The sequence below is a fragment of the Peromyscus leucopus genome, chromosome X (assembly GCF_004664715.2).
Source record: "Peromyscus leucopus breed LL Stock chromosome X, UCI_PerLeu_2.1, whole genome shotgun sequence".
Taxonomy (NCBI): Eukaryota; Metazoa; Chordata; class Mammalia; order Rodentia; family Cricetidae; genus Peromyscus; species Peromyscus leucopus.
Window position 1 is genome coordinate 98,257,682 of NC_051083.1, and position 144,179 is coordinate 98,401,860.

General features: G+C 40.3%; 1 protein-coding gene across 7 annotated transcripts; it reads right to left on the reverse strand.

The window, feature by feature from the left end:
- Positions 1-56,192: 56,192 nt before the first annotated feature.
- On the reverse strand, positions 56,193-115,081 carry Amot (angiomotin). Of its 7 annotated transcripts, none has more exons than XM_028876905.2 (15): positions 114,655-115,081; positions 112,971-113,011; positions 106,760-106,826; positions 99,721-99,869; positions 96,784-97,717; positions 89,827-90,262; positions 85,750-85,894; positions 85,289-85,381; positions 81,225-81,370; positions 72,335-72,484; positions 70,602-70,792; positions 63,265-63,387; positions 62,235-62,467; positions 60,284-61,108; positions 56,193-59,943 (listed from the first exon to the last, which is right to left on the reverse strand). In XM_028876905.2, exons 5-15 carry the CDS (start codon positions 97,653-97,655, stop codon positions 59,846-59,848), a joined length of 3,312 nt encoding a protein of 1,103 aa, XP_028732738.1. In that variant the 5' UTR covers positions 97,656-97,717; positions 99,721-99,869; positions 106,760-106,826; positions 112,971-113,011; positions 114,655-115,081; the 3' UTR covers positions 56,193-59,845. The 7 variants fall into 7 exon arrangements, with proteins under 7 accessions (XP_028732738.1, XP_028732737.1, XP_037055336.1 ...); XM_037199442.1 differs by lacking the exon at positions 112,971-113,011 and having other exon boundaries at positions 59,852-59,943; positions 60,284-60,493; positions 60,834-61,024; XM_028876908.2 differs by lacking the exon at positions 112,971-113,011 and having other exon boundaries at positions 59,852-59,943; positions 60,284-60,493; positions 60,834-61,108.
- Positions 115,082-144,179: the final 29,098 nt, after the last annotated feature.

The following is a 144,179-nucleotide window of genomic DNA, read 5'->3' on the forward strand; positions in this document are numbered from 1 at the left end:
TTCACAAGTTGGAAGCTTAGCTGGATGAGATCTTGCCCTAAGGGCATCCTTCTTATTTTTCTAGTGTAGATCTGGAGGCCTCTCTGTGACTATAAGCCTCCTACTGCTGTTTTTCTCTCCAAACTACATTTTGTCTTTGTTTCTGCCCCACTTGCTCTTTTTCATTGTGTACCTTCATAAACATTGTTAGTATGGTTAATACTAATAACCAGTTCAATGTTTTGCTGTCTTGAAATTTCCTCCATGAAGGAAATTAGTCCATTACTTTTAAGTTTAGGCTCAGATGAGTTCTTAGGTCATGGGAATAAGGCAGATTCTTTGTCAAAACATCACATGAATAGATTTTGACTAGTTGCTAGTGTTGTGACCTCCTGAAAATTCTTGAGGTTTGCCTCTACAGTCTTCATTGATCTCAGAACTACTATATTCCCATATACTACTAGAATGGCCTGTTAAGCTCCCTTCATAGGAACAGCCTATTCTCTGGTAAGAACTTCTGTATTACTTTTCTATTGCTGGAATCAAATATCATGATTAAAAGCATCTTATGGAAGCCAGTTTATTTTGGCTTACAGCTCCAGAGAGATAAGAACCCATGATAATGAGAAGGCCTGGAACCAAGTATTAGGTATGGTGGCATGAGCAGGAAGCTAGAGGAGTAGATCTTCAACCCCAATCATGAAGCAGAGTGAACTGGAAGTGGGGTGAGACTGTGAAATCCCAAAACCCACCCCCAGCAATATTCTTCCTGTACAGATGTTTTACCTACTCATAACCTCCCCAAACAGTGCCACCATCTGAGGACCAAGTATCCAAATACCTGGGCCTGTGAGGAATATTCATCACTCAAACCACCACACAGTTTTAAAGGACACTTTGAGACAAACATGCTCAAGTGGGTCTGAGATACAGGAGGATATTCCACTTCAGATCCAGCTTCTCAGTAGGCATGAATAGCACATGACAATTTATCAGTATAGTTTATATTACAGGGACTCACATTGGAGACCTAAGTCTGAATCCTTTTGGCAAGCAGTCTGCAGTGAAAAGTGTAAATCTCCTAAAGATGCTGAAAGCCAAAGGATGAGCTGCACCAATGCCAATAGCTTTGGCAATACTTTGATGCACTACTTTAATAAAGTATCAGTGCTCTAAGTGCGAGTGTCTGCAACACTGGAACAAGGAAGGATAAGCACCTACAATGTTGTCTTCCCCCCAAAAAATTTTAGATTTCTCTTAAAGAATCCATATCCTGAAGCCATTTGTAGAGAAGAGCAGCAATACATATTTTAAATTGGTTCAAAGTGGATTGTCTGGTGAGATATAAACTGGGTAAGCTAGTCAGGAAGCTCATAATGTTCTACTGGGCTAATTACGGTGGATTCCAGCTACGTTTCACCATTGTAGTCAATGCAGTCAAGAAATGGAGTAAGGAGCCAGAGGATCAATGAGTTTGTTATGAGAACCTGTCTCCTGGTACCATCAGAAACTATGCCTGTAAAGAGTCACCAGCAAGACTTTCCAAATAGTACTTGCACAAAGAGGACACCAACAAACATGCCAAACTGCATGGGGCAAAGCCCACCCTACACAAAGAATTAAGGCAACTGAGGAAAGCTGGGAATGGGAAAGATGGCCCTCTCCAGGGAAGAACACAAGAACTGGTTGTTCAGTGCCAAAGAGTCAGCCCTGAAAACATACATACAAGTAACATCATATGAAATCAACAGCTTATATTTAGGAATATATATGTATATACAAATAGGTATATGCATGCAATAACAAATGATGAAAGCAGAGGCCATGATTTTGAAGGAAAATGGGGAGGGGTGTGGGAGAGTATTTGGAGCAGGGATTCTCAACCTTCCTAATGCTGTGGTTTAGTACATTTAATTTAATAATTTAACCCTTAATACAGTTCCTCATGTTGTGGTGATTCCCAACTGTGAAACTATTTTCATTCCTACTTCATAACTGTAATTTCATTACTGTTATGAATCATAATGTAAATATCTGATATCCAGATGAATAGATTGCTCTACTGAGACTATTTTTTCTGTGCCAAGATTGTGAGTTCAAGGCCAGCCTGAGGTACATAGGGAGACCCAGTCTTAAAATGCACATGTGCACACACACACACACACACACACACACACACACACACAGAGAGAGAGAGAGAGAGAGAGAGAGAGAATTTTTTGATTTGTTAATGTATATGAACATTCTTACACATGAATAGAAATTAAGTTATATTTATTTATACATCCACATTTCCTTTCCATAAGACAAAATTGTAAAATTGGGAAATAATGGGCCAGAGACATGGATCATGGGAAAAGGCAGTTGCTGGACAAGCCTACCTACCTTAGTTTCATCACTGGAATACACATAAAGGAAAAAGGAAAGATCCAATACCACAGAGTTATGCTTTGACCTTACACACACATATATACACAATAATAAGAAATACATAAATTTTTAAAGGGAATGGAAAATACTTAAACACCTACATATGTTTAAATTATGTTATATATTGATTATATATATGTTATATATTGATAACTATTTCAACTATTTCATCTCATCTTTCATTATTGCTTTATAATCTTTTACTCATTCATATGTCAACACTCCTCCCCAGCTGTTCAAAGTTGTTTTATTTTCATAAGCTCTCAATTCTCAAAGGAAAATTAAAGGGAAGAACAAAGATATTTTTAAAGGCATAGCTCATAAAAAATTTGCTGAAATAAAATTTGAAACTGTATATTACAAGAGGAAATTAACTTTTCCACCTCAAACAATGCTGAGATATACTCTGTTCAAATTACTGAACAAGAGGAAAATCTCAATAAACTTACTAAAATAATTTATGAAAGAGATGAAACCAACCTGTTATAAACAATATTTATACCAATAGAAAGTGGTACAACATAGTCAATACCCATAAAGAAAAAATAGAAGCTAAATATTTTCCACATATCAGCCTGATTTCAAAGGAAAAGATCACAGACATTTGATGAGTATGTGAAAATACAAGATCTATTATTTTAATAGCTTTCCCCTTTTTTTTAGAGGTAGAGCATCTGATACCTATAATATCTAGAAAGGTACCATCAGCATGCAGATGGATGCTATTGATCATCAGTGGCACCTTATGTCATAGCTAAAAAGAGGCAGTCAGACTTTATATATCTCCAAATAGAACACTTCACCACCTATGAGACTAAAAGATAGAAAAAAAATCAACACAAATCTGATGTGTTGCAGAACTAAGTGCCAATTTCCAGCAAGTGCAGGACAAAATAGCACAACAAATGACAATCGGAAATGTCAAATCAGGGAAGGTCTTGGAGGACAAACAATAGCATTGCTAAAACACATACATTATAAGTGAAAATAAATAAAATTTTCTAGATAAAGAGGGCCTTAGAGGTCAATGAAGTACCACAAAACTGCTGCTTAATGTTGAGCATTTTGGTGATGAGATGATGAAAAAAATAAAAAGTGATTACTGAAATGGCTGGTACTGAAATTAGTTACTTCTGAGAAGATAAAAAATGATTGTGATTGTGATGTATACATGCCAATGTCTATTTTTTTTCATGAGAGAATCAGAACTAGAGTTTGAACCATAAGAACCTATGCAAAACTGGATGCAGTAGAGTGCATGTGTAATCTTTTTACAGTGATGTGCGAAGGGAAAACAGGAATATTCTTGGAAGATCCCATGCCAAATTGCCTCAAACAAGGTAGAAGACGATCATTGAGACTTGAGGTTGTCCTCTGATATCCACACACTTGCTGTCACACATGTATATTCATGCACACTTATATTCACACCCCCATATGCACACTGAACTCACACAACATACACATTTACATCTTTCAAAAAGAGCTCAAGGTCATCATTGGGTCCATGGGTAGTTTGAAATCAGTCCAAGCTCAAGATTTTGTCTCTAAAAATGTAAATGAATGAAATAATGCTGTTATGTTATTTCATGTTGGTTATCTTTTGGTTTGTATAGAAGTTATACATTCATATGCAACCCAAATATGCATAGCTTCATATCATGGATATAGATAGGTGTGTATAGAATAACTAGTTACTTAGGGAAGAGTAGCTGAGAATTTTTCAGAAATCTACAGGACAAGGGAGAAAGACAGTAGAAATAAAAGAAGACATCGAGAACCATCAACAGATTCCATTTCTTTTATTCAGTAAAGTATCATACTGTCATTGTTTCTATTTTAAGTGAACCTTTCCCACATTCTTTTGTCAAGGCTAAACAACAATCAAATATCTGTCTAAGAAAAATGGTATATGCTGGGTGTGTTACCATATACCTGTAATTCCAGCACTCTGGAAATAGAGACAGGAGGATAAAGGCCATCCTCAGTCATATGTCAAATTCAAGGACAGCCTGAGTAACATTAAAAAAATGATTTTAAACAACAAAAAGGAGCAGTATTCAAAACTTCAGGGCCAGCAGCAAGATAACTCTGTGGATACTTGCTGCCAATCCAATGACTTGAGTTCAGTCCTCCATTTAGTTGAGGGAGAGAACCATCTTCTGCAATTTGTCCTCTGATCTGCACATGTGCTCCCACAAACATACAAATAAGTTAATTAATTTTAAAAGAACAGTGTAGCTAGAGTTTTCCTGCCTTGCCCACAGTCAGGACAAATCTTTGTCACCCGCCAGTCCCACAGTCGCTCAGACCCAACCAAGTAAACATAGAGACTTATATTGCTTACAAACTGTATGGCCATGGCAGGCTTCTTGCTAACTGTTCTTATATCTTAAATTAATCCATTTCCACAAATCTATACCCTGCCATGCAGCTCGTGGCTTACCAGCAACTTTTCATGCTGCTTGTCAGGGTGGCGGCTAGCAGTGACTCCTTCTCCCTTCCTGTTCTTTTATTTCTCCTCTCTGTTAGTCCCACTTATACTTCCTGCCTAGCCATGGCCAATCAGGTTTTATTCATTGACCAATCAGAGCAACTTGACATACAGACCATCCCCCAGCACAGCCAAGTGCAGACCATCTCAGACACCTGCACTCAGGCCTGTGGTCCTAATCATCCATATGCGGACCTTCTGGGTAAAGCCACGAGGAACCCGAGAACGGGCTCCCACAGCATATACAGAACATCCTACAGCAGAACAGTGTATAAAACATAAGCAAATACAGCCATTTAATACCATTGCCTATAGAAGACCAAAGCAATCAAAGGCTAGATCTAGTGAACTTCTTAAATTTGGCTAAAGTTTCTTTCTAAAGTTAACAGTTGTCTTTATATGACCAGTTGTCATCATGGTCCATAGAAGATCAATTTCAGCAAATCAACACCTCTGAAATTTTGTTTTCTTGCCAACCTTTAAGTTACTGATATATCTAGACTTTAAAGTTTAACCTGTAAGAATATCAGGAAGAATAGAAATTTATTCTAAACTTATCAACACTTTTAATCAAATCACTTAAAACTTTTTTTTTTTTTTTTTTGGTTTTTCGAGACAGGGTTTCTCTATGTAGCTTTGTGCCTTTCCTAGAACTCACTTGGTAGCCTAGTCTGGCCTCGAACTCACAGAGATCCGCCTGCCTCTGCCTCCCAAGTGCTGGGATTAAAGGCGTGCGCCACCACTGCCCGGCCAAATCACTTAAAACTTTAAGCTTGACCATAGAGGATGACAGTGACATAAACATTTTCTTCAAGCTCTGCATTCCTGTATCTTTAATAAATGGTCTTTGAATATAGTTTCTTTCTATGGAATTAGAAGATAAAGCATAAATGTTCTTCTCAATGAGCTAACTGTAGTTGAAAAAGGCTCAAAGAACAATATTAATAAGCATGACAATTTTAGGAAATACATTAATGGCCAGAAGATGGCTCAGTAGGTAAAGGAGCTTGCTGCTAGACCTGATAAGAACCCGCTCTCACTCCTGAGGGTTGTTCTCTTACCTTCTGAGCCATGATATATGTGTACTCACACACCTGCACATAACATACAGAAAACAAATATATAAAATGTAACAAATTATTTTAAGAAATATATTTAAATATTGGTTTTAGCTAAATATATAATCATGGGTGTCCCAATGATATATTTTCCCTGAGTTAATTGGTTTTGTAACATAGTTACAGAGATACAATGAGATATTTTTCCTGTCTCTAAACACTGGAAAGCTTGTGACCTAGGAACTGAACTGCTCTTAGAATTACACTAAAAATAATAAAATAAAATTAAGGTGCTATACCTATGCCTTAGACATTGTTCTGTTGCTGTGAAGAGACACCATGTCCAAGGCAAATCCTATGAAAGAAAGCATTCAAATGGAGACTTGCTTATAGTTTCAGAGGTGAGTCCATTATCACCATGACAGGAAGCATAGCAGCAGGCAGGCAGGCATGGTGCTGTAGAACTCTTGGGAGTTTTGTGTCCTGATCCACAGGCAGGGAGTGGGGGGTGAGGGAGAGTGTTAGACTGGCATGGGCTTTTGAAACTTCAAAGATCCCCTCCCACACACACAATGACACACTTCCTCCAACAAGGCCACACTTCCTAACACTTCCAATCCATCTCAAAATGTTCCACTCCCCACTGACTAAGGATTCAAATATATGAACCTATGGAAACCACTTTCATTCAAACCACCACAACCTGAATTCTCTCTTTTAAAAATTTCTGACCTGCTCTTAACAAGACATTTACCCTAGTTTTCTTTCTGTTGTTGTGATACAACACTGATGAAAACCAACTTGGGTAGGAAAAAAGCTTATTTTACCTTGCGGATTATAGTCATCCTTGAAGGAAGCCACGGCAGCAGCTCAAGGCTGGGGCTTGAAGCATAAAACCAATAAAGAAATGCTGCTTCAACTGCCTTTCTTATATAGCCGAAGCTACCTGCCCAAGGATAGCATTGCCTACAGAGGACTAGGCCTTCCTCCATCAACTAGCATTTAAGAAAATGTCCCAAAGACAAGCCCACAAGCCAATCTGATCTGGGCAATTCTTCAGGTGAGGTTTGTCTTCCATGGTGTCTCTACGTTTGTGTCAACTTGGCAGGTAAAGTTAACTACGACACATATCTAGAAATAATGTTTATACTCAAAATATAATTAGCACTCTCATCTCTCAAAAAGTTTTGAATGTGAAAAGAATTCCTAGTAGTATTTAAAAAAATCTGAAGATTGAAAATTCTTACTAATATATAGTTGGAAATATTGGTGGCCCAAACACACACTTCTGCCACCATTAGAAAACCCTAAAGCACTGCATGGTTGCAAGGTCCACTCTGAATTCTCTCCTTTCATGCATTGCAACTTGTGTCTCATCAGTAAATACTTCTCCAAACAATGAAGTACAATTCTTAATTCCCCCTAGTGACTTGTTAAGATCATCGGACTAAGTGCTAGAAAGATGTCTCAGCGGATATGTGCACTGGCTGCTCTTCCAGAATACCTAGGTTTAATTCCCAGCACCATATGCCAGCTCACAATGATCTGTAACTCCAACTCTAGGGGATCTAATACCCTTTGCCAACCTCCATGAGCACTAGAAATGCATGTTTTGCACAGACATCCATGCAGGCAAAGCACTATACATAAAATAAATAAGCAAATTTAGAAATCACTGAAATAAATTCGTCTTACTTTTGGATAATTTGTTCATACAGAGAAAGCCCACAGTTGACAATTCAACTCCCAACCCTGTTACAGTTTTCAACAAAAGGCAGAGAATTGTAACGTTCTCCAGCATTTCTTTTTGGAGTCCAGAAATTCAGCCTTGAATATTTCTACCTCTGGGATGCTCACTTTTTGTAGTAATTGGCTGAATACTATATGCATCTATCCCCATCTATTCCAAGACTTGATCAGTTATTCCTGACTTTCCAGAATCTACTGCTCTCTCCTGGGCTGCCTTTCTGCTTTCCTCTTTAAGTTGCTCAACTGTAGTCTACATTGTCTGTAAGTTGCCCACTCTCCTTCCCAGTAAGAAAGAATAGTTCCAAGCCACTGAAAGGTTTATTACCAGCTCTCCACTATTGTTGCAGTTTCCTGTACACATTCGCTGGTCAGTATTTCCCCACTGTGATCCAGAGGAGTGGTTGTTGCTGCTATTTGAGAGTTTCTTACCCACCATTCCACATCTCCAACTTGCTTCACTATTTTTCTCACATTAGGTGCATTAGTCACGGTTCTCTAGAGAAACAGAACTAATATAATGAAGATATATTGTGGGGGTTTGAAAGAAAATGGCCGCTATAGGCGCATAAGAAGTGGTGTTATTAGGAGGTGTGGTGTTGTTGGAGGAAGCATGTTACTGGGGGTGGGCTTTGAGGTTTTAGATTGTTAAGCTAGGTCTAGTGTCTCATAGTCTCTTCCTGCTGCCTTTTTATCTAGACATATAACTTTCAGCTACTTCTCAAGCACTATGTCTGCCTGCATGTTACCATGCTTCCCACCATTACAATAATGGACTAAACCTCTGAACTGTAACCCAGCCCCAATTAAATGTTTTTCTTTATAAGAGTTTCAGTAGTCATGGTGTCTTTCACAGCAATAAAGCCCTAACTAGGACATATATTAGAAGAGGTTTGATTAAACTGACTTACATATAATCAGAATCATAGAAGAAAATTTGTATCATACCAGATAACCCAAGAGTTGTGAACCCAATGTTGGCTCAGTCCACAAGTTGCAATTGGGTTGTGAAGGCCTGGAGGAGCCCTGGAGATCCACTGGTTATCAGTCCATTTCAGAAGTCTGAAGAAGTGGTTGTAGCATCATTGAAGAAATGAGCAGGATCTTCAGTCTGCTTTGGAAACCTTAAAAATAATTTAAAGAATCATTATCATCATCATTATCAGCAGCAGCAGCAGAAGCAGCAACAGCAGAAGCAGAAGCAACAATAGAATAGATGAACTCCTCAACAAGAGTAAAGGACAAGCAACAACAAAAAGAACACATCATGTTTTCCTTCTTCCATGTCCTTTTTACCTGGGGATCTACAAAAGGTACTGGCCACTTTCAGGCTGGGTCTTCCTGCATCAATAATGACAATAAAGATAGTTTCCCACAGACATGCCAACAGGCCAACCTGATATAACCGATGCCTCAATAAGACTCTCGCCATGGGTGATTCTAGGTTGTGCCAAGTTGACAATTAAAGCTAAGCATCATGCTAGCAAACTCTTTTACACTCCTACCTGTTTTTTTATAACAAAAACAAATGCCAATCATATCTAAATACCCTTTTCAATAAACCTATGATATTCATATCTGCTTATCTGGCCATTTACATCTATGAATCAGACAATACATGTTACCAGAAGTAACCAGCCTGGAAACAAGTATTACTGTACTTATTTTGGCATGAGATGATTTTGTTTCCTTTTTCTTCAATCTAGCAGTTACTTATATAGATCAAGCCCACGATAAACTTGCCCAGGGTCCTATATCACTAGAATTAATTTTGATGTCGCCATTTGTTCCATACTTCCTTCACATAAACATTTACTTCCCAGGATTAGATGATATAAACAGCTAGTCTACAAACACATGTGTAATTTTAGAAGTGGCCATATCCTCCTCCTTCAAATAAAGGGTTAGTTATATGGATTAGATCCTCAGCTAATTTGTCTCAAATTCCACATCACTGCAACTAATTTGAGTGTTTTCTCCACTTCTCTCTCAAATAAACATTTATCGTTACAGAATAGACAGCTAGCAGAGAAAACAACTCGGCTGGATGTAATTTTGGCAAGGACTTTTTAATCCCATCTTCTTTGAGATAAGCATTTAATTATGTTAGCTAGACCTTATAGCTCTCTCTTCTGGGATCAAATATCACTGAATTAAATTCAGTGTTTGCCTAAAGTCATAGCCTTTCCCTGGGCTAAATACACAGATTCTTACTTTTAAGTTACTTTGGAGTCTCTTTTTTGTCTGTTCTTTTCAGAGAGAAAAGAAAAGGCCTTCTTGATCCTATAGTAATCTTGTCTAAAAGAATCCCATCACTTTGGTGGGCTTCATTTTTTTAAATGTAAGAGTAGATAGATTAGCTGATTTAGTTTTGGGTTTAAAAAAGTTTATTGAGGGCCTATTATGTAACAGATGCTGTGGTAAACTCTAGAGATGTGATGAGGAAGCCCACAAGCTCCTATTGAGCTAAAGAGTCCAGAGGAGAAAACAGACACGTAGACTATAATAACTTTACAGTTAGATCTATGCCCTAACAGTAATATGCATATAATGTCACAGAGGAGAAAATGGCTGCTGCTAATATGGATGCTTCAAAAACAGCTCATGATTAAGGTGGAGGTCTTGAAGATGGCATAAGAGTTTAATAGATGTTGAATTTGAAATGTGCCATTCCAGGAAGGAGAAATAGCATTCACAGAGGTAGAAAGGCATCAGAATTCCTGGTAGGTTTGGGCAACATCAAGAAATTTAAACGGACAAGAATTGAATGTCTACTGATGGTAGCAATTAACATTTATGGAGCATGTCATATGAGCAAGGAGCTGTACTGTGATTGACATAAAAACATTAAATCCTCCTCCCTTTTTAAATAGAATAAATATTCTATGTCTCAATTCAAACCAGCTTCATTTCAGACGCTTAAAAGACACTTTCAGAGCTGGCAAGATTGCTCAGGGGGTAAATTCGCTTGCTACCAAGTCTAGTGGTCTGGGTTAGATGCCTGGAGCCCATGTGGTGTAAGAAGAGAATCAATTTCTGCAAGTTGTACTCCAACCTCCACATGCCTACTGTGGTACAAGTTCACACACACACACACACACACACACACACACACACACACACACACACTTTTAACAACTAGTTCTTCTGTAGTGGACAACCTAGCCTGAGTGAGTCTTTTTAGTCTAGGGACAAGGGGGTTCTTATTAATGTTTCCTTTGTTTTGTTTGATTTCTGTCTTTCTCTCTTCTGTTTCAACACTGTTAGTGTTCAAATGCCCATTCATACTGACCTTCTGTGGACCCTGAAAACTCTAAGAATTTTTAATTGATGTATTTTGTAGTCTTAGTTTAGGCCTATGAACTTCCTCTGAACAGATTTCAAATTCTTATGTGAAAATGTACAAGAAAATTGGCATATTTACAACTTATGATAGACTTAATAGCAATAGATATTCATGATGAGTTATGAAACTAAAACTCAGGGATTGGATTAGATTAGTCAAGGAAACTGTTCAGAGAGATAAGAATAAGAATGGGAAGAAAGAGACCTGGGGGACTAGAGGAAATCTCCACACTGAAGGAGATAGGAAAGGAAAATAAATGATCAAAATATTAGGAGGCCATCCAAAGAATGCGATAGTTAAGAAGCCAAAAAAGCTTTGGGGGAAAAAAAGAAAGAAAGAAAGAAAGAAAGAAAGAAAAGGCCATCACGCTGTTTGGCTACCATATTAACTACTCTAAAGAGGTAGTGATTCTGGGGAAAGGCGGTCACTTCCCTCTATGATGCAATTCCATGGCAATTTAACTAATATGGCTTAGGAGACAACAAAGTTAACATTTTCAATGAAAACTTTTAAAGACAGCAAAGCCTATATTAAACTTTTCATTTTGGGGTAAATGCTCCCTCTTGTGTCCGGAATGGGAATTTTCTTGACAATTGGCACAAAGACTTCAACAACAGCCTTTGCTGACCTGTGTGTGTGTGTGTGTGTGTGGTGTGTGTGTGTGTGTGTGTGTGTGTGTGTGTGTGTGTGAGAGAGAGAGAGAGAGAGAGAGAGAGAGAGAGAGAGAGAGAGAGAGAGAGAGAGAGAGAGAGAAAGAGAGAGAGAGAATGTATGTATGTATGTATGTATGTATGTGTTGTGTGTATGTATAGCCAATAAATGTTTATTAACTCTATCATAAATCAGAAAAACCATAGCACAAAATGAAATATATTTGTTTTCTCTTAGATGCATATACGATTTCTGTAGGAAGAAAATTACCAAGTGAGACAGGTCATTCCATTGGGTATTATAGACCTTTCCCAGAAGTATAGAGAGAATTCTTTGATGTTCGGTAATGAGTAGCAATGGCTGATGTATTTAATAATCAACAATGGTGATTCAGATTTACTCTCAAGTTTGGAAACTATCTCTGGCCACAAGCTATCATGTCTTCACTGAAATAAAAAAAAATCCCCCTTTAAGGATTCTGTAGGTTCCCATTCCAGACACAGAGAGAAATAACAGTGGAAGTTGGCAGAAGAGAAAATCCTAAATAGATCATTCCACTAGTAGGGGCTGTGGAGAATTTGCAAAGGATCCATATCCTAGGAAGTTAGAGACTTAGGAGCTTGCATGTCATCTCCGGCACTAAATGCCTGTGTGTGATCTTGAACAGACCCTTCTTTTCTGACCCCAAGATTCTTTTTAATGATATAAATATATATCATGGTCTAAAAGTCATACCATGAGATAAGGGAGACTATGAAGCAGTTGACACCCTCAAATCCTTCATCTTACCTATTGTTGAGACTACCATCCCCACATCACAACAGCCCAAGGCCCTGATGTCCCCCTTCCTAAAATGTACTTTAGCACGGAGTCCATTTTTCCTCACTATAACAGCATACTTGATGTAAGATAACTTTATAAGTAAAGAAGCTTAGTTAGCTCACAGTTTAGGAAGGTCAGTATTCAAGATTGGGTGGTTCTATGGGTTCAGCCTCTGGTGTTGGAACTAGATTACATTTCTGCAGGTGTATGTGTGGGAGCAAGTTACCACATCCAATACCAGGGAGCAGAAAGAGTGGGAAAGACCAGGAATGACTATTTTATAGCCACCCCTTTAAAAAAGCTGTCAAGGAATCATAGAAGTACCACACATTGCCAATGACATAAACCCTACACACACACACACACACACACACACACACACACACACACACACACGGCTCCAGCTGTTAAAAGAATATTCAATCTCTCAATAACCCTACTCTGTGAACTAAGCTTTCAATCACATGGACCCTTGCAAAAGACTCTGACAGCAACCTGTGGTGATAGTTTGTGTATGTGCTAACAAATAAAGATCAGCAACCTCTCACCTCACCAACTCCCTTTCGGCTGAGGATTTCATAGAGGTAAGAACTAGGGCCGGTTGTGGTGGCGCGCACCGGTAGGATTTGCTGAAGGAGGCAGAGGCAGGAGGATCTTGAGTTCGAGGCCAGCCTGGACTACACATTTTTTGAGCCCGGCGTGGTGGCGCACGCCTTTAATCCCAGCACTCGGGAGGCAGAGCCAGGCGGATCTCTGTGAGTTCGAGGCCAGCCTGGGCTACCAAGTGAGCTCCAGGAAAGGCACAAAGCCACACAGAGAAACCCTGTCTCAAAAAACCAAAAAAAAAAAAAAAAAAGAACTAGGGAGCTGGGCGGTGGTGGCGCACGCCTTTAATCCCAGCACTCGGGAGGCAGAGCCAGGCGGATCTCTGTGAGTTCGAGGCCAGCCTGGGCTACCAAGTGAGTTCCAGGAAAGGCGCAAAGCTACACAGAGAAACCCTGTCTCGAAAAAAACCAAAAAAAAAAAAAAAAAAAAAAAAAAAAGGAACTGGCCGGTGTGCTTCTCTGATCTTTCAGCATTTACCCTTATATCTGACTGCAGGTTTTTATTATTAAGACCAATTAGGATTCGTAATGTGTGCCAACCTTGACTCCATGACAAAGAGTAACTGTCAAACAAAGAATGATTAGTAGGGGTTCAGGAATTACATTTAAAACAAAAAGTAAGAGTTTTGTGATGGTGTTATAGACATTTTATTGTATGTTTTTCATTAGATTTGGATTCTTCACCAAATACACATTGCAAGAATATAAATAAGTGTTAAATGATATCTTCAACCATTGGCAGCCATTTTCCTCATAGCTGTAGACATTTGAGAAGACTGACTTTTAGTGAGATATTACCGGCGTGACATGATGATAGAGTACTATATACATCTCAGAAGAATTGTTATCACCACAGCAAACTCAAATACACATTTCTTAGTAAAGGAGCCTATATTTCATTATGGGTCAGATATTTTGCTGATACTGGAATGAGAATCACTGGTGATGTAATTCCAAATCTTGTCTTGTCTTCATAACATATATTTTCCTTGACACCACAACAGGGAAATATAAAAGCTGTGACTCAAGTAAAGATCACTTATTTAATGAAAGGACAGCAAAGCCATTGAAGCATGGACCCTAAGAATATTTAGTTCAAGAGTTTTCTTTACTTCCTTTTCTTTCCTTTCCCTCTCCTCCTCTCCTTTCCCCATCTGCCTTCCTGCCTTCTCTTTTCTTTGCTTATTATGTCTCTGTATTTCCTTTGTTTCCCGTCTTCTGCTTTCCCCAAAGACTATAAAAGAACAATGCCCTCTACCTTCATCCCATAGACACAGAGATCAATAGGGTGACAGTAACATCAAGGACTTATTTGATCCTGGTGTAGCCTGATGTGTTAGGTGTGGTGGCCTAAAGCCCAGCAAGTGGCTAAGGAACGATATTACTGCAAAATGTAGCCGTCTTGTGGGGGAAGCAATGAGAAGATTTTTAGAACATGTGTTTGTTTTTAACTCTAACGATGGTGTACTGAAGTATAAAGGTATGTAGGAAGCAAATCAAAGTATTAAAGCTTATTAAAGTATTAAAGGTCTCAATTAGATGAGAATGTTACCACTAGTCACTGAGAAGGCACTAGCTTCATGAGGATGAGAACAAAGCTGGGAACTAATCATCACAAACACAGTATACCCCCAAATAAGTGTATGTCAGGGACAGTGCACTTTCAGTCCTCCCTGTCTGTGTGGCTCTTTAGTTTCTCTGCCTTTTCCCTCTCCTTCTTTGCTTTACTCTCCTCAATCACTGCAGTCTCTTCTGAGATTTATTACAATGAAATTGAGGAAAAACAGAGTGCCTTGCTCTTCCCTATAAAACCCCATGCATGGACTGCAATTCAGCACTCACCAGGGAGTTCTCTGACTTCCCTTCTCCCTTAGGAGGGAGGGGATGTAAGCAGCTAGTCAAGTCTGCCTGCTGAATGAAGGCCAAATGTGGGGGGAATGACTGAGTGCTACTCCTGTGCTGTCAAATGGAGTTTGCCTCCAGAGCCAAGCCCACTAAAACAGGGTCTGGAAGCTATCAAAGAAGAAATTTGATGCATGTATGTTTTTACCCACAGTCGTCCATCATCAGGGATTTCTGTATTTGAGGTATGTTGCAGACTCAGGCAAGCTGCTGTATATCAACTATGATCAGTTTTTAACATGCTGTAATAATCTAAAGGGAAACAGCCCCCTTGGAATCCACATGCCAGTATTTTTTTTCATTTTTGTAATTTTCCCTTTGGTACCAAATCATTAAAACAAAACCCTGAAAGGCAAGACAAATTGAGCAATTGTTATTTAAGAAAGCTCTAACATACTTGTAATATATGTCTGTAACTGCAGGCTAGGATGTGAATATTTAGATATAAACAATGAAGTCAGATGATGCCACTTGAAGTGTATTGGCCACCCACAATGGCCTGGACCTGAACACTGTGCTTGGTCACTTATATATGTTAAACTGAAAGAAAGAAAGGGAAGAAAGAAAGAAAGAAAGAAAGAAAGAAAGAAAGAAAGAAAGAAAGAAAGAAAGAAAGAAAGAAAAAGAAAGAAAGAGAAAAAGAAAAGAAAAAGAAAAAGGGGAGGAAGGAAAGAAAGATAGAGAAAAATAGAGAGTGGGGGTGGGAAGAAGGGATGGAGGAAGGAAGGAAGGAAGGAAGGAAAGAAAGAAAGAAAGAAAGAAAGAAAGAAAGAAAGAAAGAGACAGCTTTTACTAGATATAATGTACTGAATATGCACCCCACCACACCACAGCAGGAAGGTATTTGGTAAATATTCCACAACATCCAAACTCTGAAACACTTCTGGTTTACAACACTTTAGGAAGTATTTCAGAAAATATATATTCAACATTTATCCTCACTGATGTTGGACACACAGGAGTTTCAGAAACTTTCAAGATGAAAGACAGAAGCTGCTCTTTTGAGGTTTCTCATTAAACTCCACAGTTCTGCCCCTGCCATAGTGATATATGCCTTTAATCCTAGCACTCTGGAGGCAAAGGCAGAAGGATCTCTCAGTTCAAGTCCAGCCTGGTCTACAGAATAAGTTCTAGAACAGCCAGAAATACACACAGAGAAACCTTGTCTTGAAAAACAAAACAATCAAAAATCCCACATTCCCAAAGATGTAGTATAAGGCAAGTACCAATCTTTTGTAAATCCTCTTTTCTTCTACTTAAATGCTAGAAATTCTTTGAGACTTTATGTTGTGTTTCCCCAGGTCTCACTAAACGTATTTCTTCTAGGAGATCTCATGTCCTGTGATGGTTTTTCACTGTCATATATATATATATATATATATATATATATATATATATATATATATATATCCAATCATTTCATATGCATCATATACTGCCTTTATTTAGGCACTCACCATCATTAATGACTTGTTGCAATCACTTCTTAGCAGATCTTCGTACTTCCGGTCTTCTCTCTCCTAATGTCAACTTCTCCAGTTGTACCATCCACACTGCTACCAGTCTAATAATAGACTATACATCTGGAAAGTCCACAAATTATTTCAATAGCTTCCTGCTCTCCACTAGAACTAGTCCAAACTCCTTGGTATGACATATAAATGTCCTCTAAACTTATTCTCTATTTTCTCCCTAACTTCATCCATCTACCATCCTATTACTGGTACACTTTCTACTCCAACAATATGAAAATACCTGTAGCTCCTTCCACATCCTATACTTTTGCATACTTGTGAATTTCTCTGTGTGAATCTTACTATTGGGATTTCCACCTTGTTGCAATACTTTGTTTGTTTGGAAAACTCTTTTCGAGGAGTCCTTTTATAGTCTTTCATGATCTCCAACCTTAAAACAGTGTCCATTCTCTGTATTCCTCCCTTCTTTGTCACAGAATATACCGTATTATACTGTAATTGTTGATTGGTCTTTGAATTATTTATACAATGTTGAGGATTAAACAAACATCAGTACTTGTGTGTGGTACTCAAATGCGGTTTTTAAAAGACATTTTAATTATTTATACACACACACACACACACACACACATACACACACATACACACACGTATATAATATGTGTGTGTGTGTGTGTGTGTGTGTGTGTGTGTGTGTGTGTGTGTGTCTGCATATGAGGATGGAAGAAGAGTGTCAGTTTGCCTAGAGCTTGAGTTACAGGTAGTGATGAACTACCTGATATCAGTGCTGGGAATTCTCTACAAGAACAATATGTGCTTTTAATCATTGAGCCACCTCTCCAGCACAAGTTAAGTGGGTTTTACCACAGCTACATCCACAGCCCAGACTCGTCTTTGATTTGGGTCTGACTTCTGCATTATATTGTGATATATTGAAGGGAGAGTAAAGACTACAACCCCAAAACACACATAGACTAAATACTGTATTTATTTCTAGGAAGGGAATACAATACTTATTTTCCACCTCACCAGTTCAATTTATTACCGCCACTGTGTTTGTAGAGAACCTCATCATTCTCCTCAATCTATTCCCAAACACATTCTAGATACTTGGAACTCCTGATTATTCTCTGGAGGGCAAGGTTTAAACTCCTTAGCATGGCAACCACAGATTTGCCACGACCAATCTTGATGCCCAGTCCTTGCTGATACCTACACAGCCACTGCTTGTGCTTCAGCTATGTGCAATGCCAATACATACAGTAAAACACAATACCTTCGCATACTCTCTGCCATTCTGGATGGACCCTGCAGAGATTATTTGAAGTATGTTTGCCCCTGCAATTCCTTTCTCAGCTTCCCATAATATAAATTAGGCATGCCCATCTTTATACTCCTGGTGCCCTTGTCTGTTATAACATTTTTTATGCTCAACTCTAACCATCTCATTTTCATAACCTTCATTTCCTCTTTGGGAAAATAAAGCATGAGTATTTACTCTATAGAGGATTTGTAAGATGTAAAGGAGAAAACAGAAGAAAGCACATAGTTAGCACTGAGTAAACAATTGATGCACATGTGTGTTAGGCATTTTGCATGTATGAACTCTTTTCATTGTCCTTACCTACTAGGTACAACTATTGTCTCTGTATTCCTGGTAAAGGCACAATGAGTTGGAGACTAAAGTAACTTATCCAAGGTCAAAAAAGTAGTTAGTGGAGAATCTGGTTGAATCTTGGTGACTTGGTACTAGAACCATACTGTTAACACTGTATGTTTATCTGGACATAATGGGAACTTCTGTAGGTCATGGACTACTTCTGCCCACATTCACAATATCTAACTCTCTTTGGGCTGTTCCTCAATTCTTCCTAGATGGCAAGCAGGTGCTTGCTTTGTTCGGCCCCACCACCTTCATGCCATTAATCTATTCTAGAACTCTGCTAGGAAGTCTGAATGCATTTCAGACAGAAAGGTAACTAGATCCACATTGAAAAGCAATTTTAGTCACTGTTTATGTATTGGGTTTTTTTTTAATAGTTTTATGATGATTACAGTTAGAACTTCAACTGCATCACAACAGACCACTATTTTGCTTTTGATGTCCAGACCACAATGTGAGGCCAACATAAATAAGATAAATTGTACAAATATCAAAGTCTATTCTAATGATGTTAAAAGTAAGTATTTTTTTTTTGTAACTTTAGAAAGTGAATGGTAGCATATTAAAGTCATGGCAAAGAATTCCAATATTGTGGTAGTCCCTCCATATTCACAGGGTGATGACCCTCCATGGGTATCAAAAGGCATAGATACTCAAATATCTAACATAAAACACCATTGTGTTTACATATAACCTAAACTGCTAATGTAAAATGGCTTATTGTTTATGTATTACATATGTACATTTTCCTGTAGTTTTAGACCATCTCTAAATTGCTTATAGTACCTAATACATTACAAATACTATATAAATGGTTGCTAAACTATTATTTGTGGGATAATAAGAAAAAAGGGGTGCACATGATCAATATAGATCCATTCAGACCAGTGGTTCTCAACTTTCCTAATGCTGTGACCTTTTAACACAGTTCCTCATGATGTGGTGAGCACCAACCATAAAATTATTTTTGTTGGTACTTCATAACTGTAATTTTGCGACTGTTATGAATTATAATATAAATACCTGTGTTTTCCGATGGTCTTAGGTGACTCCTGTGAAAGAGTCATTTGGCACCCCCCCCCAAAGGGATTGCAATGTACAGGTAGAGAACAGCTGATTTAGACTTCCCTACATAGAATACAAAGAGAAGCAAGGGAGTCAAGGTACAAACCATGAATGCTAAAGTGCTGCTGAGGGTCTATGAAATGGCATGGGACTATAGCAAGCTATGCCTCCCAACACTTTCCTTCACATGGGTTTGGTGCAATATTTATCACACAGCAAGCTCACATTTTGCTTTTGGGGGTTTTCTGGAATAAAAAAAAATCTAATCCAATTGGTTGAATCTGTAGATTTGGAATTCGCTTAAAATAGAAAAGCCCAATGACCTTCCCTCCATGTAGGCATTACTATTTGTGTTTACATTTTCTATGCCTATGAAGCAAATCGGCAGACCTCATAACGATTAAGAAATATTTTCTGAGGTGTGTTTGTAAGGCAAGCACACTTTTTATAAACTTAATTGAGACAACGTGATGAATTTGGTTCTCCAAACCAAATGTACTGCCAGGGACAGTGGCTTTAAGGTTGCTTAGAGAGTCTTGGGTAAAACAAATGACAAGTTTTCATTCCTTGGCTTAAATTGCTGGGTGGGTTATAGAAAATTAAGTTCCCTCATCCTTTCCAGACATTTAGTAATTTGGGAGAAGATGAAACCCCTTAGCTGGTGAGAAATTCCAATTAGAGAGATAAGAGAGTCAAGCTGGGGAAGGAAGGAGTGGGGGTGGGGGATGGGACAGGAGCCAGGAAGAAGGAAATCACACCCACCCTGGAGTCAAGGCAAGGTTTGTAGTTTCCACTAAGAAACCTGAAAGCTCCAAACAGGAAGAACGAGGTGAGGTGCAGTCCAAAAAGCAATCAGCTCACTGACATTTTATTTATTTTTACCTGGGGAAAAGGCTTGTGAGGAAGGGGGTTTAGACTCCCAGGCTGACCCAGCAGCTGCAGCTGCAATAAAGGAAGTGGGTGTCTGGAGAAGTAGAAGAGGGGGCCAGGATAGGGAGGGGGTATTAGCCTGTCTCTTGTTCTCAGTAGAAATGCAGACATTCTGAAGAAAGGAACCAGAGACTGTGTGAAGCTCAAAATGGGAGAGATTTTCAAGCCTGGCCGAAAAGGAAGTTACTCTCCAAGGACACAAAAGCTACCTCAGTAATTACCTAGGAACCTAGGTGAGATCTTCCTGCCCCCAGTACCTTTCAACTGCCCACTTTCACTGCAATGGAAATGGAAGAAGAAAGGAGAGAGAGACAGAAACCCTGGAAAAATATACAAAATTAAGAGAAAGGAAAACTTTTTGAGATTTTTTTCAATTGCTCTTATAGACTTGAACTTCATTCCTCCTCCAGGAAGGATGGAAAGAAGAGAGAAATGAATGAGGATGAGAGACAGGTTGAGAGAGTATTCAGTGGTGTCTATAGTGCGCTCAGGTAGCTGGGAACTCATGCTCTGAGCTGAAGCTCTTGTCACTGAAGGAGCCAGCAGTACCCTGTTAAGGAGTTCTAGAACAAGAAGATAGATACACTGAGTGGTCTCTAGAAAGCCTTTTCCATTGCCGTGCCAGCCTCTGCTTCACAGAATGGGTAGTGCTACTTAAAACAAAACTAACAGGAGTGTGTACAGTAGAAGGTGCAACAGTCTAGCTAACAGTTCCTGGAAGCTTTACTGTGCATCACCTGCTAAACATTTCATTCCCCTAAAACTTGAGGAGATTAAGCATCATTATTGCTTCCTTCAATAAATAAGAAAACTGGATTGAAAAGAGCCTGGTATATGAAGGTCCAAGAAATCCACTAGCCAAAGGACCAAAACCAGCTCTGATCAAGTCTAGAACCTTTAACACTTGAACTCTAGAAGCTAAGGTCATCTAAGTAGTTGTTAAATTGTGTATTTCATAGTGTCTACATTTTATTTGTAGGATGTTCAATAGATTGAATAGAAATATCTTAGAGATTAGGCTAAAAGTGTTCCTTGACTGATGAAAGGGTTATGTTCTGATAAACCTATTGTAAGTTGAATATATCCTGAAGTCCAAAATGTACTTAATACATGCAGCCTACCAAATACCCCTGTGTAGTGGCACAGCACACGGCTAAGTATTGCTTATTCGTTCTTGAAACCTTATGGCTGACTTGGAGCTTTGAATGACTGTTGCTGCCATGTATCTTTGAGAGATGTCCATACCCTTGGGGCAAGCTTAGGGAATTATTAATATTTAAAATTAGAAATGTGATTTCTAAGGAATGCAAGTCACTGTATGGTATCATGAAATATATATGAAATCATCATAAGTATAAGGGACCCTCTGCACTGATTCCTTTAAGCAGGAATAAAGAAAGAGAATTTAGAGCCATTATCTGATTTCCAAATTTAGAGCTCAAACAACATCTCCCCTTTGGGTATTCTGGACTCATTCATGTCAGGTGTGAGGAAAGGGGTTTCCTCACATGCCCTTGGAAGGCCGTGAATCCCACTGTTTACTTAAAAAGAATTCTTTAAAGGAAGAAAAATTTTAAGATGCACAAAGTTCTTTATAACTGCAATATCATGTGAGAATTATAAAATAAGTGACTAAAAAGAGGAGTGAATATAAACTACGCTGTAGTGGTATTGTGTTCCTTCCCCAAAATATTGTGCACGCTAATAAACTTATCTGGGGTCAGAGAACAGAACAGCCACTAGATACAGAGGCTAGAAAATGGTGGCACTCATGCCTTTAATCCTAGCATTCCAGAGGCAGAGATCTACCTAGATCTCTGTATGTTCAAGGATACAGCCAAGCATGGTGACTCATGCCTTTAATCCCAGAAAGTGAGCTGTAGAGAGTGATGGCAGAAAGCAGAAAGGTATATAAGGCGTGAAGACCAGAAACTAGAAGCTTTTGGCCTGGTGAAGCTTTCAGGCTGTGAGTAGCAGCAGTTCAGCTGAGATCCATTTGGATGAGGACTCAGAAGCTTCCAGTCTGAGGAAACAGGATCAGCTGAGGAATTGGCGAGGTGAGGTGCCTGTGGCTTGAATTGCATCTCTGATCTACCAGCATTCACTCCAATACCTGCTCCAGGTTTGTTTTTATTAATAAGAACTTTTAAGATTCATGCTACACTATGCCGAGCTGTTCAAGGGGTACTCTGCTAAAAGACAAAGAAATGGACACGATTGCCTTTTACTCTTTCACTCAATACACCCATTCAGATGAAGCTGGCTAAGAAGAGACTTCAGAGGCTGCTGCAACCTACTCCACTAACACTGAAAAGATTTGCAAAACCGCAGGACCCAGGAAGGTCTCCTTGAAAATGAACACTTTACATATATGGCATTATCTTGAGTGCCTTAATTGTTCCTTATTCCTCTAAGTGATATCTCCTGTCACTCAAGAGTACCATCTACCATCTTTGTCCCACAGCAGCCTCCTAACATCCAGACTCTCTTCAGGAAGGAGTACAAAGGACTCCGGAGATAAGGAGGGGATGCCTGGGCTTGCTGTGTCAGCATGAACTTCTGAGTTCAGATCCCTAGCCTTGTTTCTGTAGCAGCATGATTATGAGTAAGTCACTTGCCTGTCAGAGGGAAAGGGGGAGGGGGAGGGAGAGGTGGGGGAGGGAGAGTTGGAGGGAACTGGGGTGGGGGTGGGTGGGAGAAAGAGAGAGAAAGAGACCTTGATTATATTTTGCAATATCAAAAAGTATGGGGAAAAAACCATTTTCTCAAATTGAAAGTATTTAAAGAAAATAGAATTATTCTTTTTAGTTGGTGTTTAATTTTTGACACGAAGGGGTTAGGTTTCTTTGCTTTTTAGGCATAGAACAGCAGCGAGCTCCCTTTCCTTCGTAGGTTTTACACGGATGAGTTGCTGTTGAGAAAAGACAATGATCAGAAGTAATCACCGAAGGAGAATGTGACCAGTCAGGAAATCATCCAGAAAATTAAAATACAACTCCCATTTCTGGTGACGGCTTGGCAAGTAACTTTGAAGAGGAAGTGAGAGAAGTGCGAGAGAAAAACATCAGGGACCAGAGAAGCCTGGCTCCAGAGCTGAGGCTTCTGGGAGGAAGCCAGGGTAAAGGACAAGAGTTGAGAACATGGAGGTTAGAGTCTTGGGTTTTAACACATCCAGCAGATGGGTGACCCTGGAGGAGTCATGGAAGGGATATATAGGTTTTTCATTTCCTCCACAGAAAAGACAACATAAGAATTTGGCTAACATGAAGATAGCGTATGATTTTTTAGTCATTAATATGTGCTTTAGTACAGAATTCAATGTTTTTCTGCTGTGAACTAACTGTATTCCCATTACAAATCTTTCCCATTTCCTAATCTTTTGTCTTCTCAAAAAATATTGAAAGAGCTAAGGAGGCGACTCTGTGGGCGAAGTGTCTGCTGTGTAAGCATGAGGTCCTGAGTTCAGATCCCCAGAAGCCATGTAAAGCCGGATGGAGTAGTGTGTGTCTGCAGACCCAGTGCTCATTATGACAAGATGAGAAGCAGATATGGGACTATCCCCAGAAGCTCATGGGCCAGACAGCCTGACATATGCAATGGCAAACACTAAGAAACCCTGGATCAAACAAAGCAGAAAGTGAAAATCAATACCTGGTGTTGTCTTCTGACTTCTACATGTATTATGTATCTCCCAAATGCCCATATTGAAACACATCACACACTCCTAATATTCACGAGTGCACGCAAGTGTGTTCGTGTACGTGCACACACACACACAATATTGGAAGTCAGGGAGGAGGGGATAGAAGCAAAGAGGAGGAAAAGAATTTAGAACAGAGGTGAGTCGGATGAAGCAGGGCTTCCTGGTCTGTACAGCAGTTTGCTGACCAGACAACAGAGCACAGTGGTGATATTAACCGGTACAGTATGTGGCAAGGTCTGGCCTTAAATCTGATTCAGTCACTTCACAGACATGTGACCTTGAACTACTTACTTCCTTTCTCTACAACTCATTTTCCTAGCTGGAAACACAAACATAATAGCCTCTATCTCTCCATGTCATTGTGAGGATTAAATGAGTTTAGGCAAATAAAAGGCATTCAATAAATGTTTGCCATTACAATAATAATTTGATACAAAAGAGGACTGTCCCTGGGCCATAGTTTGCAGAAATAATCTTTCTCATTCAGAGAAAATTGCTAGAATCGGACTATTGTGTGCTCTCCACACTTTTTCAAATATATTCTCAAGATACTGGAAAGAATTTTCTTTTATCCATTTTAGTGCCTTCTCCAGCAGTCTCTCAACTTCTCTCCTATTCTCTCTGTCTCCCAATCCCCCTCTTCCATCATCACTAAAGAAGCTACCCATGTAGTAACTAGATAAAGCAAATATGGCAGTACACAGGCCTCTCCCCACTAGGAGCTATGTAAGTTTGTCCAAAGGGGATAACAATGCTAATTTTGTTTTTCAGTTACTAGAACCTCCCTTCAAACCTTAAGTGCACATTCCAGTACCTCTTCAGTCTGCTCCCAGCTACTTCAACCCAGGCTCTCAAGACTCCAATAGTGCTGCTACCTTCAAGTCCTTTCTCACAAATCTGACACCTACATGCTGGGTACAATAGAAATTCTTTCCCACTATTCAATGTATATGATGTTGGGAAAATTGGAGGATCAATAAAAAAGGCCTAATAATAGTGTTAATGAATCTTTAGATATGGAAATGTATACCTTGATCATGGATGTGCTGAAAAGGGACTTGTGGGTGGCAGGAATGGACAAGTGGTATCCCAGCCCCCAGATGTACAATAGACGTAGAAATAATGAGCATAAGTACAAGAGAGTTATTTAGGAAATGTGTGGTGTTGAAAATTCAGATAAGTATGTAAAAGAAGGAACAGAATGAGACAGTGGGGGAGAAAATCTAAGAGCTTCAAAAACACACATACAAAGTTCATAAAAACTAGAGAGGAGAGAGGAGGGGAGGGGAGGAAAGGGGAGAGAAGAAGAAAGGAGAGGAGAGGAGGTTGGATAAGGAAGTGCTGGGGCCTAGGGCCCAAGAACTGTGGGTCCAGCCACCTGTGCTCAAAGAACTGTAGGAGAGAAGCTTCTAGGAGTCTTATCTGGCTAGACTTTCAAGGAGATTCAGAAAATGTTTAATCCTTGGGACCAAAGGACCCACCTAGGATCCAGGCCCCAAAACTCTTGACTCCTTTTTGATACATTCTACTAGAAATCTGCAGGTTTCTTATCTGTGTAGCTTTTGGACCATAGATGCATTCCCACAGTAATAATGTATTTCTAATAACTAGCTGGATGGCTCAGTAAAGAAGGCCAGGTAATACTGGAAGGACCCAGATTTTACATCAAGCTGACTTTGATGTCTGATAGATTTCTTTCTCTTTAAAAATGTTTTTCTGGCCGGGCGGTGGTGGCGCACGCCTTTAATCCCAGCACTCGGGAGGCAGAGCCAGGCGGATCTCTGTGAGTTCGAGGCCAGTCTGGGCTACCAAGTGAGCTCCAGGAAAGGCGCAAAGCTACGCAGAGAAACCCTGTCTCGAAAAACCAAAAAAAAAAAAAAAAAAAAAAAAAAAAAATGTTTTTCTGATTGTCTCTTAGAGAATAGTGTTCTTGTGTGTGAAACAAGAACATCAAAGTATCTATTTGATGAAAGTGGAATAAAATGAAATGGTCATTTCACCAAAACTTTCTTAAAAATCAGAAAGTGAAGGGATTGTATGTGCTCTCAAAAAATTTGCTACTATGTGACTATACTAGAATATAAAAGACAGCATCAGATTTAGCAAAGAATTACATGTGTAGATATTGTATCTTTGCATATGAATATTTTAGGAGATTTTACCCCTACTCTATTTCTGCCTCTGGTGTCATGCTGGAGACCATGTTACATGATATGTGAAAAAGATTTGTATAGATATATTTAAGATTAAGAATAAACTGACTTTATTTTTTTGTCTTTAACATTTTTTATTCACGAAATTTTTTATTTTATTCATTTTACATACCAACCACAGATCCCTCTCTCATCCCCTCTCTGCACTGCCTCTACCCCTGCCTTCCCCCCTCATCCCCTCCTCCAAAAGAATAAGTTCTCCCATGGGGGGACTGCAAAGCCTGGTACATTCAGTTGAGGTAGGACCAAGCCCCTCCCCTCTGCATCAAGGGTGAGCAAGGTGCCTGACCATAGGTAATGAGATCCAGAAAACCAGCTCATGCACCAGGGATAGATCCTGATCCCACTGCCAGGAGCCCCTCACACAGACCCAGCTACATAACTATCTCACTTATGCAGAGGGTCTAGTCCAGTCCCATACGGGTTCCACAACTGTCCATTTAAAATTTGTGAGTTCCTACTAGATTGGTTCAGTTGTCTCTGTAGATTTCCCCATCATGATCTTCAACCCCTGCCCCTTGCTCATAGAATCCCTCTTCCCTCTCTTCGACTGGACTTCTGGATCTTGGCCTGGCAGAATGATCGTAATAGCCAGAACCTGGAAACAACCTAGATGCCCCTCAACCAAAGAATGGATAAAGAAAATGTGGTACATGAAGGGATTACTCGGCTATAAAGAATGACATCATGAAATTTGCAGGCAAATGGATGAAACTAGAAAATGTCATCCTGAGTGAGGTAACCCAGACTCATAAACTGACTTTAAAATGGAAGACAGTCCTGGATTCTCCATATAGGCTCAAAGCCACTAGACAGCGGTTCTCAATCTGGTTCACGACCCTTTTGGGGGGTTAAACAATCCTTTCGCAGGGGTCTGTGGTGATATTTTATTTGTGCTTTGATAAATAAAGCTTACCTTGAGATCAGAGGGAAAAGGCCAGCCATTTTAAGTAAACAAAGTCAGGCAGCACATGCCCTTAATCCGATCACTTATCAGGCAGGGTCTCTGTGTTCAAGGCCATACTAGGGAACAGAGCCAAACGTGGTGACACACGCTTTTAATCCCATTACCAACCATAGAGACCAGGAGGTCTGTACAAACAGGCAGTGACAAGGAAGTGAAATAGCTGGGCTAAGAGCCAATGAGAGGACAGAAAAGCAAGGCATATAAAGGCATGGGTAGACAGGAAGTAGCTCACATTTTAGAAGCTGCAGAGCTGGTGAGGTAAGGTTGGCTGGTGGCTATTCCTATTTCCCTGATCTGATCTCTAAGGCTTTCACCCTTGTATTTGGCTCTGTGTTTTTTATTTAATAAGACCACTTAGAAATTCGTCTACAGGGGTCACTTGAGACCATCAGAAAATACAGATATTTACATTACAATTCATAACACTAGCAAAAGTACGGTTAGGAAGTAACAATGAAATAATTGTATGATTGGGGGTCAGCACAATATGAGGCTGTGTTAAAGGGTTGCAGCTTTCAGAAGGTTGAGAAGCACTGCAGTAGATGAAGAGACATACAGAAGAAAAAATAAGTCAGAGATATTTGAAGCATGAGATTCTCTCTAGACAACCTTGCTGTCTTGGTGATGGAAGGAGACATGTAGAGAATGTATAAAAGACATGGGCTTGGCCGGGCGTTGGTGGCGCACGCCTTTAATCCCAGCACTCGGGAGGCAGAGCCAGGCGGATCTCTGTGAGTTCGAGGCCAGCCTGGGCTACCAAGTGAGCTCCAGGAAAGGCGCAAAGCTGCACAGAGAAACCTGTCTCGAAAAACCAAAAAAAAAAAAAAAAAAAAAAAAAAAAAAAAAAAAAAAAAGACATGGGCTTGGAAGTGGATATTTCTTCAGAGACTTAAAGTAGAGACTGTAGCCATGACTATTCCTTGATGCTGACCCTAGAGGCCTTAAAGAATCTACTTCAGGTCTACTGTACCTGTGTTGTTGATTCATGGAAACCGGAATTCATTAAGTGTGAGGTAATTTGGTACAGCAACAATAGAAAGTGAGAACACCAGCCTTCACTTCTCATGATCATCGCCTTCTTCCAAATATCAGATCAAATGTCACTATGGCTGAAGGGCTTACTATTAGCATCCCACTCAAAATCAGTACCTTCTTTCACATCTGTATTGTTCTTAGCCACCACTGTTTACTTCCTTAATGGTCTATCATAATTTAATTTCCTTTTTGCTTTTTAACCACTGTCTGATCTATTCATGTTACCCAAGTACAAAAATCATGGGAGCATGATTATGTTCTCCATCTTAGCATCATTGCCAGAATTGTGGCTCAGGTACTTTATATAAGTATGTTGAATGAATACTGGCTGGGTAACATCATACAATATGGACTGACTGGCACAGAAGCCCCATGAGAGCGTAGGTTTTATATCATGACTCTGACTCTGAGATGCAGAAGAGTAAATGTCATAACTAGGCACTCAATAAATATTTGTTGATGAGATTGATTTTTATTGAGCACATATTTTGTACCATGAACAATTATCTCTACCTAATTTCACTGGATGTCACATATCACTTCAAGGTTTGGCACCATCACATTTGTAATGATCAATCACATTGTTCAAACCCACTCTGCTGCTAAATGGTAGAAGTGGAAGTCAGGATTTTATAGCAACCTATGCTTTCTACCTTTTCCTAGTAGGTTCCTAGTAGTAACACAATCTACTACAACTTCACTAGATAAGAAAAAGTCAATGTATTAAAAAATCCTTATGTTTGAATTACATAATAATATGAATATACTTTCAAGGAATTCATAGTGCCTACCCATAATCCTCAATTCAACTTGAAATCTACTACTTGCATCAAAAGATGTTTCTAAGATTTTCTGGGTGGATCCAATAAGCTTCAGATATCCTTCTAGGTTTCTTTCAGTTATTAGATAGGCATTGTTAAAGATAGAGAAAAAAATTCCTCAAGATTCAAAGATATTACGGGCCAATGCTAAGATGATAGGTGTGGACAAGTCCAGTATTTTAGGAATACAGCTCTGTCTAGTTGCCCTGATGATTGAAAAGCATGCTAGTTTCCTGTTTATAAAAACTTCTCTGTCTGCTTCAGTTCTTCAGTGGTATTTCATCTCTCAAGTATTTGTACAGTCACCAGAGACTAGACTAGAGCATGAAACAAATGACCAATGAATGATAACTTCTCACAGAACTAGAAACTTTGGGGTAGGGTCAGTTTCAAGCCCCCAGCTCCTACAGCTCCAGGTCCACGAGCATTTGAAATTTCCTTCTCACAGAAAGCCTCCACCAAGGGCTGGCTCTGGGGTGCTTGCCATTCCCTTGCTGAACAACATTTCATAGAAATCAACTATTTATGATCCCTCTCAGCTTTGTGTAACACTTTAAATTCCTACTAGATAAACAACAGGATCATGGCCAAAAAGGAGTCAAGAAAGAAGTTAGATATATGACCCTAAAGCTTGATTTATCAAGTTGGGTTTCTAAAACTGTCATACCTTCCACAACTATGGAACAGCTGGGTGATTTCTCTTTACCTTTGCTGCCACTACCTCATGACCTGCTGGAGCTGTTCTGGCACTTGAGCCTTGGAATACTGCTTTCCCTTATCTCTAGTCCACTTTCCTCAAAATGAGTCACTGTGACAGCTACCAACTCCCAGACTGAGCTTCCTGCATGCAACTGAAAGTGCTCAGGGGCAAACAGCAAGGGAAGCATAAGGCTACCAAAGACACAGGCAAGGCATTTCAACATGAACAAGAGCCACTACAAAACCTGGTTTCTTCTTTGTGTGTTTGTGTGAATATTTGTCAATGTTATGCCTGCTTTAATGTGTGTGTGTGTGTGTGTGTGTGTGTGTATGCAAGTGCATACATGTGTGTGAAAGCCAGAGATACTGTCTTGTGTCTCCCTCAATTGTTCTCCACTTTGCTTTTTTGAGACAGTCTCTCACTAGGCTGGTCCTTAGACCTGAAGCTCAGTGATTGGTTGAGCTGATCAGGCAGCAACCCCTGGAACCTGCCTGTCTCTGCTCCTTCCCCCATTGTGTCACTGCATCTGGGCTTTTTTACTTGGGTGCTAGGGATTCAAACTCAGGTCCTCAGGCTTGGGTGACAACTGAACCAATTCCTTAGCTCCTCCCTTAGTATTCTAAGTCCGGGAGCATTCCACTTATATTACTTCTACTCTTTCAATGGCCTCCTTGCTCCAAAAATGGGTGTTGTCTTCTAATTTGCAAGGGACAGCAAATAACAGTTAAGAGCTCAGACTCTAGAGCCTCATTATCTGACTCTGCTGTGATTTTTGTTGTTATTTGTTTTGATTTATGGTTCTGTGGTTTCTCTCTCTCTCTCTCTCTCTCTCTCTCTCTCTCACACACACACACACACACACACACACAAAGAGAGAGACACAGAGAGAGAGACAGAGAGAAAACATAAAGAATGTTAGGTAGGAAGGTGTGAAAGATGTGGGAGGAGTTGAGAAAATATGATCAAAATATACTATATGAAAAAAAATTAAATATAAATAAAAGTAACTAACTGAAAAGTGAATAAACATATAATAAATAAGGTGTCTGTTGTTAACTAAGGCAATATGGGGAAGGATAACTAATTCTAAAGACTTTTCAAAAAATCAATATACTACTTTAGAAGCTTCCTAAAATATAGACACATATACACACATATGCACGCACACAAATATGTTACAGAAGTATGTTACTGCTCAACATTTTCAAGATTTTGACATAATGATGTAGTGCCTACACCATTTAGTATGTCACTCTCCCAGCGAGGTTCAGGATAACAATGACACAAATTATAAATGTTCCATATTCATCAAACATGTGAAAATTTATGTAGCAAAGTGTTTGCTTGCACTGTGTGAGGTAATGAAGATTATAAATAGTCACATATCTGGCTTTTTCCCAAATGAGTTTGTGCCAGATTTTTAATGAAAAATGCTATGTTCAGAGATTTCAGGATGAAATAAATGCATGTGAGTTGTTGCTTTTATGTTCATATTCTGTTTACTCTTTCACTTTTCTCTACACATATGTACTTATATGTACACGTGGGCACAAAGGGGACATTATATACACTATTTTGGACTTGATTTTCTTTCCCCAAAAATAGCATATACTAGAGATATTCTTTTAATCAGTTGATATGGATCTAATTTATTCTTTCCAATATTACTTCTAATATCACAACGTAAATGTCTACCAGTGTGAATTTAACAGGTCCCTGGATGGTGGACATTTTCATAATTATTGAGTGTTTGTTTCTGCCTTTTGTCCTTTTTTGTTATTGTCCTTCTTTATTTTTTAATTTTCTCTTTGGCTACAAACTTGCAGTGAGCCAGTTCCTTTTTCATATCTCTTGATAGAATTTTGTAAGTTTATCTTTAGAGATTGTCTATGTGATATTTTGAACATTGTTTTTATCTTTTGAATTGTACCCACAAATGTTTAGGTGCTTGTTCATTGGAATCCTAGGGAATAGTCACACTATTTTTTCAGAAGAGAGCCAAAAAGGTTAAATTATAGAGACAGCCTAGTTTGTTTCCCTCTCTGGTGTCAGTTTTCTTTTGGCTTATTAGTTTCAGATGGGTGTCTTTTGTGAGTTCCTTATTCTCCGTACCTGTCTTAGGGTTTCTGTTGCTGTGAAGAGACGCCATGACCATGAAAACTCTCATAAAGAAAAACATTTAAGTGAGGTAGCGGCTTGCAGTTTTAGAGGCTTAGTCAATTCTCATCATGATGGAGAGCATGGTGGCATGCAGGCAAACATGGTGCTGGAGAAATAGCTGAGAATTCTGCATCTCAGAGGCTTCACGGGGCATGGCTTCAGCATGTAGAAGACCTCAAAACCCATACCCACAGTGACACACTTCCTGCCACAAGGCAACGCCTCCTAATAGTGACATTCCCTTTGGGGGCCATTTTCTTTTAAACAACCACACTAACTTTTTCTGCTTCTTTGCTAAGAGAACTACAGTTCTCTTTATAGCTACAGTTCACATTTCACATAAGTCATGCATTTAAACTACACCATTCAATGCTTTTGAGTCGTGCTATATTCAAAGTTATTCAGTCACCATGACAATCAACTTTAGGGAATTTTCATAATCTCAAAAATTAAACTGATACCCTTTAGTCCTTGCTTCCTAATCCCACTAGTGCCCCAGCACTGTCCTTTGGAAATTCCATATATAATAGAGCTATTTGTAAACAAGTTCTTCCTGGTCTCCTACTCTTATCTGTTTGAAATGGCGTCTTCAATCTAGCCTTGCTTTCTCAGAGTTCTGCACTTTTTCAGATATTACACACAATGACAAGTGCTAACTGGGGGTAGACCGCTTCTGAGCTACACATTACCTACCATGGTAAACATGCTGCTTCTCTCAGACTACGCTGACAAGTTATAGTCCATGGGCCAGATCTGCTCAACAATCTATTTAAATATAGTCTGAGTTCAGAAAACATTATGAAACCTTAAAGCTTTTTTTAAAAAAATCACATGTATATACTACATTCTGACTACTGTAACACTCTTCCTACTATCTCTAAATTTCCTCTCCATTTTATTATGCCTCCTTCTCCTTACAAATCCCTTTCCTACATTCATGTCTGCTTGATACAACAAGTATTTTTCGGGGATATTTGTATAAAACATAATGATAGTATTTCTATGGCAATTATTAAATAAGTGTTATGGATATGTAGGAATTTATTGCATAACATTACTATGCTTCACATTTTCCAAAATTAAAACAAAGATGAGCTTTCAAATAAATCCCAACAAGGTGCTGAAATGGCTCAGTGGGTAGAAGTGCTTGCCATGTAAGTCTGACAGTCCTAATTTTGACCCCAAGAATCAAGTTGAAGGAGAGAACTAATTCCCAAAAGTTGTCTTCTGACCTCCACATTCATGCAGTAACATGTGTGCACCCAGACTCTCTCTCTCTCTCTCTCTCTCTCTCTCTCTCTCTCTCTCTCTCTCTCTCTCTCTCTCTCACACACACACACACACACACACACACACACACACACACACACACACACACACACCACATATAACACACACATACAGTAATAATAACTTTTTAATTACAGGAAGAAAGTCTTTGATGACCACAGCATTACATAAAATTTAAAACAAAATTTGGAGTTTATATACAGTACTTTATTCACATATAACCACACACATTTCATTAAAAATTTGTCTATAGTGCTTCCACACTACAATGACAGAAGTGATTGTGACCAGACTTTATGGTTCACAACACTTTTACAAAAAGCATGTGGATCTTTGCTGTAGCATAGTGATTCTCAACATTCTTAATCCTGCGACCCTGCAAATACAGTTCCTCATGTTGTGGTGACCCTCAATTATAAAATTATTTTCATTGCTACTTCATAACTGTAATTTTGCTACTGTTAGGAATAACAATGTAAATATCTGATATTCAGGCTATCTGATATGTAACCTCTGTGAAAGGTGTCATGACCACAGATTGAGAACCCCTGCTGTAGCACATACCAATAAATCCAGTGGTTATTAGTATTCTCTCAAACCACTCTGTTTGGTAAATGTTAGGCTAATGACAGAATTAGAACAAGCAGCCTTGATTCCGTTCAACTGTTCCACCTCTATCTCCCTTACTAACCTCTCCTTCTGTTTCCCCCTTAAATGCTACTTTGCCCTTGTTCCCTTTATACATTGTGTACTCTTCCTGTACAATAACAACAGTACTGTGCTCCTAAAGTTAGCATACAAGTTGATGAACACAAAATCTTTATGTCCAGACTAGATTGCTTTGGGACTGACTCATGTATTTTTCTGCCTCCTTGACGGTAGCTTAGAGTTCCCAAAGGGACCTAGAGGAGAACAAATCCAAACTCAATTCAGGAATTCCACTAGTTCCTCTCTGGGTTTCTTCTGGGTAGTCTTAGTGCATTGCACCCCTCCCTACTCTCGAGTCAACTAATCCAGAAAACATGGAAGTAGCAATGGATTCCTGTTTCTACCTTTCCCTAACACAATTAACCACTTACCATGTTTTGTGAATGCTGTTTCTTAATTAGCTCCGAAATACATCCTGCATCCCTTCATTCCCACTGCTAATACTTGTCCTGATTTAGCACTCATTTTTACTCGTTTAAATAGAAAAAGAATCCCAGCTATTTTAACAAACTAGTTCAAATTTGATCTCTTTCAGCCTATCCTGTGTGCTTCTTCCAGAGTGATTTTTTCTATAATACAAAGCTAGCCATACCATTGTCTTCCTTAAAGCCTTCTATTATCACTCTGCAGAGAGTCAAGTTGAAATCATTGTGTATGACATGGAAGACTCTATCTGACATGGTTTTTAACTACATGTCTTATTTTGCTTTGCACAATTTCCTTTTCAATTCTGTTCCTATCATCCTAAATATGCTGCACTCACCATCTTCATATACTGCATACACACAGACACACACAGACACACACACACACACACACACACACACACACACACACACACACACACCTTATGACTTTCATGCCCCTGACTGCAGTGTTCTTCTTCACAACTCTCCATGTACACAATTCCTATAATACATCTTGTCATAGTTTTGCTAGGTAATATAAAATAGACATTTATAACATATGTGATGATTCCTTTTTGTCATATGAAAAAAATTATCCCAGTACTAAGCAATATTTATAGAATGTAACCATGTTGTCCGCATCCTGTTGCTTTCTTCTAGTAAGATATTTAATCTTCACAATAGCTCTGTAAGATAGAAATACTGTTATCATCTCTGCTTAATAGATGAGGATGCCAAGTCACAGTTGCCACTCTTCATCAATAGTAAAGTGAATTCACGATCAGCTAACTGACTTCAAGGTTCAGCTCCTAGTCATTGCCCCCTGGCTCTTGCTCTTCTTTCATTGTGTAAGCAGTTTGTGCAAAACAATGTGATACAGCAAGTAATAGTATGGAATCCTCAGAAAGAACTTGTTCAAACTTAAGTTTTGAGGCTCCATAGATACCTGACTCTTAGCTTTCTATTTCTAAAATTGAGGTTGCTGGATATGGATTAAATGAGATAAGCAATACATGTTAAGGATATAGCACACTACATGGTGCACATTGAATTTTTCATTAATAATACCATTGTTGGCTATTAGAATGAATAAAAACAATGACTATAATGTTGGGGATTTCAGACATCAAAAAGAAAAGAACAGAGCAAAGTGGTTAAGAAACGAACTTCAAATCTTAGCTCTATCTCTTAAATAAATTAAGTGCTGTGGTTCTCATAGAAAACACAGAACAGAGCCTGACACTAAGTGTTACATAAATTTGCCTTATGATAACAAATATATTCCCTTGAGCCCTTTGACTCTTCTGCCTGTATATCTAGTTTATCATAATACAACTTAGTTTTGAGAACATTTGTGACAGCCTGCTGCTTCTTGTTTTCATTTATTAGTCTCCTTAAAGGCAGGCTTGCCTTCTTTGTTCTACACATCCACAATCAGAAAACTCCAGAGTCCAGTATGCTGAATGGCTAGATGCATGCATAAAGTCATCAGTAATGGATCAATGATTGAGTCTGGGGTGAAACACAAATAAATAAACAAAAAGAGTAAAACATCGCAGGGCTGGGGAAGTGGCTTTGTAGGCAAAGTGTTTGCTTTACAAGCATGAGAACCTGAGTCTAGATCAACAAAACAGCTGGACCCAGTGGCTTGTCTATAACCTCAGCACTGGGAATGGAAGGAGAGAGAGGCCAGACAGGCTAGCTGAATCGGAGCTCCATGTTTACCAATGCCACATCAAACTTGTCTCAAAAATTAAGGCAAAGAGTGGCTAAAGAGGACACCCAATGACAGCCTCCCCTCTGGCACCCACATGCACACTTACAGAAACATGTATATCACATACATAAGAGAAAAATGATTAAGATTGAGGAAGTCCTATAGCTAGTATGGCATCTACCACTGGGGCCAGTTTTATTGACCAAAGAGTAAAATAGAAAACTTCTATCTACTTCTGTGAAAACATTAAATATTTAATAAATGAGACTTAAATGTCAACAGGCAAAGGACATATTTAATTTCATTTAGTTCATTGTTCTACCGTATTATTCTTCCCTTGAGTATAATACATTTTGACTTTCATATCAATTATTAGCCTGAAACTACTTTTTTTCCCCAAATATGGCAGCCTGTGGATCTGGAACTCATGTAAGGAAGACTGAGATGTATATTTGTGCAGATATGCCTACCTCCCAATTATGGAGGCTATATAGAACACACAGGAATTTCTGATCCTGACTGTGTATCAGAATAATGTAGAGAGTGTATTAAATATGCAGATACCCAGGTTACATGTCAGGTTGTCTCCATCATGTTTGGAATGGAGAAGAAAACCAAGGAATGTATATTTTTTAGATACTGTCCCATGATACCAACACAGCATCTCAAAGATATACAACGTTAATTAATAGATATTACTGAATCTTTCCAAGCCTATATCACTCACCTGTCTTCTTGTCCTAGCCTTTACATATTTACCTGAAAACACTATGGAAATACATTCTTATAGTATCTCACATAGCACAAGTCGCATGGACCCTGAGAAAGAACAAGGGTCCTGTCATACACAACATCTGGAAACCAAATGTGTTTCTAGACAGCTTGGTGAAGCAAGAGTGGCAAGCAATTTGGCCCATACAGGAAGCATCCCATAAGCCTGCGGTTTTTCATCCTGTCTTTGCACACTGGCTTGTAAGCTGATACAGTCTAAAGGAGCTCCTGCTCCTCTCAGTGCTTGGAAATAAATGTGTTCACTAAGGCACAGAATGAATCAGAAACAGAACAAAGCTTTTAAAATGAAGAAAATAAAGATATTTTAACTTTTAAATGGACGTAATTTTTAAATGTTACTTCTAGTTCTAGAGAGCAAAGAAAAAAAAAATGTACCAAGAGAAGACACAGAAATAAACCAGTCTGCTCCAGAAGGCCACCACAGAACTTGACCACTGAAAAAGGATACTGTTCTTGCCTCAGCAGTTCAGCTTCTCATGGTTCAGTGTAGCCAGCCTTACCATAGGAGTCAGCAAGGCAGCCGTTTGCACAGAGATGTGGGTTTACTTTAAAGCATAAATGGTCCTGCACTATGCAACTGGTCTTAATTTGGCTGAGCGAACATTGAATTGCAGCAGTCCTCGACTGTGGATCTGACAGGCACCACTCACTCACATGCCGTCAACCATTCCTTCTCATGTTTAAGGGCTTCAGATAGCAGGACGGATGAAACTATTTCACTGTGTACTGATTATCAATTAGTCTATCTGATGAATCAGAATACTCACATGCACAGCAAGTTACATGAAGCAGCTTTAATATTTATAGATAGGCAGCAAGAGATAAGAGAAGTCGAGAATTCACTCGACGTCTTGGCCCAGAAAGCTTCTTGGGGTAGATGAGGACTTGACTGCTTCTACTTACACCACATGAGAAGCTCCAGAAAGCAGCCTACACTAGATTTTCTGTCTCTACGGTCATATAACTGACTGTGAGAAAGTGGTGAAAAGCACCTTGTTTCTAGGAGAAGCTGGAACTGAGCCTAGAATGTTCTATGCAGCTCCCTCCTTACCTCAGAATGCTGCATTCCCAGAACATTCCGCAGGTATTATGGAGAACAACAAGCAAGAGAAATGGAGAGGACTGGATGATTTCAATGCCACCTATTGAATAGTCCTACAGGAAGGCACTGTGGGAACACTGAAAATAGAATCCTACAGCAACAAGCGGCTTCTGGAAAGGCCCATCAAGAAACAGAAGCAAATATCAATGTGAGAGTGAATCAACTACCAGAGTGCCAAACAATCTTCTCCCCAGTAACCCTCATCTTCCATCCTATACCTACCCAGCTGACATATTCAATAGTAAGATGTGTCCCTTCTGTCAACGGATGCATTCTTTAACCCACATTTTAACAGGCACCTCAGTCAATATAATTATATGCTCTAAGGCCCAATTATTTTACCTCTAGGGAAAAATACAAACTGGATAAAGCTGAGTGCCAACTACTGGCATAATAAAATAAATATTATCTATACATCAAAAGGACAGAAAAATGAACCATCTGTACAGTGATAATGACAACTCAGTTTGAAGAACCTGGTTTACATTATCTCAGCTGATCATAGAATTATAACAGAAGTTATTGTTGCTATTTGACAGATAATCAAAGAGATAGAAACCACCCATGACAGTACCTAATGTTACAAACCATACTATTATTCAAGTTAATGCTGACGCCTTAACAATGTCAGCAGTCAAATACACCAACCAAATAACAGAGTAAGATTGGCTACCTGGGAACCAGAAGTGTTCTTATGTACATGGGACCTCTTGTTTTCCTTTCAATTACTTCAAATACATTTATTTGGTCCTCATGAGTTGTTAGTTTCTCAGAACCAAGAACCTAAAAATGTGTATTATTGTTTTTCACAGAACACTAATGGTAAGTTTGAGATAAAAAGCATAAATTCCCTGAAAATGCTTAATGTTGGTAATAGTATTCTTCAGTTAACAAAGTTTTTTTAAATCATCTTTACAGCAGTCACAATATAACAGTACATTAGGAAAAGGTACTCTGTCTTCTTTTACTCATGATGACCTTTTAATTTTTATTTTAATGCAATCATTTAATGAATTATTTATTGAGAAATACCATTTTTATTTAACATTTTCCATTTATTTTATATACTAATCACAGTTTCCCCTCCATCTTATCCCCCCATTTCCTCCCCCTCCCTCTACCCACCTCCCTATCCACTCACCCCTCCTCCCTCTCCATTCAGAACAGGGCAGGCCTCCCACAGGCTTGAACAAAGCATGGCACATCAAGTTGAGGTAGGACTGAGCTCCTCCCCCTGAATCTAGGCTGGGAGAGGTCATCCAGCATGGGAAACAGGTTCCCAAAAGCCAGATAAGCGACAGAGACAGGTCCTGATCCCACGGCTGGGAGCCCCACAAACAGACCAAGCAACACAACTGTCACACACATGCAGAAGTCCTAGGTTGATCCCATGCCGGCTCCCTAACTGTTGGTCTAGAGTTCATGAACTCCCAGGAGCTCAGGTCAGCAGTCTCTGTGGGTTCCTCCATCATGACCTTGACCCCCCTGGCTCTTACAATCCTGCCTCCCTTTCTTCAGGAGGACTCCCGGAGATCCCCTCTGTGCTTGGCTGTGAATCTCTGCATCTGCTTCCACCAGTTACGGGATGAAGGCTCTGTGATAACAATTAGGATTGTCATCAATCTGATTACAGGAGAAGGCCAATTCAGGCACCCTCTCCATTATTGCTAGGAGTCTTAGCTGGAGTCATCCTTGTAGATTCCTAGGAATTTCCCTGGTACCAGGTTTCTCCCTAACTTCGAAATGGCGCCCCCATCAAGACTTCTCTTTTGTTACTCTCCCCCTCCGTTCTGCCCCCAACCTGCCCCCTCTCACACCCAGCTGGACCAACCACCTCCCTCAAGTTACCATATCCCCACATCCCACATCCCCCTCACCCCGCCCCAGTTTACCCAGAGAGATTACCATTATTTCTCATCATTAATAACTAACTGTTTGGATACCTACTACGTAGTAGGAATTAAGGCAGACACTGAAAATGTTGAGGGTACAGCTGCAACCCAGTCAGCTGTGATCTGGAGAGCTGACTAGGGCAACAAGGGAATGACAAAATGATAGACAGACATATGCACAGAGAGAAAAGAGGGGGCCAGGTAGGCTGTGCAGTCTGATGGAACCACACCTATACCACCACCATTGGGAACTTCAGCATGTTTATTATGTACACCACAGGGAAAGTGGTTAGCTAGTCCCACGAGGAGGTCTCTGTAGGCAAGCAATGCATCCAGCTATAAACATCTTGGAGGAGGAAGCTGCAGATGCTAGTTTTTGCATACACTGATCAATCAGCCTTAAACACTCATACTTGAACTAGAGGAAGAAGGCTTTGACAATTTTGAGCAGGACAGACCCATATGGAGAGAAAGGCTTTGCCAATTTCCCATAGATCTGAGGCCTTGGTCTTTGTCATGTCTTTGCCTATGTCAACAATATACATTCACTCAGAACGTCATGCCCTTAGTACTCCCTCCCTCCCTGCAGGGTACAAAATAAATCTCATGGTTCCCTTTCACTGAAGGAAGAAGTCCTATGGCTAAATAGGGAATGTGCTCTAAGAATTACATAGTAAATGATTATTTGGCTTCACAACTAAATTTCTTCAATGATAAAAATATAACCATACTCTAGCTAAATCATTCCATTTTCAGATGGTTCTGATAGAAAATTCTTTTTCACCTTACAGATATCTCTCTCTCCTTTCCTTCCACTTCTACACTATAGGCCCAACCCGAGGATTTTTACTTAACAAAACATGTCAAGTATTTAAATGCAACTGTTATCATCAGTCACCTTCAGCTTCCCTGTCTCAGCCTCTGCTTGCTCCTTCTGTGTGAGGAGCTGACTAGTATACCCCAAGGATTCTTCCCTGCCCCACTTTCCAAAGTAATTGAAGTTTGTGGTAGGATGTGGAGAAGTGGCTGAATTCAGGCTCTACCATTTAAATTCCCAATTGCCTGTGCTTTGAATTAGGACACAGCCTGTGTTTGCTTACTTTCTGAATTGTAGCATCTTTACCACCTGTGCCAACAGACTACCTCCCTGTGCCTCTCCTCTGACTTTCTGACATTACAACATAAGCCTTGGTTAAGAAACTGAAATATGACTGGGCTGTGATGGTGCACGTCTTTAATCTCAGCACTCCTGAGACAGAGGCAGGTGGAACTCTGAGTTCAAAGACAGCCTGGTCTACAGAGTTCCAGGAAAGCTAGGACTACACAGAGAAACCTTGGGTAGAAAAACCCAAACTTAAATAGATAAAAAGAAACTGAAATATGGCTATCAAAGGAACTTCAATTAAGTATTTTAACAGACTAAGAGAGATGGAAGGGGATGAGGGAAATAGAGGTTCCATATAAAAGAATGAAGAGGCTTGTGGGTAATTACTTTATGTTGTCTAAGGAGATGAAGAGATGAGATGTAGGGCAAGGATTAAAAAGGTGGAATTTGATGTTGCTTACAATGTTGCCTTATCAGCAATCCGCAGATCCGAGTAAGAACTGAGTGGAACTGTAAATGAATGCACCTCTGGAGAGGAATGAAAGTTGAATTCCCTGATGTTGATTTTCATCTAGTTAAAAATAGCACGTCAAAAGCAATGATTTACACCTAAAATGAATTCTGAGTGGCTAATAACTATGCTTACACCCACCTATTTTTACATGTTTTTAACATAACTAAGGTTTCAAACTGCAAACTGCTTTCATATTGAATCAGGAGTTGAAGACTATCTGTGAGTAATGTAGGTAGATATTTATAGATTAAGTGAATAGAATACTGTAGGTGGATTATAATCATGAATTCTTTTACAAAAGGCTACAAAATTTCTGATAACTTTGTGATATTATTTCATCATTTTGCAAATATCAGAATATGCTTACATACATAAAGATAGCTACAAAGTTAATGGTATAATCACCTAGAACTGCTATCATATATGTGCACCATATCTGACCAAACTGTCATGAGATATGTAATTATTCTTACTCAGGAAAACAGTTCATCAAGGTGGCAGTACAAAAATTTCATTGCTCTCCCTCTCTGTCCCTCCCCCTACTCTACCATCCTGTTCTCTCATCCCCTTCCCTCTTCCCCCTCACAGTTTATCCAGGAGATCTTATCTATTTACCCCTCCCAGGGCAATTCGTTCTTAGAGTACTCCTTGTTAGCTAGTTTCTCTGGGGTTGTGGATTGTAGCCTGGTTATCCTTTGCTTTACATCTAATATTCACTTATGAATGAGTACATAACCATGTTTGTCTTTCTGAGTCTGGGTTACCAGACTCAGGATGATATTTTCTAGTTCTATCCATTTGCCTACAAATTTCATGACCATTTTTTTTTTTACCACTGTGTAAATGTACCACATTTTCTTTATCCATTCTTTGGTTACGGGACATCTAGGTTGTTTCTAGGTCCTGGCTAAAAGGAATAATGCTGCTATGAACATAGTTGACCAAGTATCCTTATGGTAAGATTGAGCATCCTTTGAGTATATGGCCAAGGGTAGTATTGCTGGGTCTTGAGGTAGATTAATTCTCAATTTTTTGAGAAACTGCCATACTGAAATCCAAAGTGGCTATACAAGTTTGCACTCCCACTAGCAGTGGAGGAGAGTTGCCCCTTTCCACATCCTCTCCAACATAAGCTGTTATCAGTGTTTGTGATCTTAGCCTTTCTGACAGGCATTCGATGGTATCTCAGAGTCGTTTTGATTTGCATTTCCCTGATGGCTAAGGATGTTGAGCAATTCCTTAAATGTCTTTTGGCCATTTGAGATTCTTCTGTTGAGAATTCTCTGTTTAGATCTGCACCCTATTTTTTAATTGGATTATTTGACATTTTGATGTCTAGTTTCTTGAGTTCTTTATATATTTTGGATATCAGCCCTCTGTCAGATGAGGGGTTGGTGAAGATCTTTCCCCATTCTGTAGGCTGCAATTTTGTCCTATTGACAGTGACCTTTGCCTTACAGACGTTTCTCAGTTTCAGGAGGTCCCATTTATTAATTGTTGATTTCAGTGTCTGTGCTACTGATGTTATATTTAGGAAGGGGTCTCCTGTGCCAATGCATTCAAAGCTACTTCCCACTTTCTCTTTTATCAGGCTAAGTGTAACTGGATTAATGTTGAGGTCTTTGATCCACTTGGACTTGAGTTTCTGCAGGGTAGTGGATATGGATGTATTTGGATTCTTCTACATGTCGACATCCAGTTACTTAGCACCATTCATTGAAGATGCTTTCTTTTTTCCATTGTACAATTTGGCTTCTCTGTAAAAAATCAGGTGTTCATAGGTGTGTGGATTAATGTCAGGGTCTTCAATTCGATTCCATTGATCCACATCTGTATTTATGTCAACATCAGGCTGTTTTTATTACCATAGCTCTACAGTAGAGCTTGTAGTCAGGATTGTGGTGCCTCCAGAAGTTGCTTTTATTGTACAGGATTGTTTTAGCTATCCTAGGTTTTTTGTTTTTCCATGTGAAGTTGAGTATTGTTCTTTCAAGGTCTGTGAATAATTATGTTGTGATTTTGATGGGGATTGCACTGAGATGATCATGTGGTTTTTTTCTTTCAGTTTGTTTATATGGTGGATTATATTGATAGATTTTCATATGTTGATCCATTCCTGTATGTCTGGAATGAAGCCTACTTGATCATGGTGGATATTTTTTTTTTTTTATGTGTTCTTCGATTTGGTTTGCCCGTATTTTATTGAGTATTTTTGCATCAATGTTCATGAGGGAGATTGGTTTACAATTCTCTTTCTTTATTGCATCTTTGTGTGGTTTGGGTATCAGGCTGACTGTAGGCTCATGAAAAGAGTTTGGCAATATTCCTTCTGTTTCTATTGTGTGGAACAATTTGAGGAGTATTGACATTAGTTCTTTGAAATTCTGATGGAATTCTGCACTGAAACTATCTGCTCCTGGGCTTTTTTCTGATGGGAGACATTTAATGACTGCTTCTGTTTCCTTGGGGGTTACAGGGTTATTTAAATTGTTTATCTGGTATTGATTTAATTTTAATAAGTGATACCTATCCAGAAAATTGTCCATTTCTTTTAAATTTTCCAATTTTGTGGAGTACAGGTTTTCAAGTATGGCCTAATGATTCTCTGGATTTCCTCAGTGTCTGTTGTTATGTCCCTCTTTCACTTCTGATTTTGTGAATTTTGATATTCTCTCTCTGCTTTTTGTTAGGTTGGATAAGGGTTTGTCTATCTTTTCTATTTTCTTGAAGAACCAACTCTTGTTTTATTATTTATTTGTATTGTTCTATTTCTTTCTATTTTATTGATTTCAGCTCTCAATTTGGTTATTTCTAGTCATCTATTCCACCTGGATGAGTTTGCTTCTCTTTGTTCTAGAGCTTTCAGGTGTGCTGTTAAGTAGCTAATGTGAGATTTCTCCATCTTCTTTATGTAGGCATTTACAGCTATGAATTTTCCTCTCAGTACTGCTTTCATAGTGTCCCATAAGTTTGGGTGTGCTATGCATTCATTTTCATTAAACTCTAGGAAGTCTTTAATTTCTTTATTTCTTCCTTGACCCAATGGTGATTCAGTTGAGCATTGTTCAGTTTCCAGGAGTTTCTAGGCTTTTTGCAATTTGTATTGTTGAATTCTAACTTTAATCCATGATAACACGATAAGATACAGGGGTTCTTCCATTTTTTTTTTTTTTTGCATCTACTGATATTTGCTTTATGACCAAGTATGTGGTCAATTTTGGAGAAAGTTCCGTGAGGTGCTGAGAAGAAGGTATATTCTTTTGTGTTTGAGTAAAATGTTCTGTAGATATCTGTTAAGTCCATTTGAGTCATAACATCTGTTATTTCTCTTACTTTTCTGTTAAGTTTCTGTCTGGTAGACCTCTCCATTGGTAAGAGTGGGGTGTTTAAGTCTCCCACTCTTAATGTATGGGGTTTGATGTTTGACTTAACCTTTAGTAGTGTTTCTTTTAAAATGTGGATGTCCTTGTATTTGGAGCATAAATGTTCAGAACTGAGACCTTATCTTGATGGATTTTTCCTCTGATGAATATGAAATGTTCTCCATGTCTTTTGATTATTTTTAATTTGAAGTCTATTTTGTTAGATTTTAAGATAGCTACACCAGCTTTTTTCTTAGGTCCATTTGACTGGAAAATCTTTTCCAAACCCTTTACTTCAAGGTAGTGTCTGTCTTTGAATTTGAGATGTGTTTCTTGTATGAAGCAGAGGGATGGATCCTGTTTTGGTATCCAATCTGTCAGCCTGTGTCTTTTATAGGTGAATTGAGTCCATTGATATTAAGGGATATTAATGACCAGTGATTGTTAATTCTTGCTATTTTTTGGTGGTAGTGTTGTGTGTTTCCCTTCTTTGGGATTTATTGGTGTGGGATTATCTATTGCCTGTGTTTTCATGGGTGCATCTAACTTCCTTAGGTTGGATTTTTCCTACTAGTGCTTTCTATAGGGCTAGATTTGTGGATAAGTATTGTTTAAATCTGGTTTTGTCATGGAATATCTTGTTTTCTCTATCTATGGTAATCAAAAGTTTTGCTTGATATAATTGTCTGGGCTGGCATTTGTGGTGTCTTAGTGTCTATAAAACATCTGTTCATGACCTTCAGAGTCTCCATTGAGAAGTCAGGTGTTATTCTGATGGGTCTGCCTATATATGTTACTAGGCCTTTTTTTTTTTTAAATTACACTCATCACTCATGATATTCATTACTTACACTCATGATATTAATCACATTTGTGGTATTCATAGATTACATTCAGAGTATTCATTCAATTTATATATATATATATATATATATATATATATATATATATATATATATAAATGTCGAATGTCATTTCTTGAAGGGGGTAGGAGGTTAAATACAGGCTTACAGCACAATGGTAGGACCCTGGAGGGCAGAAGTTCCCTACTGATGTTTTACAATCTTGCATCTAAGCTGTTAATGCCCGTTATTCAGGATACACAGACAAGGAACTTCCCTTAAGCATTCAGGAGGGTGGAATCTGGCAGGGAATTAGCATGGGGAGGATATCAAGGTCAAGGTCTGCAAGCCAGGCAACAGTTACCCAAAACGGGGGCCAAGGCCCTGCAGGTCCCCCTTTTATTAAAAAATGAGCTTCTGACTTGGGTTGTGTGGGATGTCAGCAGGTCACCTTACCTGTCATGGAAATGCCTGCCCAGGCCACACAGGTGCTCTGTCTTAGGTTGGTGAGTGCCCCCCAGGCATTACCCATCTCTGAATACTCATTATCATACTGGCTCAATCATGTGTGAGCTGCATGGTTAATTGCTGCCAAAGATCTCAAAGTGGCACTGAGCTTGCAATCTGTGTGTTTGATACAGAAAAGACCAACAGAGGTCCTATCTCACCCATAGCCAGTAGGCTAAAGGCAACTGAGCCATTCCCTTCCTTATCGAGCCATACTGTACATTGGAGTCCTTGTAAGATAGTATCCCAAAAGCAACTGGAACTTTAGTTTTTAAGTTTATAATTTTCAAAGCCAATCAAGATGTATATAACTACTGAATTAAATTTCTCATGCCCAATAGAATGAAAGATTAACTAACTGTGGTAGCTACTTTTGTTGCCAAGGTCTCCACTGTGCTAGCTGTAGTAAGCAATTATGAAATGGTAATCCCAGAAACAGTAGCAGTGGTGTGCACTAGGCCTTTTTCTTTTGCAGCTCTTGATATTCTTTCTTTATGCTGTATGTTTAGTGTTTTGATTATTATGTGGTAAAGGGATTTTTTTTGGTCCAGTATATTTAGTATTCTGTGAGCTTCTTGTATCTTCCTATGTATGTCCTTCTTTAGGTTGGGAAAATTTTCTTCTATGATTTTGTTGAATATATTTTCTGTGCCTTTGAGCTGGTATTCTCCTTTTTCTATTTCTATTATTCTTAGGTTTAGTCTTTTCATGGTGTCCCAAATTTTCTGAATGATTTGTGTTAAGACTTTGTTGGAGTCAGCATTTTCATTGACCGATGAATCTATTTCCTCTATTGTATCTTCAACACCTGAACTTCTCTCTTCCATCTCTTGCTTTATGTTGGTTATACTTGTATCTGTGTTTCTTGTTCAACTTACCCAGATTTTCCATTTCCAGAATTCTCTCAGTTTGTGGTTTCTTTATTGCCTCTATTTCAATTTTCAAGTCTTGAACTGTTTCCTTCACCTATTTGTTTTTTTCTTGGCTTCTTTGCTTTCTTTGAGGGATTTATTGATTTCTTCCAATTTTTTGTTTGTCTTTTCCTTCATTTTTAAGTGAAATTTTTATTTCCTCTTTAAGGGCCTCTATCATTTTCCTAAAGTTATATGTAAGGTAATTTTCTTCTGTTTCATCTGTGTTGGAATGTTCAGGTCTTACTGTTGTAGAACCACTAGTTTCTGGTGGTGCCATATTGCTCTTTGTGTTGTTGAATGATTTCTTATACTACCTTCTACTCATGTGGGTTTGGGGTAATTATAGGTACAGGTGTTGACTCTTCCTCCATGTGCAGGTAGCACATGTGCCTCTGGGGACTGCTCTTCCTCCAGTCAGTGCAGATCCTACATTCTGTTACTCTGGGGGCCTCTGATGTAGCAGGGGATGGTTGGAGGGGAGGCTGATGGGTTCTGTGTGTTTAGGGGGCAGAGTGGAACTTGTGGGTTACAGGGTCCAATGGGTGGTTGGGGTGGTAGAGCGCATTCCTTTAATTCCAGGACTCGGGAGGCAGAGGAAGGTGGATCTCTGAGTTCAAGGCTAGCCTAATCTACAGTGTGAGTTCCAAAACAGCCATGTCTGCACAGAGAAACTCTGTTTCAAAAAACTGAAAAAAATTCTAAGTGAATTTAGAGATTATGAATATATAGTGGTCCTAGAGCCCTAATCTAGACACCTTTACCAACAAGCAGAATATCTATGTTTCAGGTGTGTGGAATGTACTTTGCTGGATTAATTATTAATTCTTTTATCTAAACAGTTCTTATGAAGCACTTATTTTACATCAGCTATTATTCAAACAATAATTGGAAGCCTTTGCCATATGAGAAATGTTGCATAAGGTGGTCTTTTCCCTTTCCATTCCTGGAAATTATATAAGAGCAACATGAAAGAAGAAAATGAAAGCTTTACAAACCATACATCTCTGCAGTGATAAGTCCATGTCTCTATGTTAGTTACTGTTCTTATTGCTGAGACAAAATACATGACCAGATGCAACTTAATAGAGGAAGAGTTCAGCTTAAAGGTTAAGGAGACACATTTCAGCAGATAGGGAAGATATTGAGGCAGAAGCATGAGACTGAGTATTAAATTGCATCCACTGGAAAAAGGCAAAAAGTATATAGGAAGTGAGGTTGGGCTATACAACATCAAGACACACACCTGAGTGATCTAGCAAGACTCCAACTTCCCAACATTCCCAAATAGTGCAACCAGCTGGGGACCAAGCATTCAAACATAGGAACCTGTGGGCAACAATTCACATTCAAACTATATAGCAATTTCCATTAGGAGTCTATAAAACTTTTTTTCTAGTTATGTTAAATAACATTTGTAGAAGACTATTGATTTGGATTGAGCTTTTACACTGGTTCTCAGTGGACCAAAGCAAGATGGGATTGCTAAAGTCTTATAGCAGGAGACAAAAGTGAGTCATTCATGTGACCTTCTGACTAATCAGAAGAGATAATGACTAAATTATCTTAAGCAGACCAGGTTTAGCCAGCATAAGTACTCGCCTCTGCTTTACCCTTTACAAAAAAGTTAACTTTGCAAATCATCAGTCCACTTTCAATTCTGTGTTTCAGCTTTCTTCTATTCTATTCTATCTCAGTACCTGCTGCTACACTGCAGAGTGGGGTTCATTAATAAATTCTGATTCTGAAGGATACCTAATCTGAGGGTTGTTCTTTGCTCAGTCTGTCAAATTTATTTTGTGTAAAGTGCTTTAAATCAAATTATTAAGCAAGGAGGACTCTTGTCACAAATTTTCACTGGTGCTGCCTTTAAGTGGATACAGATTATTATACTCCAAACTGTCCAAAGATGGATAATGGATAATGGAACTGGCACAACACTGGATAAACATGTTCTTTTTTATACATGAAACTGTGTGATAAAAACTCAAACAGTGTAAAGAATTTTGCCCCAGAATAAATATTGTCCAAATATGTTTCCATAAAATTAGAAATAAGCAGGAGTAATCAGTTCTTTAAATCAAGAACACAAAGCAGAGATTAGTTCACTGTGTAAACAAATGATGGTACAACAGAAAAGAGTGGATTTGAACATTCACAACTCAAAAGAAATACACTGAAGATGATATTAATGAGATTTGCTGATACATTGACTATGAAGTATGTGGCTGCAGTCTAACATCCTGTTTGGGTCCATAATAATGAGTTCACATGGCTATGTATTTCTATAAAAATTGAAAAAAAATAGCAAATCTTAGTCTACTGGCTTAAATGGTTGTGATGATTGACTTTATGCAATAACTGAGCTAAATCATTTCTTTTTCTCAATACAAGTCTTGGTGTGGTTACACAGATATCTCATAGTAGAAGTGGGCTCCAGTTAATCACTTAAATGTCTTAATACCAAAGACTTAAGCTTCCTAAGTTAGAGAAAATTCATCTCTAAGATTGTAACATTCACTCTCACCTTAATTTCTGGACTGTCAGACTATTAGTCTACTCTACAGAAATACTAGATTTATCAGCCACAAATCATGAAAGTCAATTTCTTATAAAAAGTCTCTTCCATACCTTTTTCTTTCATGTCTATTACTCAGCAGAGGGAAGTTGAGTGGGACATATAGTAAGTGGTATTTAATCAGATTTATCTTTTTGATTTATGTAGTTTCTTGTCAGCCTTATGTATGTTATATAGATAAAGGAATTGATTCCAAACTTACCTCTGTTGCTGACTACCTATTTATTCTGGTCAATGGCATAACCAGAGTTCTTATCACTATAGAAATGTGTCTTATGGTACACAGCACGGAAAGCATATGGTACTGGATGAGTAAAAGTGGAATTATGTCTGTGAAGAGAACAGATTGTGGATCAGTGAGCTGGTTCTGGGGAAATGGTACTTGTGTAGCAAGCCTGGAGATAAGAGTTCTATCCCCTAAACTCACATGAAAGCAGAACAGAACTAACTCCTCAAATTTTCCTCTAACATGTGCATGCATGCTTTGGAATAGACGCTCATCCACACACATCATGCACACACACACACACACACACACACACACACACACACACACACGCTGATAACAATAAATTAAAATGTTAAAGAGGCTAGTTTTTAGAAATTTGTTTCAGTTACCTGATGTGTAAAATTTAAATGCAAGGGTGTTATTAATGTATTGTTCCCAAAGAATTTCTCTAGTTACAAACATACTCAATAACACAATATATACAAGTACGAATTGTACTTATATTTATTTTTCATTGAAATAACATAAAATAGAAGTTATCACGTTCATTGTTACATTGTTAAAATCTCAAATCTAAATTACTTTTACAAGCATGGAGAACATCTTTACATGAATTTACAACATACTTTTGTCTCTCAGCTATCAATAGGAATAATATATTTTGATCAATCATGCTAAAAGAAAGACAAATTATTGAGTCTCTCAATAGAAAGTGATTCCCTGATATTGTCATACCACAGCAATATAAAGTAGCAAAAAAAAAAAAAACATTAAATTCAATGCTGGCTAATCTTGGTTTTCAACCTGACACACATAGGAAGAAAGAGCCTCAATTGAAGAAAACCCTTCATCCAATTGGCCTACGGGTGTGTCTATGTGGCATGTTCTAGGTTACTAATTGATGTAGGATGACCCGGTTCACTGTGGCCCATGTCATCCCTGGGCAGGTAGGCCTGGGCTGTACAAAAAAAAAGTATCCTAGCAAGTCAGGGAAAGAAATCCAGTAAACAGTATACCCTCATGGTTTCTACTTCAAGCTCTTGCCTTTTATTTCCTTGATGACAGAATGGGAGAAACAGTGCTGTGTGGACAGAACTAGTAGAAAGAAATTGAAGTTTAAAGGGTACATCTGCAGGTGTATGGAACACTTATAGTATATTCAGTTTTGAGGATGTTTTTATGTGTGCCTCATGGTCAATTTTGGATCTGTGTGAAAGAATGTATGACCTCAGAAGCAGTATTTAGTCTCATGGAATCATGTAGTGGAAGAGCCAGAAAGGACATTAGAGATCATAATCCAGTGACTTCATATTACAAAATGGTCACTGGCACTAGATGAACTGGGCAAAATCACAAATGTGGTTGCAGTTGCCTCAAGGACTATAATCCATGTAAACTAATAACTAAAGTAACCAACAACATGCTCTGTTTGATAGTAGCAGTAAATCCAACTACTTAGAGTCATCGCTGTTGAGAAGTATGGGCAGCCATTTCCAAGGATAAATGAAGAAAATAAAATATCCACTTAAATAGCAAAGTGCATTGTAGTTAACACTCAAATTGTATTTACTATTTAGTCATGTGAAGTTTGGGGTCTATTGCATTGTGGGAGAACTTAAGAGAAGGGACTTAAGTAAAGTAAGGAACTTAAGTAAAATAAATGCCAGAAAATCATTATGTTTCAAACTATGTGATGTCAGGAGTTACATCACTATTTTCTAGGGAGCTGCATAAAAATGAAAATTACAAAGTTTTACTTTAGAACTACAAGATCATCATGTCTTATGCATGATATCTTATGCATGAATACATGCAAGGCAAGGTAGTAGACACTCAATACATGTCTGAGATGGTGTTTAAAATGTAGCTTTTGGTTTCAGTCAATATTAATATTAATATTACTAAAAAATGTTGTGGGTGACTGTAGACAAGAATGGTGTGCTATGAAGTTAGATGAAAAGACATCATATAGATTATTGAGGGGACAGACATGTTTGCTCTAATTGCAACATTTCAACGTATGTATATATATTTATGCCTATCAACTTACTTGTATAATTTTTGTGTTTATGTATCAGTTAAAATTCAAACAAAAGAATTATATACTCTAAGTCAGCTTGGCTACAAACAAAGTCTGGTTGTAAGGCAAGATCGTGTGTCAAAACAAACAAACTACAACACTGTTTAAAAATTCATATCAGAAAAATAAAATAATAATATAAAGAATATCATACCATTAATGGATTTTGAACACAAGAAAAAGAATATACAATGTGTGAGAACGACTCTGATGGAATAAGAACCCAAAATTTCTTTATCCTTGTTCTAAATAACCCACTTTCAAACTTTGGGTAAATGCTTATGCTTTGGGAGGCCCTATTTATTTTTATTTATATTACAATGATAAGCTGCTGTAAGATTTTTAAGCAAGAAATGGTATTATATAAACTTTGCTGCTGAACAGTAACTAGAAAAGTTCAACAAGTGTGGGTATGGCAGATGAGTAAATAGGTTATTGTAGTAGTCCAAACAAAAAGGTTCTTAGAAGAATGGGAACTAAATTGATTTAAGCTTTACTTTGAATAGGATCAGTAACAGATTGGATACAGGTGATGAGGGAGAGAAGTTTGTCAAGGATGACTTGAGTATCTGGTATGTGGTGGATAGTTGAAATTTTAGTGGGTATGAATATATTGACAGTTCAGGCAATTGAACTTGAAGTCCAGATCAGGTAGATAATGGCTGAGAACATGGAAATAAATGTAGGAAACTGAGACCTTGAGGTCTCTTCACAGTCAATGGACACAGAAGGAGTATTCTCAACTAGAAAATGTATGGTTGCCTAGAAGGTGTGTGCTGGAAGACAGGGTGTCCAGAGTGGAGCAACGGTGTTAGCCAGCTCTTGTTTGTCCATAAGCAGAGTGTGCCAAAGTGGAATTGATATGAAAGAGTGCTGTGGGATGTTTTTTCTGTGCTCTGTGAATATATGTTGCCACCATTGGTTAATAAAGAAGCTGCTTTGACCTATGGCAAGACAGGAGACAACCAGGTGGGAAATCCAAGAGAGATACAGGAAGAAGAAAAGCAGGGTCAAAGGAGATGCTGCAAGCTGCCGCCTGAGAAGCAGGATGCAATGGAACTCAGGTGAAGCCACAAGACATGTGGTGATACATAGATAAATAGAAATGGGTTAATTTAAGATGAGTATGCTAGTTAGTAATAAGTCTGAATCATGGACCAAACAACTTGTAATTAATGTTAGCCTCTGTGTGTTTATTTGGGACTGAATGGCTGCAGGACACAGAAAAACTGTCTACAGAAGTTAGTAGAGATGAAGAGGCCCAGGAGCTGCCAGGATGCTGCTTAAATCATTTAGGAATGGAGATGCAATTGTCACCCAGGAACAAAGATCACCAGTCCACTTGTGATACTAACCAAATCAGTAGATAACAAACAGGGAATGCTCAACTGGATGACAGTAACATTATGAGTGAAAGATAGCTTGATTAGGGAAGTCTTTGAATAAAATATCCTGTATTTTGAAATATGGATCATCAGAGAATGAACACCCATGTCTTTAAAATAATGTAAAGATTTCCTTTATTTTGTTTTTGTTTTTTTTTCAAGACAAGGTTTCTCTGTGTTGTTTTGGTACCTGTCCTAGATCTTGCTCTGTAGACCAGGCTGGTCTCAAACTCACAGAGATCCACCTGGCTCTGCCTCCCTAGTGCTGGGATTAAAGGCATGAACCACCAATGCCCGGAAAACATTGTCATTTTTATTCAGTGGTTTATAAATTTTTGTTTCATGTATAAGGCATTAATTTTTTTCATTGGTAAAAGTTTATGAGTATTATTTATGGGATAGTACTATGGTGTGTGGAATATGCCTCACAAGTAATACAGAGATCTGCCTGGTTCTGCCTTCCGAGTGCTGAGATTGAAGGCGTGTACCACCGCCGTCTGGCTGCATTAGATTTTTCCTAGTTAAAAAGTCAGGGAAGCTACTTCTTTATATATTTACTGCCACATCCAGTATAGCTCCAGGGACAGACCCAAGTGGTATGGAAATGGAATGAGGAAAAGACAAACACATCTGTCAGCAGCTGGGATCTCTGCTGGAGAAAGCACAGCACCCCAAAAGCTCAGCCTGTTCATTAAATAGAGTCAAACAGAGAAGAGTAATTATTGTATCTAGGACAGAAAAACAAGGAACAGGGTTTATGGCATACAGCTTGATCAAGGAGACAAAATTACCTAATCTCACTAGGAGAAATCTATGTAGAGGGAGCAATCTTTGGGCCATAGTCATCTGGGGGTGGCTATGGTGGACATTGTCTGCACACACTATCAACATCCATTCATGGACCAGAAAGGAAGGTTTTGCATTTCCCTGTGGGTCTGAGGTTAGGGCCCTTGACACGGCCATACCCATGCCAACAATACACATTAACTCAAGACCTCAGGCTCAGAACTCCCTCTGCCCCCCACATTTTAGTCTATTGCTTTGACTGTTATCTTTAATATACTTTCTTGGAGTGGCTCTCATACCATTTTCTCATATGGTACACAGGAACTAACTATTTAATTCATGTATTTGGCAGAGACACAGGAACTAACTATTTAATCCATGTATTTGGCAGAGACAGTACTTAAACACAGTACTCTGTTAACTTCTGCACTAGTACTGTCTACCACATAATTGGGGTTTTAAGGTTTCTTGCTCAGGGGATATTCAACTGTCACAACAATTTTCTAGGACCTTTATGTTTGGAAACAGTCATTTGACATACTTTGCCCATACTGATCCTTTCTCCTGGAATGTTTTCTTGGCCCCCTGGTCTGTCTGGTTAATGCCTAAATAGTTTCCCTCAAGTCATCCCAACAACCATTCCTTCCTTTCAACTAGGAATTTTATCACAATGAATTTCAACTGTGTGTGCCCATGTTTGTGTATGTTTGTAATTTTCCCTAATTTCCTAGCATCATGGACTTAAAATTGTGTGTTCCAGTTTTTTTTTTCTCAAAATGCCAACATCAAATAAGTATGCATTCAGAAATATTCATATTCTTAACTCAGAGGTAACTGGTAAATGACAATATATGGATGGCAAAATAGATGTTCTTTGTCATTTGGTGCATCTAAGAGTACTTGTGATATGCTATGCAATATTGATGTTGAAAGGAACATTTTTTTGGAGGTGATGAAGAGTAGGCCCTACCATTGAGGACTCTCCCCTCAAATATCAGGGGCTTACTAGTCAATGCAGAAAACATTCTAAGATTGAAGCATTTACATTTTTTTTCCCAAAGCAGTCGAGCAAGCATATGAGCAAACAAACCAAACTTCTTGTAGGGGAAGATGGCGGTGGGAGTGGTGGGCAAAGGGATTTCTGATCTCAGTAGGCAACACCTACCCCAAGGAGTGTGAGTACCTGGCAGACATCAAATTGAGTAATCATACTATCTAGAAATGCTCCAACGCATGTGATGCCATAGGTTTTGAATGGGGCTTTGAATCACAACCTTTCAAAATCCAGGAACAAGGTATTTCTGAAAGCTCTGGTTGTCAAAGCTTTGTAAGATGTGGTTCATTTATTACCACCCTTTTTTCGTACTGAAAAAGAGGGGTTTGTTTTCATCCATAGTTTTCAAATAACTCACCATAAATATGGAGGGAATAAAGTCCCAACTCACATTTATAGGTGTCTAAATTCTGTGTCTCTGATCAATCTCATTTGTATCATCAATCAAAAGGAGGTCACTTCAAAGTATTTGTGGACCCTTTCTTCCCCAGTTAGGTTTTGAACTCACTAGTAAACATGAAGCACTGAGAAGACAGTGTAAAGGCAGCCTTATCATTTTTAGTGAGGGCCCAACTCATGTGGGTTTTGCCCTTCTTGACTTATTTGTATTTATTATTGACATTCACATGTGACTATATGTTTTGATTAATCCACCTCCACTCCCTCCCTTCAACTCTGCCCAGACCTCACTGCCACTTTTCCCTCCCTGGTTCATATGCTCCTGTCTAAACTCACTGATGCCTCTTATGTTGGCAGTATGGGCTTGGGTGTGACTTGCCTTTATAACAAGCCCCCTCAACTAAAACTGATGAATTGGCACAACGAACAGTTACAAAAGGAATGCCAAAGTTTGTGGGGGGATGCTTCCAAAATGTTAACCCCCAAAATTAATTATCTGCTTTGCGTGGTCATCATGCTATCCCTCAGAACCAGGAAACAAAAAGGTGTAAAGCTTTTTACTATCTGTTGTACTTGTAAACGAAAAGACTGATTAGAGAACGCTGCCTGTCATGTTGTCTGAAGATTTTTTTAATCACTTCCCATACTTTGAGCAAATGCAAATTCTGTTGCTGGTGCAAGACACTGTTTCACTGTGTACTGAATTAAAAGTAATTACTAATATCACACAGAGCCTACATCCAAGAAACACATTTTCCACACAGTGCTGCATTTTCAAACAGCTAACTTTATTGTCAGTGAAAAGATAGGCACAAAGTGGATTTAACCTGCTTAACTTTATTTGATCTAGCTCTCTTGATTACAGAATAGGATCACAATCAGTAAGAGACCACATATATTAAACCAAAAGTAATTCTTCTCAAACCATCTGCCAACCCCATCTAGCCATTTTATTAAATGCATGCCATTGATAACAAAGGCAGTCAGAAGGAGAGTTGAAAGTTTCTCAGAACCCACCCTTGCTACCAGAAGAAAATGTATATGCTTCCAACCCTTGTCCTGCTGTCAATGGTGGCACTTGGAAGAAGAATTTCTAAAGATTGTGGCAGGCAGCAATTGGTAACAATGAACCCATAGCCAATACCTTCCTTTGAGAACATTTTCTGGAAGAAGGAACACATTTTAAGTAACGCATTCCATGTATGAATGAGCATTTAAGATAACAGATTGTACGGCTAACAGACATCAGCGTTTATTAAGTTAGCACATACATCTATACTTTAAGCTGCCACGTTTTTTAGATTCTTCATAAAAAGTAGCTTGGGAATCAGTTTGTTAGACCCACTCAACAGTGCAAAAGTAAAAAGACAACACAACAGGGATCTTGCTAGATTTCCTGTCACAGATTGTGGCAGATGTTTCAAGTTTCTACTGCCCCATTACCCTGCCGCTCAAAAGCAACACTGACATTCAAACCTTCATTAAGACAACAGTCACAGTACGTGACTTCCAAAGGAAGTTTAAGCTGATTATACTTCCCCAACTATGTTAACAGTTTTCTATCAAGTACAGTTCAATCAAATGAGATTTTGCTGGACATGGGACACTGCAGGTAACAAATGAATTTTAAGATCCTCAGACACCACCACACAGTAACAGTTAAGACAACAAGGTGCCAGGAAAATGCATACATTCTACTGTAGATAGGAAAAAGTCCAGGAAGAGGCTCCAAAGGTTACATCCACACAGCTGTGAAGAGGGGGAGGGACTCATTTGAGATTTATCCCGTATAACTGAATTTTTAAACTGATAGCTAGTAGAAATTTTCTCAAAAGGTGGAATCTGTATGGTCCATAAACAGACTATATCAACATAGTCTTCTTCCATCTCTTAGACATACAATGTCCTTCTAGCAAATTGCCTGTGACTAAAAACTGATCAGGACTGCCTCTAGTATGGCAGGCCAGAGAGGTTCTGGAACTTCAGCAAGGACTTCCTTCTTTCCCCCAAACACATGATTCTACAGTGATGGTTGCCACCCAGTGAGAAACCTATCATGTCTGTCGCCTTCCAGAATGCGATTAGAATCATGGCTCCCAGAGTCAGCCCTAATCCTAGCAATGTGCTGTCATCAGGAGAGGACAGGAAAGGTTTCTTTCATTTTCATTCATTTGCTTGGACAGAAAGTAGCTCTCCTGGTGCTTGCTGCCTGATTCTTCTACTGTCTGAAGGATTTTTTCCTTGCAATAAAAATTGCTGTGAATGAGCATTATTCATGCTTTTGAATTTCTATTTGGAGTTCACTGTTTAACTGAGGACCAATGTACTGGATGATCATTTTGTTATTAATAATGTGAAAAACTAGTTAAAAGTTGTAGTATTGCCTTCCCTCATTTACACACACACACACACACACACACACACACACACACACACACACACACACAAATAAATCCGTTGGAAGGTAATTAGGAACTACACAAGAATACAGGTAAATATAGCACTCTTATACTCACAGAGGAATACATCAAATGACCCTAGACACCTGATTTCATAGTCAAAGACAGTGGAGTTGATTTCTTAGGGGTTCATTTCATGTAGCTCAATGATTAAATGGGATGAGGAAGAGAACAGTTCCATACAAGGCACTCCAGCAGAGACAAGAATTCAGAAACCCAAACAATCTAGTCAAACCAAGAAGATTTTCATAAAGTAGGCATACCCTAGACTAGAAAAGATACCTTTTCTTCAAAACAGGCTCTTCTTTTTATGTATATAGATAGATAATCATTTCCCATAATGGGTATATAACTGGCAGAGCAGATAGATGTGCTGTGTGATCTTGAAAAAGTCACTGAACTTTTCCAAGTCTGATTCCTCATCACTAAAATGAGAAGGGAGAGCTACATTGCTAGATAAAGTTCCTTCCCATCACTGAAGCCCATGACATCATATACAGGCTTCCATCTATCAATCTGATTTCTAACTTAACCTATCACTAAACCTCTACCCCCCTTTACCTAATAACTCCCCCACGCCCCTTACCCTCCCTAGACCCCAGAAAACTGATCTTAATGATACTAGCTGCAGTTCTATCACTTTAATGAAGGGCAGATATTAAGGACAAGGACCTGTGACAAAGGACACCCTCTGTGTCCTTAGAGGCAGCCCTATGGCAAGGCTCCCTGTTTGGTCCCGCCCGTGTATACATTCTCAGCTGCTTCCCAAAGGGATTCCAAGGTGGAGTCACTGGCAGTGAGAAGAGGTAGTTGAGGAGACTGCTGCAATCAATCTCTCTCCTGACTGCAGCCTGGTACTTTGGACTTCTTATGTTATTTCCATGGAGGTGATGGTTGCATATGCCTTTGAAGACACATGCTAAGAATTTGTGAAAGCAAAAATGAAATATTTCAAAGTACCACCCAGAAATTCAAAACATTCAAAGTGTCAAAAAGATGTTTCCTCATTTTGCAAATTGTTGGCAAACAAAGACTGGTGAACCAGCCACTGAATCTGCATTGGAGAAGAAATACAGGCTAAGTCAGTCAACTGCTCTAATGTAAGGTGACTGAGCCATGTTCATGACTATACCCAGACCACTAAAGTCCACATGCAGCATCTCATGAAGCCCTCCATCAAGGCTTCTAACATCTAACCCCCTAGGAGAGAGGAATTTATGGATCACTGTTCATTTACTCTCCTACCATCTGAAAGCAATATATTAATTATCCAAATGCATAAAATATTCCAGAGTATATAAATGAATGTATGAACCTCCAGGAGGGAACCAGAAGAATCCACTTCCAAAGCACCATTGAAATGGAGATAAATACCATCAATATGAGGGAGCAGGTAACTGGCAACTAGGAGAGAGAATTGGTTCCAGTACCCTTCTTAACCCCAATACTCTTCCTTTTCTCCAGCTTCCAAAGCTCCTAAGACATTTTCTTTTCTCAGCTCAAAGTAAGAACTCTCTGTGGCTGTTGTCTAGGCAGTCGCTAGACAAAGCAGCAGGTCTTCAAATTCTCTCTGGATTTCCACTTCTGAACTACGTGTTACAAACTGCCTTCCACACATACTGTGTTCTTCAATGAAAAAATGACCTCAAACTGGGAAATTTCAAAACAAATCAAATCAGCGGACATTACTACCTATTAATAGTCCATGATTTGTATCAATCCCAACAATAAGCTTTAGAGCCCATCCTGCTTAACCTATCCTTTCGAGGTACTCCCTATGTATTCCAAAATAGACTGGAATTCTCATGGTATTAGTTAAGTACTACAATAGTCCAATAAGAAGTCCCTTTAAAAAAAATCATCCCCACCTCCCAACCCCATCATCACCCCAGATTAAACAAACAAAAGGGAAAATGATTAAAAGAAATTTTGCTGATAACTTCAGCTCTTGATTATGCTGTTTAGATGAGATATTCCACCATCTCTGCATCAGGCTCTTGACCCAGGATCTGAATGGGTGCTTTTCTTTCCAGATTACTGGAGTGGAAAACAGGACCATCTAAAAGGAAATGAAAGGTTAAAAAAGACTTAGAGACAAAGTTAAAAAAAAAAAATAACTTTTACCAAACAATGTTAAGAACCATGACAAAACTAATTTGTAAGTGTGACTTGCAACTAGGTACATCCTCATAATTTACTTTACTGGGAAAATGGCCACTCATGATCATTTCCATTTTAGTGAATGAAAATGCATTTCCAGAAGCTCTTCTTTTTGCTCCTCTAACCAATCTCTATTAGATCATGAAACATCCAACTCTGTCAAAATGGCAGGCATCAACTAATTGATCTACACCTCAGAACCAAACCAGAAGATACCTGCTACAGAAATTTGGGATTACCTGGCTTCTCTGGGTTGCACATCAGATTTGGTGTGGACAAACGGCGTGGTCCAGAACTGGTACCTGGACTTGCAGAACCCTCAGCCTGAACCAAAGCAGGAGTTGGAGTCGGAGATGGAGTAGGAACTGCATTCGGAGCTGGAGTTGATGCTTGAGTCGGAGTCGGAGCAGAAGCCTGAGCCATTGCTGGAGCCGGAATCGGGGCTGGAGCTGGAACCGGAGCCGAAGCAGCTGGAGCAACCTGAACAGCAGTAGCGGCAGCAGCAGCAGCAGCAGCAGCAGTAGCAGCAGCAGCAGCAGTAGCAGCAGGAGTGGCAGAAACAGTAGCAGAAGTAAGAGATGAAGCAGCTGGAATCTGGACAGCCGCAGCTGGAGAGACAGCAGCAGCTGGAGAGACAGCAGCAGCTGGAGAGACAGCAGCAGCTGGAGAGACAGCAGCAGCTGGAGAGACAGCAGCAGCAAGAGCAGCAGCATTTGCTGGAGATGGGGCAGTGGCGGCAGCAGCAGCAGCTGGAGCAGCAGCAGCAACAGCAACTGGAGCAGCAGCTACCATGATAGTGGTGTTGTTGGCAGCTGGGGCAGTGTTGGTGGCAGCAGTTGCAGTGATGGCAGCAGCAGTGGCAGCAGCAGCAACTGGAACAGCCACTGGAACAGAGATGGGAGTGACAGCTGCGGTTTTGGATGGTTCCGATCCACGTTCGGTTTGGGTGCTGCAGTCTCGACTGCCTGTCTTCGAGTGAGCTGAGAGAAGGGGAGTAGATGGAGGCACAGGTGAAGGTGTGGATGGGACAGACTCAGCACGGTAGTCTCCACCCAGAAGAATGCCTACAGATGAAGCAAGGGACAAGAGAAAAGTAGGTGATTCCTATCTAGATACTGATGACCTATTCACCATTGTCAGAGTTCAGGAAAAGAAAGTATTTGACATTTTTCTTTGGAAAGCATTTCCTTTTGCCTCTAGTGAACCTCTGCGATCCGAATCTCCCACCACAGCTAAAGGTTGATTTTGGACTCAGAGGATCCCCTTCTCATCTTCATTATCCAATTCTCAACACAACATATTAAATGTGTAAGTGTCCTCGGGACCTGGTAGATTTTTTTCCCCCATTAGTGATTATGGCAGACAAACTTGTCAGAGTTCTTTTCTGTTCCAGTAATATTAATACCCCACATTACCAGAGAGCTGAAAAGAAGCCCTGGCTATGAGGTACCTATAGATGGGTATCCATGAGGGTGCTTTTAGTTGTACACCCTACAGTGCCAAACATGACAATGGCCCCCAGGATGTTTACTCTAACTAGATTACTGCAAGAGCCAGAGGACCAAGGAAGGCATGACGAACAACAAAATACTTGAAATATATATTTGTTTACTTCCTCAGGATCAAAAATGTGTCTAAGTATCTATGGGACTCTGAAGCTTTAATTAGAGAGGATGAAATGGACAGGAATTAAACAAAAAAGCACATTCTGTTCTCATATTGGAACATTCTGGTAACAAAAGCTGCCACCTGACCCCATTAGCTTAAAGAGAACTTTGGGTCCTCTTTCTGTAGGGGAGGAAATAACACAGGAGTGCTGTAATTTTGAATTTTGCCTGAAATGAAGTCCATTTGGGTTTTAAACAAAGTTCCCATGTGGCAAGAGCCAAATCAGAATTTTTTACATAAAATTCAAGTTATCTTCCTTCCCATTCCCAAAGACTTCACGATTCTCATTTTTTTTTCCAGGCTTTGGCCTCAGTTAACATTCTCATCATGAGACTTCAGAGCTCTTGGGCATGCAGCTAGTTCTATCGGGGAGTGGGGGGTGGGGTGGGGAGTAACCCCCAATTAATTCTCCTTTCTAGAACCTGGAGCATTGTCTCTTTTTTTTGCTTTTTGTGTAACGCGCCAAGACACGTTCTAAGCATGTCACTGTGCACGTCCCTTGTTTGCTTTTATTTTCCTTACCTAGGCTCCCCTTCCAGCTTTTGTCATCTCGCTTCTCCTCCATGATGGGGGTACCAGTCAGGGTAGACGAGTGGGCAAGCAAGCCTGAGCCAGCATTGGAAATGGACATCAGAGACTTGGCTGGCCTCATGGATGACAGCTGCTCTGTCTTGCTTGGCTCCTTTCTGGAGCGCTGCTGCAGCACTTTGATCATGGCATCCTTTTCAATAATCTGGGCATGGAGGGTCTTAATCCTAAAAGGCAATGAGAAAGCACACACAGAAACTTGGTTGTCATCTCTGTATTCTGATCTCATTACCTAAATGTATTTGCATTCCCATTATCTTTTCAATGAAGTGTTGGTCTAGTTAATTCTGAGTCAGAGGGAAGGGTCAATATGTTAGAGCTTTAAAGAAAAAAAATGCATCCTCTGGACTGCCAAGAAGATGCAAGAGAGCATCTAAGAACTTCTGTGCACACATCAGAAAATCAAAGTAAAATATAGGCAAACAGAAAGGCTATATATGAAAGAAGTCGTTCTTTGCTGAAGGAACTCTTCCATAGTAACAGTAAGTTCAGTTAGAAGATGGAATCTTCTACTAATAAGACATGACCTCCAGGTAATAAGTAAATTACACTGAGTCTAAAAAAGACATTAGGTGCTGTATTTTCCAGTGCAAACAGATGTTTTGTTGAGAAGTCGACTGTATTATAGAATTGAACTGCAGTGCTATGAAGAATGCCTCAGAGTACAAATGTCAAAAACTCAGATCTAGCAGAATGCAAATGGAAAACAATTACAAAATCCAGGAGAAAGCAACTCTACTTGGAGTTGTGTAGTTAGTAAGAATGTTCATTATAAAGGCCATCACATCAAACCTTAGGTAACCTTAGGCACATCACATCAAACCTTAGGCAGGGCTGAAAAGTGGGAGGCAGGCTACACAATCAAGTTCATCACTTATGAATAAACTTTCTTGTCCTTCTCTATTGATCTAGATGGTCTCAATATCAACTTCTCAACCCATCTGGGTCCACATCCAGATTTTACCTTCCTTCCATGTCCAAGCAACGTTTGTTGGCCATCAGGATTTCTTCCTCTTCCTTCTGGATGCGGGCCTCTAAGGCTGTGTCATAGCTGGTGTTAGGAGAGTGGCTAATGACTGTTGTGTCTCTGAGGAAGAAAATGGGTAGTGATGATGATGAGCAGGCATCAAAATCAATAGATGTTATTCTCTATCCTAAGTCAATGGAGATTTTGCTGAAAGGTTTTAAACTAAAATTAATCTCAAGAGGAATGCTTGGTTTCTGAGTGATTTACTGGAAAGAGCTTTCCGCAAGTAAGATTTCAGGATACAAGATGCACTGGCGTGGACGTGGCTGCCAAAGTCAGCAGGGATTTGGTAAGACGTGTATACACTGCCTTCGCAGAATTGGATAAGCATGTCTCCTCAAACCTTCTAACAGCTAGTCCCATTCAACATTTTAGGTCACCAAACGGCAAGAGGAATATGTACACTTTCCACTTTATTCTCCTAACAGTCACAAAGTGGAAAGATTAAAATTTGAAGGAAATCAGAAGATTGCTGACAGTTGAGTATCATTTACATATGAGGGCTAGAAACAAACAACAGACACATAAACAGCTAAAAATCAGTTTGGGCACATGGACCAACAAAAAGGGCCTTTGATTCCGTGCTATTTGGTTCTTTATCTAATCTACATCGGAACCATTCTATCACTGAACGCATGCGCTTATACCAACTAAAGGACTGTTCTCTTGCCAGAATCCCGGCTGTGCAAGGAGTCATCATGTTCCACCTGAAATTTCTCAGACCATTAACTCAACGCGGAGAAATGTGTGTATCGGGGAGAATGGCAGAGGCAGAGAGGGGGAGGGGAAGAGAGACAAAAGACAGGGAAATAGAGATGAGGACTGAGGGAAAGAGCTAGGTAGTACGATTAAGGGAAGACACATAGAATTGCAAAGGTTACACAGGAAATCAGGATAACAGACTGGAGAAGAATGAACTGGCCCTGCTTCACTGTACTTCTTCCCAGATCCTAGGCATATTACCTGCTGGAAGCTAGATAGCTATGTTCTCTTAGCACTGAGATTATGATGAGTACATGTTGGATGTAATATAACAGGGGGATGAACAGGTGGTAAGTTAACGTTAAGACTGGGGAAGTTTGGTAGGCCTCCACAGAAACCACTGCTGTTCTGATACCTATAGCTCATTTGCGAAGTTGACACCATTTACTGGAATTGGCAAGAGGTAGGAGGGATACAGTTGCTCTCATCATTTGCCAAATTCAAACTATTTTAGCGTCCCAAAATTATGTAGTCCTCCCGTGCAATCCACTTGTTCATAATCCTGCTGGACTGTCTGAGAGGAAACAGCATTGGATAATACTTGATATCAAGGCTTTTACTCTAGACAGCCCCAGGATCAAGTCTCAGCTTCCACAAACACTCTGCCACTTACAACCTTTCTGATCTCCAAAAGTCAGTTACCTGCTTTATGCTTACTCTTCCTCATATGTAAAATGACAGGTGAAGTGGCAGTTCCTTCCACTTTATGTAAAATAAAATTATTCACATAAAAACATATACCACCAGGCACAGTAAAGGCGTTCAACAATGCTTTTTAACACTGAGAAGTGCATAGGTAGAAAGAGAATGACAAAAAGCGGGTATGACTTTAAGACATTCTACCCCTTGGTGTAATCCTGGAGGCCATTCCTGCCCTAACAGAGTGCCAAGGGAAACTGAAGGCTAACACTTGAGAGCCAAGCCTCTTGAAAAGTGCATGGTGTCTACAGACACTGGGGGCTTGAACGTACAGTTTGTCATTGGGGGAGCTAGTGCTGGCCTACTGCCACTTTCATTGCATAAAAGACCAGTTTGGGTACACAGAGCCCTGCCAGCTAATTGATATGGACACTGTGAACTCCTCAGGAATGGAGCCTGGAAATGTGGGGCACTTAGTGAATTCCTCCATGGCTGCCAGGACAGCCCTCAGCATCAATCTTCCTTCTAGAAGACTAGGGCTATGAAGCCAATGGCTTTGCAAATGCAAGCTAGCACAGCATTTGAAGGAACAAGTTCCAGTGCTCTGAGACTGCCCTCAAGAATATCAGGAGATCCTGGTTGCAGTCAGAAAACAGTGTGCAAAGCCTAAGACACATGCCCTGAACCTGATATACCATCATCTCAAATTCTTAAATAAACAGATGTTTGTCAATATCCCCCAAATTATCTCTTCTTCTTTTCTCTGATAATCCAAACTATAGTACTCTTGAGATTGTCACTCACAACTTCCTAATTAAAACGCCTTTTTTTCCAGGACAGTGTTTCTCTGAATGTAGCCCTGGTTGTCCTGGAACTCACTCTGTAGACCAGAGTGATCCACCTGCCTCTGCCTTCTGAGTACTGGGATTAAAAGTGTGAGCCACCACAGCCTAGCCCTATTTAAAATACCTAGTGGCCTTTTAAACTTCACCTTGACTAGTGTGGTGTTTCATGCCTGTAATCCTAGCAGCCAGGAGGCTGAGACAGGACACTACAAGTTCAAGACCAGCTCTATACAGCAAGTTTTAGGCAAGGCAAGATCACATAGTAAGACCCTGTCTCAAAGGATCAAAAATAGTTTTTAAAAATCAATCAATCAACATGCTTCATCTTTTCCTATGGGTAGCATTCTGCTGTTTATTTAATACAAGAACTTCACCATAAATAAGTAGAACGTTGTGGGAGGCCAGAGAGGAGAAACACGTGGAAGTGATTAGTCACTGGCTGCAGGAAACGTGCAAGGGAAGACAAAAGATAAATAATTAACCACTACAGGAATGAGTTTGGACTTTAGTCTAATAGGCACTGAAAATTACTAAAGCTTTTTGTGGGGCATGAAAGGACCGGTGCCAAGCTTTAGGACAATAGCACTATCTGTTGCTGGAATGTGATGGATGGACCAGAGAGAGGCACTGGAATCAAGAAGCCCAGTTAGGAAGGTGATTGCAGTCATCCCATGAGGTGATAATGAAAACACAAACCAGTAATGAAGGAAGGGAAATGGGAACCGGCTGTAGGAGGGAGATGTGATTGAACTTGGAGACCATGTGAAGGATAGCATTAGGGAGATGAAACAATAGAGGAGAACTGTATTTGTAATTCAAATCCTGTTAGCTGTCATAGGGAACCAAGGAGAGAATTTCTGGAAAGTGCTGATGCCTTTGCATGTCAGAGCTATTGGAGTGAAGTTGTCTTGAGAACTGCCATAAGACAAGATCCCATAAGTTGCTGGAGATTTTCAGTTTAAGCCCAGAGATGTCAGAACTACTATTGCAGCATTTTTCTTATTTCAGGGAAGTCATGGTAGAAAACAAGGTAACCATAAGAGAATACAGACTAAGAGGCAGAATATGGAAGCTGAGAGAGGCCATTAGGGGAAGAACAAATAGCCATGTGCGGTACGTGTCTTCTTCCTGCCCTCTCTTACTTTACTTCCCCCTTTTCTGAATTCACATTTCCCAAAACAAAACTGAAACATTCCAAGTACAGTTAACAATCCAATTCAGTAAATCCAACCTAACAGACCACATGGTTGATGGGTTGTTATCATATTATCTTTTTGCTGCTCTTCAGGCATAAATTCACCGTTTATGAGCTCAAACTCAAAATCTGTATTGCCAAATCTGGTCTTCTGAGAATGAACAAAAACTTCTTGGTAGGGATTTCCATTCATCATATTAAGTACCTAGATTCTCTAGAGAAGCAGTAACTCAGAGCCTGAAGGCAGGAAATGATGGTGCAATTATTTATAATGCTTCCAGGTGCCTAAGTAATAAGCCTCAACTAATAATGCTTTATTGAACAGCTAATGACATCAAGTTCACCATCATTGAGCCACACCACATCCAGGGGACAGTTAAGGTGATAAAAAGTTGATTTAAATCTGGCTCTTATGCCCTTCAGTATGGATTTATAGATGATAGAATTCCTCTGTGCCTGAGAGGAGATGACAGCACCTACTGGATAAGCAAGAAGTCCAAAGTTCTCAAAAGAGCACTGCCTGGTTTTGACAAATAAAGTAGATTTTCTAGTACCCTTTGGATAAAAATATTAAATGTCAAATACTATTTTATTTTATATAGGGTCTTGTATACCTTCACTATATTCTTTCTTTTCCCCCCTTTCCTTCCTTTTCACTGAACACAACTTACCTATGTGTACTACTGATCAGTATCACTGTCTCCTCCCGGACACTTCTAGTCCCCTATTCCTGAAATCATTGTGTCAACAGCTTTCCTTTAACAAACCGTTGTAAGAATTAAGGTACTGTATCGGGTATAAACGGACTATCTTAGCATGCCTTCTACCCCAAGAAAATAAACTTTTTTTACTCTTATGTTAAAATTTGTATTTTATTATATCTAAAGGGCCCGAACTGGAAATAATCCAAATAGCCATCATCAGGTGGCTGGATAAATAATCTATGATACATCAATTGCATGGCACATTACACAGGAAGAAAAGGGGCTATTAATGCATACATCGACTGGGAAGGCTCAAAATAATTATGCTGAGCACCAAAGGAAAACAAGGAGTGTGAACACAATTCAACTCCTTTTATATTGACACTCTAGGAAAGAAGTTAGTGCTTTTATGACAAGAACTAGATGAGTCATTGTCTAGGGAGAAAGCATCAAGTTTAAGGGACTCAAGGTCACATGAGAGCATGTCTTCTATTTTGGTTTGGGTAGTAGCTCCACTGTTGTCTCCGTTTCCCCAAATTCATCAAATTGTACACTGGAAGAGGTTCATTTTTCCTGTGTTGCCTCATATTTTAACTGAAACAGTACTCTGTCATCTGTAACTACTGCTGATATCACTCAAACAAGCTGACTTAATTGTGACACATGGTGCTTACCTATGAGCTACCTGTCATAGACCTGTGAGGCTTAGAATATTTTAAATTGAGATGCTGATAGGAGACACAGACACCAGGCAGAGTGTTAAAATGTAGTGCTAATGAAATTTGGGGATGTAAGTTACACATTCAGAAACAAAATCTTTCCCTCCCTGCCTCCTTTCCTTCCTTCCTTCCTTCCTTCCTTCCTTCCTTCCTTCCTTCCTTCCTTCCTTCCTTCCTTCCTCCTTCCTTCCTTCCTTCTTTACTCCCTCATTTTTCTTCTTTCCTTCCTTAATCCAATTCTGAGCACTTTGCATCTGCAGCCAGTATTCCAGGCATTTAACAATTGCATTGGATGAAAAAACATATAAAGCTTTCCACCATGGAAAGGGGTCATGGGGCAGACTCTTCCTGTCTACCTTTAGGTTGGCTGGTGGGAGGTTAACAAATGAAGAAGGAATGTGAAGAGATTTGGGGAAGGTAGACAGAAAAACTTGTAAGTTAAGAAATAATATTTTCTGGCTGTTACTCCCCAAATTGATCATCTAATGAAGAATGAAGAAAAGGAAACTACTCTCCATAGCAAAGGGTAATGATACTATTATCTTTGAAAATATAGCACAAAACCTTTAATAGAAGGAGCTGAAGGAATCATCTAGTCTAACTCACTTATGTTATAGGAGTTCCAGTATAATCTCTCTCTCATTCTCTCCTGTCGTCTGGATCAGTTTACAAACAGTCCAGATTTGGAATGCTTGCCTCTGGTAGAAGGTGTTCCTACTAGCTAGGAACACTGGGAACAGGCTGTGTTTTATCATATGAAATGATAATCAATCGTACATATTTTGCCGAAAACAGTAATTACATGAGCACTTATTTCTTGGTGATATAAAGCAATTCAATTTAAATCCAATGTAATTTATAGAAGCCAGCATATTTTGGACATAGATCTGTAAGGGAATTCTCTCACTTCGTAGTGCTTTCTAGAGAGGAGAGGAGGAATGGGTGTTCTGTCTTTATATAAGGTGCCCTCATGCCAAGCACCTTTCTAGCTTTCCTGTACTTTGCCCTGGAGTGCACTCTGTGGTCAGCCTCAAGACACTGCCTTCAAACATTGTCTCATGCCCCACACCATCATGTGTTATATCATTCAAGGCATCTGTATAAAGCTGACAGTTACCCTGCATCTCTCTGGCTCACCATTACTAGGTTTTCAGCATCAGTCTTTCACAAATGACTCTGAACAAATGCTGCACTTCTTTGGGAGCCTGGAGGTAATCAGGCACGACACTCTGCTTCAGATCGGCCCCCAAGCCTTGTGACCATCTTCTGGCACAGCTGGAGTTTCCTTGGACACCATTATGAAATTGGCTTTTACTGAGCATGCTTTTCTCAGGAAACAAAGCCAGGGAAGCTGTGAAGACCTCAGTCCATTAAGGATATAAGGTTATCTGGAGATAGGATGGTCACATGGAGGATGGAAAAAGTACTCCTGGAGAATCATGAGCAGGTTGAAAATGGGCCAGTCCATCTCTTACACTGATCCATTCCATACACCTATCACTGCCCAATGTCTAGCAAGTACTGGACTCGACCGATGTACCACATTTGGAAGAATGTAAAAAACACTGCTGTTTCTATTAGCTTTCTGGATAGAAGCCTGTTTGGGAGCAGTATACTCTATACCACCTTCAATACTCAAGTCTATGTCCAGGTTCTGTCCATTATTACAACCTAAGTCATCACCTGAATATAACTGGGTTGTTTCTTTCCCAGCTAATAGTTATGAACAGCAACAACATAGAAAAACTAGTGAAGAGTAATTATTTCCTCTAAAAGCTAATAATTATTTTTTTTTTTTATAATATACAAAGAAACCCAAGAAACCCGAAATAACACTCTTCTTGCCTTTTCCCCTCTCTGGTACCAGGTAGAATGATACTACTTATATGTGATGAGCTCAGGAATACAGAGAATGTGGCCTTCAAATATAGACCTTCTCAAAGGGCAGTGATGGACTCATGTTCGGCCCATACCCAGGAAGAGCCAGAACTATCAAATGGCAGCAGCTACTCCTGAGTGACATTTACTTTCTGGGTGGAATTTCTCTGCAGGGGATTTCACTTTGGTGCTGAGACTACACGGCATGCACATGTGGCTAACAGGGGACAAGGTGTCCAAATAGTTAGCTAAGCCCACCTGCAATGCCCCAGCTCGCTCCTATGGCAAATTCAATTATGATTCCAAAAATTCCATAGAGCAGAATTTTTGAAGTCCTTAAACCTCTGTCCCCAAAGCCATCTAATCTAGTCCATGTATAATCAGAAGAAAGAAATACATTTCAGGAGAAACTGGAGGCAGGGCGGGGGAGTGCTAAAGGAGACTAAACATTGGGATGTCTCTGAATGAATTACCATACCTGGTTTTCCCCAATCTCATCTATCAACTAGCAGCCCTCCTACCAACAACTTACCGCTGCGCAGCCACAGTTGCAGCAGCATCCAGAGCAAAATGTCTCATCACATTCTCTTCTAAATACTTCTGCTCCCACTTTGTCATATCTGCTTCCAGGGCCAGAATTCTCTCCTCCTTTTCCCGAAGGAGCTCCATCAGGGTAGCGGCACTGTATTCTGAAGCATTGGCGGGCTGAGAGTTGCCCTGACGCTGTGGAGGGAGACACCAGCACCCTTCAAGTTAGTGAAAGAACAGCTACAGTGCCCGAAGTCCACTTGAAGATCATTGATTATTTATTTATTTATATCTATTTATTTAATATTGATGATTTTCTAAGACAGGATCTCACTCTGTAGCTTTGGCTGCTCTTCAACTCAGGAATCCCCTGACACAGCTCCCCTACCAAATCCAATTTGAGCTTTCATTTTATATGGAAGAGATTGCCCAAGCTATTCTGTTCATCTGTCTGTCTGCGTAGTGGTAGCGGTTGAATCTAGATTCATGCATGCTAGGCAAACACTCTACCACTAAGCCATAGTTCCAGGCCTCAGGCTACCTGAGGTTCCTTTCTGAGTGCTGTGAGGACTAGTGAAGGGTTCCATCACTGAGCTAATCCCAACCACAGCTCGTAGTTTGAATACTGATTCAAAACAAGGAAGACCTTAGATCTCCACAGGATTTGGGCTTGCAATACGAACTGCCCTTAACCAGAAAAAGAATCTACCTTATCAAATTGCTATGTTGTTAAGAAATTAATGAAATAAAAACTGCAATCTTTGTTTGACAGTAAAGTCTATGCAGGAAATGGAAAAATTTTAAATCTATGATCTGGTTCCAAAACTATTCCTAATTTATGAGATTTTTGGTGAGTTATACAACATTTTGTGGGGGAGGGTCTTGATTTTTTTTTCCTCCTCTAAACCCAATAAATAGTATGACCAGAAGTTTTCTAAAGACCACTTCCAGCTGGAAGTGCACAGACTGAGCTGGAGGACAGCCTGGACTACATGAGACCTGGTCTCAAAATAAACGAAACAGAAAATCTGCCCAAGATCTCCAAACATCTAAGAATCTGGGTTTGTAGCTGTTTCACTTCATATAGGGTCTTTTGTTCTCATTCCCGTGAAAAATCAAAGGTATAAGATTGTATGATGATTCTGCTGGAATAGAAAGCTAAGGAAATAAGTAGTCTTTGTGTTTAAACTGCCTTCTGCAGTAACATGGGGAGATGGTGAAAATGTAAAAATGAGAAAGCATTTAAATGCCTTTAGTGTTTTTGCTAAACATCAACTAAAAAATTAAATAAATAAACACCCAGGAATAATGGTATTTCTTTTCTTCCTTTCCTTCATTCCATACCTGGTAAGACCTGGGAAATAGATGAAACTCACGAGCCTCCAGAAGGAAGGAAACAATATTTCCAAGGTTAAGGTACCTAACACAAGATTCCTAAGTTCTCTCCCTGAGGTTATATAAGCAGCAACAATTGCCGGAGAGGAAGAAAAATTCTGATTAATGGAGAAGCCTGCAAGTTAGGCAGGGACCTTTAGCGATTCAGCTGCAGTGAGTCATCACCAATGCTGGGGCAAGCTTTACAGCTGCATTTGAGTCACCTATACTTCTATAAGGAGCCCCTTGCCAGTATTTCTATAAGTAACCCTAATAGACAGAATGGTTCATCAAGATCCACTTGGGCAAAATCATTTCACTGCTCTATCATCTCTGCCCATCCCTAGGAAGCCAACACAGTACCTGCTGGATTCTAAGGGATTCCAGCTCCCTCTCCAAACGTGTCCGGAGTCGGTGCTCCAGCTGCTCGCGTTTCTCACAGGCCGCCTGGAGCTGCACTAGGGCCTGCTGCATCTTCTCCACCTTATCCACATACACTTGCTTCTTTTTCAGCTGGAAATCCAGGTTGGCAGATTTGCAAATGGAAAGAAAAAAATGGCAACAGGGTCAGTTATGAAACCCCCAAATCCAGCCTTGTACTGAGATTTCCTCCTGTTTCAAAAGGAATGAAACGTGAGATGAACCTTTGGGATGAGCAGCTGGTTGCCATGTATATTTCATACAAATAATGTTGTCAACAACAACAAAGATAGGAGCCTCTTTTGAATCCTTCCTCCTTCCTAAAATCTATGTCTTCCCCAAGGCCACTCCCCTCAAAACAGTACCTTGGAATGCAAGATTATCAGTTTCCCTCTTATGATTGTCCTCACCTCTATTCTTTAAATGAAAATGTCTGGGGGGAAAGTATGCTTCATTTTAGTTCTCACAGTTGATGAATGATAAAAGGGTGGGAGTAGAAGAAAGAGAAAGGTTTTATTTGGTAAAGAATCCTGCCTCTTTAACTGTTTTTACATTGATTGTGTGTGGCGGGGGAAAGGGGAGACACATGCTCATGCGCACATATATGGTCACATGCTGCAGTGGGCACAGAGAAGTCAGAAGACCACTTGTGAGACTTGGTTCTCTCCTTCCACCATTTGCTTTCCAGGACTCAAACCGAGGTTGTCAGGTTTGGTGGCAAGCCCTTTAGCTACTGAGCCTATTCACCAGCCCATGTCCCTTTAAAGAAGTACTGTCTCTTTTCCCAGGCTGGGGCTGGAGAACGCAGCTACTAACAATATGACGAGGCTAGAAATGTCTTTCTGAAAATTGTCCCTGGTTATGATCCAAAACAACCTACACTGGTTCACTTAGAAAACTTCTTCTGCTTCTCCAAATAGAGAACCATCATCTAAGTGATGGTTGAAATGCCTTTTGGTCTCCTCAGGACCATCAGTATCCCACTTTTTTTTTTATTAAAAAACAACAAATTATTTGGGATTTTTATTTCCAAAGTTGGTGGTTGATGACTGTGGATTGTACAACCCTTACCTTTATTCTGGAGCCAAGGATCCCTAAATACTCAAATGAGTCAATCTATATCTCAGTGAATGATTGAGTCAAACATGATTCTCCACATTTGCAAGTCTATAAGCCATATACCCAAGCAAAAGTTGAGATAACTGGGAATAAGAATGTGAGTTCTTTGTATCCTTTTAACTTGCAAGCCAAATCCTGGCTCAGTAGCAATGAGTGAGGAAGCAATTGGAGAGCCTTAAATAATCTTCAACATCCAAGAAGATTGGAAAATAGGCAGGCAGCCTTACCATCTTGCTTGCAAAACAATAGACTCTGCTTCTCACAATACTTGTACAGCATCAGCCAATGCTGGGAGATCAACTTGTAGCCTCTTCCTAAAATACAACTCCTCCCAAGTGAGGTACACCTGCCATTATTATTCCCCTCTAGGATAATCTTTACCACTAGGATTAAGAGTTAAAATATTATTGCTAACTTGTATTAAAAACTAAACTCAGGCATTTGACTGTGGGTAATTCCTAAGCCCTGAGTGACTTCAGTAGGTAGCTGCAGTATAAGAAGTTGCTCATAGTACCAACATTGTCCACATAGCTTTGAGGAAGCCAACAGGACCCATCAGAACTTCTCAGGACAGAAACCAGTTATCTTCTTCATAGTAGTGAGTCAAAATCCCAATTCTGTTGTATTTTCATTTCAACAGCACTGCCACTTAATAGTGAGGGAAACAATATTTGTTTCGAATCCTCCTCTATCCACGTTAGAATTGCTGAGCTTTCTTCATGTGGTGGGAAACCTAGCTTACATTTTCCTACCTCCAAAAAAAAGATGGCATCTCTTTTGGCCATGAGAAGGCAAAACCTGTTCAACGGTTTCAATGTTTTGTTGTCATTTCCTTTCAAGACAGACTTCATTCACTCTAGCACTGTAACCCAACAGTGGTAGCTCTAAGTCTAGATGTTTTGCTAGTTAAGAGCATTTCCTAGGGCATACAATAAACAAATAAATCATGACATTCTGCCTCTCACTAAGATTAAGCCTTTCTTTTCTGATTAGGACAAGCAAGACATTTGTTTCTGACTAGGACAAGTAAGACATTTAGGGCAGGGAAGTCTCTGCCTTGCTATTTGCTAAGATTTCGGTACTGGGAGAGAAGGAAACATTCTTTATCCTTCACCTTTGGGGTTCTATAAAGTTCTTGAGCTATTTAGAGCTGAATGCATTTATTTGTGAATCACTCTGAAAACCCCAAGGGAGCAGTTTCATGTTAATGTAGAGAATGTGAACTATAATTACGAAGGCTTACAGCAGTTATACTTAAAGGCAATTAAACATAGACAGCATGCAGTTCTTGCCTTGATAGTGTAGTACAGCAGTGTAAGCTCTGAAAACTGAAAAGCAAGCAATCCAGTGTCATGCCAATCTTTCTACATCCTGCCTTCTCAAAAAGGAAAAGTAAATATCCTATGAAAAGCACTCCCAGAAAGAGGAGTCACTCAGCCAGCCCCCTGAATGAGAAAAGCAACACGGGATGGGGATGTTCTCTGAGTTTGCTGAAAACAGGCATACAGTTTAGACAAATTCTGCAGAACAAGTTAAGAAAATAATGACCGTTATAGCTGTCATACCTGACCTCTTTAAACGAAAGCTTAAAGCTCACCCACAATCACAAGCACCTGGGAGGTGCTTAACCCCTAAGTATGTGACAATGGAAAGTTGAATGCTGCCCAATGTAATTTGCAAGCTCAGCCATCTTCTAAGTTATATACTCCACATTTTGTCGATCACCTCTAAGCACCACAATTCATGTGCTTTAACTTCATTACTATCCTAGATTTTATGTTTGACTTTTCCCATCATCATGGTGAACTCCCTTATCTTCTCGGTCTCTCCTTTACAGTTATCTATGTTGTTAAACTCCTCCAATTTTAGATTACTGATTTGCAACAGTAGGTCCCCAATTTTACCTTTCAAAGCCATTGGAAATAGTGCCAATTCTTTCTTATGTACACAACATATAGACAAAAAAATCCAATGTCCTAAGTTCTCATACTGCCTGAGTCCCTATCCTGGTGTTCTCACTTAAGAGCTATGCAACTTGAGGAACATTGCTTAAATCTCTCTGAACTCCTTCTCCACAAAGATTTAAGAAGTTAAAAAAAATCCACTAAACTAGACAGATAATTTATGATGACTTCTACAGGTCTTTAAACTCCCATAGTTCAGAAACCTAGGAGTTCCCAAAATATTCAACAATGAGCAATATCTAAAAGTGCTAAATAAAATAAGATCTTAAATAGGGTCCTAGAATATTGTATAGTCATAATCATGGAGGTTAAGAACTAAGTAAATGCTCTGTGTGTGTTTATGACAGATCACAAAAAAATGTGTACTTTTCATAGAATCCTAGATGATTTATTTTTTGATGTCTTCAGTGTTCAAGGAAATGATGAGTTTCCAAATCCACAAGAGTGGCTCAGGTCTTCATGTGGAAAATGAGTTTTCAAAACCACAGATTAGTCATTCTGAGTTTCTAGTCAAGCCCTGTACCCATGAGTTCCTAGAAGAAGCCAAGTAAATCCATCATTCCAACCTAAATCCCTCTGGTTATCCAGTGAAAAGAAGAAATAATTCCATCCATTTAAGTTTTCTCAGCAAACACTACTTCTCAAAACTTGTCAAAGGTATTTCCCTTCCCTTCCTTTCCTCTAGTCCATATTCTCTGTTTGTCTCCTTAACCCACTATTTCCCTTTGCATCATCTTTGATAACCTTATTCTCACCCCATCCATGAACTACTGTATCCCAAAGGTTCAGTCTATGACATCTTTCATTTTTGTCTCTCTACCAATGTTTCTTAACTATTTGTTTGCTTGGCCATGTAACTGTAAGGGTTTTAAATCATTCCTATTCAGGACAGATTTTCAAAGGAGAATCTTATCTAAGTATCATGATGCAGGTCTGTCAAGATTGAAGGTGGAGGACCAGATGTTCAAGACCTACCTCGACTAGATGAGTCTGTCACTCTCTCACTCTCTCTCAAAATACACACACACACACACACACACACACACACACACACACAAAGATTCACAGATGACAGATGCACAGACCCATAAAAGGAATCATTAAAAATCATAAGAAATTGGAGAAAGAACAGCAGGAAAGTAATCTGATAAGGAACAGGGCAAATCCTCTTGAGCTAAAGCAATCATCTTTTCCACTGCTCTTCTGTAAGAATTTGAACCCATTCCCAAGAATTTGGCAGATACCATAACCTCTTCTGACTCAGGAAAATCTGATCCCCACAAATGAATACCACGTGATGGCATCTCTTCCCTCCTTCCAACAACTGTGGGTGTCTTTCAAACTGATTTTTTTAAGAGAGCTATACACAAAATTAGTTTTAGAGCACCTCAAGCTAACCACTTGTCTCAGGCCTTCACAGGGAAGTTTCTTAATCCATCATTTTCTCATTTCTTTACAGGGAGACAAGAAGCAGGGCTAGAGGTGCTGGCATTTTCTCTAGATTTCTCTCTGAATTTCCTGCCTAATCAGTGCTTTAATATTCTCATCTGAGGTTCCTAGAGGATAGAAAACATGTCTGTTGTTGTTACTTATTTTCTTTGTCTTTTGTGCTCTTCCATTGAGTTACATCAATAGTTCTCTGTAAATATTTTCAAAGATTAAAAACACAGATGTGTAGGTAGAGGGAACAAATTATTTAATACTAGCTGAGTGAACACTGACATACACAGGCACCCATTTTCTCAAAGACACTGAGGCTGATGCAGAACTAAATTCAGTGCCTTTATTATATCTGATTTGTCTCTTGCCTTCTATTGCCTACAAATAGTATTTTGTAAAGATCATATCTACAGTATATTTTCTCTGTTCTCCTTCGCACAATGAGTTTTTATGTTGCTCTATGAGCCTTCTTCAGTAGTTTTAGTTTGATCTGATTTAGTTTTACCCGGTGACCCTGCTCTAAGTCAGGGTTCACATTGAAGCAATTTGGTAACACTAGCCTGGTATTAGCAAGCTGCCTCTGTCCTTTGCCAAAAAGTCTGTGGTCTACTGGTAGATAGTAAAAGACTAAAAGAGTAAAACACCACCTCTGGAAACTTGCTGCCTTGGGAATAAAGAAACCTACAAGGCGTCTACCTTGGGAATTTAAAAAACCATAGATATAAAGGAATGAGTAAAAGAAGAAAAACTATGAGGGGTCACCCATTTCCATTTGGTGTGTGGACAACATTTCGTATTTTTTAAAGAAGATTGAAACAACCAACACTTACTACAAAGAAACTGCACTGTCATAGGCATAAGAAATTTCATCCTTTGATGAAGTGCCTTTCAAATAAATCGATAGTTCATCAGCAGAATACCCTGGGAAATGCCTGGGTGCATGTGTACCTTATCCTATTAACCCTCTAAGTGTATACATAATTCACACTCTTAGACTTCCACTCAAATGTGTAATGCATTTTAACTATTGTCTAAGTTTAAACTTCACCAATGGAGTCCAACTGGTTAAAACTTATTAGAGAGTATTAAACATATTAATGTTCTTATATAAGATATAAGACATCTTCCTCTACTACTGGGAAGGAGGAATCTGGTGTATTACTTGGTGGAGAGGTGATGTAGCAGAAATTACCTTTAGAACAAACCAAAACAAAAAGCCAAATACATTTCGTAGTGAGGGACATAGAAAGACTGACAAACGCGAGCCCTTAAGAATGCTAGTGGCAGGGGAGCGCAACCAGGTGTAGGTACATTTGAGAAGTGGATGAGGGGGCAACAGGACTTTGAGAACTACATCTTGACAAGAGTGACAAGTCTAAATCATCACCAGCCACTCGAATGCTGAACGGGTTAACGCATTAGCCCCTTCTTCCTCAAGCTGTATAGTATTCATTCTAGCCCCAATACCTTCCGCTGGCTCCTCTCACCTGCTTCTTTATACACTCCTGTACACAGTGCTCACTACGCTCACCCTCAGCATCCTCCCGCTCTGATTTTGCCAAGTCTGTTTTTCCCACCATCCCTGAAACAATGACCCAAGCCACTGCTTCAACTCTGTATTCGCCTAATGTAGCAGCCGGCCAGAAGCCCAGGCTGCCTTGAGTCTTGTGAGAAGATATGCCAGACATCCATGGAAACTCCCCAGTGAGGATAATTTAGAGAGGATGGGGAAGCTCTCCGTGAATGTGAGACTATTGCACTTGCTTTAGGACACAGAGCTCTTTTGAAACGTTTAATTAGTGTCAACTTCAATAGGACCCATGTGTCTCAAAAGATAAGGGTAAGGAGGTCAGGAATGCATCATTTACCTCATCTGGCTGTCTGCTACTCAGGCTGTAGACTGATTTTAAGGTCTGTATCACAGTGACTTGTCAGGGAAACAGATCTATTCATCCCTGCCCTAGCAAAATAGCTCTGTGGATGTCATGAGAGCATGGTTTAGAGAGGAATAAGCATTGAACTTGTAAGCAATTGAAAGTTAGGGCTTTAGAAAAACAGTTCTTGCCTGAGGTGGCCCTTCTGTGGAATGCTTAGAAGGATGACTGCAGAAACCTACAGGTAGGAGGCACAGTGGATTAGAAAAATGAAATGAATGTCAAGGAATGTACCTACATGAGGGCTTTCAAGAGGTGAAGGTGTAAAGAACCCAAGGATCCTTGAATCAATACATTTCTAATTTTCCCTGCCATCTTGACGCAATGAAAACTAATTACCTGAGTGACCCTGAACTTCAAAAGCTGAGAAAATCCTCCCCTCCCAAAAGGCCTGTTTTGAGAATGCTCTCGTAAATCTGATTTGCAAAACAGGCAAGAGAACTTTTCCCTGGAAAAAACTCCCCATTTCATAAAGCCAGACATGAGCCATACAATGTACATTTACACAGGGCCAAGGAGGTCTTTTGGTGTATCTCTCTGTTTTCCAACATGGCCTTCCTTAAGCCATGTCATAAGAAATCATAAGAAAAACCTTATCTACTCATGAATCAATCTCTGTCTCCCTCCCTCTCACTTTATGTTTTGAGACTGTGTATCTCTGCCTGTTCTGGAACTCACTGTATAGACCAAGCTGGCATTGGACTCACCAAAATCCACCTTCCTCTGCCTCCTAACTGCTGGGATCACAGGCATGTACCACCACACCCAGCACAAAAACCACTCATAAGACAGAAACAGTCACTGATTTTGTGAAGGGACTATACTAAAGATCCCATATCAAGCAGTTACAGAGTTAGTGACTCCTAATATTCCATATTAAACAGTTTAATTCTGAATAACCAAGTCTCTGTCGTTTCCCAAGAAGTAACATTATGTTTCTAAGCTACTTTCCGAAGAAGTTAACACATTATGTTGATTTTCTACAACTTGAAGTTAACACTTTGGCAATCAGGCTAAAGGTTATCATGGATTACATGGTATTATCTCCTAGTAAAGTGAACCCACAACCTAACTTCAACCAGTTTTTAATGCTCAGAAAGAACAACAGAGGAAATCTGTAAGTCTGGAGATCTCCAGCAATGAGGGCCATTCTTCGTGAGAGGCAGGAAGCAGGCAATTAACGGAGGCAGAGAAGACATTTCATATACAACAGCCACAATGCCATTTCATGGCTAAAACTATAATTTTATTTTATTTCTGGTTCATAAGCCTTTCAACTTGTAAGATAATGGAGGTATTACTATTGTTTTCAGAAAGGGTTTCACTGTCTAACTTAGGCTGGCCTTACATTTGCTATGTAGCCCAAGTGGCTTCCTACTAGAGATCGATGGCAGTTACTATTTCTCTTAAAATAATTCAAATTTCAAAATAGAATTGAACAAGATTTGAATTTCTTAGTCAATTTACACTTCACATCTTTGTTGGGATATACTCATTCCCAAAAGTTCAAAACATTTAAGAGTTAATTTTACTCTAGTATAATCACAACCAACATCCAGGACTAATTAATTAATGACAGTACAGCGGCAAAGTTCTCTCTTTTTCAAAGGAACACAGTTTAGTGTTGCAACAGAGCAGCTTCTACATGGATACTAATCAAATACATATTTAAATCATACTTTTATAGTTCAGGGTCCCTTGTATTTGTCAAAGAGCTGACAAAGTCAGCCACACCACATAATAACATTCTTTAAAACTAGTCTCTAAGCCACAACAAAGATCTTTAGCAATGCATTCTCCTGACATAAACTGTAAACTCTCCCTGGGTCTTATTTTGTGTTAGACCTCTGAGGACTGCTTCCATCTCCAAACCAAATTGTCAAATTCAATAGCAAAATATGTGGCCATAAAGATGCATTTCTGATATAAGACAAGGGACATGCTTGTCTTCCCATCAAGTATGAGAAGAATAGGACCATTCCAATTTCAGTATCATTGGAGTACTTTAAAATATCTGGAATCATTCTATAGTTCTTCAAAAATGAAGTTTTAAAGCTGGGTAAGAAGAGGCTTACGGCAGAGCTAGGTATTAGAGAGAACTTAGGGTATGAAAAACATGTATTAAATGAATGAGAGAATGGAAATTGCCTCCTTCGAGTGTAATGATTTCATATTACAGAGCAAAAGAAAGGAACATGCAGAGAAGGAAAATGCAATCAAAATCAATACACTCATGTCAGCACAGTTGTAACCAGAAGCAATAGATGGCCCTCTCTGGTGGAAGATTGTGGAAGCTGAATATTCAAAACGATGAGAAGCTAATGAGCTCCCCAGCTCTCCTATTCTCAGGCTCATGTGCTTCCTGAGGACACCTACCTCTTCTTCCAGCTTCACCACCTTTGCCTGGGCATTGCTCAATGCCTGGTCTCGGATTTCAATGTGTCGCCTTTGGTCTTCATTGGTAGAACGAGCAGTAGCCAGCTCTGCTTCTAGCTTCTCCTTTTCCCGCTGGCTTTCTTTATCTGTGAGAACATGGAATATCAATACTGTCATCCTGAAGCTGGGTCAAAGCCTTAAGTAAGCAAAACTAATAAGTCATATATATTACATGACAGTGTACATACTTCTAGCACATGGCTGAAAGAATCAAAATTTACAACATTTAGATTTTACCACTGGATCAACTAACTTGTTGGGTAAATAAGAAGTAATGAATAAGTACTTATAAAATGTCATAAAAAAAGAGCCAGGCAGTGGTGGCACACACCTTTAATCCCAGCACTCGGGAGGCAGAGGCAGGCGGATCTCTGTGAGTTTGAGGCCAGCCTGGGCTACCAAGTGAGTTCCAGGAAAGGTGCAAAGCTACACAGAGAAACCCTGTCTGGAAAAAAAAAATGCACCGGGAAAAAAAAATGCACCGGGCGGTGGTAGCACACGCCTTTAATCCTAGCACTCAGGAGGCAAAGGCAGGAGGATCTCTGTGAGTTCAAGGCCAACCTGGGCTACAGAGTGAGTTCCAGGAAAGGTGCAATGCTACACAAAGAAACCCTGTCTTGAAAAAACCAAAAAAAAAAAAAAAAAGAATTAAGCACTATACAGCAACAAACGTATGTGTATACATACATCCACATACAGCACAGAATAAGTTCATTTCCTCAGTTTTGTTTTTATAAAATGTTCTTATATTTGCAAAAGAGTAACTAAGCTGAGATCTAGAGAAAGCTCTCACAGAAGTGAAGTCCACAGGGCAAGCTTCTGTCCTCAAAGTGGGAGATAGGTGGACAGAGAATCACAATTTACCAAATTAGAATTGTGTGAGCAAAGAATACCATGGAAACCTGAAGCTGGTTAGGAAACCCTGCACTAGGATTGATTAATTGCTCATAGCTCAGTGTGTACAAATGTGAGCGCTAATTCCCGGGAGAGGTACTCATACTGGAACACCCACATTTTTGGAAGTTTTGCCACCAGGTGTTCATCCAGGGTCTCCCTGGAGATCAGAAAAAAAGAATCTCCTTGCCTTATCAGCAGCAGGAGGGGAAAGAAAGCATTTTGAAATGTACCAGAGCATTTTGTTCTTCTCAACACAGCATGCCCTGAGGAGAAACTGTTTAACCAGAACCTAACTTGCTGAAATATTTTGGATAATAACCAGTCTGGACAAAGGATGATAACGTCCATTTTAACACGTTCCAGGCTGGAAAACAAGAACTACCTGACTCTAGGCCCCTCTGATCACATTGCAGTAAACAGAGGTGGGGACTGAGTCACCTTTGTAAGGTTTACAGTCCCAAAGCACAGACTCAATAAAACAAAACACCCTAATCTCAGGGCTAGATACCATTTCACTGGCCACACACCTTATGCTACATCAGAAAGGAGTATTATGCTCAGAACAATCCAGGGCAAGTATTATTCAAAGGCTTGTCTACTGCAGTTCTTCTTAGCCACTACATAATTCCTGCTATTCAACAACAATAATCAAAATAGCAGAACTGTTTTTAAACTAAAAGACAAAATGCACAGTTTCGTAAAAGACACAGCCTGCATCAGAACCTGACCCAGGTAAGTTAAGGACGTTGGAATGGTCAGATCATATCTTTGAAATGCCTTTGATTAATATGCTTAAGTTTTTATTAAGAAAAGTAGACAGCATGCAAAGACAGGAAAGGTATGTAAGTAGAAATGTGGACATTCTAAGAAAGGATAAAAACACTCTATCAATAAAAAGCACAGGTAACATTGCCATTTTCTTTAATCCATATTTGTTAAGAATTCAATGAGATAACAATGTATTTAAATGAAAGAAACATGAAAAAGCACCAACAAAAGTTTGTAAAGAGAATGAAAATAACCATCACCAGGATTCAATGATGGAAGAGAATCATATTGCTTCAAAATATGTCTTTTATTAAGATGTGACTGATTCTTTTATATTAGTTTTTAAAATGTGAAGACTAAGTCTCACCTGTAAGAGTAGCAATTTTGTTTCTGAATTTGATACTAAACTACAGCTACAAGGGACCTTGACATATAGTTATGTCTCATGTTTTTCCAGGTACTTCTCCTGTTATCTAGGACAAACTCCATCTAGGACCTCATACCAGAAAACTCATAGAAATGGTTTAGATTTGGACCTTATCTTCATGATGCCAGCTTGGCTTCATTTCTCACTGTGACATTACATACATCGATCTGAATAGATAGATGTACCTTGAAAAGAAGTGAACATTTGCTGAACACTCACCACGGATCAGGCATTGTGCTGGCTGAATCCTCAGAACAAGGATATGAGCTATTACTCTTCACTTCTCTATTTGCATATGAGGAAATAGGACTTGGAGAGCAAGCATGACTGACTTGCACTAGCTCCCACAACTGGAAAACCAGGGGTGAATTCCATACTGAGGCTCAGCCTATGGAAGCCCCTTCTACTGTACCCAACTGCCTTCTGGGTGAAATTGTTTCTGTCTCTCTGGGGTTGCTGGAGTACAGTTCCAGAGAAGGCTTTTCAAAAGCGCTTTCTTTTTCCCTGCTACAGTTCCCACCTTGCAGGCCCCTTTGGATGCCCAAAGGCTAAAGAAAGAAAGGGGTCATAAGGCATGCTCTCTTCCCCACGTCATTTTAGAATCACTGAGAGTGTTTCACTCTGCTGTTAGTGTCGTTTGGTTTAGTACATAAGTCCATTTTATAAACCCACAGCAGAGCTCTGTGAGCACCTGAAATAGCATTTCTTCACAGAGAGGAGTGCAAACAAGCAGATCCGGGGCAAGAACCCATATGTTTTGGTTTACTCTGGGAGGCTGCCACCATCTTCCTGCCACTGAACTAGCTTCCAGGGTAACAGTGACACCACAAAAGCAACTTCACAATTTACCCCAGGTTCTGATGACACCGGAAAAACAACATTCCTTGCTCTTAGACGGACAAAGGACTGGGAGGCTCTGGGCAAAGAGGAAGAAAAACTGTTTGGAAGCCAGAGCCTAGACGACCAGAGCAACCCAGGCAGGGAAGGGAATATTGTAAAAGAAGATCAAACAGACTTGTAAAAAGCTAACTGGAAACTGCACAGAATGACATGAAAGGGTCATTGGGAGGCCCAGCAAAAATAGAAGAGACTGACAAGTCCTCAACCAGCAGGACAGCAGTGGGAGCTGCACTGAGGGAGGCTGGGGCAGGGCGAAGCCAAGCTTAAGCGACTGCGCGAAGAAGGACGCTTCATCTGTTCTCAACCCAGTTTCTTCTCCCAGTGGACTCAATCCACTATGAAGTTTTTATTGCTGCTTTTATTATAGCAATTGGAAAGAATTAGGCATTGTCTAGCTGGGTGGAGTCCATTAGGGGCCGATAAAGAAGGGGATTAATTCATTGTTACAGTCCTAGGAGTATTTTCAGACAAAGGAAACACTATTATGAGGAAAGCATAATTCTGCCCAGCCCTGTACCCTCTAACTCTGTGAGCAGCACCATGAATTCAGGTCATAGCAGAGGCCCTTCCTTCTCTGGCTATCTTCACAATCTGTCAGTGTGGAATGATAAGTGTTGAAAAGGGGAGCGCTGGTACAGGCTGGGGATTCCAAACATGAATCACTGTCCTGCATGTTCATCCCATCTACCAGAGCCAGTGTATGGACTCACCTACAACAGTCCTTTCATCATTATTAAGGATAATGTTCCCTACCGAGGACAGGGATCCTAATGGACTTTTCTGACTTCCTACAGAGAACAGTCCTTTGCTGTGACTAGAGGTTGTGGCAGCAGCCTTCCTGGTATTTCACGCAGTAACGGGAAAAAGATATTCATTCTCTCCTGGTTGTTCTCAAAGGCTAAAGAGAGTCAGGCACCATTTTCACTTTTCTCCCACCCGTAGCAGCAGCATTTTCAGACCTGTTACCGCCCATGCATACATTCCTACCTGCCTGTGGACTTTCCAGACTTACTTTTGGCGAAGAGCTGAGAGATGGTTTTCCTGGTGTCCTCTGACCCCTCGTACTCTTTCTCTGCCAGCTGCTTGTTGGCAGACTCTAGACGTTCTGTGGAATATGAAGACAATCAAATCAACAGGGCTGTCCATACACACTGCTAAGCACATACTGTCTGTCTTCTAAATACTGGCCTTTGGCAAAAGTCAGCATCTTTTGACAAACAGGACGGATGACAGAGACCTGAGTTTGCAAATGTGAATCTCAAAACAATACAAGACCTACTAAAGCAAGAGCCAGATGTAGGGACCCACGCTTTCATCCCCACTACTTGGGAGGGTAAAGCATGGGAATTCTGGAGTACAAGGCCAGCACGGACTACATATTAAGTCCTGGGCTAGCCTGAACTATGTAGAGAGATGGTGTTTCGAAAAACAAGCAAGCAAACAAACTACCAAGTTCGGTCCACTTGCCCTCACCTCTCAGATCTCTGTTGAAGTCATGCATCCTTCGAATCTCACCCTCCAGCTTGTTCCTCATGGCTTTCTCCAGAGCCTCTCTTTTGGAGGATGACTTCACCAAATTCTCATATGCCTCTGAGACTCGCTGGATTTCTGTCTCCACCTTCACATTAAAAAGAAAGATGGTGTTGCCGCTAGTTTAACGGGACAGACAGTTTAGAACCATATATGTATGCCACACTTCAGTGGCATCTTTTTTCAGAGCTTACATATGGGTTTATAAGAAATACTCTCCAAGATCAACTGTAAGCTCAGAAAATGATTCAGCTGCTTCATGGGATTTCCTTAGGGCAAAAATAAGTGTGTGTGTGTGTGTGTGTGTGTGTGTGTGTGTGTGTGTGTGTCTGCATGTATTTCTATTGGGGTGGGGTGGGGGTTGGGCAGTGTGATTTCTGCCTTCATGGAAGGCAGTAAGATAAAACAGACCTCACAGGATTTTAATTTCTGAATTTTTTCTGATTTTGAAAATATTAATAATACTGTATATTATATAGCAATAACTTTATTTTGAAGCCCTCAAAGGACTTCTGTGTGGTTCTCTCATTTTGGGCTGACATCTGCCTAGGTGATATAACTTGCCCCATGTTAGCAGATAGAGTGGTTAAATTACCTTTCCCAAGTACACATCAGCAGCATATACAAATCAGCAGCATGTATAACCCCTAAAAACCCAAATTGGTCAGCAGCATAATTCAATTCACCTTCACCACTATTCAATCAAGAGTCAGCTAGTTAACTGTGATGTGTGCAAACCTGAAGGAGAACATATCCACATTATCCTTGCCTGCAATAGAATCAAGTCAGAGAATTTAGGGCAAGACACAGCTGTAAGGGAACAGGGAGCAGAAAAAAGTTATCCCTGGTTGGGGGAGGGGAGGAAAATCATTTCAGGGAGAGATGGCATTTCGAGGCAGATCCTGAAAGCTGGATTAGATTTCAATGGGCAGAGGTGAGGGGAAGGGTATTCTATTCTGAGTAAGCAAATGCATTCCCAGAATGACCAGGAGTCTAATTTGGCTGGACACTGTGTGGTAGCCACAGGGAAGCTAGAGGGATATGGCTGCGAAGATAACTGAAGTCAGGTCATAAAATGGCTTTAAAAGCCAGGCATTTGGACTTTATCCTATAATGACCATCGTCAGTGGGAAACTAGTACCGGTTCTGAACTGAAATTCATGATTTGTCTTGTTTTATGACACTTCTCTGCAAATCTTATAAAATGAGAAGAAAAGCCAAAGATTCTTGTCCAGAATTAGCCAGAATCAGGAAGAAAACAAGAAACTAGACTCCAGAGTTTTTTTTTTCTTTTTTCTGCGACCAGTACAGCTCCCATGCACGTGTACTAACCGCAAAGATTATTTGCATATAATTTGTATAAGACAAATAAAGCCCATGGCCTATTAAGCAATTTTCAAATTAAGGCTGACTCCTGTAAGCCACTCTGGATTTCTTCTTAGTTTTCCACTCTTCCTGAACAAAGCTCAGGGTGCTTTAGGGGGCGAAATAAACAGGCGCCCCAATTGAGGATGGGGGAGGAGCGGTGGGGTTACAATCAACTCCGAATCCAGCTGCCCCCATCTTCAGACTCCTGCTGGAGCCAGGACTGCCTGCAAACAAATGAGGCTTACACCACTGAAAAGAGCAGACTTGAAAGTGTTTTTCTCCTTGCAGATGGCACCAAGATAGCAGCACAGAAGGTGAAAACTGGTGAATGGCATTTAGAGACAAGATCTGCAGGGCCTGCGCCTGGTGAAGCTTTTGCATGAAATTCAAGTGCTGGAGAGGAGAAAATAAACATTTCCATTTGAAAGAGCAGGCTTGGTGTTGTTCTGCCAGAGGCAGCCAAGAGAAAGGGAGTGAGGCTTCCTACTTACCACCCAGAAGGGTGCACCTAGAAAGACAGTCCCTTTCTCCATGTGCGCCTGCTCGGGAAGGATCTGGTGCTAATCCTTCCCCTTCCCCCTGTGGAGATAGCGTCCTCTTGCACAGAGCAGAAAGGCCAGAGCCACCGACTTGGTGTGGGTGATGGATGGGGTGGAACAGAGGGAGAGTGGCTGTGGGTTTCAGGGCTTGCTCATTCTACTTTCTGTCCTCAGGAGCCTCCAGTGCGTGCTCGTGTTCTCTCTCTCTCTCTCTCTCTCTCTCTCTCTCTCTCTCTCTCTCTCTCTCTCTCTCTCTCTCTCTCTCTCCCTCCCTCCCTCCCCCCTTCTTTCCAGCGCTACCATCTGGTGTGTATGACACTTTCCCCTACTTTCATTCTCTTCTTCTCCCCTTCCTGTCACCTTTTCTCTACCTCAGCACCGGCTTGAACTCTGCTTCTCCAGACACTCAAGCTGTGAGGATCGTGATTTTTCTGACAGACCTCTCTACACAAGGGCCAAATTCCTATTTTGTCCCCTGCACTAGTCACCCAACCCCGCTCCTAGTGTCACCAGGGATCCTTGACAAGGAAGATCTGAACTCAGTAACCAGTGATTATGTCAAAGATGAGGCCAGGCCGAGCGAAATTTAAAGTTAGAGGAGCTCTAATCAACTAAACAGGGTTTCTAGTCAATGGACAAAATTCATGTGCAGCATTAATGCAATGTTAGAGAGGGGTGTTGGCAAACTGGGAAGAAAGAAAATACAAAATCAAGACAAAGTAATAGCTCTCAATTCACCCTGATAGCCCTCAATTGGATTTGAGGACATTAAAAGGGGGGGGGGCGTCTTTTTCACTATATAACAACCACTTAACTATGGAAAAGTAAGCTCTCTCCTCCTTTAGGTAAAAGATCTGGTGTTGGCAAATTCTCAGCTTCATGCAGAAATTCCCATTCTGGTTGTCTCCTAGAGACAGAGTTGCTGAACAACGTAAGGCAAGTGTCCTTCCCTCCCCACCTTCAGCCTAAACTTCTGGAACAGTTTGCAAGGAGATCGTGCCTCATGAGCTCCTCCTGGTTAAAAGCTACAAAGAAGCTGCCAAAGGCATAACTCTCTTCACTAATAGCCACTAAGGCAAGAGCTGAGCTTTGGGCCTTGAGGCATTAAAAGCTAAAGTCCCAGCTGCGGCAAACAGTGCGGGTGGGGGGAACAGGGAAGAATGGGAACTGGGGACACATACTTCTTTTTCTATTTCCTCTGCCTACGGCTGTCACCTGTCACCCAGCTGTGGCGCTAAGCCTCTTTTGTGTGTCCTCTTCAACGCGCGCTCGCACTCGCACACGCGCAGGCACACACACACACACACACACACACACACACACACACACCACAGAAAGAGAGCAGATGTTGAAGTGGATCTTTAGAGAGAGACCAAAGCAAACGTGGGGAGGAGGGCTAGTGTCAAAGAAGAATTAGGGAGAGAACTCCCACAAGGAAGAGCACTGTCAGCCTTTTCCTGAACCGTACAAAATCTCAGCTGCTGGGATCTTTCTAGAAACTATGAACTATGGCTTTATATTTCTGATTCAAAATCATATGGGGAAAATACAAGCAAGACAAAAAGCCTTTAAATGCTGGCAGGTTTTCCATGAGCACAGGCCTTACTAATATTCTTTATGAAGAAGTATATCTGCTAACTTTTAGAATAGAACAATGAACCAAGTTTTCTTAAGGGTTATAGAGGGCTGGAGAGATGGCTCAGCCATTAAAGGCTAGGCTCACAACCAAAAATATAAGGGTTATAGAGTCTGGGACATCTCTAGTATTTTTCTATTAGTATAAATGTAAAATGGCACTTCTCTTAAAGAAAAAGGGGGACAAAAGACAGTAGTGAGTGTGAATATGATGAAAGTACATGATACGCATGTGTGAAAATGTCATCATAAAGTCCATTGTTTTGTATCATTATGATAATAAAAAGAGAAAAAAGTTAGTTATCCTAGACAGACACAGCTTTTCTAAAGTTTGACCAACATCATAAGAAGAATCTCAAAGACCTACCCATGCAAGATGGTAAACACGCACAGATGAAACCTTTAGATGGGTATTTAACAAGTCCCACTAGTAAGACCCAAAGAAATCTTTAGGGACCCTCAAGGGAGCCCTCCCTACCTTCTGCAGTCTTGCCACTTTCTCATAACATCCATCCAACTCATGCCGCAGGTTCCGATTCTCATCAGAGAGGATCTCAACCATCTGCTGGGCTCTAGAGACGATAGCAAAAGGGTCAGCTGGCATGGGCTGATAAGAAGCAGACTGCTGAGCCCGAGGCATAGCTGAGTAGGCTTCTCCTGGCTGCTGCTGTGGTGCTGGAGGAGGCAAGGCGGGCTGGGAGAGCCGGTGACTCTGATTAGGATGAAAATGCTGCTGCTGCCTTGGCAGGTGAGTAGCGTGGTCCCCTTGGTTTGAGACCAGGGCGTGTTGAGCCGAAGACAATCTGGTAGACTGTGGAGACTGCAGCAAGGCACCCCCGGATGTCAAGGAAGATGTTGGGCTGTGAGGCTGAGCATTTCTTGCTGACAAAGACAGCGAGATGTCCTGCGTTGTCCTGAAAAACACATAAGGCAAGCTCTGGTTAAGTTCACTCCCAAGGCACAAGTAAACGACACAAGGAGATCCCCCCAAAACACAGGTAAAATGAGAAGCCAGCAGAATTAAATCCCCATCAAAGAACTCTAGAGTTCACTCTTACCGAGACATTTTGTGACTCTGTCCAAGAGCTACTGCTCACTAGCTATGATCCCCTTGGAGATGAAACCAGATAACCTCTGAGGTAAGTATGGAACTCTTAAGATGGCTATCTCCACATTCATTGCTCAGTCGTTTAAAATTCCTCTTGTACAATGTAATGCTCATGTCCTGACTGAAAACTGAACCTGTCTGAAAAACACTTTATGTATGCGAAGACTTCAGTTTAGGAAATATGTTTACTTGGTTACTTAAAACAGACGTTCAGTTGCCTTCCATCTTCCTATCTGTGACTACCTTTGATAATTCATACACTTAAGAATTACTCAGAGATATGAAGACATTTATTAAATTTAAAACACCAAATAATTATTGTTCATGTCAGTTATCAATTTAATAATACATATTAAGGAGCACTATGGAGGCTTGGAGAAGTTATAGGCAACACTATTGGACTATTTATAATACACTAAATCACCAAATTTAGGAATTAGAAAGGCCTTAAATAATTCTTTTCTTGGAAAGGGTAAAACTAAAATCCAGATAAGGAAAGAGATGTGCTGAGGGCTTGGGATGCAGTGCAGGGCTGAAACACAAGCCGAGTCCCATCTTGAATGAAACAAACAGAAAGAGAGAGGAAGGGAAAGAGAGACATTTGGGGAGAATGAATGAACTATGGTGTTAGTGGTAGTGTCCCACTCTCATCTTCTGGCTCCATTAATTTCTAAGCAGTGCTGTACAAATCCCCAACTTATTGTTTATAGAATGTTTCAGAAAGAAAATCTTGGTATATTGTTTAATGTGGCTTTCTGATTTTTGGTACCTAACTATTAGATACAAAATATTAATACCAAAGTACAAATGATATGCGCATAACTATTAACTAAAACAATCCAAGTATATGGATGTGTCACACCCCACCATCACCACTAACAGGAAGTGTATATGTCTGTGTATACTGAAGGCAAAAAGGTAATTTACCATCCCCTAGCCCAGGCTGAACTCTATCTGTTCCTGAATTTCTCCACTCAGGGAAGACAGATGGCTAAGAGCAGGATTTAGATCCCAACAATGGGACTCCAGAGACTTTCGTTACTACTTACTAGCTCTGTGCAACCTTGTTCAAATTACTTAGTAGAGAAGTCGGAGAGATGGCTCAGTGCTTAAGAACACTGGCTGCTCTTTCAGAGGACCTCTTTCAGAGGCTGCTCTTATTCTGAGAACCCACATAACAGCCATGATCCAGGAGATCTGACGCTGTCTTCTGGCAGGCATTAGGCATGCATGTAGAGCACAGACATACATGCAAGCAAATCATCCATACATATAAAATAAGTCCTTCTTAAAAAATTTATCTTACTGGGCATAATTGCATAGGCCTTCAGTCCCAGCACTCACAAAGCAGAGGCAGGCAGATCTCTGTGAGTTCAAGAGAAGCCTGGTCTACAGAGTGAGTTCCAAGACAGCCAGGGCTGCAAATGAACTGCAAAAATACTGGGACTGTCACATATTTTGACTCAATACAAAATATAGCTTTTTATCTACCAGTGAGATAGGTTGAACTTGTGAGTATCTTCCCAATGGAATACCCTGTTAATCTTTGTGCTAATTTGCATAAAATTCTTGATAGAAATTGGACAAATGACCAGAAACAATTAACTTTTCACTAGCAATTCAGACACTTGAACACATTTCTCTCTCCCACACTCCAGTTAACAGCATCCCCAAGAGCTCCTCCCTGTATAGGCTGTTTACAATTACCAAATCATTCCAAATATTTGCTCATGGACACATCCAATGACCTTGATACTCACAAAAGTATTCTAACCTTTTCATACCCCGGGGTCTGACCTACCATCCCATACACGCCTCTAGCATACACACATTCTTCCAATTTTATACACGTCACTGGAAATAATTGTTAAGTATTCAAGAAATCAGGTAAACTACTTGGGCATAAAAGAGATGACACACTATTCAAGACTACAGCTGGAAAACGGAAGCCATATATAACCTTTCTTTCCAAGAGCTCAAAACACTCAGTTGTTCTAAAGCCTGGGGTAGTTTATGAACTGGTTTCCATTCTGTGGACCTTCAATGATGTGTTCCCTTTCGAAGAGCTGTTTCAATTAATGTGTAATACAGAGGTAAAATGCTCTGTGATTTGGGAGGAGGGGGGCCTTTGAATATTTTGAAGAGAAAGAGGGTCTTAAATTTCATATTCTCCAATCCTATTTCCAAAGTTTAGGGGAAAAAAATCACAACACTATCTTTTGCCTTCCTTCTCAGGATTTTGAAGTCCACTGCCTGGGAGGTATTCGCTCTAAAAGACTGAACACAGAGTTTCAAACTGGGCTTCCTCTCCACAGCTCCCCTGGGAGCTTATCAAGCAAAGGGGGCCTTTTTCTCAAACAGACGTAGGCATCTGCCTCCCTCCCTCCCTAAAGGGTAAATGGCCTGTCAAAGGCCCTGGACAGTGCACAGCTTCTCAGGGGTCTAGAAAAGGATCCTGCAAGGTTTCCGGAAGGTCTCTGGGGTCAGATAAGCCCAGGATGAAGATAAGCGAAAACAAAGCAGCTGCCCCTTGACTCCCCAGGCTACAAAAGGAAGCAGAGGGTTGGAAAAACCAACGCAGTCCCCTTCACTGGCAGATCTACAAACAAGTAAAGGCTTGGGTCTTCGAAAAAGTAGAGAAACGCTCCAGGCAAAGGAATTCCATCTGAGCTTCAACATCTGCCTGCCACCAAAAGGCAGGACGACATTAACACGGGAATAAAATTCCCTGTGAGAACAGGGGGCTCAGGGAAGAAGACACAGGTCGAAGAGAACTCTGGCTTATGTCAGAGGAAACAAAAAACACACTGAAGATTAAATAATAAAAGAAAGAGTAATGATAGCAATAAAGTGGCAGACGTGAAGGCAGTGCACTCTCCAGGTCCTTCCACCCCACAGCAGCTGGAAACACTCCCCTCTGACATAACTAACTGGGAACAACAGGCCACCGGAGACAATAGAATCACATGATCCCATGGACAATCCGATGGATAGGCCTCTCTGCCTCTTCTCCCCAATACCCTGCTCCTTCCTGAAACTCATGGGCTACTAGTGCTCTGCAGAAGAGAGGACCTGGCTGGCTGTCTGTGCAGGAGACCACTCACCAAAATTAGGCTCCTCCCCAAAGCTGCTTTGAGAGAGAGGATATATTCTCACAGAAAACTTGTAAAGACAAAAAGGGAAAGTAAAGTACACACACACACACACACACACACACACACACACACACACACACACACACTTAACAAACACAGATCTTTCCACCCTGCTACCTCCATGACAAGGGTCCCCATTCTCTTTGGTCACGTTCACATGCATACCCACCTACCCACATGAGTACAAGTACTCCCCCGCCTCCTCTTTCTCTCATCAGAGCAGGTGTTGCTAACAGCCTATAGCCAGCTTCTCACCACTGAAATGGTGCCTCTCCCAGTCTCTGTGGCAGTGAATGTGAGTCCTGGCGTAGCTTGTGAATAATTCCGGGCTGTTCCAATTGCACAAGTAGCTCTGTTCTGAACTACAGATTTAGGTCACCCTGAGATTCTGTTCAACAAGCATTTCAAGAAACCTCAGATCTGGGCATGATTTCAATAATTGAAAGGGGGTGGCTGCTATATAAACAGAAATGATTTCATTTTTTAAAAGCACTTGATCAGTGTGTAAACCCAAGATGCAAAAGGGGGTTCAAGTACTCAGAAAGACCAAGATTTAGACATTTAAAAATCCTTCCCATGACTTGGCCTTATTTCCCATCTGGAGTTCTGAACATTCAAGCTATTTATTTTTTTAAGTAGGGAGGAGGGCATGGAGATGATGAAGTAATCAAAGGATTGTTTATAACATTTTGTTCGTTTTAACAGCAAATCTCCAACATTTCACTGAATCTCTGAAGGCAAATGAAAGTGGTGTTTTCTTTTTAACAGCAGTTTGTTTAAAAAAAAAAAAAAAAAAAAAAAAAAACCCTTACGTTTTATCCTGATCTGTCATTTGCGGTTTCAGAATTAAGAACGTAGGCTTTCTGTTTTTTTTTTTTTTTTTTTTTTTTTTTTTTTTTTTTCCCTGTGAGCTGCAGCTACTTGGGAAGATATTCACAAGCCATACAGGAAATAAAGGAGGAAAACGTGTCAGCACTTAAAAGCAGTAGACTTCTGGAAAGCTGTTGGACTGCCTCTTTTTGCCAAGGATCTGTCGATAGGTGCCCCTCCCCCCCACATGGGGCATGCAAAAATGCTTTGAGACAGAATTTATCTGATGTATACCCAGACGTCCAATGGAACACCTCTAGCTCAGGCAATTTTGGTATTTGTCCGGCATTATCAAGCACACTGTTCCTGTCCCATAGAGAAGCAACTGGTAGAGCATACCTGTGTGTTACAGTACTGCTCAAGGGCTGGGGGTGGAGCTCAGTGGAAGGGCGCTTGCTTAGCATGCTGGAGGCCCTGGATTAGATGCCCAGCACAGCCAAAAACAAACAAACAAACAAACAAACAAAACAAAAACAAACGTAGGTCAGCATGGGCTTTGTTGTTTCAAGAGACATAAATAGAGTGAGATCCACAGATAATTTAGAAGGAAGGAGGAAAGATACATATCTTCCTATAAGATATATGCAGCTTAATTTCTCTGGTTGTTTAATCAGTATGGGAAGGAAAAACCCCTCTTTGTCTCATTATTTATTTAGGCAGATCAAAGAGCTTTTCCATCTAGCTTCAAACACTGTGGGAGTCATTTCAGATCACAAACAATGCTGGTGACTGAGTTCTGAAAATAGCTTTCCTGGGAAGGCGGGCCATGTGCTGAGCTGGGGCTCCGGCTTCAGCTCCACACCCTAGCCAACACACTCTTCCACAAGGCAACCGATCAGATGTCCGCCCATCCACAGGCCTCTAGAAGGGAGGCAGTGCCTCAGATGCTTCCATACTGATGGGAAATCCAAAACAAAAGCCCAAGGCTTCCTTGACATTTTTCCTAGCTTGAATGGATTTCCACTAAGCTGCGCAGTCCAAGGGTGCAGGCCCTCCCTGGGTCTTCCATTTCACTGGGCAGTTGGGAACTGGCTTCTTGCAGTAGTTGAAAGCTGAATGGCCCTGTTCTGATCCCATTTCCTGTTCTGAGATGATTAATCAAAAGTTAGGCTCCTGTCTTCTGAAAACTTCAGAGGAACTTGCAAAGGGTTAAGAAATCACCCTGGGTTAAGGAGAAAAAAAATCCTAAACCGGTAAGACAAGGGGAGGAGCCTAAAATGAATTGCCTCTGGATAAAAAAAAAAATCAGGACCTGGAGGGGAGAAAAGACATACCAGGAAATGCTAGGTAACTTCTCTTACCTCCACCCTACTCCACCCCAAGTGCCTTACCTCCTGAGTCACCAACGTCAAGCCAGGAGGTTCTTTCCCAAATGAATGAATGGACAAGAAGCAAAGAGGAAGATACCAATGAGATCACAGTCTTGGACTGTGAGCCACCCAGGGCTTCAATGCTTATGGACACCCATCATTACCTAACACTGGAAAAGGGCCAGGACGCCACGCATAACTGTTCCCATTGCTGTCACAGTTTAACCCTTCCCCTGCGCCATGTCCTGAAAGTCTACCAAACAGTAATCATACAAATAATAAAAAAGAATCTTAGGATTGGGTAAATAATCCAAATGACAATGGGTGCTGAATGATTAAGAAATAGACTTAGGAAGAAGGAAACATACAACACAAGTGATAGAGTAGTTTTCCACCTGCATTTTAGCATCTAGAAGAACTTCTACAGAGATAATGTGAATTTAACCTAGATGCTTATAAACATGAAAGGCAGCTGCCTAACAAACTCTTTCCAGAAGAACCAAGAAGCAGCTTAGGCATTTCCTGAAGCAGGACCTGAAGTTCAAGGCAAGGAACGTTCTGAATAGGTACACGTATATAATTCTTCCACCAACAAACAATCATATCTCCCTGGCTGTTTAGTATTGAAAAGTATCACAATAATTGTCTGAGAAAGTGTAACTAACAGGAAACAGATAGGTTGGTTCACACATGAGAGTGATTTGTGAATTATGGAAGTGATAAGATTTTGCAGACGTATAAAAGTCCAAGATAATTTGCTTCTGCTTTTTAAGAAAGGCCTTAAGAACTCGGAAGATTAGAAACTTTGACCCTTCTTCCGGAATCCTAGGAGGCAAGAGCAAATCAACACTAAAATAAAGCATTTCTCTTCTTTTCAGCCACTGGGCAGCTTGTTATTATTAAACACCTGCCCATGCCTTCCCTTTCCCAACAGGCAGCAGAAGAGGCTGGTTGGGGATGAGGCCAGGAAATGACAGAAAGGGAACTCTTACCTGGCTGCCCCATACTCAGGGGGGTGCTGATACCTCATCAGTTGCCCCTCTGTTCTCCCTGGCTGGTTCAGGCGATGCTCACTATAGAAGTGCCCTGGCTCTTGGGACTTGCACACTACAGACTGGGATGGCATGCCCTTGAAAGGATATTCTGGTGGGGGGCCTCGGTGTTCCAAGCCCTTCAGACTATGTTGGCTGGGAGGTGGCCCTTGAGCTTTGTAGAATTCACTGGAACTGGTGGGATTCTTGTAGAGGTCACTGGGTTGCGGTGGGGAGAGGGGAGCACTGGTAACAGGTGGATGGGCTTTAACTCCACTGGTGGCCAGTGACATCTGCATTAGTCTCTCACTCAGGGATCGGACATGCCCTTGCTTAAGATCTCTAAGTCCTTCATCTTGGTGCATCTTCCCAGGATTGAGTCGCTGAACGGATGGGCGTCCCTCGGTTCTCATCTTCTGGTTAGTGACTCCTGTGACATAGAAAGCAGCCCCAACACTAGCATGCTGTTGGCCCCTGAAGTATTGGGACTGGACCTTGGCTTCTTCGTAGGTTGGGAGTTCCTCATTATTCTGCATTCGAGGGGACAGCTGCTTCTCCATGCTGATGTTTTCGGACTGGATTTCCTGGCCCTGGGGTTCTTGCCGAGCAGGGTGTGCCACGAGCTGCTGGTGGTGATCCTGAGGACTCAACACGTCACTCTGAGGGCCTGGGTTCCCACTGCCGGTGGAGAATGGAGGGCTATTCCCTGTGGCTTGCTGGTGTATGGCAAGCAGATTACGATTCTCACTAGGATTGCCATAGCGAAGCTGCTCTTGAAGCAGACGTTGCAATACCGTAGTTCCTCCGCTTGGTTGCTCTTCAGAATTTCTCATCTCTAGAGCTGGCGGTGCTTTGTGAAGAGAGAGAGAAATGGGGCACTTGGGCTGCCCTTGACCTGAGAAGGGGAAACAGGAAGCTTAACATCCAGCTGATGTATTAATCAGTCCTCTAAAGGGGAAGAAAATGTGTTTTTGAAGGGGAGGAATCCATTACAGAAACAAAACAGAATTGTATTCATAAATCATAGATTAATTCCATGCTTATTGTCTTTAGCAATGACATGTTGAGGAACATTTAGGCCAAAAAGTTGTTTCCTCTTTTACCATGATCTAACTAATCCTGACTTAATCTCTAAAAGGAGTGGGCAAACAAGGGGCAGCCAAGCAGGGTGATCAGAGTGGGCAATTTTCTAAGACCTTACTTACAAGGTTCATCTCTCTGTACTCTATTTAAGTTAAAAAAAATTACAAGTCTTATGCTATGGAGGTGAAGACAGAGAAGTGGGCAAAGTTACCCCCTAAACAGGATTTATGAATCAGTTCAGCATGTGATAGAAGGAATAAAATACAAAATAATAACTTAAACAAATAATGGGTAGGGAGAGCTTAGCTGGCACCAGGCACAAATGAACCCTGCCTCAATGTTATTTTTTCTCACATTGCCTATAACTCTGAAACATAATCTTAAAAAAAAATCTTTTCAGTATCCATTTTGGATCTTCCATGATTTAATAAGAAAATGGCTTTGAACAAGTATTACTGACACATTTCTCTTTAGTCCATCCAAGGATAGACACAATGATAGTTTGCTGTTAGGTAGGACAAAGGTAGGGGAAAGTACCTCTTCAATTTGAAATCTTCCTCTGGCAGCATTTAGAAACTGAAAAATCAAAGTCCATCCTTCCGATGACCATGTCCCTGACTACCTCCTTCAATTCTTCTAAAGAACTAATATGGATCTTGCAAAATAGACAGCAGCAGCACAAATTAAGATTCACATCATAATACTGTATACTGGGTAACCTAACACAGTACTCTTTTTTTCATGACATCTATTTTCTCATCTGAAAAATTGAATGGCAAGTCACGTGCACCACCCCTTCTCTCCTGACACTCTATTGCACGTATCACTTTATCAGACACTCAAACACTCTTTGGAAAGAATCTGTCATGCTAAATACTACAAGTAAACAACAATGCTAAACAATGAAATTTTCACTGCATAGATCTGAAGGAACTTGGTGTGAAGGGACATACCACACACAAAGTCACTGTAAGGGTCTACCTATTGAGTGTTGGGTTTCCGAATAAAAATTCTACAGGCTACCTACCAGGTCTCTATCTATGATATTAAGTCACCTCCAAGCTCTCTGCAAATCCCTTTCCTTAGTGCTACAGGACATCCAGACTGTGTACAGCAGATGGACATGCTCAGCCTCTGGCTTTTCTTATTTCTTGATGGTTATCACTCCTTGCCTTCCAACTGTTCTAAGGAATAATCTGACCCAACAGTTTCTCTTCCAAAATCATATTTTATTATTGGTTATTTAGATAAGTAATTATCTTATTGATGGATTTTTGTAATATTAGAAATGAAACTCAGGGTCATAGGCGTGCTAGGTCAGCACTCTACCTCTGAGCTCCGTTACCAGGTCAAGAAGCTCTTTTTCTATCTCCTCCATATTTTGGGGGGAAGTGTAAGCTAACCACCAAAAGGCTAACCAACTTAGCCTTTTCTCTCCACTCCAGTGACATGCTTCGCTTCTTAGATTTGGACTCAAGACTCAAACGTAAAAACCTCTTCTTTTGCCTGAAATTGGACAGATGACTACCAAATTCTTTTCTTCTAGCAAAAAAAAAGGGTGGAAACAAGAATGTTTGTAGTTAAAACAAATATAACTTCCAACCCTCTCCCGCAAGGCAGGAGAATGTGGACATTGAGCTGTCCCAGACCCCATACCTTCAAAGGTATGCCACCCCCTCCCATGCCACACCCGTCCATCCAGCACGCACACAGTCATGCGCTCATGTGGGTCAGCACACAGAAATGCAGGTCCCACGTGCTGAAGCTCAAGCAGAGGCACACACACGCACATATATGCATACCAATGGTTCATACCTATTTCTGCTTTCTTTTAGGCTTAAAGCCTTGATCAGGATAGGGAACTCTTGCTTATGAGCAGCTCCAGAAACCGCAGCAGCAGATTCCCTCTCCCCTAACACTCAGGTTCAGGGTAAGCGCCGGCAAGAGTCCAACCACTGGTCACTCTGAAATGTTCAGGAAGGGTAGGGAGGGAAAAATAAAAATGTCGTTTCTAAGTTGCCACCAAGAGCCGGCAGTTAACCAAACTACTCCTTCCAAGGGAAAGTCTTGTCCCATGTTGCTTGGCTTTTAAATGAGGGGCAGAGTCTATCTCCACTAAGGCAGAAAGCAAACCCCATTGGCCAGCAGGTGTGTACAAGAGGTCATTGCAGTCTCCAAGAGACAGAAAGGCTAAGATGTGACCCTGGAAAGGGCTGCTGTGTTCAAGTTCTCACAGCCTTGGAAAGCCATGCCTATTGGAACCCTAGGTGGTGGTAAATAACCACAACCATTGTTACCTTGGGGACCAACATTCAGTTGGTGTCAGTAGCAGGATAGCTTCATGAATTTAAATGACTTACAACCAAAAGGGAAGGCAGAAATCGTAAGTTAGATCTAAGGTCAAAAAAAGACCACTAAATATCAAACTCCTGATTCTACTGCCTCAGTCTCGGATGGGCAGAAGAAAAACAAAACTTCAGCCAAGTCATTTAATATTTATTGAATATTGACCATTCCAGACATTTGCCAGCCTCGTGCTAGACACAATGAGTCATACAGAGATACACAAAACATAGGTCCTGCTCTCGTGGAGCTTACAGTCTGATCAACAGCCCATCACCCTTGCAAGAATAGGAAAGCTGAACATCCTACACAGTTCAAAACAGCAACCCTTCTCCACGCAGCAGAATATGCCTCAGTTTGCTTTCCCAGCACTTCCTCTGACCCTGTATCTCAGCATGGATTCTATTCCATTTCAATTGGAGATGAGATACAAATATCCCACAGATAGGGATTTGAGATCATCTTCATTCACAATTTCTGCTTTGAATACCTCTAAAAATCCCTCCAAGTCCAACCAATGCTATTGTAAAATGTAAGAGTTTGTGTTTAGGTAAGGTTGCACATGGACCACATCCTGGCTTAGCCATAACTCATTCATATCACTTTAAAGGAAAAAAAACCTTTAATCCACACCAGAGGCTCCGTGAGAAGCACGGCAATGCAGAAGAAACACATGAGCATCGTTGTATTTTGGGAGCTTTTCCAAAATTTTCAAGTTTAAAAAAATCCACAAAACCACACAGTGATTAATTTAACATTATTTCCTTGCAAGGTTGCCAAAAATAAACTGAGCAGATATAGAGTGAACAAACCCGGAAATTTGTCTTTCCATCTTGTTTTGGTCCAAAGTATAATCATGATCAAAAGCAAAACTGCCTCCAATCTGCAAGGTAATTATTTTAGGGTGTCTCCCCTCATTTCAAAGCAGAGAAACAAGTTTTAATTGGAATCAAAGTTAGACTGTGAATAGAACTATGGTAAATAACTACCATGCTTCTATTGTCCTATTCTGAAGAAAACAATTGTCTGTTTTTCAACTGAAACACTAGAAAAGGGCCCTAGGCATTCAAATAGAAGCCCCTGGAGAGAATGTGCCACAGGCTTCTCTAGAACTACTTAAACTCTTCATGCTGACTGAGACTGGCTTTCTTTTGACACCCTGATCTTCACTGGAGAAAATCTTACTTAGCCAAAATCTCTTTTCCCCTCAATTTTGTTCAAGTTTTGCCACATCTTTTTCAAAACCCAAATCACTTTAAAATACCAACTGGACACTGTGTTCACACACTTCCATACCATATCTTTTGGGTTTCCATTTAACAGGAAAGCAAATCAGCTCAGGAAAAAAACCAACCAACCAACCAACAAAAAACTATACAGAGTTCTCCCCAGCTTATGGCTCTTTTTTATAGACCTCCTGTCCACTGGCATGCTAAGGAAAAACACGACACTATTATTAAAGAGAATATCCTTTGCCTCATGCACAAGAACTGAAATAGGATTAACTCTGCAACCTTTCATTTGCCCACACTTTTAATCATGCCACTGCCAGGGATCTGACATCATCTTCAATCAATAAAATAACCCTGTTGCTCTTGGACACACAGAGAACCTTTGACATTAGCAGACCAGAGAAGAAAGGAAAGACCTAGCTCTGTCTTTACAAATGCAGTATTAATCTATCTATCCACCTCTTCTGTAACAAGGCAGCAAGGTGAAGCTAAATTCTTGCTCCATTTGCAGCCATTAACCTCTCCCCATATACCTGAAAGTTGAGCCAAACACATTAGTGAGAGCTCAGATGTTTTCCAAGCCAAGACCCAGCAAAATCAACATGACGAGGTAGCCAGAACAAACCATATTTTTGCCCTTCAAATAAGTTTTGCAATAAGTCTGTGAGGTCTTCTTTCTTACCCTTCTACTTCCTCCTTTCCATTCTGCCCTTTACTACACAAACAAGGATGGAAAACCTAGTCTAGAAAACCGGTTTCTCTGTTAAATTCGGATGAATCTACTTCATACTTTATTTCCAGATAAGTAGAAAGCATCCAGGTCAAAATTTCTGTGACTATGTCTTTGTAACTAAAATCAATCTCTCTCTCTCTCTCTCTCTCTCTCTCTCTCTCTCTCTCTCTCTCTCTCTCTCTCTCACACACACACACACACACACACACACACACACACACACACCCCTTCATTAAAAGCAAGAAGAAAAAAAAAAAAATATGCCGGGCAGTGGTGGCACATGCCTTTAATCCCAGCACTCGGGAGGCAGAGGCAGGCGGATCTCTGTGAGTTCGAGGCCAGCCTGGGCTACCAAGTGAGTTCCAGGAAAGGCGCAAAGCTACACAAGAGAAGCCCTGTCTCGAAAAACCAAAAAAAAAAAAAAAAAAAGCAAGAAGCCTGGACTAGAGAGATGGCTCAGTGGTTAATAGCACTGAATGCTCTTCCAAAGGACCAGGGTTCAATTTCCAGCACCCACAGGGCAGCTCACAACTGTAACTCCAGTTCCATGGTATTATACAACATCTCCTGGCCATCACAGGCACTGCATGCACATAATGCACAAATACATACAGGCCAAACACCCCTTCAAATAAATAAATCTAACAACAACTAAGCCAGGAAGCCCCAGTAGATTCACATGTAATCTCAAGTTGGGCCACTTAATGGCCTGATCGCTCATAGACACTACCTTTCCCAAGAAGCCTTGCAACACAAAGCACACATTCAGTTCTTTGCATAAGATATCACTGAGTTTCACGGGTAATGGGAAGCTGTAAAAGCACCACAGCCAAGGGCTCTCGAGTCTCACTTCTCAAGTTCAAATCCCAAATCAAGGTCTTCATGAATTGATCTCATCCATATTTTCTTTACCTCCATGTGTCTCTGTGACATCACTGACAAATTAGGATCAATGGTGTCCACACAACCTAAGATTATTATTAAGATTAAGAGAAGTGGAGGTATTCCATGTAAAGTATTAAGCATGAATCATTACACACAGTAAAGACTCAAAAAAAGTTAACTATTATGTCGATTTAGTGGTTTTTTTCTAGAATGCTTTAAAAAATTGATGAAAGTTGTTTGATTTAAAGTCCCTATTTGCATCTCAGTTATTGGTGCAGGCTTTCTTAAGCCATCAATGGCCAGAATTTGGAAGACTCTTGGGAGATCACTTAATGGCCCACAGTCCTGTAACTTACATACCAGATAGGCACTTGCTCTTGCTTAGGAAATTTGTAAGTGAAGAATGGGCATTGATTCTTTTCTATGCCATTCATTGCCTATATCATGTTGGAAAATTACTGTAAGGCCTTGAAATTTTCAGCTCTTACTGAGGATCATGTGAGAAATCTGTTTCTAAAACATTAATTCATTAAAAAAAAACTTACTACATTTTAATTTGTTTATTTTTTATTTACCAATCTATTTATTTATTTAGTCTGTGTGTGCGCACGCACGTGTGTGCACATGCATGTATACACCACCAGTGTGTGGGCATGTACACCATATTGTGCATGTGAAGATCAGACTTCAACTTCCTGGAGTTATTGTCTTCTTCTACCATGCAGATCCCGGAGAAGGAACTCAAGTCTTCTCAGAGGCAGGTGCCTTAACCCTCTGAGTAATCATGGCCAGACCAGAATTGGCCATTTTTTTATCCTACTTACAATTTCATTTATCTTGCTTTGAAGCAACTGACCCAAACATATTAATGGGCAACAAAGTTATGACATAGACAGTGGAGGGCCAGTGAAACCCAGGAGGGTGAATCCTGTCCCTAACACTCTTTATCCTCTAATACACATTCATTTATAAAGAGGGATGTTAGATCATGTTACCCCATCTTGCCACTTAATACCTCAGGAAACTATAAGGGATCCGTAAAATCAGGATGAACATAAAAGGGAGATTTAAGAATCTACCTACCCGCTGCCTTAACAATCTCCTCCCCACTATGGTATTGTTATTTACACATTATTTTTATAAACAACATAAACAGCATGCAAATATTTGTAATAATGAAGATAAATCACTTATAAATCCAGCACTTCAGCATTGTTAATATTTGTGAACGTTCTATTTAGACCTTTGCAAGCAATGAAAAACACTTGCTTTTGATTTTGGAGACAGGGTCTCACTGTGTAGCCCAGACCAACCTGGAACTCACTATGTAGTCCATGCTGGCCTTAAACTTGTGGCAATCATTCTACTCAGTTTACGCAGTGCTGGGATTACAGGTATGAACCACCACAACCAACACAAAGAAATATTAATATACCCATAATATATAATAATACAAGCCTTTTACTCATGTTTTGGCATAGACATCATAACAAATATTGTAATGGTCATGTAAGAGTCCATTAAATGAGTGTATCAAGATGCACTTACCCATTTTCCAATTAGGATAGTCAAATGGTTTCCAATTTTGTGCTAGTCTAAATAATGTTACAAAAACATCTTTGTGATTTAACCCTTTGCCATATTTTCAAAAAATATATTTTCTTAATGCTATTAAAAAATCTTTTTTTTTTTTTTTTTTTTTGGTTTTTCGAGACAGGGTTTCTCTGTGTAGCTTTGCGCCTTTCCTGGAGCTCACTTGGTAGCCCAGGCTGGCCTCGAACTCACAGAGATCCACCTGGCTCTGCCTCCCGAGTGCTAGGATTAAAGGCGTGCGCCACCACCGCCCGGCTATTAAAAAATCTTAATCCTAATAAATATTGTTTCTTAATGATACAATAAATATTGTTTGTTAATGATACAATCCCATAAGTGAAATTAATGAGTCAAGGAGCACAAATGTTTGTGACAATCCATTAAAAATAAATAAACAGAGAAAAAGTAGCAGAACACCAAAGCCTGAAATCTTTCTTTCACTTAATAGAATGTTCTTCTGCCCCCGTTTCTCCACCAGGTCAGAGCAGGGCTCTGGGGACACTGAGAAACTAAAGCCAAGAGAAGCAGTGGAGGACCTCAGTGGCTTTTGAAATGGCAGAGAGTGGAATGTGGGCTCCCCGAGGAATCTAGCTTGCATGCACTTGCCCCAAATTGCCACTTGGCCAAGAAGCTAATTAGTAAGAACATCAGATGGGTGAGAACAGGTTCATGGCCTGTAATGGCTTATATCATCTTTCATTTTTGCCCTTGGAATAGTCTGACAGTCAGCTTGAAGACATTCAGTTCTAGTGACCCAGCCTGTTACTTTCTGAGAACAGAATTTTTTAGTTTTGAGATCCCAATCTTCAAGGTATCCTAATGGGTGTGTTGCTATATAAAACTAAATGTATGAGCAAGGAGTCTCTGTGCATGCCTCTATTTGCAGCTTCAATGAAAGTAGCACCTTAAAAGGTGACCTGATTTAATATAATATGAATAAATGCCACCTGTTTAAATGGGCAATATGTTATAAACACAAGATTATGCGCATATTTGACCATTAAAAAACCACCTAGGTTTTAGGTAGGGAAGGAAGGCAGCAGACCAGATGTCCCTGGCTTCACATGATGGGCGTTTCTTTTTTTTTTTTCATTTCTTTTCCAGAACTCTCAGATAAGTGTAGTTCAGCCACTCCTTCAAAGATTTTCACTAATCCTTCTCCATTTCGTGCCTGCCCTGAATTCTGCTCAGTATAGAAAAATGAATTCTTTTCTCTTTATGTTCCCATGGTCCTTTGTATACAGCTCAATTTTAGCACTAATCACAGTGCATTATTCACCAACATTTAGTGAGCATTTACTATGGCTAAAAGTGTTTAGCTTTCACTAATACCAAGAAGACACAGTAGTAGGAAAAAACGACAAATAATCTGAGCTGGGGAAACAAGAGGTCTCAGGAAAGGTGAGTCTAATCTAATAGTTTTATAGAACACATAACTATGAACTATTATCTCTGACAATGCACAAAGAAAAAAATCTCTGAGCTGAGGTAGAAGGTACTGAATTTGGGGACAACATGATTTCAAAGACATACTGAAATATATCTTTGGAAGTCATTGGTATATATTTCAGTGCTAAAGTCATAAGAGAGAGCTGGACCACAGAATAAGAACAGAATTCACCAAGGCCAAAAGAATTATGGACCCTTGAAGAAAATAGTCATTCGAGGATCATGTATGTGGGAAGTGTGAAACCAATTCCTCTGTTTACTCTCAGGTCACCTCCTCTGTATAAATTCAATCAAGCAGACCTTGCTTCAGGGATGTAAGTCCTCAGTAGTAATTCAGAGACATAAAAGAAGGTAGTTCTAGTCATTTGTGCTTCTCAGTGTCCAGGAAGAAGTCACAGCAAGTTGGGCCAGAAATGGACATGCAAGTTGCTGGAATATGAGATCTTGGAGGACATGGGATGAGTGTATGCTATTTCTATCCCAGTACCTAAACCAGTAACTCGTGTATTCAGTGTGCTCAATAAGTGCATAAAGAGTGAGCAGTAACTTTCCAAAGATTTTGATAGCAGCTACAACAGAAGAAAAGGTATAAAAGACAGAATACTAACATTATTATTACCTTTAGTTTCTCAGCCTTCTTTCTAAAGAGTCACTGGTTCTTTCACCTCTGTTAGTCTTCTCAGCAGCTGTGGGTGGAAGTAAAGACAAATGTGATTAACTCCACTTTACAACTGGAGAAACCCAAGTCCCAAGCAGAGAGCTAATGTTAACTAACTGCATCAAGGTTTCACTGTTGCTCACCAGTAGGGTCAGGATCAGAAACCAAATCTTGTGAGTTCCTGCCCTATGTTCAGGTAAAAGAAAAAGGTCTCGTCTGGTTTGGAACAAGACAGTTTACAACAGAAATTCTTTAATTACCTTTTAATTTTAACTTAAAATAAGAGAAACTCATTCAAAAACCCCAATCCCCTCAGCGGTCGAAGTAAGTTTGTTTCATCTACCATAAAGTATTAAGATGTTTCCCCAAGTGAACAGGACGACTGACTCCATCTAACTTTCGTGGGTGTTGCGCTGTCCCCCATTTTGCTGGACAACTTCGGAAAGAAGCCCCATTAGCCTTCAGTCAGGTTTCTGTGTCTGAGTGGGGCTCAGGTGCTGACTGCAGGTGTGGCATCCAGCAGGTGCATGGATAAGAGCCAGTGTTTTAGATCTTCACGCCAAAGAACCTGAGGCGCTTTCCTCAGACAGAGGCAGCCCCTCCTCCTGCTGCTGATCTGCAAGAACCGCAAACCTAGTTCGACTGTGTTGCCTTGGAGAACTGAAGCTAGACCCCGCCTTCTCAAAGAAGGACTAGAGTCCTTACGATCGGTTATGCCACGCATCATATAGCCTAAGCAACGGCCGCACTAACAGAAACTAATGCAGGCATGGCCCGTGGGGAAAGCATGAGGGACTGTGTATAGAGAATGACCATCTCCTACAAGCTATGGAGGGAAGGGAGGCTCAAAGTAGACCTTATATTTGATCCCTCCATTAGAATGTCTATACTTCTGCACATGGCCCTGAAATCTCAGAAGCCAATATTTACTTCCCTAATATAGAAACTATTAGGAAGCTTGTGCTTACGGTTAGCCCCACTCCAACCCTTCCCCTTCATGCTACCAAGGAAGAAGTGCTTAACCTGGTCACAGAAACAATCGGGTCAGAAAATTTACCACACTGCCCTACAAAATCCTAATTGGCAGCCTCCGGCAAAAAGAATGCTCTAGAGGGTAAAGCCGGTCATCAATATTTTTTTAGCTCCAAAAACTGTTTGCTTTAGAAAACAATCTCTCTCTCTCTCTCTCTCTCTCTCTCTCTCTCTCTCTCTCTCTCTCTCTCTCTCTCTCTCTCTCTCTCTCCCCATCTCCTCCCCCTGACATGTGCATGGACTCAAGCAAACACGCAAACACATACACACACACACAGGGATAAACAGAAGAAGAAAGAAGAAAATCATAGAAGAAAAGAAGACAGACTATTACCTTAATAAATGGTGTGTTATGATCCATTGTGTTTCCCCAATTCACAAAGAGAACTCCCATTAGTAAGTTGTGGTTCACAACTCATGAGCCACAAGGTAAAAGCAGATACTAAATTAAAATGGGATCACTGTATAAACGAGTAAAACACAGATCTGAACAGAGAGCCCAAAGGTAACAGAGGGAATTTGATTTCTTCAAAACTGGCAGTCTAACTGATTTTCCTCATCTGCAATTATTTTTTTATCTTAATTCGCTATCACATGAGAGAGGATGTCACTAATTCAGTGCAAATCAGCACATCTTGAAAACAACTAAAATGAGTAAAGGATGAGCTAATTAGCTTCCTAACAGGGAAGGTTTTAATTGAACTTTTCTCTAACAACCTTCATCAAAGTTTCCAGGACAACTTCATAAAAGATGTCAAACCTGGCCCATATTTGTATCACCTTAAAATAATTCTCAATACACAGCAACACAGAAAGCTGATTTCTCTTCAATGCTGTTAACACTCAGGCCACTACATTTTCTGATGTCAGCAATCCCCTTCCCACAAATATTCCAAGTATGCACCACCGTCATTCTCCTCTCAATTATGTGGTTTCTCTGCTCCTTTACTGATTGAGTCCAGGCCTCTCGGATAATGAGAAGCATGTGCTGGGGAAAAAATGCTCTTAAAAATACATACATCAGTTTCATCTGCATCATAAAGTGGGGAGCCAATCACTTGTCCATATCAAAAGTATCAAAATGTAAAGTTTACTATGGGATATTATAAGAAGGGAAAAGATCAGCATCAGTGTGTAAAGGTGACTAGTTATTGTAGTCTAAAACAACACCAATAAATATAAGGGAAATACCCCCCAAAATCCACCCTTTCTAGCTTGGCCACATTTATATTTAATGTTATCTTAATGTTGCCTTTGGGGGTATTTAAGTTCTGACATACACATGGAAATGAGCCACGGATTGTAGAGCAAGCATAAATATTCCACCATTAATAAAAACCAGCTGTGCACAAAACACTACAATAGCTGGGTTTCAGTTACTGGCTATCACCAATATTTGTCACAGGCAAATATTACTCAAAACTTTCTCCCTTAAACAGACACATCAAAATTTGCTTTACTCAAACAGTTTGAAGGTGCTTTCAAGAATTCACTGATCACTAGGGTGCGTTCCAACTAATGTCTCTTTCTTAAACTATTTTCCTCATCCTGATAGTTACTACTGTCCTTCTATTTTACCTCAACCTATCACAGAGTATGAAAATGTTTACTTTTCTTAAACACTGAGAGGGTCAATAACACAAATGTAGGGTCAATCTTAATTATACTCAGTAAGGCTATAGGGCACCAAAGGGCACTCACTGTATGCTCTAAGAGAGCAAAAGCTCATTAAACATGAACACCTGCTCAGGACCCTATACTAAGCCTGCTCTGCCATCATTCAAACACCTTTCATCCAATGACCTCAAAGCATGTGCCCAATATGAAGCATGCCTAAACACCTCTGTGAAGTATTAATATCCTCTCTTCCCAGAAGGGTAACTGAAGCTTAGAGCAGCTAATTCAGCTCCCCTTGGTCACATGGCAAGTCAGAGAGGGGCTGGGCAGAGAATCCCAAATCCTGGCATCAAGTCACACTGACTAATGCCATTTCAGGCAGCCAGAGAAAGAGTGAAAGTGACTTCACAAATGTCAAGAGGTGGGGACAGAGAGAGGGACTGATTTGCATTAGGAACTATTACCAAGTAAATCCACCTGCATTTCTTCCCCCAGAAGCACAAAGTATGAAACATGCGCCTGTACTTCACTTGGATTTCAGTATTTACATTTATATATTGGCTGAAGAAATTTCATTCAATTTGTGAAGAGCCACTAGTTTACCAGGAATGAGTGTATCAAAAATCAGATATCACACACAGACTATATCTTATTTATTAAAAGATAATTAAAGGTCCATGAAACTTAAGTTTCTCTATGTACTAAAGGTCTCAAATAAATAACCCTTTGTGTGTGGACCACTCAACTGTACCTATATGTGGTGCGCTTAGTTGCCTACAAACTTTTGTTTTCTCGATTTTTCCCCAGTCTGACAACATTATTTTTGAAGCTATCAAACAAGCATCATATCTGGGCCTTCCTGCTTCCCTTTTCTCATTCTGGATCCTTCACAGTCCACCCACATTGATATTATCTTGAGATATCATGATGCATCAATTTAAAACTAATTTCCAGTGCTTTAGACAAGTAGACACTGGGTTCTGGTTTGGTTTTTCTTTAAGTGGAAGAGTATAAGTGGAGGGCAGAAGAACAGCATTAATGGGCTTGCTACATACACAAATGAACTATTTCTATGTCCCAGAAAGTGTTTAGAGCTCACTTAAACCTATTTGTCCATCCGGGAATTCTGGGAACAAAATCAAAATGTATGAGATTCTTCACCTGTGCTCCCTTTGCTTCTTTTGTTTGTTTGTTTGCTTTTGTTGTTGTTGTTGTTTTTCAAGGCAGGGTTTCTCCGTGTAGTTTTGGTGCCTGTCCTGGATCTTGCTCTGTAGACCAGGCTGGCCTTGAACCCACAGAGATCCGCCTGGCTCTGCCTCCCGAGTGCTGGGATTAAAGGCGTGCGCCACCACCACCCGGCCTTAGAAAATGTTTATGGCTCCTTTTGCTTCTTACTCCATTACTCTGTACCAGCTTACAAAGCTTTGTCTGTGACACACTCTTACCTAAAGGCAACATTACATACTCCTATGATCCAAACTAGGGAAAATTCACATTAGCAGAGGGACCAGGGAAAAACTTACTGGGATTCTTGAAGTTTTGTCCAGAGTCTTGGGTTTATTATTTGATACCGCTAAAATACAAAGCCCGTTTCTATAGATACATTATTACAGACTCATCCCCACCCCACCCCCTCACCCACCCACACAGAATGAGTACAGGATTGTAGTGAAGCCTCAAAAGACAATCATGAACTTTTGAGAAATGACAGTCAAAATCACCCTGTCCAATCCCCACAATGTACAGTGGAGGAGACCCTGCTGAAGCCCAGGTTCCTCTCCCCAAACGACTCACCTGGAAAGCCTATCATAGACTCATATTTAAAATGGTACCAGTGGCTGTTATTTGCAAAAACAACAAACAAACACACAAAAAACAACATTCTAGGTCCTTGGGCTAGTCAAATATAATAACTGGAAAGAAAATATTTTACCAAAATGAGGTGGAGAGTCTCATCCTTAGACATCAAAATCTGAAAAGTTCCAGAAAATAATGCTAACTGCTTCCTACAAGCATGTGTGGGCTGAGTCTAATGCGGCCAGCATTATTACAAGCCAGAATGATATAGACAATTAACTCCATACCGTATAACAAAAGGCTTCAAAAGCCCAATAATAGCCTCATTTAGTTCAGGCAATAATCAACACAGCAAATGCTAATGTAGTCCTTTATGCAATAAATATGGTCCTGAAAAAGCCCAGTTATACTGAGGTTGTTTTTTTTTCTTTTAACCTAGCAAGTCATAGTTTAAAGACACTTACTAGGAAAGCTAGTTCTGTTCAAGGGAGCCTGTGTAGATGCTTTTATAAAGCAAATGACTTTCTACTTTCTTTCATTTTCTTTCTTTCTTTCTTTTTTTGTTCAGATTGTGTGTGGTGTATGTGGAAGGGGCAACTTCCTTAGAAAGGGTCAGAAACCCACCATGGAGGAGAGTAATGCGGTATCCCAGCCTGTTTAATACCCCCTTAGTTCCTGCAACTAAATTCTAACCTTTGACTTGGGGGTGGGAACCTAGATTTTTGGACCAAAGTCCACAAAAGGCAACAAGGAATGAAAAGTAATGCTAAAGACAACACATCATAGTAAAACACCAACAAAAATTCCTGGGGACAGGAAATCAATAGATCACAATTCTAAACAAATTGGTTCAGTCCCCAGCTAATTAACTTGTCACGCAGATCTCTAAACTCACTGAATCCATGGGAGAAGGAGGTGATGTAATAGGAGATTTGGAAACATTTACCATCCTAAAAGGCTAGGCCCGACCACACACACCTCTCTCCACCCCTTTCAGTGGGTTTAAGCTGGGCTTAATGGGTGCAAAGGACAATTTCTACCAGACAGTCCTGAAGAATAGACTGTTCTCATGCATTCCAAATGCTCAGTCTCCATGGAGGAGGCTACCTGGCCACAAGCATTTCCCAAGAGGGACTATATCCTCTACTCCTCCTCACTGGTAACACTCCCTCTGTCCCAAACAAAACAAAACTGCAAACCATCCTGAGAACTTGGTGGTGGGGTGTGATTTTTCTGGGATAAAGGAAAAGAAATGTTAAGAGGGGAGCAGGAGGGTGTGAGAAACTCCTCTTGTCTCCAAATGGAAAATAAGCCTAAAAAACTGGATCAAAAGAAGAAGGGAGTTGGGGGGAAGGGCTGCTTAATTACAAAGACACCCTTTTAAAGAAGGCACAGGCCCTGGGAGAGAGCTCTTCGGAGAGGCCCAGAAGCAGATGTACCCACTTAGAATGCTGGCACTCAGTGGGACCTCAAAGTCAAAGTAGCCATCCAGCTCTCTTCCTATTAGCATTCTGGAGTCTAGTTCATTCTATACAAATAGAGAAGGAAGGAAAGTCGACCTCAGAAAATGCCTTAAGTTAGTCATTAGTCTAATAAACCTTAGTTCATAAATGAAAAAGTACACTTTAAGGTCCAAATCTCAATGTCAAATATGAATTGCTAAAAATCTCTTTTTAAACTATTTTTCATCCAGTATAGAGATTTACGATGCCCATGTAAAACTTACTGTATATACAGGTGGAGTTACACGTTTACTTTGCACCTAGGCTGTGAATTAGAAAGAAGAAAAAAAAAACTTTCAATTTTACAGAGACACAAACTTTTCCAAAGAAAGAAGTAACTAACTTAAAATGAAGTATGATGGAGCGCCAAAAAGTGTCTGTAAATGACACCAGGCAAACCCATACAGAATAGTTGGAACCTGAGTTATCGTCTGTAAATAGATGCGACTACTCTACAACCACCTGGCTATTAAAATGTCCCAGGGCAGTTTTAAACTTTCGTCTGGTCAGGCCAGCCGTTCCCTCCCAGCTGATCTGAAACATGATAGCCTTTAAAATTGTCACCGTGTAACATCCCTTCTCTACCTTCCTAACTTCTCACCCGACCCTCACCCCAGTTAAAATCAACCAAAGAAAATTAGTTTAAAATATATGTAAATGATTTGTTCCCTAAAGAATAAGCAATAGATTGGGGACATCTCAGTAACAAGTCTTTCAACACAACCAGTCTCATAAGCTTGTGAGACTTGCCCAACCTAAGAGAGGTAGGAGATAGGTGACAATTTACCCTATGTCCAAAATGGCATTTCTGACTATTCTTAGCTACTGAATGAGGGTACTGAAAGGTCTGAGGAGGCTTCGCAAAAGCTGACCTGAGAAAGAACGTTTCACGTGGCCAAACCCAAGAAGACTTACATATCCTTAGCCCTTCATCACTAGAGATTATGGTGATTAATTAATTTTCTCTCTAAATGGGAAGAAAAGGATATAGTCATACAAGTTTAAAACTATCTCCTGACATCGACTCTTCATGGAGGCAAGGGACATTAACAGAAAAGGCTTTCTCAAATCTTTCCCGTTCACCTTTCATTAATTTGTATTCAGTCCCCTGCTGAAAATTATTAGCATACTGCTATTTATTAGTGGCGATCATCAGGGACTGCTCACAGTCTATAAAATCTGTCATTTTCCCTACTCCTGTCCTTTCTCTTCATTTTCACCTATCTATGAAGATAATCTTGCTTTTGGTGAACTGAAGTGCCCAAGGCTCGGACCTTAAAACAAACACCTGCGTGATCTTGCAAAACTACTTAATTAAACTCTTCAGATCTTACGAAGCAAATAACGGCTGAATCTGCCTCCGGAACCTCACCACCACCACTACCACAGAAACACACATGCGTGCATAAAGCATGTAGCTGGGTGGTACACTACTTCCACATTTTAAAACTTGAAGAATTCATGGCCCTGGGGTCAGGGAGGGTGAGCTCCCACCCCAAGCCTAAGCACTTAAAAGAAAGCTATCTAACTATCTGAGATAAGGGGCAAACCTGCAAGCAGGACTAAAGACAGACCTCATAGTCCCTAACTTAGTTAAGGTCTTTAGTTCCTTCAGTGACCAATTCAGTAGGGACCTACAAGAACCCAGGGAGGCAATAAAGGAGCATCAGCCGTGGTACCGTCCAGCATCTCCTAGAAGTAGAAGAGGAGTCCATACTTTTAAACTGTTTTAAACTTCTTGCACATCTCAGAAAACTCAAGGCCAACAGCAAAGAAAGTAGAACATACAGGCAATCCCCACAGGCACATATTATTAAAAACCCACTCACAAATAAGGGCATGATCAAGTTCATAACACCACAGACTACTGCCCCAGTTCCCCGCAAAAAGTAACGACGTTTCTCCTACCCCTGAAGGCAATGAAGACAAGGTGACGACTCTCTCTGCTGGCTCAAGTGGGTTCGGTCCCGGGCCAGAGGCCGGGGATGGGTAGGGAGGAAGCCCCAGGTCCCGGCTACTCCCCACCTCGCTGCTCCCTCGGGTCTCTCCTTGGTCGCAGTGGACAGGCAAGCAGGATACCGGGCCGGAGGGTGGAGCAGCGGATAGTGGTAGGCGAGAAAGGCTGGAGGTGGTGGTGAGGGGGGGAAGGCAGTGAGAACTAAGAGAAGAGACGAAAGAGAACGGAGACGGAGGAGTAAGTCAGGGGTCTACCAGCGAACGCAGCCGGAACGCTCCTCGGAAGGAAGGGGCGTGACTGCGATGTAGGCAGCTCCTGAGCAAAGGATGGGAGGTAGAAGAGGGGAGGAACGGGTGCCTTTTCTTCTGGCGGTGAGCAGCTAGGACCGCCCAGAAGGAGGGAGGTGGAAGATGGAATGGGCAGGGCCGAGGGCGGGGCCAGCAGTGCGGGAGGCGGGCGGAAGGCCCGCAGGAGTCGGGCGGGCAAAGGGGAGGAGGTGGCGCCCCAGGAGGAGAGACAGCCTTTGGGCGGGGAACTTTCAAACAATTGATCAGCTACGTTTGGGAGTCCAGGAGAGAGTCGGGATAACTCGCTGGCTCTCGTCCTCCCACGCCCTGGACTCTACTTGGTGGCGGTAGTGCTGATAGTGTTTGCAGGAATTAAAGCGGGAGAAAGGCACGGGGTTTGTGTTTTTGTTTGTTTTTATTTTTTCAAAGACTTTAATAATCTATGGCGACAGCGCAGCAGAGTAGCGTGGGAGAGTCAGCGAAGCTCCCCACCCCATCGCGGGAGGAAGAAAAAATCGTAGAAATGCAGAAAAAGCAGCACGGAGCCAAAGCCAGCTTCACAAAATTGAAGGAGCAGCTCTCCTTCGTAGCCCCCATCCCCGCCCCACACCTCCCTGTTTCCTTTGACCAACTGGCAGCCCGCTCAAGTCAAAGTCCACAAGATCCCCCTCCTTACTTCCGTCACCCCTCCCCCCAGCCTCAACCTTCTTACACCTTCCCCTGCCTCCTGCCCCAAATCTCGACCAGGGTCCTTGCCCCCTCCTAGAGGCCGGCCACTGGGGCATGTGGGGGTGGGCGGGGCCTGGAGGAAGCTCCGCCTCTTGGGCAGGCGGAGAGCGCTTGCCTCAGCAGAGCGGGCCCTGAGTAGGTTCCACCCACCATTCTTTGCATCTATTCGTTGGCCAGTCACGCCTGCTATTGGTCTATGATTGGTCCTTTCAGTCGCCAATCCCATACTTTGATCCCACCCGCCCTCAAAATTAATAAAACTAAACAAGAGACTATTGTCTAGCTCACTGTGCTCCCCTAGCCTCTGAGAATAGATAGACGAGACGGTTGACTTCTCAGTCCTATGAAAGGGTGTTCGCCAACTGTGATATAACTTTTTATTTAAATCACTGTCCAACTCTCCAGGAATAGGCAACTTTTCCCTCTTAATTCATTAAACCAGGAAAGGGAAAGTACATGAAGTGTCAATGTGGTGCACACATTTCCTGGCTGCGGAAAATTCATGTTGCTCGGAGAGTTGAGTACAACAACATCGTGGAACACGGGATGAAGGGTAGGGATCTACAATTTAACATCTGGGTAGAAGAAAACACAAAGAAGTAGTAAAGGAGAAATCTAAATAACAAGGAAGTTGAACCAAAGGAAGAATTCACTCTGGGCTCTTAGCTGTGTGACTTTTAAAGGACTTTAATTTTCTTATCTGTAAGAAAATTCTGTAAGGCATGTACTAGGTTCTTAGTGAAAATAAAATGCAATGTATGTTTAAAAAAAAACTCTATAAATCACTCCACACTTATGCGATTCACATGGTGGAGACTCCAGCTCATGTGTTTAAGCATTTATATCCAGGCTTGGAAGTTCTGTGGTTTTATTTTGAAAAGCCAACTCTTTTCCTATAGTTTTGAGGGTGGATATGAAGTTGGCTCCCTGCAGTTAGAATAATAAATTACCCCTCTTCTAACCAGGGTGGGTAAGATTTCTTTTGTGATCAGTTTTGCAGTTTCACCAGGACCTAAAGCTATTGTGGTGCTTATGCTGAAAAAGGAAATCATGCTGTGTATCACTAAAGTGAACTTGACAAACAGATATGAGGAAAGATTTTTCCATGGAAACCACCATTCTCTATACATCTGTACTTCTTAGAAAACATTTGAGTTGGAAACAAATAAAAGTATAAAGGCTCCCATCCATTCAGAGCTGTTATAATGAAGTCATGCCAATGAAAGTGGGGCATCCAACTGCAGCCTACCCAATGGGAGCCTTGGGAGGTGCCATAGATCAAGGCAACCCAAAGAAGGTATGCTCAAAAGAAACACTGTTTCACGATAAATGTGTCCTAATATCCCTCTGGGTATATGAAAGGTAGCAGGTGGGTGGCTTGCTGCAGAGTGTACAGCCTGTTCTGCTAGGAGCTGCTGATTCAGAGGCTGGCATTGTAGCGAAATGGATTCTGAGTAGGATTCACTCTATGTGTGAAGAGAGGTTACTTGGGTGATTTTTTTTTTCATGGGGAAAGTAATTTTTTTGGCCTGTTTAAAATATAGAAATGTCTAGTTTACGAGGCAGGGTTGTTCTGTATCTAGAAGCATGGACACAGGAGCTAAAGTGATGTGACTATCTGGAGGGATTGCTACTGATCCTAACTATGAAAGGAAACTTGTTAACTCCACAATACAGTTAAAATGGAAAAACTAAAACACGCACATAGAAAGATGAAAGTAAAATGAGAAGGGATGTGACCAGTGGTGAGTTTTGTTTTGTTTTCTCTCTTACAGGTAGGGTCAGCACTCACAGCATACCTTGGATTTGTTTATTCAATGATATATCTTCAATGGCCTTCCAGATCAGGGACACTACCTTCACCTCCACTTTGTTCTGAACTCAACCAAAACCTTTTCACTCATTTTTTTTTTTTTTTTACTAAGAGGGCCCTTTCCAATCTTGTGTCTCCACAGAATAATAAATTGCAGTAGCAAAAGCCTGTGGATTCAGTGTGATATGCTAGCTCCTACGCTTGAATTTGCCTTCTAAAACATATCCAAAATGCCTTCCCCACAGCTATTGGAGCCTCTAAGTGTAAACCTTGGATCCTGACTCACCAACAAATTGAAATTTTGCTGGGTGAATCAGGAGATGTGTGAGTCATTTATGACTTAGCCTGGGGGCAAACAATAGGTTTTTAGGTAAGTCTGTTTTTCTCTCCTGGAGTCTTCCAAGTATCTTAAGGTCTTAGGCGATCCTCCTCTCCCACCATGCAAGACTTCCTCAGTGTTTTTACCCTGCAAACCTTTCAGTTTGTTTAAACTGAGTTTGAATTTATAAAGCTCTGCATTGCCTACTCTACTTAAAAGGGAAGGAGAGGGCAACATCAACAAACAGACTGAAGTGCTATTACGGACAGGACTAAAAAAACAAAAAGGTACGAGACTGGGCTCCTGCCTTCCAGCAGATATACATAAAAAGACAACTAACAAGTGTGTGCTAAGTGCTAAATGAGCGGTATTGAAGGTAAAAGCTGGGGACGTTAAGAGCAGGGAGTGACAACTAAGTTTCAGAGAGTGAGTTTATACAGCAAACCATGCCACACACATTTAACTAATCCCTACAGCATCCCTGTGTCTTCAAGACTTGCCTATAAAACATGGAAAGCCCTCTGGGGGATACCAGGAGAATTAGCCACTAGCTGTAAAACACCTGTGTAAAGACACTGGGTTACTGAAGTACTACACATTAAAAAGTGTCTTACTACATGGGGGGAAAAAAAGGACATTTTCATCTGAGAACTAAAGATTCTTCATTCCATGCTATGTACCCAGTCTGACCTTTTTCATAAAATGAAATTCCTCCTTTAGTGCAGAAAAAGAAAACAGTCCATCAAAAATAAATATCATCCTTGGAAATACTATATGAAATGAAGTTAACCAGCCACAAAAGGGTGAAAATTCATAGAGAAAGCAAATAGGGGAGTAATAAAAGTGTGGTTGAGAAGATGGTGCTTTGTAGGAAGAGTTTCCATTTAGAAGCTTGAAGAAGTTTGGAAAAGATAGTGCTGATGCATGCACAATGTTTTAATTTTACATGTCCTTAGAATCAATACAATGATGTGCACTACCATGAAGAGATGATGGGAGTCATGTAAAGGGGGCAGCTATAACACTACCATAGGTCACACAGACCCATCTTAGACTTCCGTCTTTTCAAGAGAAAAGTACCTCATGGAAAATTTCATTTTTAAAGTTTTGTCAACTAAGGATTGTCTTAATAAGAAGTCTGTCTTTCACATCTAAAGTTTTGTCTGACCTACAGGGCAAGCAGAAAGTAGAGTGAGGTGTATAGTCTGTTCTTTAGTGCCTGCCATATTCTTGAAAGAAAGACCATAAAAGCACAGTGCTTTGCATTGAGTGACATTCTCCTCCACCCACCAAGTAACTGGGAGTGTGAAATGAGCACATCTTCCTCTAATTGCCTCGTGAACAACTACATCATTTCAACGCATTTAGGAACAAAAGCAGAAGCAAGCACATACACTACAGGCAAGTAAATCCTACGGATTGTATTTATGTCGCTACACACAGTTCTGCCCCTTTCCCCCCTCAACTCCTGGAAGACAGCCTAAGACAAATTAGAAAAAATGCTGAAAATCTGCCTTCTCCGGGGCAGCCCCGTAAAGCTTGGGTTTCGAACATGCAGATGCCAGCTGACCAGAAAAGAGTAGCCTTGTCTGAACAGGACAGGAACCAAAGGCGCACGCGGGCGCACAAACTCCAGACTCAGGAAGTTTGAAGCCGGATCCATGTGTGGAAAACAGCAATGTGGGAATTCAGGAAACAACACCAGAACTCTGCTCCAAGGCCAAGACCTGCTCAGCATTGGAGAGCCAAGTTACTCCTGGGGTACTTGTGAGCCTCAGGATTTTGGAAGTAAATCAAATGTAGAGAAATATAACTGCCTGCAAGTCTATTCCCCAAATACCTCCTAGGGTCCTGTTTGACTAACCTGGGTTCACCTCTTTATGATTTATGCAGGGCTTCACTTCAGTTTAACTAAATACCACATCTCCTTCAGCAGTTTGAATTTCTTCAAAAGTCCAGGCTGCCCCGTACCTCGAAGTAGGGTTTGTTTGTAAATTCCTAGATTATGTGGACCAAGAGGGATGTGTGGAGTATGAAGAGCACACATTAAAGCCTGTACTGTAAAGGGTGGTGGGCTGTGTGTGGTGGGGTATTATTTGAGTTAGTGATTAAAAAAAAAAAATCTCTGAACCCAAGTCAGAAGTAAGTCAAACAGCTGAGCCAGTAAGCTTGTTAAATGTACCGAGTTAACAGGAAGTTCACCCTCTGACATTACCCTCTGCAAATAAACTCTTGATTGATTCTGCATTCTGTTTCTGTAGTTAACAGAGTGTGCGAGACTTGTGATCCCAGTTGGAGGGGCAGAAGGCTATGGCTGGAGTAGAGATTTATCTGCCCTGGCTTGCTGTTTTACCTTTGAAACTCCAGGGAAGGCAGGTCAGTGGCACTCCAGTGTGATTTAAGACAGGTCCATCTTGCAGGCCCCACTCAGCCTTCCTTTCAGGTCTACCACTGTCCTGTGAAATTCACACAGGAAGCCCATTGTTAAAATGTAAATGCCTAACCTAGGAAGGGTTAAAGAGTAAGCCATAATTGTGAGCTCCGGTGGAAAGGGCATAGAGACTTTCTCTAGTCACCCAAACCTGGATTCCAACACAGAGCCACAGTTTAATGAGGAGGTAAATTACTTAATCATCATGGACTTCAACTTCCTTACCTATAAAATCAAGGCACATTCTCTGCCATAAGGGGTTGTTATGAGGATTTAGTGAAATGAGGTCCTGTCATGAAGCCTGGCAGAGCAAAGTCACTTAACTCTCCTACATTCATTTGCTGTGGGCATTCCAGGAGGCATGGCGGATTTGGTCAGGAGCATCTAGGGAATAAGAGCTTCTAGCTATAAGCCTTGCCTCATTCCCTCTTCCCTTGTAGCCCTGATCATCAGAGTAAGTGGATGTTTCAACATCCCAAAGATGTCATTTCCTTTGTCTTTGTTAGGCTCTTCACTATCTATGTGACTATGGGAAAGTTTTGGGTCCTCATTTCTTCAATTCTGAAATATGACTACCAGGTTGGGGAGATGGCTCCATTGTGAGAACACCTACATGTTGAGCAAGTGTTAGCAACTGAGTTTGGACTCCTCTCTTTAAACCTATGTAAAACTAGGTATGTTGAATGCATCTGTAATTCTAGCACTCTTATAGTGAGATGAAAGAAAATACATTCGGTTCTCATACACATCACACACACACACACACACACACACACACACACACGATAAACATAAAATAAAATGAACTGGGGTGTTGCCACACACCTTTAATCCTAGAATTCAGGAAGCAGAGAATGTGGATTGATATGAGTTCTAGACCAACTTGGTCTAAAAATACAATTCCAGGCCATCCAAGACTATACAGTCAGAACTTGTCTCATACAAACAAACAAAACAAAACCAAATACAATAAAATATGGATGCCAGTACTGATTTGAGAGGATGGTGGCAAGGATAAAATGACATGTATATGAAAATATTAGTTCATACTGCTGTTTGTAATAATGTGAACAACCAGCTATCCAGAGTACTTGTGCTGTATGTATGTATCATCTACTCTATCTCTTTCTCTCTCCTCTCCCTTTCTCTTCATGAGACAGGTTCTCGTTGTGTAGCCCAAGTTAGTCTGGAATATCCTATATAGGCCATGCTGGCCTCAAACTCATCTCTCTAGCCCCAGTATTAGTATAATTTAATGGAGTAATAATTACCTGGCTAAAACTCAAGCAAATCCAGAAGTAAATGGCTAAAGCAAAGCACTTGAGATTCTTGTAATATGTTCCATTCCATGCTGACTGTCTGTAGATTTGTTTGTTCCTACTGTGGTTTCCTCCTTAGCAACTACGTGCATGATAAAAATGGAGCCCAGGGTGGTCCTGAGCAATAGGCTTCATCTCTGTTCCGATGACCTTTCCTCACACTGTTTCTAGGATCAGAGAGCATGAATGTGGACTCTTGACATTCCAAACAACTCCTCTAGTCACGTTGTTAGCCAGGTGACAGTAACCCCACTAAACATTCTCACCAGCATCATGTCCCACCCTCCTAGGTTTCAAAATTCTATATATTCTTTTAAATGTGTGTTTATATGATGTATGTGTCATTTGTGGAAGCCAGAGGACAATGTGGTGGAGTGGGTTTTCTCTTTCCACCTTTATATGATGTCAAGTGATAAAACTCAGGTTGCCAGGCTTCTGTTGCAAGCAACTTTACCGGATCCACCATCTCACCCGGTCCAACCCTCTACTCGCTAGTCTCTTTTCCAGCAGAGGCTGAGAGAGAGAGAAATGTAGTTCCTAATTCCTTGTGGTTCATTATTTCTAGTTTGACTGTTTCAAATGGCGAGTCTTACCTCCCTACAGAACAATAGAACCGTGACTGATGTTTCACGTGTGGCCTGCGCTATCACGTTTCCAGCATAACTTTGGACTTTAGGTGAAGGTATCCAGAGAGCTGGAGCTGAGTGAGCAGCACGGGGCCTACCTTGCTTCCCTTTTCCATTGTCCTTCGAGTTCCTATCTCTATCAGATTACTTATCATGTTGCTTTGGGACAATCTTTTTGTTTGCGTAGCTAGCTCAACTGCAGGTTCCCCTGAAGTGCTGACAATGTGTGCTGAACCGCTGTGTCTGCTATACCTGGGACTTGTGATAGGTAGCCTATACTAAATAGTAAGGAAAGGTGTGGGGGCATGTAGGAATTGCCTCATAACACTATTTTTGCTTTGTTGTATTGTAGCTGAGTAATTTATAACCCTATTTTGCATTTAAATCAGATTTGAAGCAAGGACTTTTCCAATTCCTCTAGAATGCTCTCTGCCTGAGGTAAACGCCTCAAAGCTGTCCGGACTCCATCTTTGCAGTTTTCCCTGGTTGTTCTCAACAGTTTTGTAAATCTCAGGGCCCTGTCTCCTTGAAACACTGACTTTGGATTGAGAACGGTTTCAGTGTAAAGGTCCTTTCCACGTACAGTTCTCTGAAATGCTTGTTTTCCCTAACTTTACCACCCGTCTTGTCTAGTTGGTCAATTGTATTTCACCCATTCAACTCCCAGCTGAGTCACTTCTTCCAAGCATCTTCTTCTTCCTTTTTATTTATTTAGGTTTTTTAAGACAGGATATCCCTGTGTAGCCCTAGCAGTCCTGGAACCTGTTCTGTAGACCACGCTGGCCTCGAACTCAGAGATCCGCCTGCCTCTGCCTCCCCAGTACTGGGATTAAAGACATACATCACCACTGCAGGACTTCCAAGCTTGTACTTCTTTGCCAGCCATTTGCTTCCTTCGTGGAAAAGTGGTTTTAGTTATGTTATTTGCAATCTGGGGAGATGTTGTTTATCACATAAAAGTTACATTTAGAGAGAAACTGGTTTTGGTGTTGTATTGTACAGCAAGGTAATTGTAGTTAACAGTAATACATTATATATTTCAAAATTTCTAGAAGATTTTTTAATGTGCTTACCACAAAGAAATGGTAAGTGTATGAGGTGATGGCTATGTTTAACAGCCGGATTTGATTATTAAACAATGTGAACACATGTGGAAAAAATCACATTATATCTCATAAATATGTACAATTAGGATGTCAATTAAAAACAAAACTAAAGATGGGGTGGTTGTGCACACCTATGACCCTGGAACAAAGAAGGTACAGGAAAAAAAGGGGGGGGTTGGGGATTTAGCTCAGTGGTAGAGCGCTTGCCCAGCAAGTGCAAGGCCCTGGGTTCTGTCCTTAGCTTCGGAGGGGGAAAAAAAGGTACAGAAGGAGAATCTAGAGTCAAGGGCTATCCTGGCCTGCATTAGCAAGATCTTACCTCAAAAAAAAAAAAAAAAAAAAAAAAAAAAACAAAGCAAACTGAGCTGAGAGAGAAGAAATCGGGGGACACAGAGACAGAGGAGGGCAGAGAAAAAGAACTGACTCTGGTGATGTTACTTATGTAAGCTGTGCAGACTTAAGCAAGTAGCTGAACTCTTCTGAGCCCCCCTTTTTTTCTGGAAAAAAAAAATCTGAGAAAAATCACTGTCATGTCTTGGTATGGTACTGTCTTGTTGTGAGCTTCAGATCAAACAACAGTTAAGAAAACACCTTGGAAAATGAACTCAATGGTTATTTTCAGGACACCTGTGGTTAGTGTGGTTACCACCCACGCCGCCCCTTGCCCCCCTCCCAGTTGGGCTCCAAGAATTGATCCTGTCTTAAACCCCCTAGCCTTGTGCTATTGCTGGGTGGGGGAAAGCATTGTTCTTCGTATCTTGACAAGTTGATCTTGGCTTAAGACTTGTTGCCCTCAGGTCTTTTCAGTCAGCATCTGGGGGAGCCCCTCCTTTGCCTTCTCAAACGCTTATTATCAAGTGTCTTTCCATGCTGTGTTGCTTCTACCTCCCTAGCCTGCTTTGTCGTCCCAGGGAAAAGTGGTTCTTGTGGGGGGAGGGGATAGGGCACATTGCCAACCTCTCCATCCTCTGCACCAGAACTCCCAGGGTCCCCAGACTCCAATTTCTCAGGCATAATTTCTTTACATTTACCAAGGTTTACCTTATGAGGTATTTTAGATGGATACCAGGCAGGTAAGTTACATTTTGCAGAGATTTCACTTATTCCCAAAGCTCTGCCTCCAGTGCTTGGTAATTACAGTACAAAACCCAGATCTTTTTCTGCCTTTGTGGAAAAAAAACCCTCAGCATTTGCCTTCCCTTGACCCCAGCTTCCAGACTGCGCTTGGGTCTGCGCTCAAGGCTCCCGTGGGAATTCTCCAGCTTGAATTTGACCAGATGCTCGGTGTCCTGTTTAAATCACACTCACCAGTGTTTTTTTCTTTTTTCTTTTTTTTCCTCTTCACTTTGTATAGCTTTTGTACAGATCCTTAGATTTACTTAACATGTTCCCTCTCCAAATAGTTCTCTCTGGTGGGTAGGGCCACAGTACGTCTTTTTCTCCCGAATCCTGTCTGTTTTTAACTTACACTCTAATGCCTTTTTAAACCATAGCTGTTCAATAAGAATTCTTAATACAATAAGTTGAAATTGAATCAAGGTTTAAACAAGAGTTATTGTCTTGAACAAGGTTGGCTCTAAGATTGCTTCTCAGTGGATGTTTTTTGGGCAACTCCATTCCAGATTGTTTAATTTAGTTCACGTTTTAAAAATCTGGATGAAATGAACACTAAATCATGACAGAGATTACTGAAAAGAAGTTCACAACGTCTAAAGTATTTAGTATCTGGCTCTTTCCAGAGAAAGTTTTCCTTAATGTCTTCAAAGTGTTTTGAAGTGGTTGTGACCCTGTAACCTTCTCTTCCAAGGTTACAGGAAATGTCTGACTTATCAACTCCATTTTACTGTGTCATCTATCCCTTCCACTCACTTGCTAAGTCTATCCACGGAGAGTTTAAAAGGTTTCTGTTCCATGTTGCCCTGAACTCATGTTTCATTTCTTTCCCAGGGAATAAAACTAACTTCCTTTGCAGAGACCAGCTCCTTGCCTCCCTCCCTCTCTCCTTCCCTGCATCTAATTAATGTCCCTTTGGCTTCGGTGGACGCTTTACAAAATGAGGGCTCCTTGCTCATGTTCACAGAGTCTCAAAAAATGCTCAGGGTAATTTGAAGACAGAGCAGATGTTAAATACAGGGAGATTTTTGCAGACAACTAAACCACAGAGACACTTAAAATCCCCTCGCAAACGAAGACTAACTCTGGTTCACCCACAAGGTGATTTATTTCCATAGCTCTTTGGAAGAAAGCAGGATCAGTTTCCTAGGGCTCAGCTTACTCAGCAGAAGGGCTAATCTCTGTTAAAATGTATTTTGGCTGAATCCAATCTTGCTCTCATTGGTTTTCCTTGTGTACTACCTTCAGTTACCAAGCATGGCTACACCTCACAAGTGCCGCCCAACTCTAAAGAACATTAGCCCTTAGTCTAAACATAAATACTGAAGGACTAGTAAATACTTAACATGAGATGGTGCCAGGAAGTCTCAACTTGGACCCAGTGCCCAGAACCCCTGATGTCACTAGTGAGACAAAATGCTTAGATAAACTACACAGGGGGCTCACTGAAACAATTCAGATGACTGAATCGCTTCCATTGTATATCATCTCTCTTGATCATCACATATCATTTTTACACTCATTTTTATTACGAATACATGGGCACTGGAACTCTGTTTCCCAAAGTAGGAAAACAATTGGAAATAGCTCTATGTACTCTGATTAGGAACAAGGATACACAGTAGGCATACACCATGTTCAGTGAAGAGTTTGTGAATGAATAGGGTGGTTAGCTCACAGACTGTGTCGATATTCAGAATATGGTATCACCAAGTGTGCTGCTTTAGCATACTGGGGCTGGGAATCTGCAGAAGCTGAATCTCAATCTCTCTCTCTCTCTCTCTCTCTCTCTCTCTCTCTCTCTCTCTCTCTCTCTCCCCCCTTTCTTTCATCTTTCTGCCTTCCAGTTTTCCTGACCTCTCTTTCTCCTCAAAGTGAATCATGAAAACTTCAATTCTTCTTTCCCAACAGAACCACAGGAAAACTACAGCCCCATTTCTCCAAAGCAAGATGTAAAATCTAGAAAGGTCACATTCTCCTTTCTTCCATATTCACAAGGAAAGATGGCTACCTAAAAAGACAAAGAAAAATTCAAGTAGATAGGCCTTGCTGGGTTTCCCTCAGTCTATCTCTAGGACATATTTCCTTTTTGTCCAGTCTCATTTCTACATAAATATCCACCCCTCACTGAATCTGAGCATCAAAGAATTTTCCTTAGGTCCTTGGATCTTTATCACTGAAAAACCTCCCCTCATAAATTCTGGTTCAATGAATTGGTCATGTTAATTTGTTAATTTGTTAATTTGTGGTGTAGCTGTCAGCTGTGTTGCTTATGATGAGTGAGGAAAGTTTCATATTTTTCTACCTCTATAAATAATAACAGTCATTATTAAAGCTCTGTTATAAAAGTGGCTGGCTCTTTTGCACTACAAAAAAAGTAGACTGGCTTAATTGTAGCAGGCAGTGTCTATATAAGTGTGCAAAGTTGAGTTTGGTTATGTAAGGTTAGAAGAAATTATTGAGGAACTTGAATGCTACCCACAGCAACTGGAACTTGTTCCTTAGGAAGTTTTCAAGGCCATCCACTGTCCTTGGTGCATACATGGTATTTAGCTAGGGAACAAGGCTGACAAGTACCAAGCTTGATTTTCTTAGATTTTTTACTACCATGTGAGGAATGCCTTAACAGTAGTATCCATCACAATTTGCAAATGATACCATGCACCTGTGCTCAGTTAAGAGTAGTTAGACTAGGCTACGAGGGCACACTCTATGAAAATGTTTCAAGAATACTTGAAAGCTATTTTCATAGTCTTGACCATTAAGAAGCCCAAAATACATATATAACAGAGTCTCATGTATTCCAGCCTGGCCTCAAACTTGCTTCATAGCCAAAAATGATCTTGAATTTCAGATCCCCCTACCTCCATCTCTTGAGGGCTGAGATTACAGTTGCACAGTACCACATATGTTTTATGCAGAGCTAGAGTCAACTCAGAGTTCCATGCATGCTAAGCAATCACTCTACGACTGAACTACATCTTCAACCCAGAAGCCAAGGATGTTTTATCGTCTCAAAAACTAACAAGGAACACTATAAGTAGTGATGCCAAAAAATAATACCATGTCCTCAATTTCTTTTAAGATCCATGTATCAAATGACCTGCTGGAACAATAGAATGGATTACATCATTATCATATGCCTTTGCGTACATCTTCTATCACTATGAATGATATCACCATTGATCTAATTGCCTAATTACCCAAGCCAGAATCACAACAGATCTATAAAACTCCCCATGTCTTTCACTACTCATTTTCAATCAGTCATGCAAATTGCTCCTTACTATTCCATGTGCAGTGTCACTGCTTCATTTTCGGGTTCTCATTCCCCCTGACTTTCACTGCTTTATGATTTTCTCCAATCCCATCCTCTAGCCCATCACTCACATCATTGAAAGAAAGATGCACTTTATAAATGCACAAATGTCATCTTTACACCATATAAGTAGAAAGGTGCAATACCATAGCAAGGTTCTTGAATCCAGGTTTTATGTGACACCTGGGGCAGAGATGTAGTAGAGTAGTAGCTTAATATGTACACACCCCAGAGTTTGACCTCTAGAACAAAAAGAATATAAAAAGTTTCATGTTACATACCAGCACTCAGTTATGAAGACCCAAAGGTCTCAGGAAATCCTTTTTGTTGTTGTTGTTCAATTAAGAGTAGGCATATGTAAATGTGAGTGGACAAAATAATATGAACAAATGCTTTTAGACCAAGAGAAAAAGGAAGGAGAAAGGATGTTCTGTGACTTTCTTTGTTGAAGAGGGATTCTAATTTCCACAACCCATCTTGAAGGATAGAAATCCTGCTCTCTGTAACTCACTTTGGGGGATAAATAAATGATGAGAGGAATGGGGCAAATGGTGAGACTTGGTTTCTAGGGTTTGTTGAATCTCTTTTCACGGTAGTATTCAGTGTGCCAGGATGCCATACTTCAGGAGTATTATTTCTTGAGTTCTACCACCATTCTATTTCTAAGTGGTCAGTGCTCCTCCATATTCCTTTCAGGATAGAGCCCAAACTTGACTGACAGGCCTTGTGTCCAGATTATTTCATTCTTTTCCTTACCTTGTGCCCTGTGCTCTATGGACATAGAGCAGGGTCTGTTCATGTCCTAGTGCCCTGGAACATACTGTGGTCTCTCTGGCTCCCCTTTTCCCTTTTCTTTTCCCTACTTGTAATTTCGGACAGCTTAGCCATTCCCTCGTTGTGAAGCCTTTCTTCGATCTTCCTAGCATAGGCTAGATGCTCCTCAATGCCCCCATGGTATTCTGACCACACTTGGAATATAATGCTAACCATTTCCTACTATAGTGTAATGGCCTGTGTGCTGCTGGACAGTTTTATGTCAACTTGACACGCCTTAAAGTCTGAGAGGAAGGAAGCTGCTCTCAGAGGAGGAAACCTCAATTAAAAAAAATGCCTCCATAATATCCAGCTGCAGGGCATTCGCTCCTGCCTCCAGGTCCTTGCCCTGCTTGAGTTCCTGTCTTGGCCTCCTTTGATGATGAACTGTGGTATGGAAATGTAAGCCGAATAAACCCTTTCCACCCTAATTGCTTTGGTCATGGTGTTTCATCACAGCAAGAGTAACCCTAAGACAGCGTGTCTGAGGACCCAAGCTAGTGGGAGCCCATGGACACTGGACCGACAGCTGGGAAGCCTGCATGAGACCACACTAGGCCCTCTGAATGAGGGTGACAGTTATGCAGCTTGATCTGTTTGTGGGTCCCCTGGCAATGGGACCAGGACTCATCCCAAGTGCATGAACTTGGCCCCAACTTGGTAAGCCAGCCTGTGTTGACTACACAAGGGAGACCTTACCCACTATGAGGAATGGGTGGGGGTGGGTTGGGGAAAGGTGGGGGGAGCGGGAGAAGGGGAGAGAGGGGGAACAGTGGGCAGTATATAAAATGAAAAAAAAAATTTAAATAAGTAAACATTAAAAAAAATAAGACAGCCTGTCTAGCCATATCTCTTACAATGAGTTCTTTGGGGGAGATGGCATGTCTTTTTTTTTTTTCTGTGACTAATGTCCATGGTAGTCTATCCTTCAAAGTCTGTGTAATAGGAATATGTGGATGAATAATTTGAACATGTTTACGGTGACACATGAGAAGCTAATATCATATTCCCTTGTGGAGTGTGAGTTCGTAGATACAGAAAAGGAAAGCGTGAAGTTTTCAGATGATCTAAAATTTGGAGATCTCGGAGTGTGGGATTTTAAGGAAGCTATGAGCAAAGAGAAATTGCCTGATGTCCCTACAGGAACATCTCTTTGTTAGATAGGGCAAGATCTGGCAACAGAGATTTCTTTTCCAACAGAGAAATAATACAACTGAATGAAACAGCCTACTTCCTGGGAAACTTAAGGATAACAGGATACACAGAGCGAACAGAAGGCTACTGCTTTGGGAGGCAAAACAGACATTTAAAAGGAAATAGATCTCCAGACTTTGATTTACAAGGAAGTATCAGAGTGACAGCACCGCCAGCATCTCCTTCTCTCCAATCCTCATGAGTCTTGTTCCTTAGTACTGTGTTTAACAACCTGGAAGATAGTCTGGGTCTGGCCATGCAGGTAAGGCAGTGACTACCTTTATGAGAATAGAGTTTATTATTTATGAGAATAGAGTTTAAGTTCTTAGGGGACATGGCCATGCTATGCATGGTTCTGTTTTCCATGGCTTTAGCTCCATAGGGCCAATAAAAGTAAGAAAACAATAGAGTTTTCAATAAATAAAACTTAAATCTGATAATCTTGCTCACACTGTAATACCGACACTTCAGAGGCAAAGGCAAGAGGATCATTATATCTTTGAAGTCAGTGTTGAAAATTTAGTGAGTTGCAGGTCAGCATAAAGCATAAAATGAGATCCTAATAGATAAAAACAAATTTTTGAGCTTTAAATTGTATGATTTTGAGTAGCATAAGAAAGTTCCACATTGTCCTTCTTATTGCCCAGGACATGAATCATCCCTTTAGCCAATGTACCCAGGCTGTAAATACTATCCATTTATAAGTAACTTAGTAATTCTGGTTGTCATATCATCTATGCTTGTATTTAAGTGGTTTCCATTTTGCTTAACAAAGGCCTCCAAATGCAGAAGTAGTGGTGCTAGAGATTTTATTGTAGTACATTGTTATAATTGTTCTATTTGTTATTAAGTATCATTGTTAACTTCTTACTTAGTATATTAGTGACTTTTCTCATTGTGTTGACCAAATACATGACAGAAATAACTTAAGAAAGGAAATATTTATTTTGGCTCACAGTTCAATGGGCACAGTCCACCATAGTGGAGAAGGCACAGTACCATCCATAGCTGTGGGAAGGTGAATTAGAAAGCAGTAAGCATTTATAAGTTTGCACTCTCACCAGCAATGGAGGAGTGTTCCCCTTGCTCCACATCCTCTCCAGCATGAGCTGTTGCTTGTGTTTTTTTTATCTTAGCTATTCACACAGGTGTAAGATGGTATCTCAGAATCATTTTGATTTGCATTTCCCTGATGGCTAAGGATGTTGAACATCTCTTTAAGTGTTTCTTGACCATTTGATTTTCTTCTGTTGAAAATTCTGTTTAAATCTGTATCCCATTTTTAATTGGATTAACTGGTGTGTTGATATCTAGTTTCTTGAGTTCTTTATATATTTTGGAAATCAGCCCTTTGTCAGACGTGGGGATGGTGAAGATCTTTTCCCATTCTGTAGGCTGCCATTTTGTCCTATTGACAGAGTCTTTAATACATGGGGAGGTGCTTAGTCTTTTGTTGATACTCATGGGAAACCAGCCCTTTCCTAAACAGAAATGGAGGAGGAGAAACTGCAACCAGGATGGAAAATAAGTTTATTTTAAAAAAAAAAGAAGAAGAGGAAAAAAGAAAGAAAAGCAGAAAGCAAAGCATGGGTCAGAACCAAAATTGAGTATATCCTTCTCGTAATCTTGATACCTTTCCCACTTGACCCCCACCAAAAGTCTCATCTTCTAGGTAGCCCACAGTCTCAAAAGCTCCATAGCCTCCCTCCAAAATCAGTACCACTAGATGAGGACTAGTTATATAAAAAATAGGCCTATAGGGGACACATTACAGGTAAACCATAGTATTATGCTTAATTTATAAATTAAACTTTATGATAATTATATGTGCATAGGAGAAAATAGAGAACATGTAGGGTTTGATTATCATTGCATGAACATGTTGCATGTTGATTTTAGAATGTAATAAGGGAGTGTTAATGTACTTACTTCTGTATCATTCTATAAGAGTCTGAATGACTCTTGCATGTAGGAGGTATTCTTTCCATATAGAACACATAGAATCAGACAGTGTGGTATTAAAGACAGATTATCAAACTGGGAAATAGAGAAGTATGAAAAATTTGACATCTTGCTGCTGTCTGCCCATGGACAAGTTATTACCATTCTTTGACTCTCTGTTTCCTTCTATTTACAATTAGAATGCCAATATGTTCTTCATGGGTTGCTATAAACCACATTAAAGAAAATATGTGACATATTAAGCAAAGAGTACATGCTCAACATATGTCAGTTGGAACCAAGGAAATGAACATGGAAGGATTCACAACATCTACCCCAAAGGATTCACCCACTGCATGCCAGTTAGTCACTCAGGTTAAATTCTAGTTAGTGTTAAGGGCTCATTATTACTATCACTACTACTACTACTATTATTATTACTATTATTTTACTTACCAACTACAATTTCCCCTCCCTCCACTCCTCCCTGTTTCTGCCTCACCCTCCCTCTCCTCCAGATCCACTCCTCCTCCTGTTTCCCTTCAGAAAAGAGCAGGCCTCCCAAGGATACCAACTGAACACAGCATAACAAGTTACAATCAGACTAGGCACAAATCTTTATATTAAGGCTGGATTCGGCAACCCAATAGGAGGAAAAGGGTCTCAAGACTAGGCAAAAGAGTCAGAGACACCCCCTACTCCCACTGTTAGAGGTCCCACAAGAAAGCTCAGGGAATCTCATGGAAAAGGGGGAGGAAAGAGTATATGAGCCAGAGGAGTTGAAGACACCACAAGAATCAACTAAGACACCACATAGAATCAACTAAGCAGAGCTCATAGGGGCTTATTGATACTGAAGTGATAGCAGGGACCTTGCATGGGACTGTACCAGGTCCTCTGTATACATGCTATGGTTTTGTTAAGGGCTTTTTGATCTCAGAGACATCTTCAACTGCTGCTTAGGCATAATGATACATGTGTACAATGCTAGGGGTGCTGAGCCAGGACTTCTACAAGTACATTGCCAACTCAAGCTAGGTAGGAAGTTCTAGACCAGCCTATATTAAGTAGTGAGACACTGGTGCAAAACACAAAATAGAACAAGAAAGCAAAGAGGGCATGGTGCCACACACATATCTGTTATTTCAAGGGGTTATACTTCAAGGTAATATACTTTTTATTAGTTAGTATTCCCAAGCTGAATTTTCATACTAATGAAAGCAAGAATGTGACAAGAATCAGAGAGTAAAGTACCTTACAGTGATAGGAAGAGGAGAAAAGGCAGAACATGACAGAAAATGAGGTCTTGGACTGGGAGTAGAGCTCAGTGTTGGAGCTTCTGCTCAGCATATTCAAGGCCCTGGGTTTCATCCTCGAAGACACACATAAAAAATAGTTCTCTGTAATCATGAATATAACAATGAAATAAAAACAATTAGCTCCTATTTTGTAATTTGCTAAGGTCTTTACCACGTGGCAGCAAGGATCTAAAGCATAAGACCTAGTTTCTGTTACTAAGGTTGATTGTATGTGTGTTCCTAGAGATCAAAATTGGGACCTCCCATATGCTAGGCAAGTGCTTTACCATTGAACTATGTTCCAAGTCCTGAGATTAACATTTAATTGGCCTTACATGTGCATCACACACACACACACACACACACACACACACACACACACACACCACACAAGACCATAAACCATGAGGTGAATGCTTTAAATTGTGACATAAAATAAAACGTTCATTTTATTAAATTCTGGGAATGAAACAGTGCCACGGTGTGGTTCCTGCACTGAGTTTCATAAAGCATATGTGGAGCTCTTCATTTTAGAATAGAGGAGATGTTATTGAAAATATGAATTAATTTTCCAGGAAACACAAAGACAGGGAAGAAAATGAAAGCTGTCCATCTTTGTCATCTCAGATGGAGAAGGAGATGTGTGAATGACATTGCTGGATAAATGTGAAATAGTCAGAAATACCAGGTGAAATCAGGGCTTTAGGATATCTATACATTCTACATATATGAACTAGTAAAAAATATAGATGGAGTGGGAAAGTCAGTGGTTGGGGAAAAGAATCTGTAGATCCTTATGAATTTCCTATCTCATTATAGAAAACTGAATCCTGCTTAAGAGGAAGAAAAGGGCCTGTTTTGTCTTGGAATTTCCTCAGGGTCTAGACTAGTGTATGGCTATTAGTCGTTCAGTAAATGTCTTATGCAAAGCCCAAACAGTGTTGTTTTCATTTCTAGACGTGCTCTAGCAAAAGAACAGACTATCTGGTTTAAAATGATCAAAAGATACTATCTCACAGTTTTTCAGGCCAGAAGTTCAAACGCCAGCTGCTGTCAGGACCAGGCTTGCACTGGAACCTTCTAGAAGAGAACTCTCCCTTGATTTTTCCAGCTTCCGGTAGCCCCAGGTGTTCATTGACTTGTGGTACCATTACTCCATCTGCCTGTATTATCACATGACCATCTGCCTTCTGGCTGTCTCCATCTCCATATGGTGTTCTCCCCTTTGGAGGTCTGTCTTCTCATCTAAGAAGTACAGCAGCCATATTTAGGTGAGGGGATCACTGCAATGACTTCATCTTGAGTTAATGACCTGAGAGCTCCTATTTCCAAATGAGTTCATATCACAGGTACTGGGGTTCAATGCTTCAACATATCTTTGTAAGGAACACAATTCAACCCACATCAAGACCCAAATAATAGCATCTCCAGATTCCCAAGTTGGCAGAACAGAGACTTTCTCTAGACCTAGCTTCAAGCTTGGTGTTTACCATGGTGGTGCTCTTAATCAGTCTCGCTTACTTAATTTTTCTGAGAATGATCTCTGTACAGTTGATCTTTTAAGTCATGTTTCCAAACTTTTAATCCACTTGTTCACTTGTGTGCCCACTACCCTTCTGTAAGGCTTGTTTATGTTTTTAAATGTACCCTTTAAATTTTTTTCTAGGTGATTATGTTCTTTGCTTTATAAATCTTTGAGTAAGGAAAAGTAGGGCTCTTGAAAAAGCAGGAAGGACTCCTGAGCTGATGGAGGGCAGGGAGACATTTTAAGCCCTACCCCTTGATTAACAAGGCTCAGCTAGTAGATATGCACTGCCTGAGATCCAGCTATTTTTCATCTCACTAGTTTCTCTAGGGTGAGATCAGCAGCCCTCCTTCCACAAAGTCAAAATCTAACTATGGCTTCATCTGAGCCTCTGATTCCAGATTACGGAGTGATAAGAGAGGATTAGAGCTATGTTTCTTCTCTACTTGGGCTCCATACTGACTGAAATCCACACATTGGAGAATGTCTCTTGGGCTTCTGTTAGTTTACTGTAATTCTAAACTTGACCATTAAGTTGGTGACTTGTAAAAATGGAGATGTTTTTCTCCCACAGGATTGAACACCAAAATCCAAAGCTAGGTTCTAGCGGAGTCAAGATTTCTCAGGGAGCATTATTGTTCCTTGCCTCTTCCAGCTTGTGGTGGCTGCCAGCATTTCTTGATCTGTAGCTTTATCAGTTCCATCTCGGCCTCTTCCTTCATTGCCTCCTCCATGTCTGCTTTTACTATGTGATTAAGGACACTTGCTGTTTGCTTCAGAACCCACCTGGAAATCTCAAGACAATCTCCTCATTTTAAGATTCAGAATTTATGGCATCTGTGAAGGCTTTTTTCCCCCAGTTACATCATGTTCACAGATTCTGGGCATTACATTGTGAATACACCTTTTGGGGAGCCATTATTCAATCCACTACAGTGTTGTTTTTCTTGAGGAGGTTCCATCAATTTTGCCAGATTCTCAAGATTCTGTAAATCAAAGAAAAATTTGGAATTTCTAAGTGCCTTCATTTAAAAAATTAGTATTTATTTATTTATTTATTTATTTGTTTGTTTGTTTTTTTGTTTGTTCAAGGGAGAGTTGTATGAATGCCTCAGCACTCCTGTGGATTTGCCATAGCCAAAGATACTCCTGGAGTAACATTTAAAACATATTGTTAATATCTATATAGTGATTCCTTTAAATGTTTGTGAAACATACAATTAAAATATTGATAGAAACAGCTGAATTTAATCCATCTCAAAATGTCATGTGAGGATTTCTTTCATTAGCATTCATTGAAAATATTTAGGGACAGAATGTTTTCAGCGTGCTTTGTACTGTGTAGCTCGACAAGAAATGGAAATGGCCCAGACAATTAGTCTATATCACGGGTCTGCCAGAGTGCAGACCTCACTGTGCTTCTCAGAAGAATTGAAAGTTTTCAACTTACAGTGTAGTATGACCTGAGACACTCTGCAAGTTTCTGAATCAGCTCATTATTTGTTTAGTGCCCTACCATTTGTTTGACATTATGTAGACACAAGGCTCTATTGAATGAGGGGAGTGTGTTAGCTGGTAGGTCATAACTGGGGGCTTGGAATTACAATCCAAACAACCTGTCACACATTTCAGTCACACGTAGCAGCAATATATTTCTGTTGCTTTGGAAATAGTTAAAAGCTAATTTTACAATAAGAAGACAAGCTATTGAAAACAGAGAGGGGTGGGGTTGTTGTGTGATTGACAGACTGTCGTTAGTACTTGACAGATATCCATGATTGTTTTTCTAACAGGAAAATGGGTGATTCTTAAAAGCAATTTTAGATTCCTTTCTACATTTTTAAAAAGAAAGACTCTCTCATCAGCCTTTCTGTGTAGTGTCAGTGAATGAACTGTTTCCTCTTAAGTCCTGCACACTGCCTTGTAACCTTCAATGGCAGAGCAATATATCACAAACATTTGGATAGGAAAGGGAAATAGCCAGAAATAATCATTTAGGTCATATGGGATTTTCAGTGCATCTGTTTATACAGCATGGGTCCTAGAGAAGACTGTTGCATTTTAGGGAATATTTTACCCTGATGACGAACTGTAAGACAGTGAGTCACTTTCATAGTTTGACATTTCACTGTAAAAGTACTTGAGAGCAGGTGCATCACTTTTACAATCTGCTTATGTCCTGAAACAAGTCAGAGGTACCTGGCATGATAAAACATAGGATGTATTGGATGATGGGCTCTTTGTGGGACTACCTTAAAATGGAAACTTGCATTTTTTCAACTTGTTATAGAATTTAGTGCAGTCACGATAATGGGCCATTTGGGCACTAGAGAATGGGAATGGCATAATCTAATCATAATGCCTATGATATTACATCTACACAATGCCATAGTCACTTGTTCTACAATCAAAACTATTCACTTTCATACATTACTATATTACCATTAAGGTTCACAGATTTGATTTTTTTCCCAACTCAGAAGCAAGTTTCCCATATAAACAATGTTATAAATTTTAAGCCTATCTGTAAGCCAGGGTACCTATGACTACTTTATCCATAATATGCTTAAAGTATGGCACAATAACATTTACACACACACACACACACACACACACACACACACACACACACACACGTAAAACTCAGTTTTGTGTACAAGAAAACTATTACTATTTTTTCTTTCCTGTGTGATTTTCTCCACAGCTGTGCCATACTCCTACTTCCCATCCTCTTTCAAGCAAGCCTGGTCAAAACTATCACTCTGCTCTTAGAGTCAGAAGTGAGCTCTTCCATGTCTGTAAGGGAATAAGAAGTCAGGGTTCTTTTAAGGCATTAGAGGCTGGCAACCCCTTGTCTTGTCTTTTCCATCCTTGGATATCGGTCTGAGTTTTGCCAAGACAACACGGAACTTCATTTGTGTTGTTGTTGTCATGTTCTGCCTTTTTGAGGTAGAGTCTTGTTTGAGAGCCCAGGGTGGCCTTGAACTCATGATCCTCCTTCTTCTATCTACTCAGGGCGAGGATTATAGGTATGTGTGTGCTACGTGCCAGCAATGCAGAGCTCCTTTAAGGCTTTTTATTGATGCCACTGGTAGAAATACAGGTATAAAAACTCTCTGGTCTATGCTACACTTTCTATATGTTCATTTACTTCCTCAAAGTACAGGCATAAATCCAGTTACTAGATAGCTGGACTGTGCTCTGGACTTCTTCTTTTTTTCCACAAACAAGAATGAGCCCTTTAGGTGCTTTCAATCTACCAAAGGATTCAACCACATAAACAAACCTTTGCCATGTGACATGGTACCTACAGTGATGGAGTGCTTTAACCACATAGAGAGGTGGGGCAAAAGAGTCCGTGTTCTGCTTAGTCAAAAAGCTCCTCAGAGCAGACACTAAAGCCTGATTATGAAGGATGAGGTGCTCAAAAGGCAGACCGGGGACTATGAGAAGACATTTTAGGCGAGACAAGAATAATGAAATATCACATTCAGAAAAATAAGAGCTATTTGGTGTGGCTTGATAGAAGCTCAAAATATGGCAGTGTGAAAAGGTGAGGTTAGATAAGGAGTTTAGGTAAAGAGCCTTGCATGTCATGTAGAAGATAGGTTTATCCTGTCGTTTTTAGGGAGAAATGCTATGCTCAGATTCACCATGTTAGTTTCATTTGGAAAATAGATTGAATGGGAGGAGAGTGAAGAGAAAGTTCCTCAATAAAAGGATAAGAGAAAGAAATATAATTTACTAAAATATGCTTCATCATTTTTAGCTATTTCTAAATGTACAATTCAGTAATCTTGCACACAGCCGTTGTTGCACAATCCATCTCCAGAAGGCTTTTCATCTTACAAAGGTAAGACTCTGTACCCATTAAACATTAACTTCCCACTTCCTCCTCCTCACATTCCCTGACAATCACCATTCTACTTCCCGTTTCTGTGAATATTCTGTCTACCTCGTGAAAGTGGAATCATTTATTTGTGGCTGACTTATTTAGTTGTTTTTAATTTTTACATTAAAAGTAATTCATGCTTATAGATTAACAATATCAAATAGCACTCAAATGTGTAATATGGAAAGTGAAATCACAGAACGGATGATAGATTTGTGAAAGACATTTCAGTCTATTAATATAATTGATTTTATTGCCTACTAATCCTTTGTTATATAATCACTGACAATTAGTTAATGTCATGAAGACTGAAACCTGCGAAGTGCACCTGAATGAATGAGCAAACAGGAGTCTACTACAGGACCCTAGATGTCTAACCGTTGGCTCAGAATAAGGCAGTGGGATGCTTTAGCTATGTGACTCCAAAGTTCACAGACTTTCCTTGATCGTATTCTTTCATGATGAGTACATGCTTATCAAGCTTCCTTTGAGGTAATTGAAGAAGTTTTGAGCTAAATGTGGTAGAGCACACCTTTAATCCCAGCACTTAGGAGGCAGAGGCATATAGATATCTGTGAATTTCAGGGCAGTCAGGGCTACATAGACAGGCCTTGTCTAAAAAGAAAAAAAAAAGAATTTCTTAGTTGCTAGAAGCATCAAGTATGAATAGAAATGTACTGGTGGCACACTTATTCCTAAAGACAGCATTACACAGCACTGCACACACACACACACACACACACACACACACACACACACACATACACACACGCACGCACGCGCATGCGCGCGTGCATCTTCAGGGGGCCATCTTCAGGCTTTTGCATTCTTCCTGCCTCCTCTTCTGATATGCTCCCTGGGTTTTAATTTGTTTATGCATGCATGGGGAGGATGTGAAGAGATACCTCCTGAAGGCTGCAATCTTAGGTTTGCATCACTATGCCTGTTTTTTTGTGGTGCTAGGGATTGAACCCAGGGCTTTGTGCAAGTACCATGCCAACTGATCTCCACCCCCAACTTGTAATGATTATATTTCACAAAAAAGGCTTATCTCAATTCCAAATCAATAATTCCAAACTCTTTAAGACTATACACAAGACCAGCATTTCCATTTCTGTTTCTCAGTTCTGTCCCACAGTTCCATAACTATCACTGAGGCATCGGTGTTTTCACTGGCCAGCATTGAGTAATACATATTATCCAAGACTCCCTAAACTTTGTTTCAGCTTTCATTAGTGTCTGACAGAGACACAAATTGATACAAATTTGGAAGAAAAATAAGGAGAAAACTACCTTTCAGACTGAACAGACACAATGACATTAGTTGTTGTATGAACTATTCCTGGGTAGATGTGAACAGGTATCTATTCGTCTCAGATATGGCACCTACAACAGACCAAAGAAATTATTACACCCAAGTATAGCTTAGCAAACCAATAAGTTCAATTGGAGTTACTTACAAGAGGATGAAGAATTATCAACATAATAGGGGCAATTTATGGGTGATCAGCTACCCCACTAAAGTCCTCCTACAAGAAACACTATCCTTGAAGAGTGGTGGGTCTCCATAGGCCTCCCCTTCCATGATTGACCATAAGTGGGCCCAATATAGTACACATCTGCAGGTATTCATTGCTGCTAAGAAGTGCTCAATGGCCATGCCATGCCCGGAGGTCAGCATTCCACTACACTAAGCCAGAAACTTTATGCTTTGTAATAGCCCTGAAGCTTCTTACTCATTTATGAAAATTGTATTTCATTAGAAAAGATGGGAACAGCATGATATTTTGAATGTACTTGGACAATAATGCAATTTAAAAAAATATTTTCACTCCATTGAATAGAACATCACATTCTGTACAGATTTACAGCAGCATCAATTCAACGAAGAGCTCTAAAAATACCCATTCAACCTTTTGACCATCAGATTTCTCATCTTATAAGTAATTCAGATTTTATCTACACAGAATCACACCATGCTCTCAAAAAATATATTGAACATTACCATGCCTTTCTAGGTTTCATGGATTATTACCAACAGTAAGAATTAAACTTATTATATAATGGCAAGACAACAAACCTTAGAATTAGATGTTAAGTATGCTTAAATTTCTTCTGCAAATTACCATTTGTCACATCTTAGAAATTTATTTAAAATAAAGTATTGATATCTATCTAAATAGAGCTATTTTTAACAATACATATAAAGTACCCAAATAATACACTGTGTATATCATGACAATGGTAGAATCATTGGCTGAATATTTTATATATGCTAATTATTTTAAGAACTTGATAGGCATTACATAATATGATATATTCAAAACTGTTTTGTATACAGACCTTCCTAATTCTGGATTTGATCACAGAAATCCGGGCTACACTGTCATCCTTGAAATTGGATTATCTCCAAATAGGAGCTATAAATATGCAATGTTGGGAAAATGGTTTTCTACCTACTTTTCCTTGACTTCTGTCTTAGTTATGGTTTCTATTGCTGTGAAGAGACACCATGACCATGGCAACTCTTATAAAGGAAAATATTTAATTGGGGCTGGCTTACAGATTTCAGAGGTTTAGTGCATTGTCCTCATGGTGGGAAGCATGGCAGCATGCAGGCAGACATGGTGCTCGAGAAGGAGTCGAGAGTTCTACATCTTGATCAGTGGGCAAAAGGAAGGGAGAGTGAGCTGCTGCGCATGCTTAGCTTGAGCTGCAGAAACCTCAAAGCTTAGCCCCAGTGATGCACTTCCTCCAACAAGGCCACAACTCCTAATAGTGTCACTCCCTATGAGCCTCTGGGGACCATTTTCATTCAAACCACGGTAACTATTAACCCCCAAATTTGTGACTTATCTCCTGAATTAGGAAGGTTTACCTGTGATACTTTACTTATTCATTTCTACATTTTTGAGCAATGACTGCATTTCCAGACCTGCCATGGCATATCATTGTCATTAGTCATTATATACCTCACAAGAACAATTTTACATTGAATGTTCTTCACTTTTGAATCTCACAGTCTCAACCTTCATTGTAGATGATTTGATGACAAAGATTTTAACAGTATCAAATCCCTTCAGCAAGTGATATCCTGAAATAAACTTAGTTCTAGGTGATGCCAAATCCATGAAGAATATCTCAGTAGACATCTGAAACTAAATATTTTCACTGTGAAAATTATATTACAAGACAAATTTATGGACCCTGCAGTTGATGATGTCTTGGTTTTCCTTTGGGAACTTGTAGTCAGAAGTTTTTCTGTGTCCCTCCCGCCCTGCAGTTGCTTGGACAAGTAAACACACAGAGGCTTTTATTATTTACAAACTGTATGGCCTAATGGCTCAGGCTTATCACTAGCTAGCTCTTATAACTTAAATTAACCCATTTCTATTAATCTATGTTTTGCCACATGTTCCGTGGCTTACAGGTCTGCTGGCATGTTGTTCTTGGGTGGCAGACTGGCATCTCTTCTCTGCCTCTCTTTTCTCCTTTCCCTATCTCTCTTGGATCTTCCTGCTTGGTCCCATCCTGCCCTGCCATAGGCCAATGCAGCTTTATTTATTAACCAATGGTAGTAACACGTATTTACAGTGTACAGAAGGATGTCCCACTTACTGTACTTCATCTTTTCATATTGTGTGAGGCTAACAAGGCTCATCACAAAGATCTACCTTATGTGCTACAAGAATGTACTTCTCACCCAAGTCCTTCTAAAAATGGAACTCTGTTTCTCTAACAACCTTGATAGTTCTGGACTAAGTCATTTGACAAATCTTAGCAAGAACACAATCTTTCTTTGAAAATACTGATATTGAGTTAAAGGAAACAACCTTGCTTATTAGGACATAAATATAAATGAATAAAGGAAGCCATAAGTAGTTACTTCTTCCACAGGGAAGAACTATCTTAGTTGAGGGCAATTATCTTAGGAAATAGAACATTGGTGAAAGGGGATAATACAATTCAGATCTATCTCGGGCTACCTACTTAGATGAATCACTTTCCCATTTATCTCCAAGAGAACTTGATTTGGATTTCTGCCAATTTCAAACAGGCTTTCCATAACTGCCACTGTTTAACTGGTTACTTTCAATGTGATTGCCTGGTTCTCTCCTTGACTCAAGTAGGTTTTGTGTTCCAGCAACTTTTCTTCCTTTTGTGTAAGCAGGACAATAGATATGTCTTTTTATTGTCTATTACCAGTGGGTATTAATCTATACTCCAAATGACAGTGAGATACAAATTTTTGAAACAATCCAGTGAGAAAATGGGTCTTCAACACCAGGGTAATTAGAAGGAAAGCAGATAAAGTTTACAATAAATCAGTAGGGCAGCCTAATAGGAGATATAACAATAGGGACATCCAGAGGTGAATGGAATGATATTTACAAAGTAAGAATAAAAAGATGAAGTTGAGAAGAATTTACAATAAAAAATAGATTTTGAAGTCTCTCTAGCTAGTCTAGTTATGATTAGTCAACGATATCTTTTTTTTTTTTTTGGTTTTTCGAGACAGGGTTTCTCTGTAGTCAACGATATCTTTATGAGTGGCTATATATAGTTAGTTAGTTAGTTACTGTTTTAGTTTCTTTTCTTCTTGCTGTGTTAAATACCTTGTCAAAAACAATTTAAGGGAGAAAGGATTTATTGAGCTCACAGTTCCAGGTTACAGCTTATCATGGCAGGGAAATCATGATAGGTAGCTTGATGGAGCTGGTCACATTACATTCGTAATCAGAATCAGAGTACCATTAATTGAATGCATGCTAGTGCTTAACATGTCTTACCATTATGTATAATCCAAAATTCTTTCCACAGTCAAGACAACTCTACTAATATCAAATAATGCAGCCAAGATAATCCCTCACAGACATTCTCAGAGCCTAAAGTTAATTTAGGCCATCCTTCGTTGGTTTGCCCATAGACTTGACTGCTAGTTTTTGAGTTCACAATGAATACTAAGTACCAAAATCATAGTAATTCAAATAAATAAACAAATAAGGAGATAGATAAATTAATTTATTAATTAATAAACAAATAAGACTTTAGTATTTGGTGGACTGTATGATTGTGATCAGCATACTCATTTTGTTTTAGTTTTTCTGTTAGCTAGTTCTCAGTTCACTACATAAACTCTTTATCCATCTCTAGCTTTCTATAATTCTCACTTGCTATTTGTATGGACCCTCCAAAAGACTCAAGTGTTGATGACTTGGTTTCCAATGCATGAGCACTCAGAGGTGGGTTTCTGGGGAAGTGATTGAATTATGAATATTCTAACTACGTTGATGGTCGGTTCAAAATTTAATGATATTATTTGGAGGCTGCAGTATCAGAAAGTTGTTCCTAGTCAGAAGATGTAGTTCTCTAGGGCTTGCCCTCGGATGTAGTCCTTACCTGGGGTTTCTTCTTTTGTCACTCTCTTTTCCCTGGTTAGTGTCAATTGAGAAAATGTTCTCTGTCTTTGTACCACAATGTTATGCTTTACTACGAAGACAAAACAATACAGCCTGCCAATCACATAGACTGAGACCTCTGAAACCATGACCTAAAATAAATCTTTCCCCCTTCAAATAGTTCGTCTAAAGAAGTGAGACTAAGCAACTAGCTAGCATGTTATTTCAACAGGAGATAAATAAAATTTCAAAAGAATAAATATTTTCATATTTTAATTCACTCTGGTTATCCTAGTTATCTCTGCTTAACAAGATAGAAAATCCTATTTATCAATAGTTAATCAAAAAAGAA

Excerpts from the sequence above, each read along its gene's own strand:
- Amot (XM_028876906.2), bottom strand. The coding sequence starts at position 97,655 with ATGAGAAATTCTGAAGAGCAACCAAGCGGAGGAACTACGGTATTGCAA. Across the intron at positions 70,793-72,334 it reads AATCCCTTAGAATCCAGCAG|CGTCAGGGCAACTCTCAGCC; the intron begins GTACTGTGTTGG and ends CTCCCTCCACAG. Across the intron at positions 59,944-60,283 it reads GTGCAACCCAGAGAAGCCAG|ATGGTCCTGTTTTCCACTCC; the intron begins GTAATCCCAAAT and ends ATTTCCTTTTAG.